Here is a 110,610-nt window from a genome sequence, read left to right as displayed (position 1 = left end):
AAAGGCGTTTCAACGAGCAGCTCCGCTCGCGGTCAGCAGGCACGGCCGACTGTCCACCACGTGGCTTTGCGTTCTAGCTCCTCCCTGCTCGTGGGTCAGAGAACCGCACGGGCCAGTCGGCACGGAGGAGGCGTCCAAGGACAAGCCAGGCCCGTGGGAGAGCCCCGGGCAGGGGGACGCGTGGCCCCCGGGCTTCAGGCCGTCCTCGGGCTGGGATTCCAAAACCCACCGCCCGCCGGGTCCCAGCCTCCTCGACCGTGGCTCACACACAGTCACTCAACAAACCCCCTGACCGTGGCTCACACACAGTCACTCAACAAACACCCGGGCGGGCCGAGTCTCGTGCTGCCGCTGGGCGGGGCCTGGCTTTGGGGTTTCCAGGGGGGGGGGCAGAGGCCACCTTCGCCTCGCCCGGCACAGCAAGCCCAGGTCGGGGAGACGCATCACCCGGAGGCTCAGCTGCGGGCGGAGAGTGCCGCGGCGTGGGGGGGGGGGCGCGTTGCCCAGCTGCCTGGAAAGTGCCTTGTTCAGGGTGGGCTGGGGTCCTGGGTGGGTGCTGAGGCTCGCAGCGCCCCCAGATTCCTCCGATGGAAATTCGTGTCCGTCGGAGCCTGGCGTCGGGGGGTCCGCAAATAAAACCGTGGTGAACAAAGCCCGGGGGCTTGTCCCATCCTTTCTCGTGCAGACACGGCGGGGGCTGGCGGCTTCCCCTGGGGCGACCCTCCCAGCAGCCCCCCCGGGGAAGAGGTGGCCATGGTGGGTGGAGCCTCAGGTTTGGGCTCAGGCGATCCTGGGTTCAAATTCAGGCTGTGCAGTGACCCTCCCCTTCTCCGAGTCCCGTGGCTCCTTGGAGAGGAGGGAGCCCCTTTCTCACTGCCCCTCAAGGGTAGTTGGGGGGGGGGGTCGAGTGGGATTTGCAACTCAGAACGAGGCTCATCTGGGAAAGACCCTCTTGAGAGAACGAGAGACACGCCACAGACGGGGAGAAAATCTCCGCAAATACCTAGCTGAGAAAAGGGCTGTCTCCAGCATATATAAAGAGGCCTCAAGACTCAACAATAAGGAAACAAACCCCTGATTTAAAAACGGGGGGAGGGAAGTGGACTTGGCCCAGTGGTGAGGGCGTCCGTCTACCACATGGGAGGTCCGCGGTTCAAACCCTGGGCCTCCTTGACCCGTGTGGAGCTGGCCCATGCGCAGTGCTGATGCGCGCAAGGAGTGCCCTGCCACGCAGGGGTGTCCCCACGTAGGGGAGCCCCACGCGCAAGGAGTGTGCCCCGTAAGGAGAGCCGCCCAGCGCGAAAGAAAGTGCAGCCTGCCCAGGAATGGCGCCGCACACACGGAGAGCTGACACAGCGAGATGACGCAACAAAAAGAAACATAGATTCCCGTGCCGCTGACAACAACAGAAGCGGACAAAGAAGACGCAGCAAATAGACACAGAGAACAGACAACCAGGGCGGGATGGTGGGGGGAGGAGAGATAAATTAATTAATCTTTTAAAAAAATAAAAATGGGGGGGGACAGAGGTGGCTCAAGCAGTTGGGCACCCACCTCCCACATGGGGGGGGGTCCCGGTGCCTCCTGGAGGAGATGAGCGGACAAAGAGTGGACACAATGAGCAGACGCGACACACAGACAATGAGCTGACACAACGAGCAGACAGACAAAGGAGCCATGTCGGGGGGAGGGCTGGGGAGTGGATGCGGCTCAAGCAGTTGAGCGCCAGCTTCCCACATACGTCGTCCCAGGTTCCATCCCCAGCCCCAGTGCCTCAAAAGAATAAAAAAAAGGCAAAAGATCAAACAGACGCTTTGCCATACGGAAGGCTGGCGGAGATGTCACGTAAGTAAAGACATGAGACGAGGCTCAGCCTCTTGAGCCAACGGGAAAATGCAAGCTGGAACGAGTGAAACACCGGCGAAGACACAGTGGCTGGAAACCCCACAAACCGCTGGCGGAATTGCAGAATGAATCGCTTTGGAAACCAGCTTGGCCGTTGCTTAGAAAATCACACCAACGCTTCAACCCTGTGCCCCAGCAACATTCCCACAAAACCCTGCGTGCAAATGTTTACAACAGCTATTGTTGTAATAGCCCAAACCTGGAAACAACCCAAATGTCCACCAGCAGGTGAAGGAATGAAAAACGGCCCAGCCACACAAAGGAATACTACGCAGCCATGAAAAGGAAGGTGCTGCCGGGACACACACGTGCGTTTCCTGGCCGCCACAGCAAATGCCACGCCATGGGTTGGGTTAGGCAATGACGATGTATTGGCTCATGGTTTTGAGGCTAGAAAAGGTCCAAATCCAGGCACCACCCAGTGCTGCTTCCTCCCTGAACCGTGGCGTTCTGCTGGCGAGCCTCAGCCCTTGTCACGTGGCTCTCCCGGTCGCTCCGTCGTCCAGGTTCCACTGACCTTCAGCCCCTTGTTTCCTGTGGCTCTTGTTCTCTCTCTCTCTCAATTTCATTCTGTTTATAAAAGACTCCAGAAATAGAAATTAAGATCCCCCTGGGAAAACGGAGGTGGCTCGAGCGATCGAGCTCCCGCCTACCACGTGGGAGGTCCCTGGTTCGATTCCCGGTGCCTCCTAAAACAGACAACGAGCTGGCACGACCGGCAGGCACAACGAGGTGACTCAACAAGAGACACAAGAAGGAAAACACAACAAGAGACGCAACGAAGCGGGGAACGGAGGTGGCTCAAGCGATTAGGCGCCTCCCTCCCATGTCGGAGGTCCTGGGTTCGGTTCCCGGTGCCTCCTAAAAGAAACCAGGAAGACAAAGAGACACGGTGAGGGCACACAACGAGGGGATGGGGAGAAATCAATAAAATAAACCTTAAAAAAAAAGAGACCGGCCTGATGGATCGGGGCCCCACCTTAACTTCATCGAAAGGTTTGCCTTACAAGGGATCCACACCCACAGGGGGGCGTCGAGTTCAAGGACACGCTTTTCCGGGGTGCACAGCCCCAAACCACCACATGGAGTGAAAGAAACCAGTCTCCAAGGGCTGCCGACTCCGTGCTCCCACTTCGAGGGCATTTTAGAAAAGGGCAATGCTGTGATAACAGAAAACACACCGGTGGTCGCCAGGCCCTGGGGGGCGGGCGGAGTGGCTGCTTGCAAAGGGGTGCAGGGATTTTGGGGATGACGATGGCACTGCTCCGTGTCTCCTTTGTGGTGGTGATTTCCTGACTGTGCATCTGTCAAAACCGTGCACAGGGCGGATTTGCCTGCACGTATTTTATCCCTTCATTTTTTTCTTTTTCGTTTTGAGGTCCTCGGGAATTGAACCTGGGATCTCGTAGGTGGGAAGCGGGTGCTCAACCATCGAGTCACGTCGGCTCCCAGATCCCTTAATTTTTTTTTAAGAGAAGGAGAAAGAGGGCAGACGCAGGGGTCTCTCGGCGCCGGGCATACCCTGGCTCCGCTCCTCCGAGGTAGGTGGCAGCTCTGGGCCTCAGTTTCCCCCCTCGCATGGCTGGGAGGAGTCTCCGTAAAGTCCCTGGCCCTGGGCACGAGGGCAGAGGCTGGGGTGACAGGTCTGTAAAATCTTCTGGCACCGGGCGGGGGTGGGAGATAAGCCAGCTCTTCTGGCGCAAATGTCCTGGGGTAGCGTAATTCCGAGAGAACAGATTGTACTAAAATGGCTTTCCGGCGTATTCTGGGAAGCAGGGCAGGCACAGTCCTGGCTGGCTGCAGGGACGATGGCGGCGGGGGGACCTCACCCCACCGTCCATCCCGTGCGGGCGCGAGAAACCCTGAAGGCTGACTCTCACGTCCAGGCTAATTTCAGCTTGCGGGAGTGGCACTCGGCGGTCTGCTTTCACTTGAACTGAGCCCGATGTTGTCGGTGTCTGCAAGGAGGGGTGGCCTCAGAGCCACCCGGGGCTGGGGTCTGACACTCACAAGAAAGAGCTTGGCAGAAGAGGCAAGTGTAGAGAGGTCACATCTGCGTCCAGCTCCATCACACTCAGGAGCACCAATTCCAAAGTAGGGCCAACTGGCATGGCCCTGAACTCCAGAGCCATCTGCCATGGCCATAGAACCTGTGGATCTCTGTGGCTCTCAGAAGAACCAGCACCTGGGGTTGTATCTACTTGGCTGTCTCTGGGACCCTGCTGAGGTGTGCATAAGCGCGACCCCTCTGATGTGGTTTTTCGCTGGGGTTGGTGTATACTCAGGAGACCTGAATCTCTGGACTGGCCATGTGCCAGCTGGATCCTGAGCCTCTGCAGACTTGCAGCTCCTACCATCTGGTTTATTGGACTTACCATGGTCAGCTAACATGGAGTTGAAGAAAGTCAACCACCACACCAGGGAGCCAAGAGTGCCTACAACTGCAAGCAGGAGGATTGCATCCAGCATCCCTGTGGAATCTAAGCCCCCACTTGACATAGATGTGGAGTGGACATCCCCATCCCAGGGTCCACAGGATGGAGGGATAGAGTATGGATTAGAGTGGACTTACTGATATTCTACTCATGAACTATTTGGACTAGTAATGGAAGAAACTGTAGCGTTGATGTGGAGACAGGGGCCACGGTAGCTGCTGAGGGCAGGGAGAGGGAAGCAGAGGTGTGATGTGGGGGCATTTTCGGGACTTGGAGTTGTCCTAAATGATATTGCAAAGACAGATGCTGGACATTATATATCCTGCCATCACCCACTATATGGACTGGGAGAGAGTCTCAACTACAATGTAAACTATAATCCATGCGGTGCAGCAGCGCTCCAAAATGTATTCACTAAATGCAATGCATGGGCCACGATGATGAAAGAGGCTGTTGATGAGGGAGTGGGAGGTGTGGGGTGTGTGGGAACCTCTAATATTTTTAATGTAACATTTTTTGTGATCTATGTATCTTCAAAAAAAAAAACTGATGGGGTGGGGAGTGGGGTATATGGGAATCTCTTATGTTTTTCAATGTAAAGTTTTGTGCGATCTATTAATTTTTAAAAAAAGATAATTAAAAAAATAAACTATTAAAAATGCATTGTTAAATTTAAAAAATAAGTAGAAAAGAAAAGACAGGGCCTGGTGACCAGCCGCCGCGGTCCTTGCTCCCATCGTGCCCCGTGCCTGCCTCATCGTCCTCGGTCTGGCTGCAAGGAGCTGCGTGTGTTCACGTCCTGTGGTTGCCGTAGCAAATTACCAAAAACGGGGCGGCTTGAAACAAGAGGAATTTACTCTCACGATCCTGCATGTCTGAAAGTAAGGTGTCAGCAGGCGGCGCTCCGTCCGAGGGAGGGGACGATCTCTGCCTGCCTCTCCTGGCTTCTGGTGGTCCCAGGTGCTCCCGGGCTCGTGGCCACCCCCCAACGACCTCTGCCCACCCCTGCCTCGCGTGCGTGTCCGTGTCTCCTCGTGGAGGGGCTCTTGTCACTGGATCTAGGACCTCCCCCTGATCTGGCATCACCTCGTCGCACAATCTACCCGTTCTCCACCTGCAGGGACCCCCGTTCCAAAGGAAGTCCCACTCTGTGGTTGCAGCAGGACATATCTTTTCGGGGGACCACGATCCACCCATCACAGTAGGTAACTGTTACCCCCACTGGACAGATGGGCAAACCGAGGCTCAGAGAGAGAAAGTGACCGGTCCGAGGATTTAGGCTCAGCTTGGACCTTCCCTGTCCCAGCCCCGGATTCGGTCAGTTCCCCCAGCATCCCCGGCTCCTTTAGTGGAAATGGTATTTAGACACCACGATCTGGGTCCTGGGGGTGCTCATTGCTTCTGAGGTTGACACCGGTTATAGGTTTCCCCACCCCAGCAGTAGACCAACCATCCTGCGTTTTCCTGGCATGTGGGATTCTCAGTGCTGAAATTGGGGCAGTCTCAGGGAAACCGTCAGAGTTTGAAATATATGTATGAAGAGGAAACACACAAATCTGTATTTAGCGGCAGGAATCTATTAGCAGCCGTGAGCTCATACACGCACTTCCAATTCCAGCTCAATGTGAAAGGATATGCTCTAGCTTTCCCCCACCTAGGCTTGTAGCTTCCTCCTCCAAGAGGGAGAAAGCTAAAAAGCTTTTGTTTTTAACCGTGAAGCAATACCTTGCCCCATTTCCACCCAAGAAAGGAAGGAGTGTAAACCACAGTGTAAACTATAGTCCATGCGTTGCAGGAGTGCTCCAAAATGCATTCACCAAATGCAGTGAGTGTGCCACGATGATGCAAGAGGTTGCTGATGTGGGAGGAGTGGGGTGAGGGTTGCGGGAACCTCTTATTTTTTAATGAAATATTTTTTTGTGATCTATTTATCTTTTTTAAAAAAGGCAATCAAATTAAAAAAAATTTTTTTAAAGGAGATTTAACAAGCAAACTACCACGTGTTGGGAGCTTGCACCAGTGGCCGATGTCAGCCCCAGAAGCCTGTGGAGCGGGCGGTTATGAGCAGGGGAATGCGTTAGCTGTGTGGCCTTGGGCACGTGGCGCTACCTCTCTGAGACTCAAGCACCCCATCTCTAAAACAGGCCATTCCTAGTATTAATTGATGGTGGATCACGAAAATGGCCTGTTGGATCTGAGGGGACCCCCAGCCCGCAGCCTCCTGCACCGTCTCCCCAAGGGACCCTGAGCATGCCCTGCAGAAGAGCCCACCCGAGGGCAGCGAAACAGATGGGGGGGTGTATTAGTCAGCCAAAAGGGCGCTGATGCAAAATATCAGAAATGGGTTGGTTTTTATAAAGGGTGTTTATTTGGGGTAGGAGCTCACAGATACCAGCCCATAAGGCGTAAGTGACTTTCCTCACCAAAGTCTATTTCCACGTGTTGGAGCAGGATGGCGGCCGACGTCTGCGCGGGCTCAGGCTTCCTGGGTTCCTCTGCGCTCAGCTCCTCTGTTTCCTCCTCAAGGTCAGCGGTAGACCAGGAGGCTCTCTGGGCTTTGCCTCTCTCCACAGGTCAGCTGTGGACCAGGAGGCTCGCTAGGCTTTGCCTCTCTCCTCAAGGGCAGCTGTAGACCAGGAGGCTCTCTGGGCTTTGCCTCTCTCCACAGGTCAGCGGTAGACCAGGAGGCTCTCTGGGCTTTGCCTCTCTCCACAGGTCAGCTGTAGACCAGGAGGCTCTCTGGGCTTTGCCTCTCTCCACAGGTCAGCTGTAGACCAGGAGGCTCTCTGGGCTTTGCCTCTCTCCACAAGGGCAGCTGTAGACCAGGAGGCTCTCTGGGCTTTGCCTCTCTCCACAAGGGCAGCTGTAGACCAGGAGGCTCTCTGGGCTTTGCCTCTCTCCACAAGGTCAGCTGTAGACCAGGAGGCTCTCTGGGCTTTGCCTCTCTCCACAAGGGCAGCTGTAGACCAGGAGGCTCTCTAGGCTTTGCCTCTCTCCACAGGTCAGCTGTAGACCAGGAGGCTCTCTGGGCTTTGCCTCTCTCCACAGGTCAGCGGTAGACCAGGAGGCTCTCTAGGCTTTGCCTCTCTCCACAAGGTCAGCTGTAGACCAGGAGGCTCGCTAGGCTTTGCCTCTCTCCACCAGGTCGGCTGTAGACCATCAGGAGAACGGCTCTGTCTTTCTCCCTGGGGTTTCTGCCGTGTCTAAGGAGCCGTCTCTAATCCTCTGTGTTCTTTTCTTAGCTCAGGTCCTCTCTTCCCGGGGCTGGCTTCTTGGGAAGTGCTGACTTCCCGGGGCTCCAGCTCAAGACTCCAGCATCAAACTCCAAATCAAAACTCCAACATCAAAATGCCCTCCACGCTGCCCCTTGCCAGGCCTTTTATCTGCAAGTTCCCCCCCACCAAAGGGTGGGGACTCAACACCCTACTGACACAAGAAGTTTACCTGATTAAGTAATCCAGTCAACCTCTGAATCCAATATCATCTCATATGGAAAAGACCAGCTCACAAACATAATTCTGTTTGGAATTCATCGATAATATCAAACTGTAACAAGGGGTATTTCCCAAACCCTATCCCGGCAGGAGGGAGTTGACTCCATACCTGGACATTATCCCCGGGAGACCCACATTCCCATCCTGACCCTGCCACTTCCAAGCTCTGGGACCCTGGGCAAGCTGTGGGGCTTCTCTGAACCTCAGTCTCCTCATCTGCCAAATGAAGGTCATCAAACCATCTTTGATGCTGTGAGGATTAAATGAGATGAGGCACGTGCCTGACCCAGAGAAGCCTTGGTTCATCTGCCTCTCTCCTCACCTGCCGGGTCAGACTCAGCTTCTCTTTACTCCGATAAACATGGGATAATTTTTTAAGTTGAGGTCCTGGGGCTGGGGAATGAACCTGGGACCTTGAGTGTGGGAAGCTGGGGCTCAGCCACGGAGCCACGTCGGCTTCCCTGGGTTGGTTTTTTCACTAGTTTGTTTGTTTTTTTCAGGAGGCACCAGGACCTGAATCCGGGACTTCCCATGTGGGAGGCAGACCCTCAACCACTTGAGCCGTGTCCGCTCCCAGGTCATTTTTAAAGTATCTGGCATTTCATATCCAGTGTATCATTGACTTATAAGAATTCTGCCACATTAAAAGTGTGGGGGAGAGAGTAGATACGGCTCAAGCAGTTGGGTGCCTGCCTCCCACACGGGAGGTCCCAGATTTGGTTCCCTGTGCCTCCTAAAGAAGGAGCAGATGCAAAAAGCAGACACAACAAGCAGGGTGTGGATGTGGCTCAAGGGGATGGGTATCCACCTCTCACATGGGAGGTCCCGGGTTTGGTTCCCGGCGCCTCTTTAAGAAGATGAGCAGACAATGAGGGGACACAATGAGCAGACAACAAGCAGACACCATGAGCAGAGACAATGGGCAGGCACAACGAGCAGACACAATGAGTAGAGACAACGAGCAGACAATGAGCAGGAACAGTGAGCAGACAATGAGCAGACAGACGGGGGAGCCATCTTGGGGTTGGAAATTGGGGGAGGCAACAAATGTCCATCAACAGGTGAGGTAAGCAAAGCAGGGTCCGTCCATACGATGGAGTACTCTTGAGCCTTAAGAAGGAATGACGTGGTTGTACACGCTACAGCACGGATGGACTTGAAAAACCTACTGAGTCCAAGAAGCCAGACACAAAAAACGACCAATACTGTATAATTCCACTTCTATGAACTATCCAGAATCAGCAAAGTCATAGACACAGAAAATAGATGGGGGCTAACAGGGCCCGGGGAAAGAGGGAAGGGGAGGTGACTATTAACGGGCACAGGGTTTCTTCCATTTGTAAAAGTTATTTGTTTATTCAGTGTTTTTTTCATTCTTCGTTCGAGTTGAATTTTTCCCCTCAAAATCTGCTTTTTCTTTTTCCAATAATGATATCCATCATGGCTACACCTTGTTCTGAAGGGACCGTAGAAGGTCTGTCTACAGTTTTTGACCTGGCTGTTTCAATCCATAGCTCCTTTTGCCCACAGAGTCTCTACTTTTCATGGTAGTTCTAGCCAAGAGAGGTAAAACTTCTGGGCTGGCTGGGTCGATGGTCTCGTCTGCCCATCACCTGCGCTGCAGAACTCGGGGAGTTTCTCCGAGGAATCGTCCTCCTGGGTGTCTGATGGACCTGACGTTGTTGAGAAGCACATCGTGGTTTCCATAATCAGCCAATTGAACAACTCCTGTCATACCCAAAGAACGGAGAGTGCCAACTTTCGCTCGGTAGAACTTCAACTTCAGACCAGCGTGAGACGAAAGAGTGGGAGAAACCATCCCCAAAGGCTGAATGTCCAAGCTGACACCTAAAGATTGAGTGGAGTGAGCAGACCAAGGAGGAGAGCAAGCAGGTAAGAGGGTCTCCCTTGATGACTTCTGGTTCCTCTTTGCTTCAAGCGAAGAAGAAATGTCTGCTGGGAGGGGCTGAATTTGAAAAGCACCGAGAACAGCAGAAGGGATTGTGGGCTACGGAAACTTCAATGGTGATGGCCTTAAAAGGCGGTTGAAGGGTGGAGAACACCAATTTGGAGCGCCGTTCCAAGAAACCGAGCGATTTTCTCAATAGCATGTTCAGTGGCTTTGGATAAAGTGTAAAGCATTCACCTCCGGGCGTGATGGTCAAGCCAGCATTGGCCTGTGAGGGTGCTTCGTGGATTTAAGTCACAGTCGATTGCATCTACGGCGGACTGCATCTACAATCAACAGAGGAGACTGCCTTCGGCAATTAGAGACGTCTCAGCCAATCAGCGGAAGGTCTTCAAGGGAGAACTGAGGATTTCAGCAGTGAGAAGAGAGAACTCCCATCTCTACTTCAGCCAGCCGGCTTCTCCCGGGGAAGTCAGCGAACGCTTCACCGGACTTTCCAGTTTGCAGCCTGCCCTGTGGAATTTGGACTTGCTGTCCCCACAGTTGCGTGAGCCAATTCCTGTGATAAATCTCGTAATACTTACGTTACATACATCTTATTTGTTCTCTTTCCTTGGCAATCCCTGCCTGTACACCTGGTTTCCACATTTTTGCTCCCTCCATGTGAATAGATGGATCCAGGGCTTTCTCTGGTTTAATTGCCCCCAATATTATTTCGGGACCATGATTATAAAATATTTTATCATCGAGTGTAGCCTCGGCAGGTCCTGCTGACTCACTGGGTTCAATGCGCTTCACCTTCAGTGCCATTCCTGTTTCTCCATTTGGAATGGCAACAAAACTCGTACTTCAAATGGGATTCTGATCATTAGGATTTATATTAAAATGTTTTTCAAGTTTTATACCTCCGAAATCATCCTTATTTGTTGTTTGTGGGTTCTGGTTGGATTTCTCTGTCCTCACATTTTTGATGATTACTCTCTACGGATTTTTGTGGAAGTGAGTTTTCTTTAGCCCCTGCATAGGTTGGACTTTTTCCTGGTCTGTTTTGCATGGGGTTCTCCATCTTTCTTTCCCATTAAGATTTATTTTTATTTATTTATTTCCCCCTCGTTGTTTGCACTCACTGCTCTCTGTGTCCATTCATTACATGCTCATCTTCTTTTTTCTTTAGGAGTCTCCAGGAACCAAATCCAGGACCTCCCATGTGGGAGGCAGGCACCCAAACGCCTGAGCCCTGCTTGTTGTGTCTCATTGTATTTCCTGTTGTGTCTCTTCGTCGCGTCAGCTCGCCGCGCCTGCCTGTCACATCAGCTTGCCGTCTTGTCCATCTTCTTTAGGAGGCACTAGGAACCGAACCCGGGACCCCCGATGTAGCAGATGGGAACCCAACTGCTCGAGCCACATCCGCTTCCCTCTCCCTCTCTCTCTTTTCTATCTGGCTGCATCGTTGTCTTTTTGGCGCATCGCTTTGCTGCGCGGGGGGCCTGCGCTTCTCCACGAGGGTCCGGGATGTCTTTTTTTTATTTTTCTACCAGGAGGTCCCGGGAATCGAACCCGGGTCCTTCATATGGTAAACAGCCCAACTGCTTGAGCCACGTCCGCTTCCCTCGCTCTTCCTTAAAAACAGCATCCCCGTGCCACTTCAGGTCCTAAAGATGTACTCAAGCTTTCAGAACCTCCACCTTCCAAAACTGACTTTGAGTTTTTTTCTTTTCTTTTTCTTTTTTGGGAGGTACAAGGGGTTGAACCTGGGATCTTGTACATGAGAAGCAGGCACTCAACCACTGAGCTACACCCGCTCCCTTATGAGAGTTGATTTTTTTCATTTGTTTGTTTTGTTTTTGGGAATACCAGAGATCGAACCCAGGACCTCGTACAAGGGAGGCAGGTGCTCAACCACTGAGCTAAAGCCGCTTCCCAGTCAGACTGTTTCTAGTGCATTTTTTAAAAAAAGATTTATTTATTTATTTCTTCCCCCACCCCACCCCCCAGTTGTCTGCTCTCTGTGTCCATTTGCTGTGTGTTCCTCTGTGACCGCTTCTGTCCTTATCAGTGGCACGGGAATCTGTGTCTCTTTGTTGCGTCATCTTGCTGTGTCAGCTCTCTGTGTGTGCGGCGCCACTCCTGGGCAGGCTGCACTTTCTTCCGTGTGGGGCGGCTCTCCTTATAGGGCGCACTCCTTGCACAGGGGCTCCCCAACACGGAGCACACCCCTGCGTGGCAGGGCACTCCTTGCGCGCATCAGCACTGCGCATGGGCCAGCTCCACACAGGTCGAGGAGGCCCGGGGCTTGAACCGGGGACCTCCCGTGTGGTAGGCGGAGCCTACTCCAGTATTGGGGAACTCTGCTCCTGCTGGTCGGGCTGGCACTAGGGCAGGAGCCAATGAACTACAGCCCGCAGATCAAAACCGGCCCACAGCTTGATTTTGTAAATAAAGTTTTATTGACACACACCTATTTGTGCACACAGCTGCTTTGGGGCTGCAACGGCAGAGTCGAGTCATGGTGACAGCAACCGTGTGACCAGAGAAGCTGTAAATATTGCCTCTCTGGACCTTTCCAGAAGCAGCTGGCCAACCCCTGAGCTGTGTTGGCTCTAGGTTTTCTGAGCTCCCTTCCTGGGCCCTGGGCCCATCCTGCCTTGTGAGTCCCTTCTGTCAAGCTCCGTCCCCACTCTCAGCCTCAGTTTCCCCCTCCATGAAATGGGGGTGCCCACCTGCCCGGCTGATCTCACTCAGTGGTCCCAGAGATTGACCTCTGCAACTTAAAACACCTCCGATCGGTACTCCCTGCTTGCGGCAGTTTGATATTGTTTATGAACTCTAAAAATAGATGTTTGTGAACTGCTCTGTTTCTCCAGGCATATTAGATTGTATTAAATTCAGAGCTTTCACTTTCACTTGATTAGATTATGATTTTTTTTTTAAAGATTCATTTATTTATTTATTCCCCCATTCCCCCCATTGTCTGCTCTCTGGTCCACTCGCTGTGTGTTCCTCTGTGTCTGTCTGTCTTCTCTTTAGGCGGCTCCAGGAACTGATCCTGGGACCTTCTGGAGTGGGAGAGAGGCGATTGCTCTCTTGCACCACCTCAGCTCCCTGGTCTGCCACGTCTCTTATTGTCTCTCCTCTGTGTTTCTCCTTGTTGCGTCATCTTGCTGCGCCAGCTCTCTGCATCGGCCAGCACTCCTGTGCGGGGCAGCGTTCCTGCATGGGCCAGAAGTCCTCATGGGCCAGCTCGCCCTCACCAGGAGGCCCTGGGCATCGAACCCTGGACTTCCCATATGGTAGGCGGGGGCCCAATTGGTTGAGCCACCTCTGTCCCCCTAGATTATGATTAGGGCTTTGATTGGGCCACATCAGTAGGGCATTGAGTCCCCAGCCCCTTGGTGGGTGGGGACCCCCAGAGAAAACGACATGGCAGAGGAGAGAGCTGGAGTTTCAATGCTGGAGCCCCGGGAAGTAAACGCACAGAGAAGCAGATATGTGAGGAAAGAGAGAAGGCTCAGTAGACACTGGCAGAAGCCCCGGGAAGAGAGACAAGCCATTCGCCTGGTAGTTTACAGCTGACCCTGTGGAGAGAGCAGAGCAGCTGAGGCCGGAGAGAAACGAGCCCCGGGAGAAAGACGAGACTTATCCCAGCTTACGGCTCAGATTGGAAGAAGCTGGGACCACCGAGCCTGAAGAGGAAGAGGAAGGCTGGAGCTTGCGGTCGCCATCTTGCTCTAACACACCCCACAGGCTTTGGCGAGGGAAGTAACTGACACTTTACAGCCTGGTAACTGTGAGCTTCTACCCCAATAAATACCATTTATGAAAACCAACAGACTTCTGGTATTTTCCATCAGCACCCCTTTGTCTGACTAATACACTGCTGATCACCTCGTGGGGCCGGACCTTTCGGGATGCCAGAGCCCTCTTGAGTTGTCTTAGAGCCATAGAGCATCGCTGAGAGATCGTCCAGGTCAGAGTGGGGAAACTGAGGCGGAGCCAGAAAACGCACCAGACCGTCAGGGCCCGAGCTCTCTCTTTCCAAAGTGGTAGCAAACGACTTCCTAAGCAAATCCAGACGAACGCTGAGGCTAGACGTTTGTACAAAGCTCTTGCGTATTAGCTATCAGTCTACTGCTGCGTAACAAATTACCCCCAAATGCAATAGCTGAGCGCATTGTGACTGCCTCACCGTTCCAGTGGGCCTGGAGCCTGGGTGTGGTTTCGCAGCATCCTCTGCTGCTCAGGCTCTGACATGCCGCAGTGAACGTGTCATCCGGGGCGGGGTCCTCGTCTCCAACTCCGTTGAACCGGAAAGAATCCACGCCAAGCTCCCACGGTTGTTGGTAGCTTTTGGGTTTTTGAGGCCAGCCTCTTGGCCGCCTTCAATTTCTTGCTGTTTTTGTTCCCTGGCTCCTAAACCAAGTACCATGCGACGGGCTGTCTTAAAAACAGGAACGAACCGGCTCGTGGTTTCAGAGGCTGGAAGATTGGCCTCCCCTCTGGCTTCTACTCTCCAACAAGAGATCGCTTTTTCGTTGTTTTTTTAGGAGGTACCAGGAATCGAACCCGGGACCTCGAACGCGGCAAGCAGGTGCTCAAACCACTGAGCTACACTCGTTCCCCAATGAGAGAGAGTTTTTTCATTTGTTTGTTTTTAGGAGGTACCGGATATCGAAGCTGGGACCTCATATAGGGGAAGCAGGCGCTCAACCACTGTGCTACTTCCGCTCCCCGGTCACAGGTTTTTGTAACCCAGTCCTGGAGGTGACAGCTCACTGTTCCTGCTGCATCCTATTTGTTAGGAGCGTGTCACCGGTCCCTCAAATTCAAGGTTGATATAAAAGCCAGGACACGGGAACCAATCAAGCCGTCCAAAGCGAATCAGACCAAGACTGAGCCTCGACTTCTCTTTTTTTAGGCGTGTGATGGTCAGGCTGTTGTGTCAACTCAGCCAGGTAATCGTGCCCAGTTGTTTGGTCAAGCGAGCACTGGGCTAACTGTAATACAAGGGCATTTGTGGACTTGAGTCACCTTTGACTTTCCTGCAGTGGTAAATCATAAATAGCTGGTTATAATTACATCAATCAGGGAGATGGCCGTCAGCAATGAGCGACGCTTAACCCAACTAGCTGAATGCCTCAAAAGAAGTGATTCCAGCATTGAGAGAGAATTTCCCAGCTCTTCTTTGGACAACCAACATCGCCCAGAACTCATCAAGAAACTTCTTTGGACTTTCATTGGGTTGCAGCCTGCACAGGAACCTGGACTTGTGCGTCCCCACAGTCACGTGAGAGACTCTGATAAATCTCTCACTATCAACAGATATCTCTCGTTGATTCTGTTTCCCTAGAGAGCCCTGACTGAACTACAAGGAGGTACCAGGGATTGAACCCAGTTCCTTGTACATGGGAGGAAGGCACTCAACCACTGAGTTACACCTGCTCCCCGAAGACATTTTTTAAAAGATTTATTTTGTTCGTTTCTCGCCCTGTCCCCAGTGTCTGCTCGTTGCATGCTCATTTCTTTTTTTAGGAGGCACCGGGAACCGAACCTGGGACCTCTCATGTGGGAGGGAGCCACCCAACAGCTTGAGTCACCACCCCTCCTGCTCGTTGTGTCTCTCGTTGTATTTCCTTGTAGTGTCTCTTCGTTGCATCTTGTTGCGTCAGCTCGCTGTCTTGCTCATCTCCTTTAGGAGGCACTGGGATCCGAACCGGGGACCTCCCATGTGGTAGGCTCAAGCAGTAGGTGGAAACACACAAAAAACATGCTGGGGGCCCGTCGGTTGATAAAGTGTGGCCAGTGGCTCGTGGAACATACGCTCTATTTCCCCACGAGCTGCGCTTTGGAGTCGCTGACTCGGCGTTGGTGCAACTTTATAGAACAGAATCTGGGGCTTTGGGGTGCTCAGGAAGGATTTGGGGCTGGGTTTCGGGGGACCTAGAGACCTCTTCAAGGGCATCAGAGCAAGGCGGGCACCCCCAACGGCCTGGAGGGGGTGGGTCCCCACTTCGGAATTTGATAACAAGGCGCTTCTCCGGTGCCGTGGGTCTCAGCCCCTTGACATTCCTAAAAAGTGCCGAGACCCCCGAGTCAGGACCCCTGCCCTCGTACGACGGGCCACACAGATTGTGGACGCTCGTAGGAAGTGTGGAATTTTTTTTTTATTTCTCTCCCCTTCCCACCCCCCCGCCGTTGTCTGCTCTCTGTGTCCATTCGCTGTGTGTTCTTCTGTGTCCGCTTGCATTCTCAGTGGCACTGGGAATCTGTGTTTCTCTTCGTTGCGTCATCTTGCTGTGTCAGCTCTCCGTGTGTGCGGCACCACTCCTGGGCAGGCTGCGCTTTTTTTCTGTGAGGTGGCTTTCCTTACGGGGCGCACTCCTTGCGCGTGGGGCTTCCCTACGCGGGGGACACCCCTACGTGGCACGGCACTCCTTGCACGCATCAGCACTGCACGTGGGCCAGCTGCACACGGGTCAAGGAGGCCCGGGGTTTGAACCCTGGACCTCCCATGTGGTAGGCGGACGCTCTATCCATTGAGCCAAATCTGCTTCCCGAAGTGCGGACTTTAGATATCAGTAACGCGTCGATATTGGTTCATCCACCGTAAAAAATGTAGCACAGAAATTCTAGATTTGTGTGTGTGTGTGTTATACAGGGGATCTCTGTACTTTCTGAGCATTTTTCTGCAAGCCTAACACTGCTCTGAAAATAAAGTTTATTATTATTTTTTTAAAGTACTAAGGACCCCCAATTAGCTCTCCCCACTCTCTCTCTATGCATTTAGAGAAGTTAGAGGTTTCCAGAAAAATCATGCAGAAAATGCAAAGCTCCCATCTCCCACCCTCTTCCTACTACTTTGCATTGGGGTGGCACATTTGTCACAATTCACGAAAGCACACGCTTTTATCGTGGGAGCATTAACTGTAATTCCTGGTTTATGTGGTACAGCCTCATGGACTTTTTTTTTTAAGTTTTTCCATTTAGATAACCTAAAATATAAACGTAAACACATTCATATACATAACTCAGGGCTGGTAATTTCCTCGGCAGTGTTGTGCTGCCGTCACCACCATCCCTCACGAGAGCTTTCTTATCCCCCAAATAGAAGCTCGGTACAATTTAAGTGAAATCCCACTCTAGCTTTTGCGTATGTGTGTAGCATCCATTGGTATGTACCATATTTGCAATTAAAAGGGATATTTTAAAAATATTTATTAACTTTTTTGGGGGGAGGTACCAGCGTTGGGGATTGAACCCGGGACCTCGTACGTGGGCAGCCAGTGCTCAACCACTGAGCCACGTCTGCTCCCCGATGAGAGTTGTTTTTTTGTTTGTTTTTAGGCGGTACCGGGGATTGAACCGAGGACCTCGTACATGGGAGGCAGGCGCTCAACCACTGAGTTAAACCCACTCCCCTTTCCAGTTTTCCAAAACTCTGATTTCCCTGGAGCTTTCGACTTTTTATCTTCATTTTAAAAACCATCTATTGAAGTACATCACTCATACACAAACGTACATGAACAATCAGCGTAGCGTAAAAATTGTGAACTTACAAAACAAACCCGCATACCCTCACACAGCAGTCCCCTGTGTCACCCCGCCGTCAGCACCTTGCGTTGTAGTACGACGCTTGTCACAAATTGCTTGTTTTCTTCTTTTTCGAGAAAGTGTCTGCCAAGCTTCCAAGTCTGAATTGTTGTAGATTGTCAGTTTTTTCCTTTCAAGTCAAAATGACGTGGCAGGCAATATGTTGCCAGTTCAGCTGTCAGCGCCAACTCTTGCACAAATGTTTTTCCTCAAGATAACCATCGAACTTGTGTGCCTTTTGTTTCATTTCCTTCCTTCCTTTCTCCCTCTCTCTCTCCCTCCCTCCCTCCCTTCCTTCCTTCCTTTCTCCCCCTCTCTCTCCCTCCCTCCCTCCTTTCCTTCCTTCCTTTCTTCCTCCCTCCCTCCTTTCCTTCCTTCCTTCCTTCCTTCCTTCCTTCCTTCCTTCCTTCCTTCCTTCCTTCCTTCCTTCCTTCCTTCCTCCCTCCCTCCCTCCCTCCCTCCCTTTCTTTCTCTCCATCTCTCTCTTCTCCCTCCTGTCTTTTTCTCTTTCTCTTTTGTTCCTTCTCGAGCACAACTGCGGCCAAACTCTACATCCCCTTCAGGACGCGGCTCTTTTTGCCGGGTGTCTTATCCTGAGATGGTCCCATGACACCACAGAGCTGTGCTGTCCCCTTTGGTAGCTGACTGCCACGTGGACCGTTCCATTTAAACATCCTTCTAGAACATTCTTTCCACCTGTGGCCGTGCAGAAGGCTGTATATCCCCAACGTTTTAAAAATTCCCACTTTTTATCGAGGTGAATTCACTGAAGGTAAAAGGGACCATTTTAAAGCGTACAACTCAGTGGGCCTTTAGTCCATTATCACCTCTAACGGTTCAAAAATATTTTCGTCACCCGCAAAGGAAAATCCACACCTATTAGGCATCTGTCCCCAGTTCCCCTCACTTCTACCCCTGGCAAAGCCCATCTGCTTTCTGGCTCCACAGATGTTTCCTCTACGACAGTAGCTGGCCCCTGGTGTCTGGCTTCTTCCACTAGCATCGTGCCTTTGTGGTTTATCGGCAAAGCGTCGTCCCTTTTCATGACAGCATACTATTCCGTTCCATGGCTGGGCCCTGTTTTCTTTATTCATTGCTTTGATGGACACGGGTTGTTTCCACATTTTGTCTCTCGTGAATTATGCTGCTATGAACATACGTATGCACGTATCTGAGCCTCTGCTTTCGATTCTCTGGGGTCCATCCTTAGGAGCAGAATGGCCGGGTCATTTGGTAACTCTAACTTAGTGTTTTCAACAACTTTATTTCAAATTTGCAAAAATGAAAGAAGAGAAAAAGGCCCCTCGGCTCAGTTATGGAAATGTTACTCCTGAAAACTCCTTTTTCAGCCACTTTTATCTCATCTAACTCCAGCTGCTGACTCAGTCGTTCCGCCAGTGTTCAGAAAGATACGTCGGTGAACACAGATCAGTCGAATGACATAGCCAAGCTCTCCTTGTTAACGGGAAAAAGTGCTCAATTGTATCCATATCTCACAAAACCAAACCCCATATTCTTTTTTTCTAACTTTTAGAATTAATATAATACCAAGTTTGCTTTTGTTACAAAAGACATAACCATCCCAAGGTCCACAGGATGGAGGAATAGAGTGTGGATTAGAGTGGACTTACTGATAATTCTACTACGGAACTATTATGATTAGTAATGGAAGAAATTGTAGCGTTGATGTGGAGAAAGTGGCCACGGTAGCTGCTGAGGGCAGGGAGAGGGAAGAAGAGGTGTGATGTGGGGGCATTTTCAGGACTTGGAGTTGTCCTGGGTGGTGCTGCAGGGACAGATGCTGGACATTGTATGACCTGCCATGGCCCACTGGGTGGACTGGGGGAGAGTGTCAACTAAACCATTATCCATGTGGTGCAGCAGTGCTCCAAAATGTATTCACCAAATGCAATGAATGTGCCTCAATGATGAAAGAGGCTGTTGATGTGGGAGGAGTGGGGTGAGGGGGGAGATATATGGGGACCTCTTATATTTTTTGAATGTAACATTTAAAAAAAAATAAAGGGAAAAAATCACAACCTTGTTGCTAACTGCAGTCTATAAACGACACTAGTTCTATTTTCCCCACGTAGCAGCACCTTCTTAACACCTGGAGTAGGAGGACAGCCCTGTCTTTATGTTTTTAAGCACAATCCTCCTCTACTTCTAGAAGGTGCTGGGTGTGTGTGGAATGTCTAATACGGTCAAACGTAGCTACGTGGCCAAGATTGGACTTGATGGCAACACTTTAAAGTGAATACAGCAAGCCCTGTTGATTTACGGAAGCGACTGTGGCTGATGCGAGTAGTCTGGGATGATGGATGTCAGTTGGGACAGCGCGAGGATAGCCTTGGGAATATATAACAATGATCTAGTTTGATTTTTGAGGAATATCCAAACCATTTCCCACAGCGGCTGTACCATTTGACATTTCCACAAGCAATGGACGAGATGCCAATTTCCCCCCACCTTTGCCAATGCTTCTTTTTATGTATCTATAAACTATATATTTTATATATGATATGGTACATGTTATATATTGCATGTTGTATGTTACCTATAAATAAGACAGGGGCTGAACTCCATCTCCATTTGCATAACTCACCCTTCTACCCTTCACTCACATCTTAAATGTTATTGTGTTCATCTTGGGATTTTTGTTTTTTATGCACTGTGTGCTTTTTTTTTGAAGATTTATTTATTTTTATTTATTTCTCCCCCCCTTCCTGTTTCCCCCCTGTTGTCTGCTCTCTGTATCCATTTGCTGTGTGTTCTTCTGTGTCTGTTTGTCTTCTCATTCAGTGGCTCTAGGAACCGATCCTGGGAACTTCTGGAGTGGGAGAGAGGCGATCACTCTCTTGTGCCACCTCAGCTCCCTGTTCTGCTCCGTTTTCTTATTGTCTCTCCTCTGTGTCTCTCGTTGCGTCATCCTGCTGCGCCAGCTTCTCCGCGTCGGCCGGCGCTCCTGCACGGGGCGGCGTTCCCGTGTGGACCGGCACTCCGCGTGGGCCAGCCTGCCCTCACCAGGAGGCCCTGGGCGTCGAACCCCGGACCTCCTCTATGGTAGGCGGGAGCCCAACTGCTCGAGCCACACCCGCTTCCCCATCGGGGAATTTTTTCTGTGTTCATTTTTATTTTTTTTATTTTTTGACGCATCACCCTAAACTAGCATCCACCCCGCGGGGCGCCACTGAATGCTGCACCCCAACGCCGGCCCTGGGAGCAAACTCAGGGGCCTTCACGCTGCCACGTGGCAACCCCGGCGCTGGCCTCCAGGGGGCGCCGCCCGCCCGCTGATGCTGAGCCCAGGCGCCGTCCCCGGGCTGAGAACTTGATGTTTCCGGGTGTCCCAGCCCAGATTCCCTCCAGGGGAGGTGGGAACAGCACGAGCCCCCCAGGGATGGCGGAGAAGGTTTGAGAAGCCCCTGGCCTGAGCGCGGCACCTGTTCAACAGAGAGCGATAACCACGACTGTCTGCTAAGAATAAGGATTTGTTAGACTTTTCCCACGGAGAGCCCCAAGCACCCCCAAAAGTAGGCAGAACTGCACACTGAGCCCCGACCTCTACCACCCCGTCGCCCACCTCCCCATCCCCACCCCGGGTGTTATTGTCACATTATTGATTTTGAATCAAACGCCCTGTCATTCCAAACCTATTTTATTAGGGTCTCTAAAAAATAGAGACTTTTTTTTTTAAGATTCATTTTATTTATTTTTCCACGTGCCCCCCCTCGTTGTCTGCTCTCTGTGTCCATCCGCTGTGTGTTCTCCCGTGTCTGTTTGTCTTCTCATTAGGCAGCTCCTGGAACTGATCCTGGGACCTTCCAGAGTGGGAGAGAGGCGATTGCTCTCTTGCACCACGTCAGCTCCTTGTTCTGCTGCATCTCTTATTGTCTCTCCTCTGTGTTTCTCGTTGCGTCATCTTGCCGTGCCAGCTCTCCACGTCGGCTGGCCCTCACCGGGAGGCCCTGGGCATGGAACCCTAGACCTTCTATGTGGTAGATGGGGGCCCACCTGCTTGAGGCACATCTGTTTCCCAAAACTCTTTTTAAAAGTATATAACTGTAGCACCATTATCGTGCTTAAAAACTTAGCCAATAGGGAAGCGGCTGTGGGTCAATCAATTGGCCTCCCGTCTACCATATGGGAGGCTCAGGGTTCACATCCCGGGGCCTCCTTATGAGGGCAGGCTGGCCCACACTGCGCAGAGAGCTGACGGCCCGCGCCGCGTGGAGAGCTGATGCAGCAAGATGACGCAACAAAAAGGAGACAAGCAGACACAGAAGAGCCCGCAGTGAATGGACACAGAGAACCGACAGCACGCAAGCCACAAGGGGAGAAAATAAATTAAAAATAGTAATAATAAATCTTAAAAAAAAAAAGACACCTTTGCCAGTAATTTCTTTAATATCATCGGGTTCCAATTTCATCGATTGCTGCGTTTGGGAGTCTCACTTCAGCTGGAGTTCCAGCTACTTGTGCCTTGACCTTGGGCAAATTGTCCAATGTCCCTGGACCTGACTTTTACCTTTGGTGAACCGGAATGGAAACTGAGGCCTCCAGGTTGCTGGGAGACTTGAAAGGAGAATGTATCTAAGCACCCGGGATTTAAAAGTCCCTCAAACTAGAGTAACGTGATTAAAAATGGCACGACCGGTACAGAAAACAGCCTGGCGTTTCCTGAGAAGGTCCAACATAGAAAGGCTGAGGGGCTGGTACACATCGCCTCGGGAATGGACCCGGGAAACACAACGAGCGGAGGAAGCAGACGCAATCGCCACGTAATGTATCATCGCACTGTTACGAAGTAGCTAGAACAAGCCAATCACAGAGGCAGGAAGCAGATGAGGGGTTCCGGGGTGCGGGGCAGAACCGGGCGTTATTGCTTGAGGAGCGTGGATTTTTCTGTTCAGGATGATCAAAACATTTTGGCGACCACTGGCGGCGATGGCGCGGCACTGGGAAGGCCGTCGATGTCGCCGGATTGCGCGTTCAGAACGGTTAAAATGGTCGCCTTTCTATTATGCGTGTGTTCCAACAATAAAACAAAAGGCAAACTTGTTTCCTTTCCCTCTCCTTCTCTCCCCACCCCCCTCCCTGCTGGTTTTGCTGTCTGTGTCTGTTCGCTGTGTGTTCTTCTGCATCTGTTTCTCTTTTTGTCTTCTCTTTTCGTCTTTCTCCTCTAGGATTCACGGGGATTTGATCTTGGGACCTCTGATGGGGAGAGAGGTTTGCTGTCGGTTGCGCCACCTCAGTTCCTGGTCTCTGCTGCGCTTCGCCTTGACTCTCCCCTTGCCTCTCTTCTGATGCGTCATCATCTTGCTGCGTGACTCACTTGCGCGGGCACCGGCTCACTACGCGGGCACTCGGCTCGCCGCACGGGCGCTTGGCTCACCGTGCGGGGATGCTTTCTCCTCTTCTTTTTCACCAGCAGGCCCCAAGGATCGAAGCCGGGTCCTCCCACATGGTAGGCGGGGGCTCTATCACTTGAGCCACATCTGCTTCCCAAACATTTTTTTTAAAGATTTATTTTTTATTTATTTCTCTCCCCTTCCCACCTGTTGTCTGCTCTCTGTGTCCACTCGCTGTGTGTTCTTCTGTGTCCACTTGCATTCTTGTCAGCGGCACCAGGAATCTGTGTCTCTTTGTTGCGTCATCTTGCTGTGTCAGCTCTCCTTGTGGGCGGCGCCACTCCTGGGCAGGCTGCACTTTCTTTCGCGCTGGGCGGCTCTCCTTATGGGGCGCACTCCTTGTGCGTGGGGCTCCCCTACGCGGGGGACACCCCTGCGTGGCAGGGCACTCCTTGCACGCATCAGCACTGCGCATGGGCCAGCTCCACACGGGTCAGGAGGCCCAGGGTTTGAACCCTGGACCTTCCATGTGGTAGGAGACGCTCTATCCATTGAGCCACACCCGCTTCCCTTCCCAAACACTTTTTAAAGTACCATTATTATTACTAGATCAAGGGCAGTGTTCTCAGGAGCTGGGCCCAGGAACACTGACCGGTGTCTGGACTTATTTTAGGTTTTCACAATTTGGGGGGGAGGACGGCTTCTGGCTCTGGGGGGGGCGGAGGCGAGGCGAGGGCTGGAGCTTTAACATCCTACGATCCCCACTGCAAAGAAAAATCCGAGCCAGGATGTTGGGAGCCACGGCCAAGACACCCTGCCCTGGATACCGGAGTCTAACCGGCACCAGCCAGCCCGCCAGCGTCGGAGGCAGAGCTGGGATCGACTCCCGGCCACGGCATCCGCGGTAACTAATAATGACCTGTATTATCGCAAACCTCCCCTGAGCCAGGCACAGCGCTGGGTGGACCGGGCGCCTGAGCGCGTTTTGTCCCCTCGCCAGTCCCTGGAGGCTGCCGGGAGCAGGTGGCTTCGCCCCTGGAGACTTGGCTTTCCTCCTCCGTGGGAAGGGGCCGCGATCGCCCGTCCCCTGGGGCTGGCGGGTGCCCTCTGGCCCCTCCACCCGTTGCCTCCGCTCCAATGAGCCGAGTGACCACGGCTCGCACCGGTCAAGCCCCAGAGGCTGGCTGTGAGCCCAGCTGAGCTGGGCCCCAAGGGCCGACCCGTCCTTTCACGATCCCAGTTGCTGGGGGAATTGGACAGAAAGTCCTGCAAAAAAAAAAAAAAAACAACAACAAAAAAGTCCTGCAAAAAAAAAAAAACAGGATACAAAACTTACCGGGAAACCCGGGGACCCGCTTTCCGGGCAGGGCCGGACTCACGAAGTTTTTTCTCTCTGACACACTTTCCCCCCGAGGATTATAAATTGGCTCTTGCACCACCAGGAAGGAGAGGGAGGAAGAGAGTGAGGCCGGAACGTTCTGTGCCTTTTTGATCAGTCCGGTCCTGCTCGTTTGTCCGCGGTAGCAAAGGGGAGTCGAGAAAGATGAGCAGCCGTGGAGGAGCCCGTTGGCTAAACGGGGATATACGGGACGTCGGCCTCGCGACAGGGGAGCACGGGCCACTGCGCTCGTGGAACACGCGCGCTCACGAGGAGGACGGACGAGGGAGAGACCCCTTGGCTGGCGGTGGGTGTTGCGCTGTTGAAAGAGGATGGCGGGCTCGAGAGTGAGCTGGTGGGGGGGGTCGTGGGGCGACGGGATGGGCGGGGGAGGCTGTCGGGAGGCGGCGTGTAGGCTGGGGTGTCGGTGGGGCGAAGGGACACGGGATGTGCGTTCAGGTGCAGCACGTGCAAGGGCCCTGTGGTTGGAAGCGGCTGTGTTAGCTCGGGGGGTCTCCGGGCACGGGGGTGAGAGCACGCATTTGGGGTGGTGGTCGGGGCTGGGGCGGGGGGTGCCGTCGGTGTCCGTGGGCAGGGGCCAGGGGCGCTGCTCTATATCCAACGAGGCGAGAGACGGGGACCCGTAGCTGAGAATGAGCCAGCGTTTCCAGAGAAACAACAGGGCGTCTACGGCTCTGTGTATAGCAATGCTATATCCACATCTATATTTATTCCTAAACCCAAATCTATGTCTGCAAATCAATGTCAAGTCTATGTCTATGTCTGCATGCATGTGTCTAGCTCTATCTCTATGTCAATTCTATGTATCTATATCTAGCTAGGTCAATTCCGTATGTATATGTATATTGATATCTGTATCTATATTTATCTATGTCAATTCTGTATCTATTTATCTATATCTGTCAGTTCTATGTCTGTATCTATACCTATGTCAATTCTAAAACTATATCTATATCTATGTCAATTCTATATCTATATCTATGTCAATTCTTTATCTATATCTATGTCAATTCTATATATCTATATGTCAATTCTATATCTATATCTATCTATGTCAATTCTATATACTTATGTCAATTCTTTATGTCAATTCTATATCTATATCTATGTCAATTCTATATATCTATATCTATGTCAATTCTATGTCTATATTGTTATCTGTCAATTCTATATATCTATGTCAATTCTATATCTACATCTATAGCAATTCTATATCTATGTCAATTCTATATCTATATCTATGTCAATTCTATATCTATGTCAATTCTATATATCTATAGCTAAATTCAAATGTATATAATGTCTAAGTTTACGTCTATGTCTATGTCTATATCTATATCTAACAAAGTAATCTCTCTTTTTTTCCTTAAATTTTTTCTTTTATTTTGAGGCACCAGGATGGGCGATTGAACCCAAGACCTCACATGTGGGAGGCCAGCGCTCAACAGCCGAGCCACATCAGCTCCCTGAATCTGTGTCTAAATCTCTGTCCCTGTCTATCGATATCGGAATCTAAATCTGTATCGGCTTCTGTCTCCACCTCTGGCTCTGTCTTTATCATCATATCTATGCCTAAATCTACGCCCGTGTCGGAATCTATATCGCTATCTAAATCTGAAGTTATGTCAGCGTCTGTCTATTTCTATGGCCATAGCCGTGTGCATCTCTATACCTCTGTCTGTATCTACTTACCTGTCTATGGCCATAGAAACAGGCTTGGTTGGTTGGTTGAAGAAGTTGGCTCACGAGGTTGTAGGAGCTGGCGAGTCTGAAGTCTGCAGGGCAGGCTGCAGATTGGAGATCCAGGGTGATGTCGAGACACAGTCTGCAGGCAGAGCTGCTTTTTCCCCAAGCCCTGAGCTCTGTGCTCATAAGGCCTCCCTCTGATAGATGGGGGGCCCCAGATCATCAAAGGGTGTCTCCCGAGCTTCATGCCGATGGATGTAGCTGCTACCTGCAGCCACAAAACCCCTCCCCAGCTACAGAGGGCAACCTAGGCCAGCGTTTGACCAAACAGCTGGACACAGCCATCCAGCCACATCGACGCATGAGATTAGCCAGCACAGGCTACAAACTCCAGTGACGCGGGGTTAGAGGCACAGAACGAAATCTGGTGTGAGTATTACATATGGAGGTGGCGTAGCTGCACGTTAGAGTGAGCCCAGGCCCCAGGGGCGCAGCTGGGACATAGACAGGGAGCAGGGAAGGGGGTGAGGTTCAAGGTCAGCGGAGCTAAGAGGAGACCTGGGGCCTGCAGAGAGCAGTGGACTGTGAGGAAGTGGCTGAATGGCCAGGCGGGCTTTGGGGGGGGTCCCTGGAAAGAGTGGCTGAGCCAGCACTCCAGGCAAGTGACAAAATTCTCACTCTGGGCCTCAGTTTCCTCTTCGGTAAAACGGTGGCAGTCACAATATTTATTGGGGCTGTGCAGTAAAAAAGGGTTAGCTCAGAGGCCGTGGGTTGTGCGTACCTATACATCAAGGTACACCTGGGAGATGACTTTGGAGCCCCTGGGCTGGCCTGCTTGATATGGGAGTCTTTATCTAGGGACTTTGGGAAAGGAGAGAGTCTACACTGACCATGTGATACATACTGAACGCCTATTTCTGAGTGCCTGAAGCCCTGGGACAATGTATCCATTTGAACACACTGTGCTACTATGTGGCTTATGCTGAATGCCTATTTCTGCCTCCCTGAAGCTGTGGCCACAATGTTTCAATTTGAACAGACAGTTGTGTTACTATGTGGCTTATGTCAAATGCCTATTTCTGCCTGCCTGAAGCCCTGGGACAATATATCAGTTGGCACAGATAATTGTGTTACTGTGTGGCTTATGCTGAATGCCTGTTTCTGCCTGCCTGAAACCTTGACACAATGTATCAACTTGAACACAGTGCGTTATTATGTGGCTTTTGCCCAATGCCTGTTTCTGCCTGCCTGACGCCCTGACACAATGTATCAACTTGAACACAGTGCATTTTTTGGTGACTTATGCCCAATGCCTATTTCTGCCTGCCTGAAGCTCAGGCCACAGTGTTTCAATTTGAACAGACAGTTGTGCCATGTGGCTTATGGTAAATGCCTATTTCTGCCTGCCTGGAGCCCTGGAGCCTACTCTTTATCAGTTTGACCTCTGCAGGGGCTGCAGACTGACTAGCTAAGTTCAGGCTCTCGGCCTGAGTGATGGACCCCCAATGAAATCCCGGACTCCAGGGCTCGGGCCAGCTTCCCTGGTTGGCAGAGCTCCATGTGCGCCATCCCGCGTCGCCGCTGGTAGAATTAAATGCCATCCACCCCCCTGGGAGGGTCTGGTCTCTCCCAGACCTTGCTCCAGGCACCTCTTCCCTCGGCTGCTTCTAATCTGTGTCCTTTCAGCGTAACAAACCGTTGACTGTGACTCTTACAGCTCTCACGGGTCCTGTGAGTCCTTCTCATGAATCGGAGACACCCCCCGGGTGGTCTTGGGGGGCCCTGAACTGCAGAGTCTCCCCTGGGTGGGCAAGGCAAGGAAGGAACGTCGAGATGCAGACACAAAGGTGCACGAGAGCCGGAACCGTTCAGTGGAAACGTCGCACCGTTTACCGAGTGGTTTGAGCTGGACGCTTTACCTGCTTAACTGCCAACCTCTTTGTTCATGTTTTGTTCATCACAGGGATTTTGGGCAATTCCTTTCTTTTCTTTTTTCTCTAATTTCTCTCCCCTTCCCTGCTTCCCCCGTTGTCTGCTCTCTGTGTCCATTTGCTGTGTGTTCTTCTGTGACTGCTTCTATCCTTACCAGCGGCACCGGGAATCTGTGTTTCTTTTGTTGCATCATCTTGCTGTGTCAGCTCTCCGTGTGTGTGGCGCCATTCCTGGGCAGGCTGAGCTTTTTTTGCACTGGGCGTCTCTCCTTTTGGGGTGCACTCCTTGCGCGTGGGGCTCCCCTATGTGGGGGACACCCCTGCGTGGCAGGGCACTCCTTGCGCGCATCAGCACTGCACATGGGCCAGCTCCACACGGGTCAAGGAGGCCCGGGGTTTGTGGGCCCATGTGGTAGGCGGATGCCCTATCTGTTGGGCCAAGTCCGCTTCCCTCATTTCTTTTTTTTTAAACACATAAATGTTATCCGTTGCTCCCAGCAAGAGCCTCGCTTGCTTCGCCCTAACCCTGGCCCCGAGCGTTTCCCACACACATCGCCCGGATGACGCAGCTGCTGCCCTGAGAGGAGGGTCAGCCGCCCAGGAAGGCGGTGGAGGCGCCGTGCTCTAAACCCGCTGTGTCCGAGGAACCCGTGCCTTCTGTCCCATTCTCGTCTCCGGGTGGTTTGAGACTGTTGGGAGAGGAGGGCTCGGGACCCCACGACGGCTTATCATTATTGTGGTGACACATGCACAATGGACAGCTTCCCGTTTTAGCCACTTTAACAATTCAGGGGCATTAGCTGCAGTCACCACGTTGTGTCACCGTCACCGCCACCCATTCCCAAAATGTTTCCATTGCCCCACGCAGAAACCCTGTGCCCACTGAGCTTTTTTTTAAAAAATATTTTATTTATTTCTCTCCCCTCCCCCCCCACCCCAGTTGTCTGCTCTTATTTGCTGCGTCTTCTTCTGTGTCCGCTTCTGTTGTTATCAGCGGCACGGGAATCTGTGTTTCTCTTCGTTGCGTCTCCTTGTTGCGTCAGCTCTCTGTGTGTGCGGCGCCATTCCTGGGCAGGCTGCACTTTCTTTCACGCTGGGCGGCTCTCCTTACGGGTGCACTCCTTGCGCGTGGGGCTCCCCCACGCGGGGGACACCCCTGCATGGCGCAGTACTCCTTGTGCGCATCAGCACTGCGTGTGGGCCAGCTCCACACGGGTCAAGGAGGCCCTGGATTTGAACCCTGGGCCCTCCGTATGGGAGGCAGGCGCTCTATCTGTTGAGCCACTGAAACTTAACCACCTCCCACACACCCTCCCCTCTCCCCACAGCCCCTGGGGCCCTCCAGTCTACTTTCTGTCTCTATGAACGTGCTTGTTCTGGATAAATGTATGAAGCAAGCCCTGCAGGACGTGTCCTTTAGTGTCTGACTTATTTCTCTCCACGTGACGGCATCGAGGTTCAGCCCCGTTGTAGCATGTAGCGGCACTTCACGTCTCCAACCAGCTGACTAATACTCCGTCGCCCGGGTGGGCCACAGCGTGTTTTTCCGTCCACCTGCTGACGAGCACTTTAGCCGCTTCCACCTTTGACTGTCGAGAGTAATATTGACAATGGTGTACAAATATCTGTCCAAGTCCCTGCTTTCAGTTCTTTGGGGTCTAGACCTCATGCCAGAGTTGCCAGGTCATATGGTAATTCTGTATTTAAAAAATATATATATTTTTAGGAGGCACCAGAGATTGAACCCAGGACTTCATGCATGGGAGGCAGGTGCTCAACCACTGAGCTACACCCGCTCCCCTGTGTTTAATTTTTTTGAGGAAGCTCCCAAGGACATTTTTTTTATCCTCATTATTCGAATAATAATAAAAACAAACAGACGAACCAAAAACCTCATCCGCCCTCCGTCTCTCTGCTTCCCCCGCCGCACGTCGCTGTAATTGTGTTTCCATCTCTCTAGTTGATTTGTGGCTCTGTTCTGTGAAAACAGCCTTACGTAGGCAGTGGCACCCATCTCCTTGTTTCTCACGAGGGTGCGCTGTGTTCTAGAGTCCCCGGTCCGTTTTTAAACTCTCCTTTTAGTCACGCACGTCCTTAGACTCGCCCTTTCAACCGCTGTCCGTCCCGCGGAAGAGCGAGTGGCCCACACTGTGACGCGCTCTCCCCTTTTCCCTTCTGAGGACGTGGTAAATGATGCTGCACCGTGGGATCGTGTTTCTCCTTGTCACCCATGCTTCGGCGGATTTCCAAGAGCGGGTGACGCGGGGTGACCCGAACCGCCCCTGCATCTCTCTTCTCATCCAAGCCACATTTCCCAGCCTCGGCGCGGGTGACATTTGGGGGAGGGTCGTTCTCTGCCGTGGAGCGAGGGGGGCGCCCTGGGCACCGGGGGCCACTGAATGGCATCCGTGGCTTCCAGCCACCAGATGCCACGAGCGCCCGGCCCTGGGGGGGCGGATAGAGCCGCCCTCGCCTGATGGCTACTCGATGGCGGAAGGACTTTGCCTTATTTTTTTTTTTTGGGGGGGGGGTGAGTGCAGGAGAGGCTGGGGGTGTCCCCAGCTCTCATCCTCCTTGCTGCCCCCCCTGCCCAGCGCCGGGCTCGGCTCCCAGACCCCGGAGCGCAGGCTCCTCTTCCCCGAGGCCCCCGGGGGACCCCAGCGCGGGGAGCCTGGAGGGTCCCCGGGGCCCTAGTGCCAGGAAACCGCGGTTGCTGGGGTGACCCGGGAGGCGCTCGGCTGCGGGCAGGGAGGCTGTGTCACCTGCAGGAGTCCACCAGCCCTGTCCCCCCGGCTGCAGCGGGGCCCGGGCCAGCTCCCCGGGGCCCCTGGAGATGACGGGGGCGGCGGGGGCCTCCGGGGCTGAGACGGTCACCCCCCCCAGGAATGTTTGAGGTCCCGGCGGCCTAGGCCCTCTCCCGGGAAGGGTCCTCGGGGGTGTCCGGGGGGGGTGGGGACAGGATGACCACGGGGGGACTCAGCCCGGGCACCCGCCGGCGACTGCTGCAGGGCCAGGCCGGCCCCCTGCCCGCCCCCCCACGCAGCGGCGTGGCCGTCTTCATCAGCTCCACCGGCTCGGGTAAGCGGGGCTGGGGGGCGCGCGGGGGGGCGCCGGGGCAAGGGGCACGGCCGGTGGAGCGACCCCCGACCCGGGTGGGCCATGACGAGGGAGAACCTTCTGGAATTCCTCCTTGAGGAGCCAGGCGACAGCCCCAACCGGACAGAGTCGCCGCGAGGGGCCTCGAACCCTCCCAGCCGCCAGGACCCGAGCGGACCCCCGCTCCCCTCCCCGGGCGTGGAAGCGGGACCCCCCCGTCCTCTTCTCCATATCCTTGGGTTCCAGTTTAACTCCCCCTCCTCTGGGAGCCCCTCTCTGGTCCCCAGTCTAAAGCAGGGCCAACTCCTCTCTTTACCACCGCGGCTCGCCTCTGTGGCTCTGACTGCACTCCAATTTTTTTATTGTTTTTTTTTTTGAAGATACACAGATCACACAAAATGTTACATGAAAAAAATATGAGGTTCCCACATACCCCACCCCCCACCCCACTCCTCCCCCATCAACCTCTTCCATCATCGTGGCACATTCGTTGCATTTGGTGAATGCATTTTGGAGCACTGCTGCACCGCATGGATTAGTTTACACTGTAGTTGATACTCTCCCCCGGTCCATTCAGTGGGTGATGGCAGGAGATATAATGTCCAGCATCTGTCCCTGTAATATCATTTAGGACAGCTCCAAGTCCCTAAAATACCCCATATCTCATCTCTTCTTCCCTCTCCCTGCTCTCAGCAATTACTGTGGCCACTGTCTCCACATCAGTGCTGTAGTTTCTCCCGTTACTAGTCCAAATAGTGCTATAGTAGAATACCAGTAAGTCCACTCTGATCCATACTTTATTCCTCTGTCCTGTGTTCTAGAAACATAATGATCTCGGGGATGTGTTTGTCTGTAGTGCCTGCCCTGGCCAGGCTGGAAGCTCTGGGAGGGCAAATTTTTACCTCTTCCTTCAAAATAAAAACCCCAGCTGCCCCCAGGTGGCACCCCCGACTGGCAGCACCTGCCCATTCCCAGGGCATGTTCCTGCCACCGTATCTTTCAAATCCACGTGGTGCCACCAAAGGCAGAGCTGGGCAGAGTTTCGCCCCTGTCTAAATATTCCCACCTCACACGTCGTCGTGGATCACCCCGAGGGACGACGAAGTTAAACAATTCGGGGGTGATTCGGGGATTTGCCGCCTTGACTTTTTTTATAAATTTTTAAATTATCCCCCCCTTGTGCTGTCTGCTCTCTCCGTCCATTTGCGGTGCCTTCTTCTGTGTCTGGATTTTATTTATTTCGTTTTCCCTCCCCCCTTGCAGCTTGCTTGCTCTCTGTGACCGTTCGCTGCAGGCTCTTCTCTGCTTTTTGTGTTTTTTCTGCTTGTCTCCCTTTTTTTGTCGTTGCCGTGTCACCTTGCTGAGTTGGCTCTCCACGGCGCGCGGGCGAGCCTGCCCTCACGAGGAGGCCCCGGGACTCGAACCCAGAGCCTCCCATATGGTAGACGGGAGCCCAGGCGATTGAGCCGCAGCCGCTTCCCCTGCCTTGACGTTTTAATATATTTCATTGTTAAGTGTACACCATTTGCTTTTTTCAAACCAGCCCACAAAATTCCTAAAAACTGAGCCATCGGCTCTCGTGAGCCAGCACGCCGTGTTGTCTTCACATGTCCTATTTGCTGTCCCTCTGACGCTCAGCAAGAGTCTCAGCTTGCAGGGACCATCGCATAAATATCTGCCCACACGTTTAAACAGCCCGCGACGTTTGTCGGCCAGGCCCTAGCGTATCCCGTTCAGGGCGAGGAAAGCAGGGCTTGGAGAAGGGAAGGGGGTAAGGGACAGAACTGGGAGAACCCCAAAACTGAAAGACAAGACACGGGGCACCCGGTTAGGTTTGCATTTCTCCTCAATGGCTGGTCATTTTTTAAAGCGTAAGTATATCCCAAACCAAGAATGGGATAGACTCACGCCCCGAGACCCACTGGTCGTTGGTCTGAAATGCAGGGTCGATTGGGTTTATCTGGAACGCAAAAACGTCCCCAAACCACACAAGCACAGACCAGGATTGTGCTGAAAATCACTCCCCGCTTCTTGGCAAATATCTGGGTCTGAGACCGCCCCCCCTGGCCAGTGGCGGGAGATGAGAGGGGTCTCCCGGGACACAAAATTTGGGGCACCCAACTGGCCAGGTCCCGGGCGTTCTCGGGCAGTCGACCTCCCCTGGCTGCCCCGCGTCCCCACGTGTCCTCGGATTCGCCGCGAAGGGCCTGGGCGGAGGCGAGCCCGGCTGGAGGTGGCGCTGCGGCGAGGGCAGGGCCTCGGGGGGCCTTCAAACGTCCCCCGCGACCGGACTGTCCCTTGCAGATATGGACGCGGAGAGAGAAGCCCTGGAGAGCCGCGCGTACCCCGAGGTGCGGGACTTCTGCCAGAAGCATGGCCTGGCGTTCGAGGTAACCGCCTGCTTCGGTTTCCCCTGCTCTGATTGGGGGGGGGGGAAGCTGCGATGAGCGGGGCTGGCGTCCCGGGCCGTGGAGCCCGCGCTCAGGAGAGCCCACCGCGGTTCACTGCACCCCCATAACCATTTCTAAAAAGCAAATATGAAAAAGAAAAACACACACAAAGAAAAGAGGGAAAAAAAAAACTTAGGGAGGGTGGAGGCAGCTCAAGTGGTTGAGCACCTGCCTCCCACGTACAAGGCCCCGGGTTCAATCCCTGCTAAAAATGAACTTATTCCAGCCAAATTCACACAGCACAAAACTAGCCATTTGAAGGGGTTGAGTTGCGGGGTTTTTAGCACATTCTCGGTGCTGCACGGCCACAGCTTCTATCTAGTTCCGGAACGTTCTTGTCAGCCCCAAAAGGCAACCCCGTCCCCCCCCGGCAGGCGCTCCCCGTTCCCCCTGGCCCCCCACACCACGCATCTACCCCCCGTCTCTATGAATTCCCTTTTCCTGGTTTTTTCACTCGTTTTTCTGCATCGGGCTCCCGTCCCCCCGTCGGTCGCGGCATTCCTTTTTCAGCGCCGAGTAGTATTCCGTCCCTCGGGTGACCACACCCATTGGAGTCCACAGCCGTCCCTTCCCGGGGGCCGCTGGGGGGCTGCCACCTACTGCCCGCGGGGCGGCAATGGACCCCGTCACCCTTTTCGAACAAGCCTCCCGCACCCCGGGCCTTGCAGACGCTGTCGCGGGTCCCGGCGCCAGGTCTTTGGGGCCGGAAAAAGGCAGGTGGAGGGTTTAGGGGTGCGGGGACCCCAGCCTGCCTGGCGGGTTCCAGAACCCAGCTCACCTCTGCCTCTCAGGTGCCCTGACCTCAGGTGTGTCCCTTATCCACCTTCCCTTTTTTAAAAAAATTTTCCGTCCTGTCCGAGGGAGGGGGGGGTCAGTGGAGCAGCCTCAGTGCAGAGTATGAGAGGGCAGCGGGATATCGGGGTACGGGCGGAGGTGGGACGTGCCCCTTCCTGCGGCGCCCGTCGTGCACCTGCCGTGGGCCCCTGACTGCGCCATCTCCCGCCCTGGCACCCGGGTGGGCTGCGCCGGCCCCCGCGTCTCCACGCGGAGCTGCCGGGGCATCTCTGGAGCCTCAGTTTCCCCAGAGCCCGCCCACCGGCCACTCAGACCCTCCCGGCGTCGCGTCGTCCCTGTGGAGGTGTCAGAGAGGCCGTTCTTTCACACGCGACTCAGAAGGAAAAGCCACCCCGGAAAATCCGACTCTGTCCCCCAACAGCCATCGGTCGCTGGCTCGATCTCGAGGGGCCCAAAGGGAAAGACGGGGGGCGCCCGGTTTTGGCGAGTCACCCCCCTGCGCCTCTGCAGCCGGGAGGTGAAATCTCCCACCGGGGCTAGCCTTGAACCCTCGTCCTTCCCAGCCCGGCCGCCCTGCCCCTGCCACGCGGCGCTCAGCTCCTCTGCCCTCTGGTCCCACGTTCTCCTTTCTCGGGAAGATTCTTTGCGTTCTCGGCAGGAGAAGGAATTTAGGGGGGCGTGGGGTCCCCGCTTCGTCCGCCCCTCACCCCGGCCGCCCGCGGGGTCAGCTCGGCCCCCTGGCCCCGGGCCAGGCTTCCCGGCTTCCCCTCGGGCTGGCAGGGGCCTGTGGGCGTGCGGTTGCCAGGGCGACGCTGCCGGGTCCATCTGGGGCCCAGCGCGACAGCCACCTCCGCAGAGCGCGCTGCCAGCGGGCGTTCGCGAAGGAGCCGTTGGCAAATGGTCACAGCTCGGGGTTGACATTTAAAAAAAAAAATCTTGTTTGTCGAGCAGCTCTTTTGGGGAATGATTTTGGAAGGTGCAGAAAAGGGGGCCAGGCGGGACAGGGGGTCCCCTCTGCCCCCCCTTGCTGCTAACGGCTGATGTCACAACGGCAAGTTCGTCCAAACCGGACAGTGGCCCAAGCGGTTTATCGAACACCGGACTTCCTCGGGGGTCGACCAGTTCTCCCGTCCACCTCCCCCTCTGCCCCAGGGAACCATCTGCGCGACCCCCTCCCCTTTTGCTGTCCTGTCACGTGACCTTGGGGGGGCAGGAGGAGGCCTGGCCCGTTTTCCCACAGGACACCCCCAGCCTGGGTCCATCAGACGCTTTCCCCACAAAGAAACGCGGGCTGTGGGTTTCGATCCTGCCCTTTCTATTTTTTATTTTCTGCAGAGTTCGAACTCAGGACCTCATCCGTGCAAAGCAGGCGCTCAACCACAGAGCTACATCTGCTCCCCATCTATTTATTTATTATTATCTTTAAATTATATTGCGCGAATACACCGAGAACACCTAACGTGCTATTTTAGCTATTTTTTAAGCGTACGATTCGCCCCGTTCGCAACGATCGCCATCATCCATGAGCAAAACGTTCTCATCGCCCCCAAATGGAAGCTGGAATAACCCCCCAGGTCCCCCCCAGCCAGCCTCCGGCAGCCTCTGCTCGGCTCTGTCTCTAAGGGTGAGCCTATTCTGGCTCTTTCCTGCGCCGTCCTGAAATACGTGGCCTCTGAGCCTGGCTTCTCTCCCTCGGCAGCCCGTTTTCGCGGTTCGTCCACGTTGGAGCGTGAGTCGAGCTCCGTCCCGCTCTGTGGTGGAATATTCTAGCATCCGGCTGGACCACGTTGTTTATCCATTTTCCCTGGGCATTGGACACTTGGGTTTTCCCAACTTCCGGCGCCTGGGGGGAGCGCTGCGGACCTTTTTCGTTCAGACACCGCCTTTTCGGAGAGGCTGTCGAAAGTTATCGGAAGAAACTTCCCGCCTCCACCAAAGGGAGTTGACAGATCATCGGCCGGTGGCTTCCCCTCCCTGACACCCCCACGGCTTGTATCCCCAGGTCGTTGACCTCAGGTGGGGTCTCCGGAGCGCCGAGGCCACGGAACACCTCACCGCGGACATCTGCCTGGAGGAGATCGACCGGTGCCAGAAAACGTCCATCGGGCCGTCTTTTGTCGTGAGTCTCTCTCGGGAGGGATGGCTCGGCCCTTACTCCTTGTCCCCGTCAAGTGGCCCCGGTTCCCCGGCCCCTCCCCCAGCAGTGGGGGGCACTTTGGCTATCATACCCTGCCCTCATAGCCTGCCCGAGGCAGACATCACTAATCGACCTCCGAGCTGCCTGGGATCCAGGCATTAGCAGTCCATTGTAGAACTCGCGAGGTGGAGAGTAGCCTACTGGAGACAGAATGGATTTTAGAATTTGAGCTGGACCTTCCCCCGGCTTTCCTGCCCCATTTTCACATCTGGAGAAGTCTGGGGTCCCGGGAAGCCTTAGAGAAGGTGGACACCCACAGGGTTGGGGGAATATTTCCCCCCTGTGTCCCCTCTCATCCTAGCAAGGCCAAATTTCTTATATCCCCGCATTCCCTCTCGTCACCTCCAAACGTTACTCTGTCTGTCTTCAAAACAATCCACATCCCACAGTTAACTGTTTCGGGCTATTTTTGTGGAGTGGTATTCCAGATTCTTGCTTTATTCTACCACCATGTTCTGGAAACATCCAAGCTCTAACACCTTTTGCCTCACAAATCCTAGAGCAGGGGTCAGTAAAGTACAGCCCAGGGGCCAAATCCAGCCACTGCCTATGTTTATTGTTTATTTTTTAAAGATTTATTTTTTTATTTTTATTTTTCTCTTCCCCCACCCCTGACTGCTCTCTGTGTCCATTCACTGTTTGTTCTTCTGTCCTCTTGCACCGGGAATCTGTGTCTCTTTGTTGTGTCACCTTGCTGCGTCAGCTCTCCGTGTGTGCGGCGCCATTCCTGGGCAGGCTGCGCTTTCTTTCGCGCTGGGCGGCTCTCCTTACGGGGGGCACTCCTTGCGCGTGGGGCTCCCCTACGCGGGGGACACCCCAGCATGGCAGGGCACTCCTTGTGCGCATCAGCACTGAGCATGGGCCAGCTCCACACAGGTCAAGGAGGCCCGGGGTTTGAACCCTGGACTTCCCATGTGGTAGGCGGACACCCTATCCATCAAGCCACGTCCACTTCCCTAGAAGTTTCTTGTAAGTGGAATCAGATGCCATCTGTCCTTTGGGCCTGGCTTCTTTCATTTAGCATCACGTCTTCAAGGTCCATCCAGGCTGTGGCGTGTACGGAATGCCATCCTTTTTTACCGCTGGATAATATTCCAGCTCTGCTCCCTTTTCATTCTGGTGGTTTTCAAATAGGTTCTCGTATTTGACGGCCACCACCTCCCGTACTGGGTATCTCTCCGTGGTTTTCTTTTTCAGTCTTCTACCCTGATTTTCCTAAGGAGCATGACCATTGCTTGGTTGCATTTCAAAGAAAGGGAGAAAACCAAAAAATTGAGGGGGCCCCTGGATAAGACAGAGACGAAGAACTCCAGGAGGCGTTGGGTTTTGCGCCCCGAAGGCGGGCCGTGGAAAGGACCGTGTGGTTTCCGGGTGGCTTGGGGGACTGGAGAGGGACCCCCGATTGGCCCGGAGACCTGGCTCCGTGGGTACCTTGGCGAGCCCCCAACTTCCCGCTTTGCCCGAAACCAGCCTCTTCCTCCACGGGGGCTGGCGGCGTCCTTCTCCCGCAAGCGCTCTGCTTTGGGGGACTCTCCGAGGGGGCCCCGGGGGAGCCGTCTCCCAGGTAAACAAGTCATTAGCTTCCCCTAAGCGCGTCCTTTTAGAGGCTCTCGTCCCTCGGGCCACCAGCCGCCCCGGCCCCTCCTCTCCGGAGCTCCCGGGGCCGCTCCTCCGTGGCTCCCCTCTCACAAGCTCCTTCTGTCTCCCTGGCCCCGATTTCGAACGTTTCCACCGCCTGGCTCCTTCTCCCAAAGGACGGGCGCGGGGTGCCCCGTTTCCAATCTGCCAGCCCCGGCTTCCCACCTGCCTCTTCAAATCCCCATCCTCCCAGACGCACCGGGGAAGATTCTGGAACGACCCAAAGAAGCGGGGGAGGGATGACCGCTGTCCGGAGAAATTTGTGACGCGGCCTCGGGAACCGAGACGGTGGCCTCTAGACTCTCGCCCGTGGGGGGCGATCGCTTCTCAGCACCCCCAGATGTCGGCGCCGCAGCCCCCCGCTCGCTCTGCCCCGGGACCCTTGCACACGCTTTCCTCTCGGCCCAGGAACCCTCTTCTCGTGTCTCCTCCTGCCGCCCGATGCCCACGTCCTCACGATGGCGTCCACTGCCCGCGTCTGTCCCACGCTCGCCCTGCAGCTTTCCACGGCGCAAATCGCACGCAGATGTCCGGCCCAGGTCCAAGAGGGAGGGGACGGAGACCAGGGCCCCGGGTCCTTGTTGGAGCTTGGAACACGGAAACTGCACCCCGGCTTCCGGTCCCCCCGATGGCCCCAAAACCGTCCCTTGACCGCGGACCCAGCTCTTTTCCATCCCGGTCCTCGGTGTCCTTGCCTCACGAGGAGAGAGGGAGCCTTGGAGTTCCACAAACTTCCCGCCGCTCGGCTGGCCCCTGGCGGGGCTGGGGTTAGGGTGAGGCGAGCGAGGCATCGCCTCCAGTGCAAATTTTAAGGAGCGGCCCGGCAGCTCCGTCGTCAAGATGCGTGCCGTAAGCGAGGCGTTAAAAGCTCGACATCGAGCCGAGACGTCTGGGCCGAGCAACATAGATCCAAATTCTAAACAAGACAGACACCACCCTGCCTTTGCATGTCCTTTCCTCGCTCGCCTCACCTTAATCTGAACTAGTTCCCAGGTTGCTGTGGAAGCAGGACTCCGGAGGCCAGCTCTGAGCTGCAGGGTCCACGTAGGTAAAACGAGGGCACGTGCCGGTTTCCTGCAGCTGCTGTAACACACGACCGCAAACTGGGTGGCATACCTTTCTTTTTTAAAAAAAAAACATGTTTTTTGTTTTTTTAATTTATTTCTCTCCCCTTCTCCCCTGTTGTCTGCTCTCTGTGTCCATTAGCTGTGTGTTCTTTTTGGCCACTTGCATTGTTGTCGCTGGGAATCTGTGTCTCTTTGTTGTGTCACCTTGCTGCGTCAGCTCTCCGTGTGTGCCATTCCTGGGCAGGCTGCGCTTTCTTTCGCGCTGGGCGGCTCTCCTTACGGGTGCACTCCTTGCGCGTGGGGCTCCCCTACGCGGGGGACACCCCTGCGTGGCACGACACTCTTTGCGCGCATCAGCACTGCGCATGGCCAGCTCCACACGGTCAAGGAGGCCCCTTCACGTAGTAGGCAGATGCCCTATGTGTTGAGCCACGTCCGCTTCTCCAGGTGGCTTAAAATGACGAGAACGTATTCGCTCACGGCTCCGGAGACCGGAAGTTCTAAGGTCGTGCCTCCTCCAGAAGGTCTGGGGGTGCCTCCGTCCTGTCCTCATTCAGGTTTTGGGACCACCTCACTCCCACCTTGACCCCCATCTCACAGCCTTCTCCTCTCCCACCCGTCAAACCTCCCTGCATAAGGAGACTCGAGGTTGCATTTGGGGACCCAGGGTGAGCTCCCCGCTCCAGAGCCTTCCCTCAGTCCCACCCGCTGGCCCTTGGCCCGCCTCAGCTGACCATCCAAGGGAGCCGAGCCTGCATATCTTTGGGGCCAAATGTTCAGCCTGTGCTAGGGACTGCCCCGGCCTAGAAGATTCCGTGATGCTTGCCGCTCCTTCGGAATCAAAACTTATCCCACGGCCCAGCTCTGCGCGCAGGTGACGGGCGACGGTACATCCCGCGCTTCTGAGCATAATTATTGCTGCGAGCTCACCGGGTCTACGTTTAGGGGCCCCTGCACCCACCCACCCCCACCCCACGGGCACACGGGCCGAGGTTTGAGCCCGCGCCCCTCTCTCTCCATCCCCTCTGTGCCAGGCCCTCCTGGGTGACCAGTACGGACCCTGCCCCGTCCCCCCGCTGATCGAGGAGACGGAGTGGGAGGCGCTGAGGGCCCAGCTGACCGCCCGGCCGCGAGACCTGGAGCTGGTGACCCGGCACTTCCGGAAGGACGAGAACGCCGTGCCCCCCGCGTACGTGCTGCAGGGCCCGGGTCCCGGGGAGTCCCCGGGGCCCGAGGAGGCCAGCCTCGCCTCCGTCCTGCGCTCGGGGGCCCAGGAGGCCTGGAGGCTGGGGCTCATCTCCCAGGAGCAGTGGAACCGCTACCACCGGTCAGGTGAGGCTGCGGGGCTCCCCGGGGGCCCAGGAAGGACGCCGGCGCGACGGGCGCCCCCGCGTTGCAAAAACGCAACACTCGGCACTTATGCAAATCCAAAACCATCCGAGCTCCTGATCCCATCCCCCTGCTCTTTTATTTTTTTAAAGATTTTGAAATTTAATCTCCCCTCCCCCATTCCCCCCGTTGTCTGCTCTCTGTGCCCACTCTCTGTGTGTTCTTCTGTGTCTGTTGTCTTCTCATTAGGCGGCTCCGGGAACCGATCCTGGGACCTTCCAGAGTGGGAGAGAGGCGCTCACTCTCTTGCGCCCTCCACTCCCTGTTCTGCTACATCATATATATATATATAATTTTTAAAGATTTGCATTATATATTTCTCTCCCCTTCCCACCTGTTGTCTGCTCTCTGTGTCCACTCGCTGTGTGTTCTTCTGTGTCCACTTGCATTCTTGTCAGCTGCACAGGGAATCTGTGTCTCTTTTTGCTGCGTCATCTTGCTGCGTCAGCTCTCTGTGTGTGCAGCGCCACTCCTGGGAGGGCTGCGCTTTTTTTGCGTGGGGCGGCTCTCCTTATGGGGTGCGCTCCTTGCGCGTGGCACTCCCCTACACGGGGGACACCCCTGTGTGGCAGGGCACTCCTTGCGCGCGTCAGCACTGCACGTGGGCCAGCTCATCACACGGGCCAGGAGGCCTGGGGTTTGAACCCTGGACCTCCCATGTGGTAGGCGGACGCTCTATCCATTGAGCCACATCCATTTCCCTGCTACGTCTTCTTATTGTCTCTTCTTTGTGTCTCTCGTTGCGTCATCTGGCTGCACAAGCTCTCCGCATCAGCCAGCACCCCTGCTTGGTACAGCTTTCCCGTGCTGGGTGGCATTCCCACGCAGGGGGGCACTCCTGTGCGGGGTGGCTTTCCCCCATGGGCCAGCACTCTGCGTGGGCCAGCTCGCCCTCACCAGAAGGCCCTGGGCCTTGAACCCTGGACCTACTGTATGGTAGGCAGGAGCCCAATTGCTTGAGCCACATCTGTTTCCCTATACCCCCCCTGTTCTGAACTATGTGGTTTAATCCTCCAAGCTGGACAAGTTGCCTTGAGCTCGGCTCCCAGGCACCCCCTCTTTTCCCACAGGGATGCCTGGCCTTGGGGTCCGTGTCATGGGGTTGACCAGCCGGCCCGGTTCCCTTGTGGCTCAGGGATTCCCAGCTGGGTCTCAGGCAAAAGCTGGCAAGAGTTAGCCCACCCTACCTGGCCCGGGCGTCCTGCATGCTCACTGCCTCTGGTGGGAGTTGTCGGGCCTCGCCGCACCTGCTGCTGATGGGGAAACTGAGGCTCGGAAAGGAGGGGTCTCGTTTGTCGAAGGGGCAGAGCAGAGATTCGAACTCGTGACCACCTGAGTTTGCCTGCCAGCTCTCCGTGCATGTAGTTCTATCTACTGAAAACTTCTTTCTGGGGGTCCAGAGCCCCTTCCCACCCCCAGCCTCACCCTCATCGAGCCTCACCCCCACCCCGTCCATTTCCATGCCAGCTGCCGGAATTTTCTAGAAGAGCAAGATCCGGTCTTTTCCCTCTGTGCTGCCAGGGGCGAAATCAGTTTTATTATCGCTTGGGTTATTAATAGGTCAATTTGTGGATTATTAATGTCCGTTTATATTACCAAAAGAGTCAACATACCAATCTATATTGCCAACAAATCAAATTTGTGAAATGATGTTGTAAACACTGATTTATATTATCGACATATTAAAGAGGTGAATTTCTAATTCCAAAACATTAAATATTTGCATTTACAGTTTCAACAGTTAAATACTCGAATTTATATGATCAACATATTAAATAAATGGATTTACACTTTCAGCGTATCTAATACATGAATTTCCATTTTCAGCACATTAAATATATGGATTTATATTATAAACACATTAATTATACTAGTTTCTATTATCAACACATTAAATATGTGAATTTATACTTCCAAAACATTAAATTTTTTTTTTTTAAGGCAAAAAATACATTAGACTCATAGGATACAGTACATTCAGGACATCATTTTATCTACACCATCTGTTTTTGTTTTTGTTTTTTTTATTGACTTTGTAATAATATAACATTAAAAAATATATATATGAGGTCCCATCAAAACATTAAATTTTTGAATGTATATTTTCAAACTTTAAATATGTGAATTTATATTATCAATATTTTAAATATATGGATTTATACTTTCAGGATATCAATGTTAATTTATATTTTCAACATATTAAATATATGAATTTATATTATAAACATATTATGCTAATAATATTATCAACATATTAAATATGTGAATTCATACTTCCAACACTTTAAATATTTGAATTTATATTCACAGCTTAATATGTGAACTTATATTATCACCATTAATTAGATGCATTTATACTTCCACCCTCTCAAATATGTGAATTTATATTCTCAACCGACTAAATGTATTAATTCCTATAATGAGGATATTTAACGCATTAATTTAAATATATCAAATATATTGATTTCTATTAATAGCATACTGATTTTATTACTAATATATAGATCCGTAAGCCTCACACACATACATATTAATTCTAGTAATGACGTAGCAACTTTTGAAAAATGACCTTTGTATTTTGGAAAAATTTGAGATTGGCAGAAAAGGAGCAGAGAGAGCGCAGCTTCTCAGGGTCAGCCTCTCCCAGGAGCACAGGGTCCTTGCCAAAACTGGGGAGGTGGTCCATGACCATGAACTACGTCCAGGCTTCCTCAGGCGTCCCCAGGTTTCCTACGAATGTTCTTCTCTGGTCCAGGGTCCTTCCAGGACCCCTTGGGTTTTTCCGGGTTTTTCCCGCCCTCGGCATTTTTTTAGAGGGCTGGGCAGGTGTTTTGTAGAACTGCCCCCACCCTGGCTTCCTCTGCCATTTGCTGCAGGTTAGGCCAGGTGTAGCACTTTGGGGGACACCTGCGAAGCGAGATGCCTTTCCCCCATCACAGCCCCCCACGTCCCAGGGAGCTAGTCCCTGCCTGCAAGAGAGACTAAGATTCAGAATTGACACTCTCCACAAAGACCCCTCACGCTAACCCGCTGTGGCCACCCTCAACCCTTACCCCCAGTCCCTGACTCCTGGCCGCCACTAATCCCTTCTCCATCTCTGTAATTTTGTTTCAAGAATGTCATGTAAGATGAAGTCACACTGTCTGCACTCTCTTTTGTTGCACAGCTTTATTTGAGATCTAACTCATAAACCACACCATTCACCCAACATAGCCTGCAGAGCTAACTCAAGACCATGCATTCACCCAATGTAGCCTGCAGAGCTAACTCAAGACCATGCATTCACCCAGCATAGCCTACAGAGCTAACTCAAGACGATGCATTCACCCAACGTAGCCTACAGAGCTAACTCAAGACGATGCATTCACCCAACATAGCCTACAGAGCTAACTCAAGACAATGCATTCACCCAACGTAGCCTACAGAGCTAACTCAAGACCATGCATTCACCCAGTGTAGCCTACAGAGCTAACTCAAGACCATGCATTCACCCAACGTAGCCTACAGAGCTAACTCAAGACCATGCATCCACCCAACGTAGCCTACAGAGCTAACTCAAGACCATGCATTCACCCAACGTAGCCTACAGAGCTAACTCAAGACGATGCATTCACCCAACGTAGCCTACAGAGCTAACTCAAGACGATGCATTCACCCAACGTAGCCTACAGAGCTAACTCAAGACCATGCATTCACCCAACGTAGCCTACAGAGCTAACTCAAGACCATGCGTTCACCCAACGTAGCCTACAGAGCTAACTCAAGACGATGCGTCCACCCAACGTAGCCTACAGAGCTAACTCAAGACCATGCATTCACCCAACGTAGCCTACAGCTCTACTCACAGACCATGCCATTCACCCAGTGTAGCCTACAGAGCTAACTCAAGACCATGCATTCACCCAGTGTAGCCTGCAGAGCTAACTCAAGACCATGCATTCACCCAACGTAGCCTACAGAGCTAACTCAAGACCATGCATTCACCCAGTGTAGCCTACAGAGCTAACTCAAGACCATGCATTCACCCAGTGTAGCCTACAGAGCTAACTCAAGACCATGCATTCACCCAGTGTAGCCTACAGAGCTAACTCAAGACCATGCATTCACCCAACGTAGCCTACAGAGCTAACTCAAGACCATGCATTCACCCAACGTAGCCTACAGAGCTAACTCAAGACCATGCATTCACCCAACATAGCCTACAGAGCTAACTCAAGACCATGCATTCACCCAACGTAGCCTACAGAGCTAACTCAAGACCATGCATTCACCCAGTGTAGCCTACAGAGCTAACTCAAGACCATGCATTCACCCAACGTAGCCTACAGCTCTACTCACAGACCATGCCATTCACCCAATGAAGGCTGTAGATCTAACTCACAGACCACACCATTCATCCAACAAAGGCTATAGATCTAACTCACACACCACGCCATTCTCCCAACGTAGCCTACAGAGCTAGCTCACACACCATTCACCAGTGAAGCCTACAGAGCTAACTCATAGACCACACCTCTCACCCAGTGAAATCTACAGCCCAGTGGCTTTTAGTAGATGTATTGTGTGTATGTATGGTATAGATATTTACATATAGAGTATATGTTTTTATACATAGCTTGCATACATAGCATAGATATTTGTATATATTCGTAGTCATATATAATATATAGCATAGGTGTGTATCTATGTATAAATAGTGCATATATACTTATATAGTGTATATAGCATATATAGTATATATTTATACACACTGTATAATATATAATACACAGTGTGTGTATATAGAATGTAATTGTATATAGTACAAGTGTATGCATATTTATGTATACTATGTAACATATAGCATAGAATGTATATCTATTTATAAATAATGCAGATATACTCACATAGTGTATGCAGAATACATAGTATATGTTCATATATACTCTTTAGCATATAATATATAGCATATATATTTGTATGTGGTATATAGGGTACATGCATTATATATACTATATAAAACATAGCACAGTGTGTGTATATGTATGGTGTATATATATTTATATAGTATATATAGCATATATTTATATACACTATATAGTATGTACTATATAGTGTACACAGAGTGTGTGTATATACATATATATCTGGAATCCATTTACATATATATTTGGAATCCATTCACAGATGGGGACAACCTCAGACAATTCCAGAGCATTTCCTTACGTCCAAGAGAAGCCCCATTCTCTCACCTTCTATAGTGCCCCTGCCCCAGCCCGAGCACCCCTGTATCAGTCAGCCCATGGGGCGCTAACGCAAAGTACCAGAACTCTGTTGGCTTTTATAAAGAGTATTCATTTGGGGTAGAAGCTCACAGTTACAAGGCCCTACAGAGTCCAACTCAAGGTACCGTAAGAGGTACTTCCTCACCCAAAGCCATTGGCCACGGGTCAAAGCAAGATGGCGGGCGACGTCTGCGAGGGTCCAGCCTTCCTCTTCCTTCTAAGGCTCCGTGGTCCCAGCTTCTTCCCACCTCTGCTGTAGGCTGGCAGGAGGCTCGTCTCTCTCCTGGGGCTCGTTTCTTTCCCGTCTCAGCTTCTCTGGTCTCTTCACAAGGTCAGCTGTAGACTATCAGGCTCATCTCTCTTCCCGGGGCCTCTGCCATGCCTCATGGCACCTTTTCTGTCTTTTCTCACTTATCTGCTTCTGTGTGTGTCCGCTTCCGTGTGAAAGTCGGTTTTACCAGACCAAAGGGGGCTGGGACTCGACGCTGAGTCTCACTCTAATGACGTGGAATCAGAGCCCTAATCTTGACATAATTTAATCAGATGGCTCGGCTGACTCTAACACAATTAAAGGGTTACCACGCCCAGAGGAACAGACCAGTGTACAAACATAATCGATATTTCTTTTTGAAATTCATAAATAATATCAAAATGCTGCCACCCCCGACTCTGCTTTCTGTCCCTATACCTCCCTGTTCTGGACATTTCATGTAAACAGAGTCCTACGGTAGCTGGCCTTTCGTGTCCGACTTTGCGTTCTCAGAGGTAATTTTCTCGCGGTTCGTGCACGTCGACACAGGCCTCGGGACGCCGCTCCTTTTCAGAGTTGTATAATATTCCATTGCAAAGATGGGGCACACTTGGCTCATCCCTCCACCCTCTGATGGACCTCTGGGTCACTCCCAAGCCTGCAGCCCTTTGAGATGAGCTTCTCTTATCCCGCGAGTGCTCAGCTACCCACGGGCACTGTTCCACAGACGTTCCTCATCCCGGGTGGCCCCGTCACAGGCAGTGAGCCCAGAGAGGTGGAGTGCCTTGTCCCGGGTCACACAGCTGGCAGGTGGCACAGAGGATGCTCTGAGCGGGTCCACACCCAAACACACCCATAACCGTCCCATATTGGGACCGTCCCTTGCTTTCACCCCTGACCATCATTCTCGGGGAGGTGGAAGTCAGCCGGTGGCCTTGGGTTGATTCTGCCACTGAGCCCTCCCCGCCAGGGCCTGACATGCTCTCTCAGTGCACAGAGCCACCGAGCCTCCGCTGAGCCCGGAGACGTCACCAAAAAACAGCCCCTCGGCTTGTCCCAAAACAACGGGTCCCAATGAGGAGAAGCTGGGGTGGTCACTTGGCTCTGGAAAGCACGGCCTCCTCAGGTCGGCCGCCGCGCGTCCCACGCCGGCTTCTCCTTGGGAGCCGACAGAGCTCGGCCAAACTGAGCCCGCATGTGCAATCAGGCCCCCGGCCCGTTGTTGTAAATAAAGTTTTATCGGCACACGGCCCCTCCCCTTCGTTCAGTCCCGCGTTGGCGCTACAGTGGCAGGGTTGAGTTGCGGCGGAGGCCAGCCGGCAAAGCCGAAAGGATGAACTCTCCGGCCCTTGGCAGAAAGAGCGTGCCCACCTCTTGCTTAAGGAGATGCGCAGCTTTCCAACGCTTGGGACGCCTCTGGCCTCCCCAAATCCCCGGACTCTGCCTTTGAGGTTTTCCCCCAGGCTCGATCTCGCCCTGGCTCTGCCTGGACGACCGGCCCGTCGATCCGTCCTTCTGTCCCTTTATTCGATGAGACCGCCCGTCCTGCCCCAGGGTTTTGTTCCCCGTTGGATCCCAGGGCCAGAGCAGAGCCGCGGGGGTGCAGGCGTGGCTCCGTGGCTGAACACTGGCTTCCCGAGGGCGAGGTCCCGGGTTCGATTCCCGGCCCCGGCACCTCAGAAAAAAAAAAATTACCGAAGGAGCGGAGCTTGCCCAACGAGGAGCTTGATAAACAGGTGCTGAACGAGTGCCTGTCGGAGGCACCCCAAACCGTGCTCCCGGTGCCTTTTTAAAAATCAAAGGGACACTCGCGCCACGTAAACGTGACCGTTTTAAAGTGAGCATCCAGCGGCATTTAGGGCATTCGCAGTCTCGAATCACCTCCAACCTGTTCTGGAATATTCTCATTATCCTGGAAACAGATCCTGAGTCCATTAGCAGCCACCCCCACCCCGCTTCCCTCCGGCCTCTGGCCCCCCAGCCACCTGCTTTCTGTCTATGGCTTTACCTGTTCTAGATCTTTCCTATCAGTGGAATCAGCCACAGGTGGCCTCGGGGTCTGGCCTCTCTCAGGCCCGTCGCTGTCGAGGCGCGAATGGACCCTTCGCCCTTGTTCGAGGCTGCGTACTATTCCGTCGCGTGGGTTTCCTGCGTCGTGTTTCTCCGTCCCCCGGGGGTGGGCGATGGGGCTGCGTCCGGCGTTGGCTGACGTGAACACGCGCAGGCACGCATTGGCGTGCACGCGTGTTTTTGGTTTGGGGGGTTAGAGCTAGGAGCGGGGTTGCCTGGCCCCTGGTGACTCTATGTTTAACTTACCAAGAGGGTGAAGTGGCTCTCGGGTGGGGAATCTTCTCACTGCCTGTGTCACCCACGCCAGGGGGTGCTGCGGCCCCAGCGGCCCCTGGACGCCCGTTGAAAAGTCAGATGCAGGGGTCCACCCAGGCCTGCAGGATCAAAATCCCCCTGGCGTTCCACGAGCCTCCAGGTGACACGATGCCACAGTTTAGTCTGAGAACGACTTTCCCCCTTAAACACGTGTCCTGGGTCACCCTGCTCGGGCCAGTGGCCCCACTCTCTTCTCATCTGTGTTAGTCAGCCAGAGGGGCACTGATGCAAAATACCAGAAACTGGTTGGTTTTTATAAAGAGTATTTATTTGGGGTAGGAGCTTACAGACACCAGGCCCTAAAGCATAAGTTACTTCCCTCACCAAAGTCTATTGTCACGTGTTGCAACAAGATGGTGGCCGACGTCTGCGCGGGCTCAGGCTTCCTGGGCTCCTCCTTCCAGGGTCCGGCTTCTCTCTGGGCTCAGGGTCCCTCCTTCCAGGGTCTGGCTTCTCTTTGGGTTCAGGGCTCCTCTCTTCCAGGGTCTGGCTTCTCTCTGGGCTCAGGGTCCCTCCTTCCAGGGTCCGGCTTCTCTCTGGGCTCAGGGTCCCTCCTTCCAGGGTCCGGCTTCTCTCTGGGCTCAGGGTCCCTCCTCCCAGGGTCCGGCTTCTCTCTGGGCTCAGGGTCCCTCCCTTCCAGGGTCCGGCTTCTCTCTGGGCTCAGGGTCCCTCCTTCCAGGGTCTGGCTTCTCTCTGGGCTCAGGGTCCCTCCCTTCCAGGGTCTGGCTTCTCTCTGGGCTCAGGGTCCCTCCCTTCCAGGCTCTGGCTTCTCTCTGGGCTCAGGGTCCCTCCTTCCAGGGTCCGGCTTCTCTCTGGCCTCAGGGTCCCTCCCTTTCAGGGTCCGGCTTCTCTCTGGGCTCAGGGTCCCTCCTTCCAGGGTCCGGCTTCTCTCTGGGCTCAGGGTCCCTCCTTCCAGGGTCTGGCTTCTCTCTGGGCTCAGGGTCCCCCCTTCCAGGGTCTGGCTTCTCTCTGGGCTCAGGGTCCCTCCTTCCAGGGTCCGGCTTCTCTCTGGGCTCAGGGTCCCTCCTTCCAGGGTCTGGCTTCTCTCTGGCCTCAGGGTCCCTCCCTTTCAGGGTCTGGCTTCTCTCTGGGCTCAGGGTCCCCCCTTCCAGGGTCCGGCTTCTCTCTGGGCTCAGGGTCCCTCCTTCCAGGGTCTGGCTTCTCTTTCCTCTGGGAGCTGACTTCCCAGGCTCCAGCTTAAGGCTTCAGCATCAAACTCCAACATTAAAAGTCCTCAACTCTGCCTTTTATCTGTGAGTCCCCACCCACCAAGGGGCGGTGACGCAACATCCATTAGCCGTGGCCCAATCAAAGCCCCGATCATGACTCAGTCACACCCAGGTACAGCCCAGGTCACAAACACAATCCAGTATCTACTTTTGGAATTCATAACTATATCAAACTGCCACAGCATCCCTCTGCGTTCTTCTTTCTTTTTCAAACAATTTTATCCTGGCTGCCTCTATATATAAAACGCAAAATTTACCGTTTAATCGAGTTTTTTTCAAATGTCATGGTGGCACCCCCCATACAAGGTAAAATTTCCCATTTTCGCCACTTCCAAGGGTCGGACTGGGTGGCGTTCATTCCACTGACAACGTTGAGCTCACACGCCCCGGCCCCGCCCCGCCCCCGTTTACCTGCATTCTTTTTTAAAATTTTGTTGAAGCATTTTATCAAGGTATATTCACATACCATACAACCCAGCCAAAGTGTCCACCCGTTCCCTGCCTCCTAATTTCTTTTTAAAAAATACATCAGTTTTATCGACGCGCAAGCCTAAAGCATCCATTTCCCCCAAAGTGTACAATCAGAGGTATAATCACAGAGCGGTGCGTTCATCACTTCCAACGTTATTAGAGCATTTTCATTCAGGAATAAAAATAAACAAAAACCAGACAAACAAGAAAACCCCTCACCTCAATCTCTCTATGCTTCCCTGCTGTACACGGCTGCTACTTCTGGCTATTTTTGCATATTTGTTTATTTATTTTTCGCTTTTTTTTTTTTGCATCATCTCGCTGTGTCAGCTCTCCGTGTGTGCGGCGCCATTCCTGGGCAGGCTGCACTTTCTTTCGCGCTGGGCGGCTCTCCTTACGGGGTGCACTCCTTGCACGTGGGGCTCCCCTACGCGGGGGACACCCCTGCGTGGCAGGGCACTCCTTGCGCGCATCAGCACTGCGCATGGGCCAGCTCCACACGGGTCAAGGAGGCCCGGGGTTTGAACCCTGGACCTCCTTATAAGGTACGTGGACGCTTCCTATTTATTTTTTAAGCAGTTTTATTGAGATGTATTCGCCCAACATACAGTCCATCCACAGCATAGAATCGACAGCTTTTGGTAAAATCACAACTTCGTGCATTCTAATTTCAAATTCTGCGAATCCACCTATTCTGGTTATTTCATGCGCACGAGGTCGTACGAGATTTGTCATTTGGCATCTGGCGGCCCCCGAGAATCCTCCCCACCGTCGCCCCTTTTTACGGCTGTGTACTACTCCTTGGTCCCCATTCCCCTACTTGATTGGCTGGTTGTCTTCTTTTTTTTCCTTTTTTTAAAAGATTTATTTTATTTATTTCCCCTGCTGGCCCTGTTCTCTGTTCTATCTGTTCTCTGTGTCTATTTGCTTCGTCTTCTTCTGTGTCCGCTTCTGTTGTTGTCAGCAGTACTGGGAATCTGTGTTTCTTTTTGTTGCATCATCTTGCTGTGTCAGCTCTCCGTGTGGGCAGCACCATTCCTGGGCAGGCTGCACTTTCTTTCGCGCTTGGTGGCTCTCCTTACGGGGCGCACTCCTTGTGCGTGGGGCTCCCCGACGCTGGGACACCCCTGCGAGGCAGGGCACCCCTTGCGCGCATCAGCACTGCGCATGGGCCAGCTCCACACGGGTCAAGGAGGCCCAGGGTTTGAACCCTGGACCTCCCATGTGGTAGGCGGGTGCTCGACCCGTCGAGCCACGTGCGCTCCCCTCTGCTGCTCGTCGTCAGGGCGGTTTATCGAGGTCGTGCGCCCACCGCCCCTCCGTCCTCTGCCCCCCCCCCACAGTCTTCGCCTGGGAGCTGGAGCGCGGCCTGCTGAGCGCGCCCGACGCCGCCGGGGGCGCCACCGTCTTCCTGCGCGAGATCCCGGACCTGGAGAAGCACGTGCTGGAGGACTGCGCCCTCCCGCTGGTGGACCGGCTGCCCGACGGCTGCCTGGACACGGATGCCCGGCAGCTCCTCGCCGGCCTCAAGGCCCGCCTGGCCCAGGCGCACCCGGGGCTCCTGCATGCCCATCGCCTGCCCTGGAGCCGCGACCTGGTGAACCCCAAAAACAAGGCGCACGCAAGGTACCTGCGGGAGCTGGGCGAGCAGCTGGTGGCCAGGGCCAACCGCCAGGTCCTGGCGAGCCTGCGCGAGTCGCCGCCCGGCGGGGACGTCCCGGCCTGGCTCCTGCAGGACGTCGGCCACCACCTGGCGCAGGGCGCCGAGGCCGCCCGGGGCTTCTGCGGCCGCGGGGAGCTCCTGGCCCGGCTCGGGCAGCGGCTGCGGCGCGACGAGGGCGCCCCCCACGCGCCCCTGGTGCTCTTCGGGCCCCCGGGCATCGGGAAGACGGCGCTGATGGCCGCGCTGGCCGAGCGGGCGGCCGGGCTGCTGGGCCGCAAGACGGTGACCGTCCTGCGGCTGCTGGGGACGTCCCGGGCCAGCCGCGACGCCCGCGGCCTGGTGCGCGGCCTCTGCCTGCAGCTGAGCCTGGCCCTCGGGCTGCCCCCGCCGCCCGCGCAGGCGCTGGCCGCGCACCACCGGGCCACGCAGCTCTTCCACGCGCTCCTCCACGCCGTGCCGCGCCGGGACTTCGAGTCCCTGGTCATCCTGCTGGACGCGCTGGACGAGCTGGAGCCCCGGGGCCTGGCGTGGCTGCCCGCCCGCTGCCCCTCCAGGGTCCACCTGGTGCTCTCGGCCCGGCCGGGCCCGCGCGGGGCCCTGGACACGCTGCGGCGGACGCTGGGGGACCCCGACGCCGGCTGGGAGGTGACGCCGCTCGCGGGGGACGAGGGCCAGGAGATGGTGCGGCGGCTGCTGGACGGCGCCGGGAGGACGCTGAGCCCCGGGCAGCGCGACCTGCTGTGGGCCAGCCTCCCGGACGACGGGCACCCGGGGCGGCTGAGGCTGGCCTTCGAGGAGGCCCGGAGGTGGGCGTCCTTCGCCGCGCCCGCGCCGCTGGCCTCCACCGCGCAGGAGGCGACGCGCCAGCTGTGCGCCCGCCTGGAACAGACGCACGGGCGGCTCCTGGTGTCCCACGCGCTGGGCTACATCGTGTCCTCCAGGCAAGTCTCTGTTTCGTTTCTTTTTCTTAAAAAAATGGGAAAGACCGCTAGGTCACTCACGTACCATAAAATCCGCGTCTTCCGGCATGCCCAGAGCCACCGACACGCCGATCGCCCCAAAAGGAAACCCCCGCGCTCCCCAGACTTCTCTCCTTCCGACACCCCCGGCCACTGCTCATCTGTTTTGTTTTGTTTTTTAAAGATTTATTTTTATTTATTTCTCTCCCCGCTGCCCCCCGTTGTCTGCTCTCTGTGTCCATTCGCTGTGTGTGCTTCTGTGTCCGCTTGCATTATGCAGCGGCCCCGGGAATCTGTGTCTCTTTTTTTGTTACATCATCTCTCTGTGTGTGCGGCGCCATTCCTGGGCAGGCTGCACTTTCTTTCGCGCTGGGCGGCTCTCCTCATGGGGCGCACTCCTTGCGCGTGGGGCTCCCCTACGCAGGGGACACCCCTGCATGGTACGGCACTCCTTGCGCGCATCAGCACTGCGCATGGGCCAGCTCCACACGAGTCAGGAGGCCCCAAGTTTGAACCCTGGACCTCCCGTGTGGTAGGCGGACACCCTATCAGTTGAGCCAAATCCGCTTCCCTCATCTGCTTTTTTATCTCTGTGGATTTGCCCAGAGTATCTTTCTTTTGAATTAAAAAAAAAAAATTTAAGAGACTTACTTATTTTCTTTTTTTTTTTTTAATTCATTCCCCCCGCCCCGGGATGGCTCTCTCGTCTCTCTGCTCGTTGTCTGCTCGCCTTCTCCAGGAGGCATCAGGACTCGAACCCAGGACCTCCCACATGGGAGGCGAGTGCCCAGCGTCCTGAGCCACATCTGCTCCCCGCGGGCTGCGGCGTCTGCTGGCTTGTGGCATCGGCTCGTTGTGGCAGGAGGCAAAACCTAACTCGTCTTCTCTAGGGGGCACTGGACCCCGAACCCAGGACCTCCCGGGTGGTAGGCGGGCGCCCAACTGGTTGAGCCACATCCACTTCCCAACTGAATTTTTTAAAATTTTGAAATCATTTCAAACTTACGGAAGATGACAAGAACAGAGCCAAGAATTTCTGTACACCGGAGTTTCTCGACCGCGGCGCCGCTGACGTTTCGGGCTTGGTGATTCTCTGTCGTGGGGTCCATCCTGTATAGTGTCAGGCACTGAGCAGTTTCCTTGCTTCCACCCAACGAGGCCAGGGACACCGCCACTTGTGACAGCCCAAACTGTCCCTGGGTGAGGAATTCTGCCGTATACCCTTCCCCTGAATCACCGAGTTTGCCTCATTCCCTTTCTCTCTTCCTCTCGCCCTCTTTCTACCTCTCTTTTTCTCTCCCTCCATTCTTTTTTAAAAAAACATTTATTTTTTTTAATTTATTTCTCTCCCTACCCCCCATTGTCTGCTCTCTGTGTCCACTCGCTGTGTGTTCTTCTGTATCTGCTTGCATTCTTGTCAGTGGCACTGGGAATCTGTGTTTCTTTTCGTTGCGTCATCTTGCTGTGTCAGCTCTCCGTGTGTGCGGCGCCATTCCTGGACAGGCTGCACTTTCTTTCGCGCTGGGCGGCTCTCCTTACGGGGCGCACTCCTTGCGCGTGGGGCTTCCCTACGCGGGGGACACCCCTGCGTGGCAGGGCACTCCTTGCGCGCATCAGCACTGCGCATGGGCCAGCTCCACACGGGTCAAGGAGGCCCGGGGTTTGAACCCTGGGCCTCCCATGTGGTAGATGGACGCTCTATCCTTTGGGCCAAATCTGCTTCCCTCTCCCTCCCTTTCCATCTCTCTTTTCTCCCCTCTTTTTCCTCTTCTTCTCCCTTTCTCCCTCTTTCCATCTTCCTCTCTTGTCTCCATCTGTCTCTCTGCCCCCCTCCCTCTTTCTCTTTCCCCCTTTTCCTCCTTTCTCTCTCCGTCTACACACACACGCGCTCACACTCCCAGGTCAGAAGCCCTGAGCCATCTGAGGAGTCCCCGTCGCTGTCGTGTCCCTTTACCCACATATCCTTCCCTTACTTCCAGGAACAGGGACAGTCTGGCTCCCCCGAAGCCACAGAGCAAGCACAAAATTCAGGAACCGTAGCTTCCATGCGCCGATATTTAATACATGGCAGCTCACGTGCAGAATTTGCCAGCGGGCTCGCGGAGGGTCCCCACAGCCGTTTCCCCACCCACGCCCCACGACGCGTCGTTTTCAGGTGCCGGTTCTCCTCGGCTGGGAACCCAGAGCACCCCCCTTCTGTCTTTCTGCTCGCGCCAAGCCCAGGTCAGTTACTTCACAGGCCAGCGCGTCTCACACCTTGATGGACGCACGCGGCGCGCATCTTGTCCAAGTGCAGATTCTTTTCTTTCTCTTTCTCTCTCTTTTTTCCTTCCTTCCTTCCTTTCTCTTTCTTTTTTCTTCCTTCCTTCCTTTCTTCCTCTTTCTCTCTCTTTTTTCCTTCCTTCCTTTCTTTCTCTTTTTTCCTTCCTTTTCTTTCTCTTCCTTCCTTCCTTCCTCTTTCTCTTTTTTCCTTTCTTCCTTTCTTTTTCTCTTTTTTCCTTCCTTTCTCTCTTTCTGTCTCTGTTTTCCTTCCTTCCTTTCTCTCTTTCTCTTTTCTCCCTCCTACCTTCCTTCTGCCCTCTCTCTTTTTCACTTCCTTCCTTCCTCTCTTTCTCTTTCTTTTTTCCTTCCTTCCTTCCTTTCTCTTTCTTTTTTCCTTCCTTCCTTTCTTTCTCTCTTCCTTCCTTCCTTCCTTCTTTCTTTCCTTCCTTCCTTCCTTCCTTCCTTCCTTCCTCTTTCTCTTTTTTCCTTCCTTCCTTCCTTTCTTTCTCTTTTTCCTTCCTTCCTTTTTCTTTCTTTTTCCTTCCTTCCTTTCTCTTTCTCTCTCTTTTTTCCTTCCTTCCTTCCTTTCTCTTTTTTCCTTCCTTCCTTTCTTTCTCTCTTTCTTTCTCTTTTTTCCTTCCTTCATTCCTTTCTCTCTCTCTCTCTCTCTCTCTCTCTTTCTCTCTTTCTTTCTTTTCCCCCTGCCCCTCCTCCCGCCCTGCTGTTTTTGCTGTCTGTGTGTCTTCTCTCCTCATTTTCTCTCCTCTAGGATTCACTAGGATTCAATCCTGGGGACTCTGATATGGAGAGAGGTTCCCCGTCAATTGCGCCACCTCAGTTCCTGGTCTTTTCTGCACTTCACCTTGACTCTCCCCTGTCTCTCTTTGAATGAGTCATCATCTTGCCGCGTGACTCACTTGCGCGGGCACCGTCTCACCGCGCAGGCACTCACGCGGGCACCGGCTCACCGCGCGGGCACGCTTTTCCTCTTCTTTTTCACCAGGAGGCCCCAGGGACTGAACCTATCACGAGAGCCGCATCCGCTTCCCGAAGTGCAGATTCTGATTGGACGTTCTGGGGTGGGGCCGGAACCCCGCGTTTCTCTCCCGAGCTCCCCGGTACCGCGGCTGCCGCTGACCCGGGGACCACCCTTGGGTGGGAGAGACCGTGGCGTGCCCGGCGGCCCGTCTCTCGATTTGGGTGGCCCTGGCTTTTCCTCGTTATCAGGTTCGGGGTAAGCCAAGCCAGGGCTTTCCAGGGCCAGGTACCCCTTTCCTTTGGGGCTGGATAAACCACACGTGGGGGCACCGTGGAACGTCTCGGGAAGGCGGCTTCTCCGAAGCGTCGGGGGCACGCGTCCAGGTTTAAATTCAGGCTGGTGGCGGGGGGGGCCGCCAAACCCCAAAAAGAAGTCGCCGGTCCCACGTCGTTTCTGGAGCCAGAGGCGTGCGTCAGTGGGGGTCTCGGCGGGGCTCTCGGGCCGTCAGACCCCGGAACGGGGCCGGGGGAGTGAGGACGACTGCTGGGGCGGGCGGCTCCTGGAAATAACGGGCAGCGGCGTCGAGGCGCATGGCGACGAGATGCCACCGCGTAGCCGCGCTCCGTCCATGCCCGAGAGACCCCGACAGGGGCCAGGTCACCAGAGGCGCCAAGCGTGGCGTTCTCTTCTTAACCGAGGCCAAGCTCACGTGGCGCAAAGGTTACCGTTTTGGCGTGGCCGATCCGGTGGCACTTAGGACGTGCTTTACGCTGTGCCACCGCCGCCTCCGGCTGGTTCCAGAACTTTCTCAGCGCCCCCATGCCGCTCTGTCCCCACTAGCAGTCCCTGGCCCCCTGGCGCCCAGCCCTGGCGAGCCCCGTCGGCGCTCTGCCTCCGTGATTTCGTGGAAGGAATCCTGCCGCATTTCGTGGACGGGATCCCGCCACGGTGCCTTTACACACTGGCCTTCGCACGGCGTCGTGGTTTTGGAGATTGTCCATGCTGCGGTGCGGCCGGAGCTCCGTTCCTTTCCACCCAGCCGTAGGCTGGACCCCGTTGCGTCTCTCCGTCCGTCCGTGGCTGGACCCTCAGGTGGACTCCACCCCTGGGCTCTTGCAGACAGTGCCGTAACGGTCATCGGCGTGCACTCGTCTGTCTGAGTCCCCGCTTTCGAGTCTTTGGGGCGTGTACCCAGGACTGGGGGGCCCAGGTGACATGGTACCTCCAGGCGTAACTTTCTGAGGAGCCCGAACGACAAAGTTGAGCCGGCCATCCCAGACCACTCGAGCGCAGAGTCAGAAGTGCCGGACTGGAGAGCAGGTGTGGCTCACCAGCAGTTGAGCGCCCGCCTCCCCCACGGGAGGTCCTGGTTTCAGTTCCTGGTGTCTCCTAAACAAGACAAACAAAAACAACGAGCAGACATCGACCAAAAAACAAGCAATGAGCCCAAACAATGAGCAGACAAAAAAAAAAAAGAGCAGGGAGCCAATGTGGCTCGAGCAGTTGAGTGCCTGTCTCCCACACGGGAGGTCCTGGGTTCAGTTCCTGGTGTCTCCTAAATAAGACAGACAAAAACAACGAGCAGACATCGAGCAAAAAAACAAGCAATGAGCCAAAACAATGAACAGACAGCAAATAAAAACCAAAAAAAATGAGCAGGGAGCCAAAGTGGCTTGAGCAGTTGAGTGCCTGCCTCCCACACGGGAGGTCCTGGGTTCGGTTCCTGGTGCCTCCTAAAGAAAAAACAGACAGTGAGCAGACAACTGGAAAAAAAACGAGTGTAAGCAGACAATGAACAAAATCCAAAAAACAAGCAGGAAACCAATGTGGCTCAAGCAAGTGATCGCCTGCCTCCCACATGGGAGGTCCTGGGTTCAGTTCCTGGTGCCTCCTAAAGCAAAAACAAACAGACAAGGGGCAGACAACTAGGGGGAAAAATGAGCAATGAGCAAAACCAATGAGCAGACAATGAACAAAGCCAAGAAAACGAGCAGGAAGCCAATGTGGCTGAGCACCTGCCTCCCACATGGGAGGTCCTGGGTTCGGTTCCTGGTGCCTCCTAAAGAAAAAACAGACAACTAGGAAAAAAAACGAGCAGACAATGAACAAAAGCAATGAGCAGACGAGTGCAAACAACAAACCAAAACTTTGACCTATCAGACGAGGGAGCCATCTCTGGGGAAAAAAGAAGAAAAGCGAAATGTGCAGCTTTGCGTCTTCCCAGCCAGGGGCAGGTTTTTCTTTCTTGGTCCCGCCATTTCCGCCCTTTTCCTGTCCCCACAGATTATTCCAGACGATGGCGATTGGCCGAGCTCGGCGGTCTTTGTGTTTGTCCAGCGCAGCGACCCAGGCGTGGTAGCTTAGAAATAAGGGCGTTATCCCAGGGCCACCGGGCGTGCGCAGAGAATCCAGGCCACTCTGTGGCCGTTTGCGTGAACCCCATCCTCACCGTACCCCAGATTTTATGGCTGGCACCCCCAATGTTGGGGACTGGCTTGAACTCTTCAAGAATTCAAAGGTAGCCTGGGGAATGTTCCAGAAACAGCACTGACATGGAGGGAGCCAAGTTGTCATGGAAATCACACAGTCAGCTGGAATCAGGGCAGTTTCTTGTCCCCTCCCACTCGGGGTCCACCTGGACTGTCGTCTCTTCTTCATACACCGCCTTCTCTTCCAGAATCTTCCTTTCTCCTCCTAGGATGGCCCACCCTGAGCTGTGGTGGACACCACACGCTCCTATTATGGCCCCCAGTGCCATCGCACTGGCTCGTTCTTTTTTTTTCTTTTAAAGATTTATTTTATTTATTTATCCCCCTGCTCGTTGTTTTGCATTCACCGTCTGCTCTGTGTCTGCTCGTTGCGTGCTCATCTTTTTTTAGGAGGCAAAGGGAATCGAATCCAGGGCCTCCCAAGTGGAGGGGAGGCGCACAATGACTCGAGCTCCCTGCTCCTGCTTTTTGTGTCTCTTGTTGTGTTTCCTCGTGGTTATTCTTGCATCAGCTCATTGCATCATCTTACTGCATCTTGTCAGCTTGCCACACCAGCCCATCACATCAGCTTGCTGTCCTGCTCGTCTGCTTTAGGAGGCACCGGGAACCGCACCTGGGACCTCCTGTGTGGTAGGCGGGTGCTGGACTGCTTGAGCTGCCTCTGCTTCCCACTGGCTCATTCTTGGATCCCATCTCCGGGAGACAGGCGCGCACGCGCCCACGTGCCCTCACGTCCGGTCGGACCAGGAAAGCCGGGGGCTCCGGGGAGGGAGGAGGCTGTGCCGGAGGTAGGGGACAGGCCCTCAGCACCCCCAGTTGCATGACACCACGTCATGGGGCCCCACGGGGCGGACGGCGTGGCGGCAAGAGCCCGGCCCGCAGGACGCGCTAAGCCCTTGAGGGCAGTTCACCCGGGGGGCTGCAGCGCCCCCACTCGCCGGGGCCGCCCTGGGCCTGCCTGGAGACTCTGCCACGGCACGGGGTGGGCGGGTGCTCCGGAGCCCAGGGGCCCCCGTGTCGGCAGCACCGCGGCGAAAGTTAACTGCCTGCGTTCGTTATTCGGGAGAAAACGGAGCTCGATCCCTTCCTCACGCCGTACACCAGGATAAATTCCTGACTCGTGGGACGGATCAAACCAGGGCAGCCCCCAGCTGCTGGGACCCTCCTCCCCTCCCCCTAACTGGGTTTGTGGCGCTAAATCCACGCGGCCGCCTCAGACGCCGGCGGGTCGGACGATCCCGGGGTGTGGGGCCTCGCGGGGGTCGACGGAAGCGCCTTACCCAGGGGTCCTCGATGCTCGGAGGTGTCCTTGGTGGTCACGGCTGGGAGGGGTGGCACCGAGCCCGACACTTCCTGCCACGTGGGCCACGTGGGACCCGTGGGTGGCAGGTGGGGAAGCTGCCCTGGTTCTTGTCACCGAGGAGGGGTCTCCCCACGAATATGTCTGTGGCAGCCGCGAGCCCCCCTTGGTGCTCCAATATGTGGAAGGCAGCCCACGACACCCAGCCACGGGCCATGTGGGATCCGTGGGTGGCGGGCAGGGAAGCCGATCTGGTTCTTGGCACCGAGGAGGGGTCTTCCCACGACTGCCCACGAGTATGTCCGTGGCAGCCACGAGCCCCCCTTGGCGCTCCAATATGTGGAAGGCAGCCCACGACACCCAGCCACGGGCCATGTGGGATCCATGGGTGGTGGGCAGGGAAGCCGATCTGGTTCTTGGCACCGAGGAGGGGTCTCCCCACGAATATGTCTGTGGCAGCCACGAGCCCCCCTTGGTGCTCCAATATGTGGAAGGCAGCCCACGACACCCAGCCACGGGCCATGTGGGACCCGTGGGTGGCGGGCGGGGGAGCCGATCTGGTTCTTGGCACCGAGGAGGGGTCTGCCCACAAATATGTCCGTGGCAGCCACGAGTCCCCCATGGCACTCCAGTATGTGGAAGGCAGCCCACACCACCCAGCCACGGAATTCTTAAAACCCACCACGTCTCCCCGCATTCAGCTTCCGAATGCCGCCCGTGGCTGCGCCGGGTCCGCTCAGACGACCCCGAACCGAGACGTGGCGCCTCCGAGGGCGGGCACTGAGCCCGACTCGCCTCCCCCCGGCCCCCGCCAGGCACCCGGAGCCGCGGGCCTCGGTTTCCCCAACTCCCGAGGCAGGAGGCCGCTCCCTGCCCTGCCTGCCCCCCCCCCAGCCCTGGGGATTTGGGAGGCTCAGGCAGCCCCCCAAGCACACACCGCGCCAGCCCCCACGTGTCCCCGTGTCCCGTGCCCCCCCCCCCCGCAGGCACGGCCTCTCGGAAGCCGAGCTGAAGGACGTGCTGTCCCTGGACGACGAGGTCCTAGAGGAGGTGTACCGGGAGTGGACGCCCCCCAGCCGGGAGCTGCTGCGCTTCCCGCCGCTGTCATGGGTACGGCTGCGCCGGGACCTGGGCGACTGCTTGGCCAGGCGGCCCGCGGATGGCACCACGCTCCTGGCCCTGGCCCACAGGTAGGTCCAGCCCGAGGCATGGGTGCGGCGAGCGGCCCCTCCTGGTTCCAGACCCTCCCCGGCTCCCCTTTCCTGGGGGATCAAGTCCCCCGGGCTCGTTGCGGCACCCGGGGTCCCCGCGCCGCCGGCTTCGACATGGCTCGCTCTTAACGTTTTCAGTCGAGGCGAAATTCGTGTAACGGAAAATGGATCCTTAGTATTTTTCAGGAGGTACCAGGAATTGAACCCGGGACCTCGAACCTGGGAGGCAGGCGCTCAACCACTGAGCTACACCTGCTCCCCAGTGAGAGTTGTTTTTTCTCGTTTGTCTGTTTTTCAGAAGTACTGGGGATTGAACCCGGGACCTCATACCTGGGAGGCAGGCGCTCAACCATGGGGCTATACCTGCTCCCCAGGGACAGTTGGTTTTTCCCATTTGTTTGTTTTTCGGAGGCACCAAGGATCAAACCCGGGACCTCGCCGGTGGGAGGCAGGCGCTCAACTACTTGAGTCACCCTCTCTATCCAGCCAGAGTTGTTTTTTCTCATTTGTTTGTTTTTAGGAGGTACCAGGAATTGCACCTGGGACTGCATATGTGGGAAGCAGGCGCTCAACCACTGAGCTACAGCCGCTCCCCAGTGAGAGTTGTTTTGGCTCATTTGTTTTTAGGAGGTCCTGGGGATCGAACCGGGACCTCGTACCTGGGAGGCAGGTGCTCAACCACAGAGCTTCACCTGCTCCCCAGGGACAGTCGGTTTTTCCCATTTCTTTGTTTTTAGGCGGTATCAGGAATCGAACCTGGGACCTCTACGTGGGCAGCAGGTGCTCAACCACTGAGCTACAGCCGCTCCCCAGTGAGAGTTGTTTTTTTGTTTGTTTGTTTTTAGGAGGTACTGGGAATTGAACCCGGGACCTCACATGTGGGAGGCAGGCGCTCAACCCCCGAGCTACACCCACTCCCCAAAAATGTATCATTTTAAAGTGACACCTCAGCAGCCTTTAGAACATGCACGGTGTGGTGCAACCGCCCTCTGTCTAAGTTCCAGAACATTCTCCTCATCTCCCAAGGAGTCCCCACCTTCTTTCAGAAATGATTCCCCATTCCCCTGCCCCTGGAAGCAGTCAACTTCCTTCCTGCGTCTATGCGTTTGCGTCTTCCGGACTCTTCCGCTAAATGCAGTCAGGCAATCCCTGTCCCCGCCTGCCTGGCTCTTTTCACCGAGCGTAATATTTTCAAGGTTCACCCGCGTTGTGGCGTGGGTCAGAGCTTCGTCCTTTTTTATGGCTGCGTAGTATTCCACAGCACGGCTCGACCACAGTTTGTTTCTCTAATCATCTGGACCCTCGGGTTGCTTCCCCCTTTGGGCTCTTGCAAACGACGCAACGAGGAACCTTGTGGTACACGTGTCCATCTGTATCCCTGCTCTCCATCTTTTTTTTTTTTTTCCTTATGGTACCGGGGCCGGGGAATGGGCCCGGGACCTCGTCTGTGAGAAGCTGGCGCTCAACCACGGAGCCACATCGGCTCCCCTGAGTCGTTTTTTCCATTTGTTTTTAGGAGGCGCCGACCCCGGGACGTCCCATGTGGGAGGCAGGCGCCCAACCCCTCGCGCTCCATCCGCTCCCCGCTTCCCATTTCTTTCGTGGCATTCCCAGGGGTGGCACTGCCAGGCCCTAGGCGCACCCTCTGTTTACCTTGGCGAGGAACCCAGTTGCCTTTTTATCAGTCAATTCACGTCAGGAAAATCCGGTTCGGAGGGAAACGCTCAGCAACAGCTAGTCCAGACGCGACAAGCATCCCCAAAGTGGCTGAGGACGGGGCCGGCGTTCGGCAGCCGCCTCCCGCGGCGGCGGCCAGGAAGGCCGGTGGCCGCCCCCGATCCCCCCCCCGCCCCCCGGGCCCCTCACCCGCGTCCCCTCTCCGCAGACAGCTGGCCGAGGCGGTCCACGAGCGCTACCTGCGCGGCCCCGAGGGCACGCGGCGGCACGGCCTGCTGGCCGACTTCTTCCTGGGCACGTGGAGCGAGGGCGCCAGGAAGCTCAGCACCCTGCCGTGCCTGGGGACCCCCCTCAGCCTGGACCGCAAGGTGGGGTACCCCGGCCCCTGGGCGCCCCCCCGCCCCCGGTCCGTTCCGTGGCCCAGCCTGGCCTCCGGCCGCCGGGGTCCCGCCCGCGGCGCGCCCTTCGGAGAGGACGCCGATCTTACTTCCCAGCCGCGATAATCGCGCGAGGTTCGCCCAGCGCGCCCCGGGGGAGGCCCAGGAACCCCGCCACTGCCCCACGCGGGAAGACCGGCTCCCTGTCCCGCCGTCAGCCCCTTTCCTGCCCGTCTTTTGTCACCCCGAAGCTCTGGGCCCGGGGTCCTCCCAGCCTGGAGACCCGCTCCCTCGCTTTGCCTCGAAAAACACTTCCAGACCTGGCTCGAATACCGCCTCCTGCAGGCAGGCCTCCGGGATTGCCTCTCCCCCCCCCAAAAAAAAAGGAGTCGTTCTTTTCTCTGGGCCGTCGTCACGCCGGGGCGGAACCGGCACGTGTTTTGAGCATGAAAACTTGGTATTTGGGGTCTATGGGAGGGTTGTGAAGAGGATTCAGAGCCCCCCGGGACTCTGCCCCCTTAGTACATCCACGACGGCTGGGAACTCGGCACTTGGATGTCTCTTTTGTAGGTGGCTCTTCTTTTCTTTGTCTCCCACGCTGTCTCCCACGGCTGGCCGAGGCAAAGCCAGGCCGGGGCTCTCTCCATCCCTTTCCTGCCGTCCCAGCCTCAGGCCCTCCCTCTCCGGGGCCCAAGGAACGCTTCTGACGTGACAACCTGCTCCTGCCTCTCTCCTTCTCACGCCCCCCATAGCTCCCCAGTGCCCTCCACGTCGAACCCAGCCTCCCCCAGCCTGATATTCGGGGACCTTCCCGCAACCCCCCCGCCCAATCACATTCCCCCACCACAGACCCCCGACTTCTCCCTCGGCCCTACGAAAATGCCCCCCCCAACCCTCTCACCCTTCCCGGGCGTGGCACTGTTTTCCGTCACCTTCCACCAGGCGGGCTCCTACGCATCCTCCGAAGCCCAGCTCCCCGTGCCCATAAACCTTCCCTGGGTCGCAGAAGATGCCACCCAACTCCCCATAGGCCCGCTCAGCCCAGCCCGTGTCCGCAGAGACCGATGGGCGTGCGCCGTGGCCCCCCCCTTTTCCTCCCTGCAGGTGGCCCCGCAGCCCCTGTGGTTCTCGGAGTCGGTCGCCAACCTGCGCAAGCTGGAGGAGATGCCGTTCCACCTGCTGCGCGCCGGCCGCCTCGAGGAGCTGAAGCAGGAGGTGCTGGGTGAGACCCCCACTTTCACCCCCCACGGCCTCCTGAGCCCCGCTTTCCGGGGAGACGCAGAGCGACGCGGGGCACATCCGCGGGTGCCTCGCTCCTGGCGGGGGGGGCAGCTTGAGGCCGAGAAGCCCTGGGTGGCTGGAGAGAAAGAAGCCCCTCGCCCGGGTGCTGAGCGCCCGGCGCCCCCTCTCGCCCCCCCCAGGGAACGTGGCCTGGATCTCCTGCCGGGCCATCTCGGGGGGCCTCGAGAGCGTGCTGGACGACTTCGAGCTGTGCGCCCCCCACGTCGACGCCCCCGAGCTCGGCCTGCTCCGCGAAGCCGTCGAGCTGTGCCGCCCGGCCGTCGAGCTCCGAGGCCCGGGTGAGCGCCCGCCGTGCGGAGCCTTCTAGAAGCCCGCCCTCCTCCCCCCGCCGCGGGCCGGGCGTTCGCCGACCCACCCCGCTTCGTGTCGGAACCTGTGGGTCTCCCCCGGCACCTGCTTCTGGAGTTTTGTTTTGTTTTTTTTTAAGGAGGTACAGGGGATTGAACCCGGGACCTCGGGCGTAGGAGGCAGGCACTCAACCACTGGGCTACACCTGCGCCCCAACTGTTCAGTCGTACCCGGGCAAGGGTTTAATGTAGAGCTGGGTGTGCACCTTGGGCCCAGCACCTTTTTCTGCAGAGGGCGGAGGGGCGACATTATGGGCAAAATTGAGGGCAAAATCGCAGGAAAGAAATCGAGTGCCCACCAAAGTGTCACAGATGGAATTCAAAACGGAATAATCGCCGGCACGTACAACGTGTTTTGTAACTCAGATCCGCTCGTGAGGAAAGGGGGCTGCTCTCTGGAGGGCAGCGCAGCCCGTGTGGCACTCAGAGCCGGGGCGCTCACCAGTCGATGACGCCAAACACGCGTCCGCAAAACCCGGTTCCGCGCTTCCGGCTTGCGGGGAAGATGGTGGGCACCAGAACAGCTGTTCTGTGGGCAGCCGCTGTCAGAACAACGATCTGGAAATCCCGGAGGCCAGAAGAGCCCTGACGGCGCCCAGGAGAGAGCGGGAGGGAGAGGCTCATAAGTGACGGCGCTAAAATGTCAGTGCAGGGAAAGTTATGATGAATCTGTCTTTGGACAGTGAGCAGAGATGTAAGTAACAGCAAATACAAGGAAGAGAGGGAGGGAGAGAGAGAGACAGAGAGAGAGAGAGAGAAAGGGAGAGAAAGAAAGGAAAGAAAAAGAGAGAAAGAAAAAGAGAGAAAGAGAAGGAAAGAAAAAGGAAAAAGAAGGAAAGAGAGAAAGAGAGAAAAAGAGAAAGAGAAGGAAAAAAAAAGAAGGAAAGAAAGAGAGAAAGAGGGAAAGAAGGAAAGAAGGAAAGAAAGGAAAAGGAAAGAGGAGAGAAGGAGAGAAGGAGAGAAGGAGAGAAGGAGAGGAGAGAAGGAGAGAAAGGGGGAAGGGAAGGGAAGGGAAATTGGTTCTGCGCTCACAGGCCAAGCGGTGGGCTGGATTTGGGCCATGGGCTGTGGGTTCCTGTCCCTAACTGGGACTTTAAGAAACATTCTGAGTCATCAATGGATGTTCCATTGAAGAGGGTTTTGTTTTTTTTAAAGATTTTTAAAAACTCCCCCCCCACCCCCATTGTCCGCTCTCTGTGTCCACTCATTGTGTGTTCTTCTGTGTCTGCTTGTCTTCTCATTCGGTGGCTCTGGGAACCGATCCTGGGACCTTCCGGAGAGAGAGAGAGGCGATCGCTCTCTTGCGCCACCTCAGCTCCCTGTTCTGCTGCGTCTCTTATTGTCTCCCCTCTGTGTCTCTCGTTGCGTCATCTTGCTGTGCCAGCTCTCCGTGTCGGCTGGCACTCCCGCGTCGGCCGGCTCTCCACATGGGCCAGCTCGCCACGTGGGCCAGCTCGCCCCCACCGGGGGGCCCTGGGCATGGAACCCTGGACCTCCTATATGGTAGCCGGGAGCCCAGTCGCTTGAGCCACATCCGTTTCCCCATTGAGGAAGATTTTTATTCTAAAAGTTCCAGCTGGTCCGTTTGAGTTTTTTTGTTTTTTTGTAATGTGTAGAGAAAGGTATTTACGTCCCTTTATCCAGAGTTTCTCCCCACGGGGGTGAAGCTGCACTCCCCAAAACGATGGTTCTGTAAACCGCCTCTAGTCCCAGCTCTGCAAACCCAAACTTGAACCTGCTCCCTTCCTCCCGCCTTCTCTCCCCTGGACGTTGCCAAAGCCTCGAGCCAGCAGCTTCCCAAGGCCCGAATCTCACCAAGAAGCTCCCTGTCCAATGTTCTAGGTGGCTCCCCTTTGCTCTTGAGGTGAAGACTCAGGGGGCCCCCATACCCTGGAGGGTCCCGGGTACCCCGTTTCCCTTGCTGGCCCACACTTCTGGAGGAGGAAACATCCAAGCTCGCGCGAACGGGCGCAGGCATAGCACTTGCCATTCCCCGGCCCCCCTGGCCCTTCCTGGGGTCCCTCCAGGATGTATTCGGCTTGCCCCCTGCCAAATTCCCACCCTTCCCCAAAGATGATATTGAGTCTTGGCCAGAAGCATAGATATTTTCTTAAGATTTATTTTTTTTAATTTATTTCTCTCCCGTCCCCCTGCCTCTGCCATTGTCTGCTCTCCATGTCCATTTGCTGTGTGTTCTTCTGTGTCTGCTTGCATTCTTGTCAGCAGCACTGGGAATCTGTGTCTCTTTCTTTGTTGTAGCCTCATCTTGCTGCATCAGCTCTCCGTGTGTGCGGCCCCACTCCTGTGCTTTTTTTTTTTTGCACGGGGCGGCTCTCCTTGAGGGGCGCACTCCTCGCGCGTGGGGCTCCCCTACGCGGGGGACACCCCTTGCTGGCAGGGCACTCCTTGTGCACATCAGCACTGCATGTGGGCCAGCTCCACACAGGTCAAGGAGGCCCGGGGTTTGAACCCTGGGCCTCCCGTGTGGTAGACGGACACTCTATCCGTTGAGCCACGTCCACTTCCCAGCGTGTCTGTGTTTAAAATAACGGGTCACAGCCAGCGCCGGCGAGGATGAGAAGTGGAAACCCTTGCGCGGATCTGGCGGGGATGGGAAATGGGGCCGCCGTGGGGAACTCTGGTGGTTCTTCAGAGACTTCAACAGAATTGCCCTGTGACCTGGGCACCCCACTCCTAGGCATGCACCCCGAAGAGTTGAAAGCAGCGACTCGGACCGATTCTCCCACACGGACGTTCATCGCAGCATTATTCACAAGAGCCAGAAGGCGGAAGCCTGTCTATCCACAGACACGTGGATCCACGAATGTCGCCTAGCCGCACGTGGAATATTAGTCAGCCGTGAAAAGGGATGGAGTCGTGCTGCAATGTGGCTGAGCCTCGAAAACATCGCCCTGAGTGACAGACACCAAAGGACCAGCAGTCTACACTTCCACTCACGTAAAATGCCTGGAATAAGCAAATTCATAGAAACAGAAAGTAGATTTGAGGTTACCAGGGCTTGGAGACCAAGGCGCATGGGGAATTCTGTTTGGGGTGATGAGTTTTGGTAACGAACGGTGGCGATGGGGGCGCAATATTGTACGTATAATTAACGCCACTGAATTTATACCTGAACGTGGTTAAGATTGGAAATTCTGTGTTGCGCATGTGTTCCCACAAAAGACATTATGAATTGTTGAAAGAAGATCTTTAAGGGAAGCAGGCGTGGCTCAACTGCTAGAGCGTCCGCCTACCACATGGGAGGTCCAGGGTTCAAACCCCGGGCCTCCTTGACCCGTGTGGAGCTGGCCCACGCACAGTGCTGATGCGCGCAAGGAGTGCCCTGCCACGCAGGGGTGTCCCCCGCGTAGGGGAGCCCCACGCGCAAGGAGTGCGCCCCGTAAGGAGAGCCGCCCAGCGCGAAAGAAAGTGCAGCCTGCCCAGGAATGGCGCCGCACACACGGAGAGCTGACACAGCAAAATGACGCAACAAAGAGAGACACAGATTCCCGGTGCCACCGAGAATGCAAGCGGTCACAGAAGAACGCACGGCGAATAGACACAGAGAGCAGACAACGGCAGGGGAGGCGGGGAAGGGGAGGAAAATAAAAATAAAATAAATCTTTTAAGAAGACGTCAGCTCTTCATTCACAAGGCGTAGGTCTGCGTGTCACCACCAGAGGGCGCTGCTGCCACGCCTTTGCTCTCAGGACGTTCCAGAGCCTTCTGCAAGTGGCCCCCTAAAAGACAAACCTTTTAAATGAGGCAAGAGCAGCGTTCCTGAGCTCTCCTCTTCCCTCGGGTCCAGTCTGCACTATCGCTAAACCCCTGTCTGTCTTAAAATGTGATGGTTGTCCTTGAGCGCTTTTTTCCCCCATTTATTTTGATTTTTGAAAAGAGGGCGTTAAAATTGCATTTCTAAAAAAAAAAATTTAATTTCTTAAAAATTGCATTTCTTGGGAAGTGGCTAGGGCCCAAGCGATTGAGCTCCCGCCTGCCACATGGGAGGTCCCGGGTTTGGTTCCCGGTGCTTCCCGAAGAAAACGAGCAGATGCTGCAAAGAACAGATGCCGGGGAAGCAAACGCGGCTCAAGTGATAGAACTTCCGCCTACCGCACGGGAGGACCCGGGTTCGAACCCTGGGGCCTCCTGGCGAGAAAGAAGAAGAGAAAGCGTGCCCGCGCGGTGAGCCAGTGCCCGCACGGCAAGCTGAGTGCCCGCGCCGTGAGCCGGTGCCTGCACGAGTGAGTCACGCAGCAAGATGATGACACAACGAAAGAGAGACGAAGGGGAGAGTCAAGGTGAAGCGCAGCAGAGACCAGCAACCGAGGCGGCTCAATTGACAGGGAACCTCTCTCCCCATCAGAGGTCCCCAGGATCGAATCCTGGTGAATCCTAGAGGAGAAAGACGAGAAGAGAAGACATAAAGAGAAATAGATACAGTAGATCACACGGTGAACGGACATAGACGGCAAAACCAGCAGGTGGGGGGGAGGGAGAGGGAGGGAGAGGAAAATAAAAAAACGAGAACAGACACCGCAACCAGACGACGCAACCAGCTGTGACTCAAGCGGTTGGGCACCCGCCTCCCACACGGGAGGTCCCGGGTTCAGATCCCGGTGCCTCCTAAGGAAGACGAGCAGACGCACGAAAGTAGCCGTCTCGGGGGGGGGGGGGGCCAGGGGAAGACAAAACTTTTAAAAAAGAGAATATGGAAGGAAGGAAGGAGGGAGGGAGGAGGTCAATTGCTCCTGGCCCAAGGAACAGCATTCGCGAAGGCTGGAGGTGGGCGGGAGGGACCCGGTGGAGGGCGTGGGTGGCCGGGCCGACCCTTCTCCCCTGCGGCCCCCGCACGCCCTCACCCGTGCCCGCTTTGTTGCAGAGAAGAGCACGCTGTACGCCGAGCTCCTGGCCCGGCTCCTGGCCCTGGCCGCCCCTCTCCCGCCGCTGGTGGCGCAGCTGTGCCAGCAGGCCCAGGGCTGGTTCCGGACGTGCCCGCACCCCGTGCTTGTGCCCCTGGCCGGCTTCCTCCCACCCCCCGGGGGGCCCCTGCGGGCGACCCTCACCGGCTGCCACAAAGGTGAGCTCCCCCCCGCCACCCCCAGCCTTGCGGAATTCCCGCCTGGCCCCGCTTCCCTGGGCACAGCAGGGGGCTCCTTGGGGGCTCCCCCTCTGCGGGTGGGGGCGCCCCGGGCGTGCTCTGGGGGCTGCCCGCGCTGCCTCGGGGCCCCCCCCCCCCGCCTGCCCTGCGGGGACCGCGGACTCTGAGAGTCGGTACCTGCCAAGGAGCCCAGGGCCAAGCTCGTAGCGGCGCCGGCGCAGGTTCCAGCAGCCCCCAGCGCGGCCTAGCGGGCTCCGGGAGCCAGCACCCCAGAGGGGCTGGGGGACGTGCGACCCCCTCCCGGCCCCTCCCCAAAGCACCAGAATGTCAGGGGGAGGAGAGGATTTGGTCCTCTCCATCCATTTGTCCTCTGTCCATCCATCCTTCTTTCCATTCATCCATCTACCCATCCATGCGTCGATCCATCTTCTATCCTACCAGCCGTCTCTCCAGCCATTCACCCTTCCTCCCTTCCATCCACTCACCTACCCACCCACTGTCCTTCTTTCCATCCATCCATCCATACATCTATCCTACCACCCTTCTTTCCATCCAGTCACCCTTCCTTCTTTCCTTCCTTCCTTCCTTTCTTCCTTCCATCCATCCACTCACCTAGCCACCCACCCATCTACCCACCCATTTTCCTTCTTTCCATCCACCCATCTATCCATCCATCCATCTATCCATTATCACTCCTTCCACCCATCTTTCCATCCATTCTTCCTTCCTTCCTTCCCTCCTTCCTTCCTTCCATCCACTCACCTATCCACCCACCCATCTACCCATCCCCTTTCCTTCGTTCCATCCATCCATCCATTCATCCATCCACCCATTCATCTATCCTACCACCCATCTTTCCATCCATTCACCCTTCCTTTCTTCCATCCATCCACTCACCTAGCCACCCACCCATCTACTCACCCATTTTCCTTCTTTCCATCCATCCATCCATCCATCTATCCTACCACCCATCTTTCCATTCATTCACCCTTCCTTCCTTCCTTCTTTTCCTCCTTCCTTCCTTCCTTCCTTCCTTCCTTCCTTCCTTCCTTCCTTCCTTCCTTCCTTCCTTCCTCCCTCTCTTCCTTCCATCCACTCACCTATCCACCCACCCCTCTACCTATCCACTTTCCTTCTTTCCATCCATCATCCATCTATCCTACCACCCATCTTTCCATCCATTCACTCTTCCTTCCTTCTTTCCTTCCTTCCTTCCATCCATTCACCTATCCACCCACCCATCTACCCATCCCCTTTCCTTCTTTCCATCCATCCACCCATCCATCTATCCTACCACCCATCTTTCCATCCATTCACCCTTCCTTCCTTCTTTCCTTCCTTCCTTCCATCCATTCACCTATCCACCCACCCATCTACCCATCCCCTTTCCTTCTTTCCATCCATCCACCCATCCATCTATCCTACCACCCATCTTTCCATCCATTCACCCTTCCTTCTTTCCTTCCTTCCTTCCATCCATTCACCTATCCACCCACCCATCTACCCATCCCCTTTCCTTCTTTCCATCCATCCGCCCATCCATCTATCCTACCACCCATCTTTCCATCCATTCACCCTTCCTTCCTTCTTTCCTTCCTTCCTTCCATCCATCCACTCACCTAGCCACCCACCCATCTACCCACCCATTTTCCTTCTTTCCATCCATCCATCTATCCGACCACCCATCTTTCCATCCATTCACACTTCCTTCCTTCTTTCCTTCCTTTCTTCCTTCCTTCCTTCCTTCCTTCCTTCCTTCCTTCCTTCCTTCCTTTATTTCTTCCTTCCATCCATCCACTCACCTAGCCACCCACCCATCTACCCACCCATTTTCCTTCTTTCCATCCATCCATCCATCTCTCCTTCCACCCATCTTTCCATCCATTCATCCTTCCTTCCTACCTTCCTTCCTTTCTTCCTTCCTTCCTTCTATCCACCCACTATCACCCACCCATCTGTCCACTCACACTTCCATCCATCCATCCGTCCATCCATCCATCCATCCATCCATCCTACATTTCCCTTCCTTCCTTCCACTCATCCTTCCATCCATCTACCCACCCACCCATCCACCCACCTATATATCCATCTATCTATCCATCCAACCGCCCAACCATCTACCCTTCCTTCTTTCCCTCTTTCCTTCCTTCCTTCCACCCATCACCCATCTATTCACCCATCCACTCATTTATCCTTTTGACCCACTCATCGCCCATCTTCCATCCATCCACCCCTCTATCCACATGCTTCATCCTTCCATCTCCCCCTCTGGCCATCTTTCATTCACTCCCCTACCCCTCAGCTCATCCATGCACTCACCCACCCACCCATCTAAGCTCCTATCCAATCCCTCACCCACTCATTCATCCAGCCCTCCAGCCATCCCCTTACCCACCCATCCACCTCCAGCCACCCTTTATCTGCCCACCCCAGCCTCTCACATTAATTGTGACACCAACAAATGCAGTTAGCTGGGGGTCCAAATGTCAGAGTTATTGCAGTTCAGGCTCTCTGTGCCATAGGACCTGGCAGGGAAAGCTGGATTCCCAGACACGTTGCTTTCAAATGGAAATTCTCCCTTCCTTGTTGGGATTCATCTGATCAGAAACTCTAAGCACAATGCATTAAAGAATTTATTTAGAGATAGAATGTTGTGGTGAGAAGGATTCTGGGACTAAATCTGGTGAATGGGAAAGACTATATGGCATCTCCGGGGTATCCAGGACTCAAGATTGTTCAATCTCGTTGCTCTGCCATTTTCAATGTGAGGCTTCCATTTAATGGCCCAAAATGGCAGCTGAGGCTCTTACCATCATGACGACATTCCAGCCGGTGGGAAGCAGGGAAGGGGAAGTGGATAGGAATCCCTTTCCCTTAAGGGCATGACCTAGAAGCAAAACTTATGTTTATGCCCCTATCTCATTGGCCAGAACCCAGTCATTGGGCCATTCCGCACTGCAAGGGCACCTGGGAAATATGGTTTTGCCTGGGAAGCCATGAACTCAGCTAAAGGATGTGGGTTCTGTTATTACTAAAGAAGAACGACAGAGAGGCTATGGGTGGGACACTTCCTCCCTTTTGTTGCCCATGGCAGACATCACCAATCAATGCCAGCACAGATAGTGCTGAGAAAGCGGATCACCTGGTGCTGGCATTGATTGGTGATGTCTGCCATGGGCAACAAAAAGGGGAAGTGACGCAGAGGAGTTCTCTTTCATCCATGGGGTAGGGAGGCTTAGTTTTGTGTTTCTGACCCTCCATGGTTTTCCACAAAGGTCAGACTCAAAGAGAAGTCACAACAGACCCTTCATTCTCAGCCAATGCCATTCCAGATCTGAGTCTTATCCAACCGGGGCAAAGCTTCCCAATGCTGGCTCTGCCAGCTTTTGGGGCTTGGCTCCCTCTTGGATGTGGGGGGCCGCCCCGGGCACGACAGGGGATTGAGATCTGGATCCCAGGGGCACCCTCATCCCTGGTTGAAACCGCTGGAGACATGTATCACCAAACTGCACGCTGTCCCTCTTCCTTTTTTTTTTTTTAAGATTTATTTATTTATTTTTAATTCCTCCCCTCTCCCCCGGTTGTCTGTTCTCTGTGTCCATTTGCTGCATCTTGTTTCTTTGTCCGCTTCTGTTGTCGTCAGCGGCACGGGAAGTGTGGGCGGCACCATTCCTGGGCAGGCTGCACTTTCTTTGGCACTGGGCGGCTCTCCTTACGGGTGCACTCCTTGCGTGTGGGGCTGCCCTATGCGGGGACACCCCCGTGTGGCAGGGCACTCCTTGTGCACATCAGCACTGCGCATGGGCCAGCTCCACACGGGTCAAGGAGGCCCGGGGCTTGAACCACGGACCTCCCATGTGGTAGACAGACGCCCTAACCACTGGGCCAAGTCCGTTTCCCCCTCTTCCTTCTTAAGTCCACATCAGCCTCACAGCTCAGAGTTTGAATCTGGCAGCTGATCACTCCAGCTTCAAAATCCGGGCTCTGCTCTGTTAGGAAGTGGGACCAAACCTGTCTGTGCCTCGGTGTCCTTCTCTGGGAAGTGGGGGCTCCCTAGAGGAGCGTGACGGAAATCTCTGACGCAGGAGCTGACGCCACACTCTTGTCTCTGCGTGGGTGCAGGCATCACCGCCATGGCATGGAGCCTGGAAGAGGAGCTGCTGGTGATTGGCAGCCACGATGGCATCATAGTGGTGTGGGACATGAAAGAGCACCAGGCGATCCACTTTCTCAGCGGACATACAGGTGAGGTCCGGGGAGTGGGGCGCGTGACCAACGTCCTGGTGCTCCCCAGGCCCCCTCTGCCACAGAGTCACTCCTCTGGATTGAAACTCTGGTCTCGGCTCCTGTAACGGTCAGCTCTAGCTGCATAACAAACATCCCCCCAACACAATAGCTCCAAACAACTGCCGTTCCTTTGGGTTGGTCAAGAGCTGCAGCCCCTGTTGCAATCCGTCTACCTCTGCAGAGTCCCATCCCAGGCATGGCTCATCCATTCAAGCAATTATTGAGTACCTACTGTGTACCAGGCCCTGTTGTGCGGGGACCGAAGACAGACCAGGGAAAGAATGAGGGTGAGGAGGATGAAGCTCTCTTGCCTTGAGCACATTTAAGGGGTCACCCCCCCAAAATTTTTTACTTAAAAAAAAATCAAAACACGTACGATGAACGGAAATCTCTAAAATAAAAGCAGCATCTGTAGCAGGGCCGTGCTACGCCACACTGGGGCCAGAGGCTAAAGGAGAACATCAGTCATTTGCCGCACCCGTAAATTTTGCGCCCGAGGTGAGTGCCTCACTTGTCTCACCCTGGTCACAGCCCCGTATCAGACTGACATATCTGGGCACATGAAATAAACATGTAGTTACGAATTGGGATACATGTGATCTGGAAAACTGGGTCTGGTAAATGTCAAAACCTGGGGGCTAGCGGATGTGGCTCAACAGATAGAGCATCCGCCTACCACATGGGAGGTCCGCGGTTCAAACCCCGGGCCTCCTGACCCGTGTGGAGCTGGCCCAGGCGCAGTGCTGATGTACGCAAGGAGTGCCCTGCACACAGGGGTGTCCCCCGCATAGGGGGGCCCCATGCACAAGGAGTGCGCCCCGTAAGGAGAGCCGCCCAGCGCAAAAGAAAGCACAGCCTGCCCAGGAATGGTGCCGCACACACGGAGAGCTGACACAGCAAGATGACGCAACAAAGAGAGACACAGATTCCAGGTGCCACTGATAAGGATAGAAGCTGTCACAGAAGAACACACAAAGAATGGACACAGAGAGCAGACAACTGAGGGGGGAGGGGGGAAGAAATAAATAAATAAATCTTTAAACATTATAAATATGAAGATTTGCTGGTTCCTAGTGATGTGATTTATAAGAGCCAAATATTGGCGCCACGCAAATGTCCATTGACTGGTCAACATGTTAACAAGTCAATGGATGGTCCATCGAGACAATGGAATATTACTGAACCGTGAAAAAGAACGAACTATTGCTATCAATGTGGATAGACTTCAAACACTAATGCCAAGTGAATGAAGCCATAAGCAAAAGCCCACATTTTCCTTGATTCCATTTCTAGGAAATATCCAAAAAAAAGGAAAACTTTAGAGACTAGAAAGCAGATCAGTGGTTGCCAGGCATTAGGGGTGAGAGTGGAGTTTGGCTAGAGAACTTTTTGGGGTAGCGGGAATTTTGTAAAATTGGACCTTGATGATGGTTGTGCAACTTGATGCGTTTACTAAAAACCATTGATGTGTACTTTCAAAAAGGGGGAGCTTTACAGCATGTAAATCCAATCTCAATAAAGTTGTTAAAAATCAGATTTAGTGGAAACAAAAGAATGTGGCAAGGAGGTTAAGTAAAAAATATAAAATGCTGTGCATAACTTGATGGCAATAACATAACTTTTTTTTTTAGCGATTTATTATATTTCTTTTCCCCCCAGTTGTCTGCTCTCTGTGTCCATTCGCTGTGTGTTCTTCTGTGACCACTCTATCCTTATCAGCAGCACCAGGAATTTGTATTTCTTTCTGTTGCGTCATCTCGTTGCGTCAGCTCTCCGTGTGTGCGGCGCCATTCCTGGGCAGGCTGCACTTTCTTTCGCGCTGGGTGGCTCTCCTTAAGGGGTGCACCCCTTGCACGTGGGGCTCCCCTACGCGGGGGACACCCCTGCGTGGCAGGGCACTCCTTGCGCGCATCAGCACTGCGCATGGGCCAGCTCCACACGGGTCAAGGAGGCCCGGGGTTTGAACCGCGGACCTCCCGTGTGGTAGACGGACGCCCTATCCATTGGGCCAAGTTCACTTCCCAGATGCATCTACTTTTAGTTTCTGTCAAAACCAGATTATGCCATTTTATGTCCCAGAGCTGCAGCTGCCTCTTGCCATGGGGTGATATACTGTGAGGGCTGAAGGCTCAGGCTCTGGGTTCGAATCCCGGCTCCACTATTTATTAACCAGTGGTCTCGCTCAAGTCACTGTCCCTGGCTGTGCCTCAGTTTCCACACTTGTACAAGGTGATAATAATAGCTCGTGGATTTGGTATGCATTTGGGTTAATGGAGTTTAGTGCATGTTAGACGCTGCCAGCCCTGCTGGCACTTTGAAACCTTCAGGCAGTATTAGCTCTTAGGTACGAATAATTATTATAACGGTCAGTTCCATTTGTTTGTGCATCCATCTTACTATTTGTAATGCCTGCATAGGCGTCTTTGCATGTGTTGTATCAGTTCTCCTTTCGTAGACATTTGTTGGGTGCATTTTTTTTTTTTAGTCGATACAAACAACAGTGCAATTAAAATCCTTCTGCATCTTCGCAAACTTAGGCTGTTATTTCTGTAAAACACATTCCTAGAAGTAGGATTTCTGGGTCAAGTTATAATGCCTGCTTTTCCTTTTTCCCCTTTTCCCTGACTTTTTATTTTGTAACAGACTCGCAAGAAGTTGCGTAGCGAGCGGATGGAGCTCAAGCGGTTGAGCGCCTGCTTCCCATGTACGAGGTCCTGGGTTCGATCCCCAAGACCTCCTAAAAAAAAAGAAGTTGCAAAACTAGTACAGGAAGGTCCGATGCACCTTTTATCCTGCTCTCCCCAAATGGTATCATGTTATACAACTATAGTACATGTCAAAACCAGAAAATTGAACATTTTAATTTTTAATCAATATTTCCAAATTACCTTTAAAAAGTTATATCTAGACTGCCATAAGCAAGGTATAAGTCATTACCTTCTACCTTTGGCAGCACTTAGCAATTTTTTAAAACTTTGCCAATATGATGGGTGATAATGGCATATTGGTACTTTATTTTGCATCTTTGTGCTTAAAAATTGAGTCGAGCATCATTTTAAAATGCTTATTGTTCCTCCTGTACAGTTTCTGAAAATTTCCTGTTTATATTCTTTGTGTAATTTTGAGTAGGTTATTTGCATTTTTCTTGCTTAATTGTAACAACTTTTTGTTTATGAAGGAGAGCCTCCATTTGTCGGTTACATGTTGCAAATCTTTTCTTCCAATCTCTGTGTGCCTTTCAACTACATTTTATCTTCCTGAAGTTTACATTTTCGTATAATCAGAGTAGTCAGTTTTTCCTCTTTGTATCTGCCAGGTTTCATGTTTTGCTTAGAAACGCTCTTTCCAAGAGTATAAAACCTTTCCTAGTTTTTCTAGAATTTTTCATATGTCTATCATTTCATTTCATTTCATTTCATTTCATTTCATTTCATTTCATTTCATTTCATTTCATTTCATGTGAGGTACTAGTAATTGAACCCAAACCTTGTACATTGGAAGCAGGTGCTCAACCACTGAGCTACCCAATAAAAGTTGTTGTTTGTTTGCTTTTTAGGAGGTACTGGGGATTGAACCCAGGACCTCATACATGGGAAGCAGGTGCTCAACCACTGAGCTACATTCGCTCACCTATTTATTCATTTTATCCCCCTCCGCCCCGAGATGGTTCCCTCGTCTGTCTGCTCATTGTCTACTCGCTGTGTCTGTTCATTGTCTCTGCTCATTTTCTGCTCATTGTCTCCTCATCTTCTTTAGGAGGCACCAGGAACCAAACCTGGGGCCTCCCGTGCGGGAGGCAGGTGCCCAACTGCTTGAGTCACAGCCGCTTCCCTGTTCATTAATTTTAAACACTCAGCAGGTGCTGAACTTTCATAAACGTTAATGATCTCTGTTGACTACCGACTCAACGTCTAAGGCAATTGATTCAATCCCAACCACTTGTGGCATTTTTAATTTGGCTTTGCCACATACTGTTATTGGTTTTATTTTTTAATTGAATACGTGGAATTTGACCGCCCTTTCTTAGGGAAACTACGATGTTTCCAAGATGCCAGGAATTCTGGTAGCTGGAAGGTCAAAAATGTTCCCACCTAATAATTTGACCCGTTGTAGGAGAGGTGAGGTGCGTGAAAGTGTTTGCAGAAGGGACGCTCGCCGTCTCCTCCTCAAGGGACCGCACGCTGCGCTTGTGGAGCTTACGCACTGGCCAGGAGAAGTTCACCATTTGGGATGGAGGCTCAAGAGACCCCCCTGAGCCACGGTTCTGCAGCCTTCACGTGGACGAAACGAGCAAGGTCGTGTATTCGGCATCTGACTCAAAGGTAACTCTGCCCCGTTGGTAAATAAAAGACAAAGTAGGCTGATAAGAAGGGCCTCCTTTTTAGGAAGAGTGGAAATAGGGGTACACAGCCACTGGAGAGGGGGCTGTAAGAGGTTTCAGACTTCACAGTTGGATTAGATGATTTTAACAATTCTTTCTGACGTTAAGATTTGAAACTTTGTATCTTTTCTAATACAGTCCTTTAGAGCTACTAATTTCCCTCTAGGTACTGCTCTACCTGCACCCCACAAATTTTTATTGATTATTTTTGTTTCCATGCAGTTAAAAACACTCTCGAATTTCCCTTTTGGTTTCTTCTTTGAGCCGTGGATTTATGTAGAAGTGTGGAGGGCTACCTGATAGCTTTCTGTGATCCCCTTTCCCAATTTAATTCCATCTGTGTGGTTTGATTCGAATCCTTTAAAAAGTATTAGGAATTGTTTCAAGGCCAAAAATATAGTTTCTGCCCCTGGTGCACCTGAAAACAATGTCTATTTCATTTGTTAGTGTTTGCCGTCAGTCATTACCCCTATGATTTGATAGTTTTGTGAGTAGAGAGACACGTGAGAGCATGGTGAGTGAGAACCTGTAACTAAAGTCAAGAAAAAAATTGTATTTAAGTCTCAGTTGAGCTCCTTATGAGTTGAGTGGCCTCATACATTTTCACAGGCCATTTTAATTCTCTGAGTGTCAATTTCTTCTCTGCCTCATCAGATAATGCCTGCAAATAATTGGTAGCTACTAATTCGTATTTCTATTATATTGTGATTAGCAATGCTGTTAGTTTAAAACCTGTGCTGAAAAATAGACTGGAAAAAAAGATAAAATGAAATAAAATAAAACAAAAACCTGTGCTGTTCAATATGAGCATCACCAGCAGTGGGGCTACTGAACATTTCAAATGTGGCTGCTTCAAATTGCTGTGAGCTGTCAGTGTACAATACACACTGGATGTTTCAGATTTAGCATGATAAAAATAATATAGAATATCTCAATAATTTTTATACCAATTCCATATTGAAATGATAACATTTGGGATACACTGGGTTAAAAAAAAAAACTATTGATTTCAACTGTTTCTTTTAATTTTCTATTTTCTCAATGGTTTCTTTTTATCTTCCTTAAGGCAGCTTATAGAAAATTTAAACTAGCACATGCTTGCGTTTCTGCACCGTACCGTTATGGTACAGTGAAGGCTTGAATATGAGAGAGGAGTGGATTGATTTCAAAGTTAAGGATTAAAATTTATCTTTGTAAGCAGCAAAAAATTGGGACCTGCGGTAAAATGTAAAGAAATAGTTCCAGATTTGATCACTGTTAGCTTTGATATGATTTTACTTCGTGGGATGTGTATGTAAATAAAGCAAAACTGGTATAAAACTATATATGCAGTTTTTTTAAACAAACCATCTTTATTGATACATATTAATAAAGCATATAATTCATCCAATGATATTTGGTATAATCACATAGTTGTGCATTCATCACTTCAATCGTTATTTAGAGCATTTTCATGATTTTATAATAATAATAAACAAAGAACTGATAAACAAGAAAATTCTTCACCTCTCAGTCTCTCTCTGATTCCCCTGCTGTACATAGCTGCTGTTTCTGGCTATTCTTACACAATTACTGATATATCTATTAAGCGGTTTTATTGAGATACGTTCACATACCACGTGATTACATGCAGCTTTATAAAGCAATTTTTCTCACTAATATATCATGAGCATTTTCCCATAACCTTAAAGAGTCTTCAAAAATAGCATGCTTAGGATTTCATAAGATTCCATTGCATGGCTCTACCATAGTTTATTTCTTTAAAGTAACTTTATGTCAGAGTCAAAAAAAAAAAAAAAACTGAAAAAGGCAGCTCAGCTGTGATGGAAGGATTATTGCTAAAACGTTCTGTCCAGGCACTTTTATCTCACCTAATTCCAACTGCTAACTCAATTATTCCTCTAGTGTTCAGAAAGACACACAGATGAGTTCAATGACAATCATCCTTATTAATGGAAAAAAGATGAAGAAAAGAAAATTAATCATATTTATATTTCACAAAACCAAACCCCATATTCCTTTTTACATTTAACTTTAATAGAGCATCAACTTTCCTTTTGCTGCAAAAACATTACAATGTTGTTGTTAACTACAGACTACAAATTACACTAGTTGTATTTTCCCCATGTTTCCCATGTATATTTCCATCATAGTCTATTTAACCAATCCCTTTTTGTTGGACATATAGGTTGCTTCCAGTTCTTTGCTTTTTCAAATAACGAGGGAAGCTTCCTTATATATACATATTCGTGTGTATCTCTCCTTATTTCTTTCGTGTAAACCTCAGAATTAAAACGAATGGGCAAATATTTTATTTCAATGTCACTGTGAATAAAACTATATTTTTATGGGCTTAAACATGAAGCTGCTATACTCAATAGTCACTTGTAATAAACATATATTTTGATGCATGTGGCACTGCCAACATTTCCCCCCTAATTTTAAAACTATTTTGAAATAATTTTAGATTTACGGAAAAGTTATAAGATAGGACATAATTTCCATATATCCTTCATCAAGGGTCTATCTGTCAAAAATAAGTCATTACATTGATAATTACAATCAACTAAACCACAGATGTTATTCAATTTTATCGATTTTTCCACAAATCTCCTTTTTATGTTACAAGATTCAATGCTGGATACCACTATTTTTTTTAAAGATTTATTTCTCGCCACCCCCTCGTTGTTTGCACCCACTGTGTCTGCTTGTTGTGTGCCGGTCTTCTTTTTAGGAGGCACTGGGACCTGAACGCAGGACTCCCGACGTGAGAGGGAGGCGCCTAATTGCCTGAGCCACCTTTGCTCCCTGCTTTGTTGTGTCTCTTGTTGCGTCAGCTTGTTGCACCCACCCATCATGTCAGCTCGCCATCTTGCTCATCTTCTTTAGGAGGCACCAGGAACCGAACATGGGACCTCTCACATGGTAGGCGGGAGCTCAATCGCTGGAGCCACATCCGCTTCCCAACTTTTACAATCTTTTTTTTTTTGAGGTATTGGAGCCAGATTTGAACTCAGGACCTCGTGTGTGGGAAGCCGGCACTCAGCCACCGAGCCACATCTGCTTCCCTCACTATTTTTTTTTTTTAATCTAACTAGCAGTGCATTGAAAAGAAAGCACAGAAACTCTCTCACAGGGGGGTGTGGCTTGCACGCAGCGCTGGGTCTGCCCCTGAGATGTTGCCCCTTTCATCATGTCATCAGGTTAATGCTTGGAGCCTGGAAACGGCAGAGCCGGTTTTCCGGATCCTGGCGGACGCCTCGCACACCTGGATGGGCATGGCAGTGCTGGCCCCCCAGGCCAGCCTCCTGCTGCTGTCCACGCCCGGTGCGGTCAGCCTGTGGAGCGCAGCCACGGGGACGCTGCAGGGCAAGCGGCCTTTGTCCAGCGTCAAAGAAGCAACACCCACCTGCGGGGCCCCAGCTCAGAAGCAGGGAAAGCTGGTTACCGGGTTCAGCAATGGCGCCATCTCTTTGGTAAGTAACTTTACTGAATATTAACTCCAGCCCTCAAGTGCCCCGATGATCTAAAAGGTGGAGAAGTCATCTCACCCTAAGGCGTTTTACAAAAGACGAGGGATTTGTCATCCGGCGCAGCTCAGGAAACATCTATCTGTGTCTCCTGGGGAGCAGGCGCCATGCTGACCACCGAAGGGGCTGTAGAGATACAAGAGCCCAACTCGGCCCTCAGGGAGCTCATAGCCTAAGTAGATGGATGGAAGGATAGAGGATAGGTGATGGATGGATGGATAGGTAGATGCATACATGGAGGATAGGGAGGTAGAGAGAGAGACAGATGATGAATCAATAAATGATAGGTGCTGGATGGGTGGATGGATGGATAAATGGATGGATGGGTGGCTAGATTATACAGATGATAGAGAGAGAGAGAGATGGATGAATGGATGGATGGATGGGTGGATGGATGGATGGGTGGCTAGATTATACAGATGATAGATAGAGAGGTAGATAGATGGATGAATGGATGGATGGATGGGTGGATGGATGGACGGGTGGCTAGATTATACAGATGATAGATAGAGAGGTAGATGGATGAATGGGTGGATGGATGGGTAGATGGATAAAATGGATGGATATATGGGTGGGTGGATGGATGGATGATTGATGATAGATAGGTAGATATAGAGAGACAGATGATGGACTGATAGATGATAGGTGCTGGATGGGTGGATGGATGGATAAATGGATGGATGGATATATGGGTGGGTGGATGGATGGATGATTGATGATAGATAGGTAGATATAGAGAGACAGATGATGGACTGATAGATGATAGGTGCTGGATGGGTGGCTGGATGGATAAATGGATGGATGGATAAATGGATGGATGGGTGGCTAGATTATACAGATGATAGAGAGAGAGATGGATGAATGGATAGATGGATAAAATGGATGGATATATGGGTGGGTGGATGGATTAATGATTGATGATAGATAGGTAGATATAGACAGACAAATGATGGATTGATAGATTATAGGTGCTGGATGGGTGGATGGTTGGGTGGTGGATAGATAGATAGATTATATAGATGGTATATAGATGGTATATATAGATGGCAGGTAGATAGATATCGATTATATAGATGGTAGGTAGATAGATAGATGGTAGGTAGATAGATAGATTATATAGATGGTAGGTAGATAGATAGATAGATGGGTGGATAGATAGATAGATAGATGGGTGGATAGATGGATAAAATGGATGGCTATATGGATGGGTGGATGGATGGATAGAGGATTGATGATAGACAGGTAGGTATGTAGATAGATAGATAAATAGATAGAGATGGATGATGATAGATAAATAAATGGATGGGTGGATGGGTAGATGAAAATCTGGATAGGTTATATAGATATAGATAGACAGATAGATAGATTGATTGATAGATAGATTGATAGATAGATTGATTGATTGATAGGTAGATAGGTAGATAGGTAGATAGATAGACGGGCTGATAGGTGGATAGTATGGATGGATGGTGGGTGGGCGAGTGGACGATGGATAGTTAGATAAATGGTAGATGATAGATAGGTGGATGGATGGGTTTATAGGTGGATAGATGGATGGATAGACTAGGTAGATAGGGAGATGAGGATAGGTAGATAAATGGATTGATAGATGATAAATGGATGAATGGATAGAGATGATAGATGATAGATGAAAGAAAGAGAGGAAAGAAAGAGAGAGAAGAAAGAGAGAAGGAAGGAAGGAAGGAAGGAAGGAAGGAAGGAAGGAAGGAAGGAAGGAAGGAAGGAAGGAAGGAAGGAAGGAAGGAAGGAAGGAAGGGAGGAGGGAAGGAAGGAAGGAAGGGAGGAGGGAAGGAAGGAAGGAAGGGAGGAGGGAAGGAAGGGTGAATGTGATAGTCTTGAAGTTGGTGACTCTGGGTGTCTGGCGAGGGTGTGTGGGTGCTCTCCCTCTCTCTGGGGTTTGTGTTATTGTTGCAAATATCCTGTAAGACTGAAATGATTTCAAAATGGAAAGTGTTTTTAAAAAGCGAGGGCCGGGAGCCGGCCGCGCCTTCCTCTGGCTCCGAGCTCCTGCCTCCTCTGGAGGACAGAGGACCGATGCCGGCACCTTCTCCAGGTCCCCGGGCAGCCTCAACGACGACGACGTCGGCAGTAGTAGCAACGCCGCCAGCCTGGGGGGGGCCCCAACCTGCAGGGCCCCGTCCGGCTCGCTTGTCAGCCCACCAGAGCCCCCCGAGGTGGCCCTGGGACCGCCCCCCACTTAGGTGAAGGAATGAGGCACCCGGGGGTCCCCGCGCTGGCGAGAGGCGCCGCGTGGGATCCAAACGCTTCTCACGCGTGTCCTCGGCCCCGCAGGTTTCCTCCGAAGGGGACGCCCTGCTGGAGAAGCTTCCAGAAGCCGTGCGGTTCCTGGTGGTCTCGGAAGATGAGTCACTCCTCGCCGCAGGTAGCCGCGGGCCCCACGTCAGGATTGGGTGGGCGTGGGGAGGGGACCGGAGGAAGGCGGGGTCCCCGGCCACGGGTCCCCAGATCTCACCGTCTTCTCACTCTGCCCCTGTAAGAAGCTGCCCCAGACGAGGCGTTGGCAGGCGGCCGTGTGCCAAGGAAACTTGATGTACGGGGACGCGGACGTGGCTCAGGTGGTGGGGCGCCCGCCTACCGTATGGGAGGCCCCGGGTTCGATCCCCGGGGCCTCCTGGTGAAGGCGTGCCCGCGCAGCGAGCCAGTGCCCACGTGGTGGTCCAGTGCCCGCGCGGCGAGCCAGTGCCCACGTGGGGAGCCGAGTGCCCGCACAGAGAGCCAGTGCCCACGTGGGGAGCCGAGTGCCCGCACGCTGAGCCAGTGCCCACGTGGGGAGCCGAGTGCCCGCACAGAGAGCCAGTGCCCATGCAGTGAACCAAGTGCCCGCGTGGCAAGCCAAATGCCCGCGCATGAGCCAGTGCCCATGCGGTGGGCCGAGTGCCTGCGTGGCGAGTCAGTGCCCACGTGGTGAGCTGAGTGCCTGCGTGGCGAGCCAGGGCCCGTGCAGCGAGCCAAGTGCCCATGCAGTGAGCCAGTGCCCACGCGGTGGTCCAGTGCCTGCACGCTGAGCCAGTGCCCACGCGGTGGTCCAGTGCCTGCACGCTGAGCCAGTGCCCATGCAGTGAGCCAAGTGCCCACGAGGCAAGCCAAATGCCCGTGCAGTGAGCCAGTGCCCACGCGGTGAGCTGAGTGCCTGCATGGCGAGTCAGTGCCCATGCAGCAAGCCAAGTGCCTGCGCAGTGAGCCAGTGCCCACATGGTGAGCCAAGTCCCTGCATGGTGAGCCAGTGCCCATGCGGTGAGCCAGTGCCCATGCAGTAAGCCAAATGCCTGCGCAGTGAGCCAGTGCCCACATGGTGAGCCAGGTGCCCGCGTGGTGAGCCAGCGCCCATGTGGTGAGCCAGTGCCCATGCAGTAAGCCAAATGCCCATGCAGTGAGCCAGTGCCCACATGGTGAGCCAGGCGCCTGCGTGGTGAGCCAGCGCCCACGTGGTGTGCCAGTGCCCATGCAGTAAGCCAAGTGCCCACGCAGTGAGCCAGTGCCCACATGGTGAGCCAGTGCCCACACAGCAAGCCAGTGCCCATGCAGTGAACCAACTGCCCGTGCAGCGAGCCAAGTGCCCGCGCGGCAAGCCGTGTGCCCGCACGAGTGAGTCACGCAGCAAGATGATGACACAGCACAGGAGAGACAAGGGGAGAGTCAAGGCGAAGCACAGCAGAGACCAGGAACTGAGGTGGCACAAGTGACAGGGAGCCTGTCTCCATATCGGAGCTCCCCAGGATCAAATCCCGGTGAATCCTAGAGGAGAAAGACGAGAAGAGAAGACAAAAAGAGAAAGAGACACAGAAGATGACACAACGAGTGGACACAGACGGCAAAACCAGCAGGGCCGGGGAGTCATCCACTCGCCGTGTGATCAGATGCCGTCCTCAGGGCGTCACGTGGGTGGACTGATTTGCTCCCAAACGACTGCCCTGGGAAGCAGGCACTTTCGTTATTCTCATTTTACGGGGGGGGGGAGGAATCTGAGGCACAGAGAAGGTAAGTAACTTACTTGAGGACACACAGCTGCAAGCAATGGAGTGGGGATTTGAACCCGCAGTCGGCGACCTTCAAGCAAAATGCTGCCCCGCCTCAGAATAGCTGCTTTTTTTGCCAATATTCTTTTGTTCCTCAACATTCTGGAGAACGGATGTTGCGTCCATCCCAAGCAGCCGTTCGAACTGAGCTTTCCCACTCGGACCTGAGCCGCTGGTGCCGATGGGAACGCGTGGCTCCTGGTGGCCCGGGGACAGGGCCCTTTGCCTAAGCTAAGACGACAGATTGGCACCCACACATGGCCGAGTTGCCGTGCCAGCTGCTGAGGTGGGCCCCAGCAAAAGGGGCTTTTGCAAAATCTAGACTTGCCCCCTTCCCTGCGCTCGTAGGGGGTCATCCGAATGAAATAGTCACCCAGAAACCGTGCAGATCGCACGCGATCGAGTCCCCAGATGAAACACAGGCGCCCCGGGGAAATCTGAATTTCAGAAAAACGACAAGTCGGTTTTTAGCGTAAGTATATCCCATGCAATATTGGGGACGTACTTATACTGAAAAAAAAAAACGACTCGCCGTCTAGCTGAAACTCAACTTTAACTGGATGTTCTAGATTTTTCACCTCCTAAACCTGGCTCGCCCTCCTCTCCCTCCGTCACCCCTTCCTCACCCCGCAACGGCCGTGCTCGCCGTCTCACGTCTCCCTTGGATTTGCCCAGGGTTTCCCACTTCTTGGTCACCCGTGTCCTTGCGGTGGCTCCTGGGACAAATTCCTTTCTCTCCCTTCCCTTCCCTTCCCTTCCCTTCCCTTCCCTTCCCTTCCCTTCCCTTCCCTTCCCTTCCCTTCCCTTCCCTTCCCTTCCCTTCCCTTCCCTTCCCTTCCCTTCCCTTCCCTTCCCTTCCCTTCCCTTCCCTTCCCTTCCCTTCCCTTCCCTTCCCTTCCCTTCCCTTCCCTTCCCTTCCCTTCCCTTCCCTTCCCTTCCCTTCCCTTCCCTTCCCTTCCCTTCCCTTCCCTTCCCTTCCCTTCCCTTCCCTTCCCTTCCCTTCCCTTCCCTTCCCTTCCCTTCCCTTCCCTTCCCTTCCCTTCCCTTCCCTTCCCTTCCCTTCCCTTCCCTTCCCTTCCCTTCCCTTCCCTTCCCTTCCCTTCCCTTCCCTTTTTCTCTTCTCTTCCCTTCTCTTCTCTTCCCTTCTCTTCCCTTCCCTTCTCTTCCCTTCTCTTCTCTTCTCTTCCCTTCCCTTCTCTTCCCTTCCCTTCTCTTCCCTTCTCTTCTCTTCTCTTCTCTTCTCTTCTCTTCTCTTCTCTTTTCCTCCCTTGCATCCTTTCCCCCTCCCTTCCATCTTCTGAACGTATTTGCTCAGTGCCCAGCTTTGTGCGCTGGGCTGGGATACAGCCCCTCTCCAGTGACCTTCCACCTTGGGATAATAAACAAATAACCTTCCAGATTTCTGTGGGAGGATCAGTGGGTGCCTGCCTCCCCCCAACCGTTATCACTGTGTACCTCCTAGCGGCACATAGTCCGTGCCAAGAAAAACAGTCTCTGTGGCTGGAGCGAGGGCACGACGCGACCCGGCCCGTGCCGTTTCAGGCTTCGGAAGATCCGTGAGGATATACTTGGCCGACACGCAGGGCTTCCACCGCTTTATGGCCACGGATCTGGCGCACGAGGACGCGGTGGAGACGGCCGTTTTTGGCCCTGACAACAACCTGATTGTCACCGGGTCTCGGGACGCGCTTATTCAGGTGAGCCCGGGTCCCATCTCCAGAGCAGGACGTTGGTGGGGTTTTTTAGCATTTATTTTATGTATCCCCCTTCATCGCTGTCTGCTCTCTGCGCCCCCTCGCTGCGTGTTCTTCTGTGTCTGCTCATCTTTCGGAGGCACCGGGAACCGAACCCGGGACCCTCCGTGTGGTAGGCGGGAGCCCAATCGCTTGAGCCACATCCGCTGCCCAACGTTTGATTCTTTAGGCATTTGGGGGCTTCACACCCCAAAGACAGCACAGGTCAAACGGGGAAATGGGGGTGTCCCCCGGGGCCCCCCAGCGGGCCTGGGGGCGATGATTAACAAGTTAGCGGAAGGAGGTAGCGTTTCTGACTGCGGCTGCCGGAGCTGCTACGACAAACAGCCCCGATGCCTGCGCCTCAGCGACGGGAGCGTATTGGCTCGCCGAGTCCGAGGCTGGGGCGTCCCCTCCGAGGCCTCGCCAGGTCACGCTTGCTCCCCGAAAGCGGGGGGCACCCTGCCCCGGCTTGCTGCGGCCCCCGCGTCCTGCTGGCTCCTCCGGCACGCGGCCGTCTCTCGCGCTCTCCCGCTGCTCCCAGCTGGCTTCCCAGGTTCCTCCTCAGCCCCAGCCCTGATGGGAACCCAGCCCGACTTCGGGGGGCCACCCCTAAAAGCAGCTCAAGCGGGCCCGTCTCCGGCCGGCCGGCACCCGCAGCTGCTGGAGTGAGAGCAGGAGCACCCAGCTGGACGGGGGCCGTGGGGAGAGCGGGGCCGGGCGGGAGAGGGGGGACCCCTGTTAGGCTCCAAGTCGCCGGGGCGTGCGGCGGAGGGGAGCTCCCCGGTGCTTTGGTTTGGGGACCTCGTTGCATGCTTGAAGATTGCTGAGGGGGGAGCGGAGGTAGCTCGAGTGGTTGAGCGCCTGCTCCCCAGGTACGAGGTCCCAGGTTCAATCCCTGGGACCTCCTAAAAATAATAATAAATAAAATAAAAAGTGAAATGATAATATTAAATTAAATTAAATTAATAAAATAGTAAAATAATAAAATAAAGGTAATTAATAAAATAGTAAAAATAAATTAAATTAAATAGAAAATAATGAAATAAAATAAATAATAAAATAAAATGGTAAAATAATAAAATTATATTAAACTAAATTAAATAAATATAAAATAGTAAAAAATTAAATTAGATTAAATAATAAAATAAAATAAAATAAATAGTAAAATAATAAAATTAACAAACTAGACTAAATTAAATAAATAAAATAAAAACACGTAAAATAAAATAGTAAAATAATAAAATAAAATTAAAATAAAATAAAAAATAAAATGGTAAAATAATAAATAGTAAAATAATAAATAGTAAAATAATAAAATTAACTTAAATTAAACTAAAGTAAATTAAATAAATAAAATAGTACAATAATAAAATTAAATTAAATTAGATTAAATAATAAAATAAAATAAAATATATAGTAAAATAATAAAATTAACTTAAACTAGACTAAATTTAAATAAATAAAATAAAAAATAAACTCATAAATAAAATAGTAAAATATAAAATCAAATTAAAATAATAAAATAAAAAATAAAATAGTAAAATAATAAAATTAACTTAAACTAAAGTAAATTAAATAAATAAAATAAAATAATAAAATTAAATTAAATTAGCTTAAATAATAAAATAAAATACATAGTAAAATAATAAAATTAACTTAAACTAAAGTAAATAAATAAAATAAAAAATAATACATAAAATAAAATAGCAAAATAATAAAACAAAATTAGATTAAATTATTAAAGTAAAATAAGATAGTAAAATTAAATTAAATTAATAAAATAAAATAAAAATAGATAATAAAATGAAATACTTAGGACCCCAAAGAACTTTGGGCTGTGTGGGTTATGTGTCCATGGATACTTATTTTCTCAGTGAAGTTTTGATTTTAGAATACTCTTAGATCTACAGAAGAGCTGCAAAGACCACCTGCGGCCCTTTGCCCAGTTTCCCCCTCGTTCACGCCCCCCATTGCCTCAGTCCCTTCCTCAAAATTAAGAACTTTGCCTCAGGGCAATGCCAGTCACTGAGCTGCATGCTTCGTCCAGATTTCACCTGTTTTCCCACAAATGTCCCTTTGCGAGTCCAGGGTCCAAACCCCACATTGCAGTGATTGCTATTTATCATATTTAGAAGTGAGAACTGAGGGGATCCAAACGTGCCTTCTTGCCAGTCACACGAATCGCATGAGTGGGGGAAAGAACTGCTTTCAAAAACAAACTAGGGAAGCGGACGTGGCTCAAGCAGGTGGGCTCCCGTCTACCACATGGGAGGGTCCAGGGTTCGAGGCCCAGGGCCTCCTGGTGAGGGCGAGCTGGCCTGCGCAGGAAACTGTCCCGTGCGGTGAGCTGGCCCACGCAGAGTGCTGCCCCTCGCAGGAGTGCTGGCCTGCAGGGATGACGCAACAAGGAGAAAATAGAAGAGAGACGATAAGAAATGCAGCAGACCAGGGAGCTGAGGTGGCACAAGAGATCGATCGCCTCTCTCCCTCTCTGGGGGGGGGGGGTCCCAGGATCAGTTCCCAGAGCCGCCTAATGAGAATACAAGCAGACACAGAAGAACACACAGTGAATAGACAGAGAGCAGACAAAGGGGGTGGGGGGGAGAAATAAATCAATTAATCTTAAAAAAAAGAAAAGCAAACCCAGTTCACACGATGAGGGGCACCGTTTCCCACGTTTGCCAAGCTAATGCCTGGCCAAGGAGAAAGCCACTGGGCTCTCCTACCTGCTCCTTTATTCCTGTGCGTGTGGCAGGGTCACGTGCAATGTGGCTTCAGAAAGACCCCACTGTTTACTTGTGAGCAAAAGAGAGCGAAAAAGGAAAATATTTTAGGATTATCGGGTAAAATAGATAAATCAAATGTCGGGGGTCCCCAGGGGTCCCCGGTACACCGGGAGAACGTCAGTGGTGGGTGATGGCTGAGCCGGGGGGCCAGCTGGGAAACACGCGACCCATGGAACCGCGGCCTGAGAACGGGCCGGTGGACGAGGGCGCTGGGAGCAGTTCCTGAGCTCGTCCTGGGAGCCGGGCATCCGCTAACGCGCCCCCTCTCCCCCCCCTCAGGTGTGGAGCCTGTCGGAGCAGGGGGCTCTCCTGGACGTCCTCGAAGGGGTGGGAGCCCCTGTGAGCCTGCTGGCCCGGGGCGGGGCCCTGGTGGCATCCGCTTCCCGGTTGTCATCGTCCTTCAAAGTCTGGGACCTCCGCCGCGTCCAGAAGCCGCAGGCCTGCGTCCCCTTCCCGGACCGCTCCGGCCTGGCCGCCGTGTCGCACGGGGGCAGCTACGTCTACTTTCCCAAAACCGGGGACAAAAGCAAAGTCGCCGTCTGGGACGTGGCCGAAGGTTTGTGCGGTCGGGGCTGCCGTTCGTGGGGGGCCCCGAACCGGCCACCGGGTTGAAAGTGGCCTGCCTAGAAATCAGGACACAGTGTCGTAAAGCGCCCGTGGACGGTGACCGGTCACCAGTTTCCATTCCACTGTCCCAGGCGCAAGCCTGATGCAGAGGTGTTTGCAGAAGGGACGGAGGTACAAGTGACGTAGAACGGGCGCCGGCGGGAGAAAAGTGGGTCCATGAGGAGGGGGGAGAAGCCAGGGGGGTGGCTGAGCCCCTGTCCAGCCTCCATCTGCACCCATGGGGGGCTCCAGGGAGAGCACAGTCCAGCAGAGCTGCCCCACCCCGAATCCCGGGGTCCACGGGGCTCCCTTCGCTGAGGGCCAACTTCAGACGTTGGTCTGGCTGCAAGAGCTGGCACAGCGGATCCAGGCATGTCGTGGCCACGGTCCCCGCTGGGGGCTGGAGTGGATTCTAGAAACTTCTCACCGTTAATTTGACGGGAGAGAAATGCATTCTGGCGGTCATCCGGCCAAGGTTTCCAAGTGCCAGCCTCTGGGGCTGGCGGTGAACGAGTCAGCCGCAGCGGATCTTCTCAAGAAGCTTGTGCACTAGCTGGGTAGCGAGGGACCCGGAGAAACGGGTGCTCGGGTGCCGACACACCCGTCTGCTTCCGCGTGGCCCGTGGCCGCTCTTGGGTGTCGGCCACCTAAAGTCGAAGAATGCTGCCTCTGGCCGGTTTGCAGAGACAGAGTTTGGGAGGACGAGGAGAGGTCAGTGGGGGCTTCAAAGGCAGCGGAGGGCAGTTTGCATTCTGCCCTGAGAGGCGTGAGGAGCTGCTGGATGGCGGTCAGTGGGAGTGAGATGATATGTTTTTTTTTAATTAACTTTTTATTCTGAAATAATTTACGAAAAGAACACAAACCCCTGACAGAGATCGCCAACCCAGATACCAGATCCACCAGTTTTTAATATTTTGCCACATTTGGCGAATCATTCTATTATCTGTTGATCTATCTTGCCTATCTAGTCATTCATCTTTGATGTGTATCATCTGTCTATATTTTTATGTCTCAATCTATCCATCATCTATTTATCTATTATCTATTATCTATCTATCTATCTATCTATCTATCTATCTATCTATCTATCTATCTATCTATCTACCTACCTGTCTAATCATCCATCCATCCATCCATCCATCCACCGCCCCATCCATCCATCCATCCATCCATCCACCACCCCGTCCATCCATCCATCCATCCATCCATCCATCCATCCACTGCCCCATCCATCCATCCATCCATCCATCCATCCATCCACCACCCCATCCATCCATCCATCCATCCATCCATCCATCCACTGCCCCATCCATCCATCCATCCATCCATCCATCCATCCACCACCCCATCCATCCATCCATCCATCCATCCATCCATCCATCCATCCATCCACTGCCCCATCCATCCATCCATCCATCCATCCATCCATCCATCCATCCATCACCCCATCCATCCATCCATCCATCCATCCATCCATCCATCCATCCATCCATCCATCCATTCATCCATATATTCATCTTTATTTCTTTCATTACTTTATGCCAAAGTGGTGCCAATGCAAGTACCAGAAATCGGTTGGCTTTTAGAAAGGGTCTTTCTTGAGGGTGGAAAGCTTACAGTCCCAAGGCCATGGCAAGTCCAACTCAAGGCACCCTAAGAGGTGCCCTCTCACCAAAGCAAGATGGCGGGCGATCCTCGCCTGGACTCCTGAGCTCTGAGGGTCAGGCTCTTGAGGCTTCGTGCTCAAGGCATCCTGCACAAAGGATCTCTCTCTCCTGGCAAAGGACCTATTTCTCTCCCGACCTTCCAGATGAAGCGCAGCTGTACTGCTGTCTTCCCAAGGTCAGCGGCAAATGGGCAAGGGAATGGCTCGTCTCTCCTGGGCCGGAGTCCTCTCCTTTCGGTCACACGACAGAATCAAAAATGTGTCATTCGATGGGGGCGTCCGTTTATATCAGACCCAGCAAGGGGGCGGGGCTCGACCTGAGCCCCGCCCACCGGCGTAGGTGAATCAAAAGCCCTAACTTAATCTGAACAGGTAAGCCAATCAAACGCTCCTCAGCTGCATTTACTGCAATCAAAGGGTATCACACCCGGAGGAACAGGTTTGTTTACAAGCATAGTCTTTCTCTTTTGGGGATTCAGAAATTCTCTCAATTGGCCACACTATCTATCATCTAGCCATCCAAAAAATGTATCATCTGTCTATATTTTTTACCTCTATCTGTCCATCCATCCATCCATTCATCATCTAGCTACCATCTATCAAGCCATCATCTATCATTATCTATCCATTACCTATGTATCATCTATCATCTATCATATAGCTCTATCTTTATATAATCATCCTTCTATATAATCATCCATCATATGTGTCATCTGTCTATATTTTTTCTCAATCCATCCATTATCTATTAATAGGTAGGTAGCTAGCTAGCTTATCTATCTACCTACTTATCTATCTGTATATCCATCTAACATCTATCTATCCAACATATGTATCACCTGTCTATATTTTTCTACCTCTATATATCTACCTGTCCATCCATCCATCATCTCTCTACCCATCATCTACATCATCTATCTTCCATCTAGCATATAGCTATATCTATCTGTTATCTTTCTATCAGTATCCATCATATATATCATCTGTCTATATTTTTCTACCTCTGTATATCTATCCATCCATCCATCGTCTATCTACCATCTCTCTAGCCATCATCTATCCATCATCTATGCATCATCTCTCTATCCATCTGTCATATAGCTATATTTATCTGTTACCTATCTTTCTATCAGTCATCCATCATATATATCATCTGTCTATATTTTTTACCTCTATCGATCCATCCATCATCCATCATTGACCTACCATCTATCTAGCCATCATCTATCATTATCTAGCCATCATCTATGTATCATCTATCATACAGCTTTATCTTTCTACCCTTTTGTTGTTGTTGTTGTTGTTGTCAGCAGCACGGGAATCTGTTTCTTTTTGTTGCGTCAGCTCTCTGTGTATGTGGCACCATTCCTGGGCAGGCTGCACTTTCTTTTGTGCTGGGCGGCTCTCCTTGTGGTGCACACTCCTTGCGCGTGGGGCTCTCCTACACGGGGGACACCCCTGCGTGGCACGGCACTCCTTGCGTGCATCAGCACTGTGCACGGGCCAGCTCCACACGGGTCAAAGAGGCCCGGGGTTTGAACCGCGGACCTCCCATGTGGTAGACAGACGCCCTAACCACTGGGCCACGTCCACTTCCCTCTATCCTTGTATATAATCATCCATCATATGTGTCATGTCTATATTTTTGTCTCAATCCATCCGTTATCTATCCACCTACCTATCTACGTACTTATCTATCCATATATCCATTTTTCATATATCCATCCAACATATATATCACCTGTCTATATTTTTCTGTTTCTATCCATCCATTATTTATCTATCTACATACTTATCTATCCATATATCCATCTGACATCTATCTATCCAATATATGTATCACCTGTCCATATTTTTCTACCTCTATATATCTATCTGCCCATGCTCTACCTACCATTCATCTATCATCACCTATCATCTATCTATAGCCATCTACGCATCTACCTACCAACCTATGTAGCTATCACGTATCTATTTTTTTAACCCTTCAAGAATTGCCTGTCTCTCCAGGCTCCACGTGAGTCCTCAGAGCAAGGACATCCACTTCCATAATGACCTTAAGCGCAATTGTCGAGTTCGAGAAATTTAACACGGAGATAAAGCCCACAGTCTACATTCCAATTTTTCCGTACATCCCAATCACGCCCACTTGAGCCTCCCCTGTTCGTTTCCGCCGGGGTCATGGCTTGCATTTCAGTGCCATCGCCTTAGTCGGATACAGAGTGTGTAGCTCAGTGGTAAGGCACCTGCTTCCCATGTACCAGGCCCTGGGTTCGATTCACGGTATCTCCTAAAAAAAAAAAAATCATCCCAGGGGAGGTTAATCCTTCCCTTCCATGCTCCCTGCATCCCCATCGATACCAGAACTTTCCCACCGCCCCCCCCCAAACAAAACCCCGCACCCCTGATCCATTCACACCCGGTGCGATTTCCACTTTACAGATTGCCAGGGAGGGGACAGGGAAATGGTCACAGGTGGCCAGGTTAAGGATCCTTAAAAAAACGACATCCACACACACATCGGGTGCTCGCGCGACCCGCCTCTGATGCGGCCCTCTCCCCCCACCCCGTGCAGGCGAGGAGCAGGACGTTCTGGACGTTTCCAACGAGGTCCGGTGCCTGGAGGTGGCCGAGCAAGCCAGGCTGCTCTTCACGGGCCTCGTGTCGGGGACCGTCCTGGTGATCCCCCTGGACTCCAGGCAGGACGTGCTGTGCATCCCGCCGCCCGAGGCCCGCCAGGCCGTCGCCTGCCTGGCCCTGAGCAAGGACGAGGCATGCCTGGCTGTGGCCTACGACTGCGTCGTCCTGGTGCTGGACATCAGCCCGGGCGACCCCTGCCCGGTCATCGACGGCCCGACGTACACCTTCTACACGCAGCTGCCCGAGGCCATAGCCAGCGTGGCCGTCCTGGGCGGCCACCGCGTGGTCTACGGCATGACCGACGGTGGCCTCTTCCTCTACGAGTGCGCCCGCTCGCAGGTGTTTCCCCTGGAGGCCCACGGGTGCCACATCACCTGCGTGGCCGTCAGCCATGGGGAGCAGCTGGCCGTGAGCGGGTCTGACGATGCCCTGCTGTGCCTCTGGGACCTGCAGGCGTGCAAGTGCAAGTTCGAGATGAGCTACACGGTGCGTGGGCTTGGCTTTGGGCAGGGGGACGTGGCAGCCGTCCTGGATCCCAGGGGGCCAGGCAAGGGAGGCACTCCGCGACCAAGACGAGCGCTGTTCCAGTGGCGCGGTTTCAGAAACCTGAACGAATGCAAAACCCGCCACGATGAACAGAATATCCACGTTTTAGGTAGAGGCGAGCTTCGATCTGGCCCTGGCATGGTCCTCGTCTTGCCCGTCCCCCCCGATTCTGGCCCGATGCCCTTATCCGTTTAACCGATATCAAGCGCCCAGCCTCTGCCAGGCTCTCTTCTAGCACCAGCATTGCTGCGTGACCGGGCGCCGGCCCGTCTCTCGCGGCCACGTTCTGACGCGGGGGGGGGGGGGGCATCGTGAGCTCCGTGACGGGGGGCTCTTTTGTATTTTGCTCACCCCAGGGCAGCTCTGACCCATCCTTGGTGCTCAATAAATATTTATGAAAAAAAATATTGATGACATAAAAATAAAGCAAATACAGGTCAAGGAGGGATAAGGCTTTTGAAGAGAAATCAGGAGAGGTAAGAGGATAGAGTGAGGCAGGAGCTGTTGTTTAAAGTCAACTCAGGCTGGCGGAACAGCATTTCCAGAAGGAACAGCGGCCCCGAAGCCTCAGCGGATGGAATCTGGCAAGCCCTTTACATACAAAGCGTCTTAGACTCCTCACCACCAGCGGAAATAGTGTTATCATTTTTAATCAAATTATTCTCCAGAGCTCCTATATTTTTTGCACCTGTGCTCTTAAGCTACTCTGCCCTAGAGCACAATACCATTAATTGATTTAATCCTCACAACAGTCTCTGAAGTTGATATTATTCCAATTTCTCAGATGGGGAGCTAAGGCTTCACCGTAGGTTGCAAGACATAAAATTATGAATAAATGTAGGGAGAGGAGCGTGTAACTAAGAGAACAGGGTTACGTGCTGTTTCATCTTAAGAGAGCTTGGTTCCAACTGAGTCTAGAATTCTCCTGAAGCCACTATAAGATTGGGACATAAGTCTTTGACCTTGTTGAGATGAGAAATTTCATCACAACAGTTAAATACATATGGTTTTTAAATAAACGCTTAGTTTCAGGATAACTTTAGATGTCCAGAAATGTGGCAGAGAGAGTACAAAAAGTTCCATCTACTCTGCACCCAACTTCCCTTTAGGATAACATCTTACGTAGCCCACGTACATCTGTCAAAACTAGAAATTAACCCTGCAACAAGACGATTAGTGAAACTACTAATTTTTTTAAAGATTTATTTTGTTTATTTATCTCCCTACCCTTCATTGTTTGCATTTGCTGTGTGCTCATCTTCTTTTTTTAGGAGGCACCGGGAATCAAACCAGGGGCCTCTGCTGTGTGGGAGGGAGGTGCCTCGTCACTCGAGCCACCTCCGCAACCTGCTTTGTTGAGTCTCTCATTATGTTTTTCTTCTTTTGTGTCTCTCGTTGCGTCAGCTCGCCACATGTGCCAGTCACAACAGCTTGCTGTCTTGCTCATCTTCTTTAGGAGGCACAGAGAACCAAACCCAGGACCTCCCATGTGGTAGGTGGGAGCTCAATCTTTTGAGCCACATCTGCTTCCTACTACTGACTTTATTTGGATTCCATCCTCCTTTAACTCACTGCCTTTGTCAGTTCTAGCATCCAGTTCAGGATCCCACGTTGCACGTAGCTAACAACTGTTTACTAAATACAATTACAGCTGGCACTTGTATGATAAAAATCATTTACAAAATTAAATCCTATAACTCTTGCTCTCCAAAGCAAAATGACTCTAAGCCTCTCAGCCAAATCTCCATGAGGGGGAAGCGGATGTGGCTCAAGCGACTGGGCTCCCGTCTACCATATGGGAGGTCCAGGGTTTGATTCCTTTGGCCTCCTGATACTGGCCCATGCAGGAGTTCTGGCCCGCACAGAAGTGCTGGCCCGCACAGAGTGCTGGCCTGTGTGGAAAGCCAGCACAGCAAGATGACGCAACAAAAAGAGACACATAGGAGAAACAATAAGAGACACAGCAGACCTGGGAGCAGAGGTGGCGCAAGAGTGAGCACCTCTGTCCCACTCCAGAAGGCCCCAGGATCGATTCCCGGTGCCGCCTAAAGAGAAGACAAGCAGACACAGAAGAGCACACAGTAAATAGACACAGGAAGCAGACAATGAACCCAAAACAGTGGAGGGGGGAATAAATAAATAAATAATAAAATCTTAAGAAAAAACAAAACTCCACGAGGATGTTTTTGATCCTGGGAATATCTGCACTGCCCACGTCTCTAGGTTTACATTTGACCCATCATCTGTGGAGCACTTCCTAGACAGATGCCTCAGGGCTTGAGCTCTTGGGTGTCTTCCAAGCTGGCATTAAGCTCCCGTTGTCTGTGCCCAACAGAGTTCTTACTGCAGAGGCGTTCAGTGCACCTGCTTCTCCAAAGACGACAAATATGTGTATGCGGGCTTGAAGGACCGCTCCATCATCGTGTGGAGCGTGACGGATGGTGAGCACGTTTGCTTTGGGGGCAGAGCTGACCTCGGCTCTGGGGAATAAGTGTCTCGGCCAGGGGCCTGGGTGCTGGCGGGGCCCGCTCTGGCCTCTTCCAGCTGGGCTGCTCTGCTGACGGGAGGTATCTAAGGATGAGCACCCACTCAGAGCCATGACCTCTCTTCTGGAACATTCTCTGGGCAACTCCAGAGTACCCTCCCCATGTGGTTTGGAGCCCTCTGTAGGACCTGCCAGGTGTCTTCCTAAAGCCCATTCTTCTGAGGCTTGGGGGGTTGCCATGGAGTGGTGTGGATGGAGTTTGGATGAGGGGGGGTTTCACACAGGATGGAGCTGGGAGTGGGAAGCACCTGAGCTGGCTCTTCCTGGGGCGCCACCTTCCATCTCCGAGCTCTCAATCCAAACCTGGCCTTACAGGTGGTCCTGAAGGTGTATTCATCAACCTGAGAGGATAGAACACATTCTATTTAATCATTTATTTGCTTGCTTGACGGGGTTTAAATATTGTGTCTTGCAGGATCTTGCCCCAGGCCCTGCAAATGTTAGGGGCAGCCTGTTTAAAAGCAACCACTTGGAAAACCCGAATTCTGTTTGATATTACACTAAGGTCATATTAAAAACAGTTCATATTTATTGGGTACTGTCACTGGGTTATTTAATTCTCTTGACGGCCACCTCCATTATACTGAGCAAAAGTGGAGGTTCTGAGAGGTTAGGGGGCATGACCAAGGGCACAAATCAAGTAACCAACTGAATGAATAGCAGGTAGAGTCAAGTGCCTTGTAGATGAGTACACTGTAACGAGAATACCTGGCAAAAGGTCACAGATAGTTCAGAAGCTGCGAGCTGAAGATTGTGGCCTTAAAAGCCCATCCTGGGCAAGTTCACACCTCTCATCCTGCTCTCCTCCAACAATAATCTTTTTTTTTTTAAAGATTTATTTTATTTATTTCTCCCCACCCCATCCCCCCCGTTGTCTGCTCTCTGTGTCCATTCACTGTATGTTCTTCTGTGTCTGCTTGAATTCTTATTAGGCAGCTCCAGGAACCAATCCTGGGACCTTCCAGAGTGGGAGAGAGATGATTACTCTCTTGTGCCACTCCACTCTCTGTTCCGCTATGTCTTCTTATTTTCTCTCCTCTGTGTCTCTTGTTGTGTCATCTTGCTGCACCAGCTCTCCACGTCGGCTGGCACCCCTGCATGGGGTGGCTTTCCTGCACTGGGTGGCATTCCCACACAGGGGGGCACCCCTGCTCAGGGCAGCATTCCAGCATGGGCCAGCTCTCCACATGGGCCAGCTCACCATGTGGGCCAGCTCACCCTCAACAGGAGGCCCTGGGCATAGAACCCTGGACCTCCATATGGCAGATAGGAGACCCATTGCTTGAGCCATATCCATTTCCCTCAACAATAATCTTTAATGAGCTAACTCTAAGCCGAAACTCATGCTAAGTACTTGACATGCATAACATCTTTAAATCCTCAAAATTTCCCTCAGCAGGTAGTTCTCTTACAGCCCCCCTTTTTTACAGACTTGAAGCTCTGAGAGGTTAAATGTCAACCCCAAGCTAGTAAGGGGCATAGCAGGGATTGGACCTCATGCAGCCAAAGTCCAGAATATATGGAACCAGCCCTCTGATTCCCAGTTTCCTCATTGTGCCCTACCCTTTCCCCCCAAAGGTACACTTCTGGCCATCCAGGTTGTCCATGCCATGGTGAACAGAATCATCCCGACCTCAAATGGCTTCATCGCACCCACCAGCCACGGCTATCTCATCCGCGAGCGTTTCCACTGCCCTTCATCAAGAACCTCGCAGCAGGACCCACTCAAGACCTTCAAGAAGGCGGTGTGGATGGTCAAATCCAGGCAGAGAGAAGAGCTGGCCGCAGCGGCGCCCCAAGACTCAGGGTCAGAGAGCCCCCACGGAAATGAATCAAAATCCATCAAACGCTCACAAGTCTGTCTGATAGTGTAGAAGCCCCTCGTGGGGGTAGGGGGCTCCAATGAGTTAGTCCCATCCGTTCTGGTTGAATCAAAAAGAAGGCATTTGCTGATGTAGTTCTGGAGCCAGGGCCTCAGGCTATGTCACCCAGACCCCATCTCTCTCCATCTTTCCAGTCTTCCTTCCTCCTCGTTCACTCCTTTCTCAGACCTGCCACTGCTGGTGTGCAACATGGCGGCCAACACGGTGTTGTCTCCAAGTTCAAGGGAAAAGAGACCCTGTTGGTCCCAATTGGCAGAATGCCCACCCCTGATCCAACCATGGCGTCAGGGAGAACGGAGAGCTCAGGCCATTGTGGCCCAATGCCCACCACTGGGGCTGAGGGTGGGGTCAACACCCCCCAACTGCGTGAGTTGAGAACAAGAGAGATTGTATCTGGAGGAAAACTGGGGTGGTGGTACCAGTCAAAGTGGGGATGGATGTGAGGCAAACTAAGCCACAGGTATGGTCCACTGGGCTTTGCAGCTGGTAAAGGACCAGGTGCTGACATGTGTTCTTCATCACGACCCACGTTAGGGAGGGCTGGCATCTCTGAGAGATGAGGGAAACGAGCCCCAAAGAATAGCCATGATGTGCTCAAGGCGACAAGCTGAGGTGCAGGAACTCCGAGCAACGAAAGCCAGGAGCGTTCCGTCCCGATCCTTGTCAGACCGTCTTGCTCCCATCTCGGCTTCAGAAGCATGACTGTCAGTCCCACAGGTGGCAGCCCCGAAGGCTCGCAGGGGCCAGCGAGGAAGCTGGCGATGGCTGTGGATGCGGCGTGAGCAGCGGGGGCTCCCGGAGCCCGTGGGACCGTGAAGGGGCACGCTTCCTCTCAGGGACAGGGGCGGGGGCAGCCCACCTTAGCCCAGGATGGCAGTAAGGAGGACAGCCAGATGGCCCCATCATTCAAGCAAAACCAAAGCTCTAGATTTTTACGTGAAATGTTCCCATTTTTCAAAGTTGGCGATTGGCTCCAAGTTCTATCATCAGACACATTTGCTGTACGATGCATCGATCCTCCTGACCCAAGCTGGAGTTAAAACAATCAACAACAACTACTCCCGGGCTTCCAGAACTTTCGGATAATGATGCTTTTCTTGTTTTGAAGCAGATGGAAAAAGCTGCCCCCAGCTCTCCGCCTTACTCTGGGACCATCTGCCTTGTGAGAATCCAACAGTGGAACGGTTTCCATTCCACCGAACTCTTTCTTCTTTGCTCACAGCCTTCTGGTTTTTTCACATGCTTCTGGGGGCTTTTGCTCTAACAACAGGAGAGACCACCTCTCTTTCCCCCACCCTCCTTTGGATTCCAGAGAGAGTTTCAGAAAAAGTCACCTTAGAGCAGAGTTTTTCGAGTCAGGTGGCACCCTGGTTGTCTCATTCAGTTGTTTCCCAAACATTACTTCTGCAAGCTGTTAGTCTCCAATTCCATGTTTAAAAGATCTCTCTTTTTGAACTCTAACTTAGGGCAGGCTCTGGTGCAGTGGGCGGCAGGTTTTGCTGGACATGACAATCTTGTCCTTCTCCCGTTTAGAACCCACGTGAATCGTAAAGGGAAACCCTTGAAAGAATTGCTACAGCGTGTGTAGCACTCCATTTACTTCTGGTTTAAAATTTGGGAGCCCATCACAACAGCGTCTGTGAGAATCAGTTGTGCTTTGTACGTAAGCACTCGTTGGAACGTAGGAAAGAAATGTCTACTAATAAAACGCTCCTCCAAATTTCTGGCTTCTCCTGGGGTTCTTAATGTGAGTTTTCATTTGGAAAAGGGTTCGGCTGCTAGGAATGTTTGAAAATCGTGGAGGGGCTTGCTGGAAGTTTCTCGGTTGTGGCAGAGAATCTCGTTCCCCAGCTCAGTCTCTTACAGCTAAAAGTGGTGGTATAATGCGCAAGCCACTTTTTTTTTTTTTTGAGGTACCAGGAGCAGGAATTGAACCCGGGACCTTGTATGTGGGAAGCCGGCGCTCAACCACTGAGCCACATCAGCTCCCCTGAGTTGGTGCATTCATTTGTTTACTTGCTTTTGTTTTTTTACAAGATTTGTTTTACTTTCTTAAAAAATTTACCCCTCCCCAGATGGTTCTCTTGTCTCTCTGCTCGTTGTTTGCTCACCTTCTCCGGGAAGCACTAGGAACCGAACCCAGGACTTCCCACATGAAAGGCGAGTGCCCAACAGCCTGAGTCACATGCACTCCCCACGGGCTGCAGCGTCTGCTGGCTTGTGGCATCAGCTCATTTAGGCGCCTGCTGATTGTGGTGGGTGCAGCATCTAGCTTGTTGCAGTGGGAGGTGGCATCTGTTCGTCTTCTTTAGGAGGCACCAGGAACTGAACCTGGGACCTCCCATGTGGTAGGCAGGCACCCAACTAGTTGAGCCATATCCACTTCCTTGTTGTTTGTGTCTTCTGTGGTTTTTTTTCAGGAGGCACCAGGAACTGAACCTGGGGCCTCCTGTGTGATAGGCAGGCGCCCAACTGCTTGAGCTACATCTGCTTCCCTGTTGGTTGTTTCTTTTGTGTGCGTGTTTTTAGGAAGCACCGGGAACCGAGCCTGGGACCTCTCATATGGGAAGCGGGTGCTCAACTGCTTGAGCCACACCCACTCCCCTAAGCCCCTTTTTTGAAAAGGAAAGAGGGCACTTTCCAAAATAACTCCAGGACCCCGAAAGCAATAAACCAGACTTTCCCAAACCCTTCAGAAAATACAGCTCCCCCACCCACCTGGTTGCAAGAGAAAATTTATATTAAAATCTAGAGACTTTTGACTTATTTCATCTCAACTCTTTTCCTGTATGAAAAGGCTCAAACCTACCGAAAAGCTGACGTAGTGGGACAACGAAGTCTCACTGGCCCATCACCTAGATCCACCTCTGCCTCATCCCTGTCAACCTTCTGCAGAATCATGACAGAGTGAGGGCTGGGGCCAGGGGAGGCAAGGTGGCCCTCGTCTCAGGCCACAGAATTCTGGGGGTGAGCCAAAATCAGGGATGATAATAAATAATATTTGGTTGCAGTGTTTCTAAAAATCAAAATTAATGCAAAAAATCCACAGGGCACAAAATGCCAATATTTTAAATCCAGCCACGTCCGGACCCCCTCCCCCTTCCCAAACACTTCAATAAAAAGAAGATGATGCCTCTACTCAACTGTGCACATTTACAAAAACAGATGCCCGAAAACATCTTTTAGCTGTTTTTTTTTTTTACCTAACCAGAATTCGATCAAGATTCGTCCACACGTCGCATTACATTGTTTTGTCTGTTTAGTCTCTGATATTTCTGTGCAGGGATCAGGGGTCAGCAAACTACAGCCCGCCGGCCAGCTGCTTGTTCTTGTAAATAAAGTTTTATTGGCACACAGCCCCGCCCATTCACTTCTATATTGCCTGTGGCTACTTCCGTACAACATCAGAGCTGAGTCGTGGTGACGGAAAATGGACGTCCCCAAAGCTGAAAAAATATTGACTATCTGGCTCCTTACAGAAATAGTTTGCTGACCTCGAATTTAAGGGTCAACCCTTTTTTTTTTTAACTTTGTCTTTGGAAATAATTTCAACCTTACAGGGCAGTTGCAAAAATAATACAAAGTCCACACAAAATTTCTACAGAGAACCCCAACCTACCCTCCACCCAGCTCCACCAATTTTTAAAATTTTGCCACATTTGCAGAATCTATCTGTCTATCCATGGATCTATCCATTGATCTATCATCTATCTACCCATTCCTCTATCCTTTTATCTACATCTTCTATCCAGTCATCTATCCATTTATCTATCATCTATCTATCTTTCTGTCCTTCTATTTTCTAAACCTTCACGAGTAGGTTGGACACATCCTGCTTCTTGACCACTTAATACTTCCGTGTACATTTCCTAAGAACAAGGAGATTCCCTCACATAACCACCGTAAGTGCAGTTATCTAATTCAAGAATTTAACCGTGATATAAAACTGACTATCTGTGGGATATGTACCTAGGAGGGGATTGCTACCTCATATGATAGCTCCATGCTTGACTTTTTAAGAAAAAGGGCAAAAATGTTGACAAGAATTGTATTAGTCAGCCAAAGGGGTGCTGATGCAAAATACCAGAAACTGGTTGGTTTTTATAAAGGGCATTTATTTGGGGTAGGAGCTTACAGGTACCAGGCCATAAAGCGTAAGTTACTGCCCTCACCAAAGTCTATTTGGAGCAAGACGGCTGCCGACGTCCGCCAGGGTTCAGGCTTCCTGGGTTCCTACGTTCCTGGGGCTTGCTCTTCTCTGGGTTCAAGGTAAGAACTGGCTTACTGTTCCTTATTGCAAATTTTACACCTGTTCTATCGTAGATGTTGCAGCTGTTAGATGTTGCAGTTGTTTCCTATTCTTGTCCAGTTCCTGTTATTGTAGATGATGTTGCAGTTCTTACAGCAAGGGGCTGGCTTTTCCTTCCTCTGTGTGCTGACTTCCTGGGGCTCCAGCTTACGGCTTCAGCATCAAACTCCACCATCAAACTCCAACATCAGAAACCCCCCACTCTGTTCTTTGCCGCCTTTTATCTGTGAGTCCCTACCCACCAAGGGGTGGAGACTCCACGGCCTAAGCATAACTCAGTCATGCCCAGGTACAGATGAGATTACAAGCATAATCCTATATTTCTTTTTGGAATTCATCAATTATATCAAACTGCTACAAGAATACTATCTAGGTGTATTAGTTATCTACAGCTGCGTAACAAATTATCGACTTAAAATAACACCCGCTTCTTAGCTCAGTTTCCACGGGTTAGGGATCCAGGCACAGCGTGCCTGGGTTCTGTTTGGGGTCTCACAAGTCTGTCCCTCAAGTGTTGGCCAAACTTAGATCTCACCTGGAGGCTCAGAGCCGCTTCCAAGCTCTTTCCATTAGTTGGCAGAGTTTGGCTCCTCACAGCCAAAGAAATGCGACCACAAAGGCAGTTCTTGACAGAGCTGATTCCTTCTTCAAGGTCAGCGGGAGAAGCCACTCTGCTGCGTTGGGTCTCTGATCTCCAGGCTTTTAAAGGACCCCCTGATTAGTCCAGGCCCACCCACAAAAATTTCCATTTTTATTAACTCAAAGCCAACTCATTTGGGACCCGCGATTGCCCTCACCAAAGTCCATTACCTGTATCATCTACAGTGCCACCTAACTGCAGGAGTGACACCTGTCATGTCGACAAGCCCCACCCACACTCAAAGGACAGGGGGTGGCAATCTCCGAGACCCTCTTAGAATTCCAGGCTTTAGAGATTTTAACTACGAAGTTTGCCAAGCAGGAAGACTAGATGAGTTCAAAATAGGATCGTCTGATCTTTTTTTTTTTTTTTTTTGATGAAATGAACTATTTATTTATTTACTGTTTTTTAAATTTTTTTTGAAGATACATAGATCACAAAAAATGTTACATTTAAAAATATAAGAGGTTCCCATATACCCCTCCCTCACTCCTCCCACATCAACAACCTCTTTCATCATCGTGGCACATTCATTGCATTTGGTGAACACACTTTGGAGGAGTGCAGCACCACGTGGATTATAGTTTACATTGTAGTTTCCACTCTCCTGCAGTGGGTTCTCTATCTTTTTTTTTTTAATTAGAGAAGTTACAGGTTTACTGAAAAATCATGCAGAAAATAGAGCTCCTATATCCCCCTATTATTAACACTTTTGTTACAACTGAAGGAAGAATGGGATTATAATTGCACTGTTAAGTATAGTCCATAGTCTACAATAGGGTTCACTGGGTGGTATATGGTCCTGGGGCATTTGTTATTTTTTATTTTAATTTAGAAATATATACGTCACCTGAAATTTGTTCTTTTAACTGCCATCACATATATAATCCAGAGCTGTTAATTACATCCACAGTGTTGGGTCAACTCCCCTAACTTGCCAAGGTCCTGTGCAATGACAGCCCACCTGAGAATCTCAGCTTCATGCAATTAAATTTGACCAAGAGGCAGGAAACTTGTGTTCAAGGCTGGTCTGTGTAAACTGTCAGCTCTGCTAGAAAGAACGCTGCCCTTATAAGAAAACAAAAGCCCACCCGATTGTGGAGGAGAAAAGATATTTATTAAGAATCTTGGTGGGGGTGGTGGGGTCGAATGGGACCTCATATTTTTTTAATGTAATATTTTTACAAAATCAATTAAAAAAAAAAAAAGAATCTTGCAAGAAAGGGCGCTCGACCTGGATGAAATGGCCGGAGCGCCAAACAACAAGAAACAGCGACATCTATACCCTAACCCTAACACGCGGGTCCCTCCCCTGCTCCCCACTGATTGGGCACTTCAGGGGTGACAGCCTATCCGAGAGAGCTAACCCATCTAACCAACTTTCCTGGTTGCCGCTCTGATTCCCAGCTCTTCTGTTCCCCACACTCCCCCACCCCACCCCCCTCTGGGCGCGCTTGCCAGCCTTTCACCCCTGGCCCAGTTTTCAAATTTGGCACTGCTTTCACTCCTGGCCCCGCCCCCAGCGCCCACCGTTGGCTTTTGCCACTCCGGCCCCGCCCCTAGAACGCACCATTGGCTCGCCCCACTGTGGCCCCGCCCCCAGCACTCACCATTGGCTCTCCCCACTCTGGCCCCACCCCCAGCACTCACCACTGGCTCTCCCCACACTGGCCCCACCCCCAGTGGCTCTCTTCACACTGGCCCCACCCCCCAGCACTAACCATTGACTCTCCCCACTCTAGCTCCGCCCCCAGCATGCACTATTGGCTCTCTGCACTCCGGCCCCGCCCCCAGCACTCACCATTGGCTCTCCCCCACTCTGGCCCCGCCCCCAGCACTCTCCATTGGCTCTCCCCGCCCTGGCCCCACCCCCAGCACTCTCCATTGGCTCTCCCCGCTCTGGCCCCGCCCCCAGCACTCTCCATTGGCTCTCCCCACTCTGGCCCCACCCTCAGCACTCACCATTGGCTCTCCCCACTCTGGCCCCGCCCTCAGCATTCACTATTGGCTCTCCCCACTCTGGCCCCACCCTCAGCACTCACCATTGGCTCTCCCCACTCTGGCCCCGCCCTCAGCACTCACCGTTGGCTCTCCCCACTCTGGCCCCACCCTCAGCACTCACCATTGGCTCTCCCCACTCTGGCCTCGCCCTCAGCATTCACTATTGGCTCTCCCCACTCTGGCCCCACCCTCAGCACTCACCATTGGCTCTCCCCACTCTGGCCCCGCCCTCAGCACTCACCGTTGGCTCTCCCCACTCTGGCCCCACCCTCAGCACTCACCATTGGCTCTCCCCACTCTGGCCCCGCCCTCAGCACTCTCCATTGGCTCTCCCCACTCTGGCCCCGCCCTCAGCACTCTCCATTGGCTCTCCCCACTCTGGCCCCGCCCTCAGCACTCTCCATTGGCTCTTCCCACTCTGGCCCCGCCCCCAGCACTCACCATTGGCGCCCCTCATTTCAGTCCCACTTTTCAAATTCCTGGTGTGCTACAGCCGCTGGATCCCCTACCTTCCCTCCTGGAACAGCAGAGCCAGCTTTGGCTGCCCTTTGTGAAAATTAAACTTGACCCTTTCCCACAACTCTAAGCTTTAAAGTGTAACCTGAGAAGAGGAGACTAGGAAAGGAAAAATATTCACTTAGCAACTCACCCCCCCACCCCGAAATCTACCCCTCGTCTGTTTGCCCATTGTTTGCACTTGTCTGTTTTTACTTTAGGAGGCACCGGGAACCGAACCCAGGACCTCTCATGTGGGAGGCGGGTGCTCAACTGCTTGAGCCACATATCCCTGCTCATTTGTTTTTGCTCAGTGCCTGCTCATTGTTTTGCTCTTTCTTGCTCAATGTCTGCTCATCGTGTTTGTTTGTCTTCTTTAGGAGACACTGGGAACTGAATCCAGGACCTCCCATGTGGGAGGCGGGCACTCAACTGCTCGAACCACGTCTGCTCCCCAACAATTTTTAATGTTTTCTAAATATAAGACTTAAGACACGCATGCCCGCTATCATCCCGTGATGAAGCATGAGGGAACAGGCTTGGGGTTTCCTGCTCCCCACAAAAAGAGGGGTTCAGTCCCAGATGGAAATACTGGAAAACCAGAAGCAGTCCCTGGAAGGGGAGTGGAGGCAGGGGGAAAACACGTGGCACGTCGGGCCGCTGCCTAACGGAGATGTGGGTGGGAAATGGACGGGAAGGACATCTGGAAGCTTCTATGAAACCCTGGCCACAAAGAGATCCGGCCGCCTCACGTCGAAACGGGGCAGAAGCTCTTTCCGGGCTGGGCCTCAAGCACTCTTTCCCGAAGCTTCCTTCCCCACCCAGCACCGCGTCCTGCCAGCTTCGCCTTCTAAACCCCGCTCCAAAGCCATCACTTCCAAAGCAGAGCTGATCCGCAGCGCCTCAGCTCAAAACGCACCCACCATTCCCACCAGCGCTAAAGGCTCACCCCAAAGCCTTGACTCAGACGTAAGGTTCTGCCCCCACCCTCTGCTCACCTCCTGGGGCTTGTCTGCACCCGTCTCTTTCCCTCTCCCTTGGCAGTCCAGGAAGATTGAGCCTTTTTATGTGCATGCTTCTCCACTCTCCCCAGGGCCTTTGCACAGCCGTTTTCTCTGACTCAGGAACTCCCCTGCCCGGGGGAGCCCGTCCCCTCTCCTGCTAAACTGGGTAAGTCCCCGGGGAGGCAGGCAGTGTTTCCCAAAGACGGTCGTTTCCGGTCCTGAAAGCTGTTCTTTTTGAACCCGGCCATTGTCGAGGCCACGTGGTCATTTGTCCCCCGCCTTGAAGCCAGGAGGGACTTGGAAACTGCCTCTCTGGAGAGAGCACAAAGAAGATGGCTCTGCGTGACTTCCACGGGCGCAAAAGGCTGTGGAGCCTCTACGTGGCTCGCCCGCGTGCAGGACGCTGCTTCTTGGAAATCAGGTGTCCCCTGCCTGACCTGACCCCTGCCCCTAACTCCCTGGAAGCACGCTGAGCTTTGGCTGCTCTAACCTTGAACTCTCCCCACCCAGAGCGCATCTGGCTTTGAGGAGAGAGCACACACCCAGATGTTTTCCCCAAACTGGCATACAAGCAAGGGGCATTCAGCCAGCGTTGGTCCCTGGCCCTATATAATCAAAAGCGCGGGTGCCATGGGTGCCCGCTCCCCGTTTCTTTTTTGGGGGGGGCGAATCCTGCTGCCGGCATTGGGGGGGGGGTGTAGGTGTTCCCAGCTACAGCCCCAGCTGAGACGGCAGCCAGCAGCAGATGAGAGGCTTGCGAGTGAGCAAACGTTTGGACGGACACCGTCCCTGGCTGTCCAGCCACTCAGACTGCCACTGAGCAAAGGAGGACCTCCTCCCCGCGACTTCTGCCCAAGTCACAGTTTTGTGAGCGAAACAATCGTCAACACTTTAAGCCTTTAAGTCTTGCGTGTGCTTTGTTACGCAGTGGTGATGACTGAAACACTCTGTTACACTTGTACCTCTTCTTGGAAGCACTTGTTACAGTCGAGACTTTACATGCCCTTTGTCTGTAAGGAAACAAGTGTTTTGTTTGATTTCTCTGTATCTATCCTGAAAGACAGAGAGCTCTGTGAGGGCAGAGCCAGCTCTGTTTTTATTCATTGCTCTATTCCTGACACCTCACACAGAGCCTGGCAAATGATGCTGTCACTTCATATTTATTCTCTGTACCTCTTCACATATAAAAAACAAGACACCATGCAGCCATGAGTTGCCTGGCCATTCATTCAATCAGGGCTCAGCCATGCCTCTCCTTGTCAGGCATCTGTGTTAGAGACAAAAAACCAAACCAAGATGACATGCATGGAGGAGGACAAAGGACATTTGAGATGTGTTTTGAGGGATGTGTAGGAGTTTTCCAGGCAACTAAGACACAAGACGGGGACTCCTGGGGGAGGATATGGCAGGTGATGATGTGTGAGGGCTGGAAGCAGTCACGCTGTTAGGACAGAGCTGGGAGTTCTTCAGAGAGAGGGCACTTTGCCTTGCGTGGGAAATCCTGCCCACAAACGCTGGCAAGAACTGGGGCTAATGCTGGGTGCATCTGCTCAGATTTCATAAACTGGATGTGATCTGATCCGAGTTCTTGATTGAGACCGGGATGGGAAAATGGGCGGGAGGCCCCTGACACCGCCCAGGGGGTCAGGACCAGGAAATGGAGAGGAGCAGGTGCAGGACAAAGTCCAGGGTATTTAGCACAAATTCACCCGTGTCCCCTCCCCACAGTCATCCGCTAAAGCAAGGGTGGGTCCACTTTTTCCACCCGTGGCCTGACCACCCACCTCTCGGGTGGAGTAGCCCTCCCTGTTGAACTGAGCAGCCACGGAGGACGGGTAAACACGTGACGCCTGGTCGCTGAAATATGAATTTAAGAGAATTTTCATGTGTCACAGAAGACTC

At 52.9% G+C, this 110,610-nt stretch overlaps 1 protein-coding gene across 1 annotated transcript; it reads left to right on the top strand.

Annotated features, from left to right (window-relative positions):
* Window positions 1–24,126: 24,126 nt before the first annotated feature.
* On the top strand, window positions 24,127–101,979 carry NWD1 (NACHT and WD repeat domain containing 1). Its single transcript, XM_058292628.2, has 19 exons — window positions 24,127–24,366; window positions 33,098–33,183; window positions 36,041–36,157; window positions 39,975–40,272; window positions 51,272–52,532; window positions 60,567–60,770; window positions 62,677–62,836; window positions 63,950–64,067; window positions 64,267–64,425; window positions 69,377–69,574; window positions 73,718–73,840; window positions 77,996–78,204; window positions 81,467–81,739; window positions 84,107–84,197; window positions 87,394–87,548; window positions 90,653–90,929; window positions 95,221–95,771; window positions 98,167–98,272; window positions 99,955–101,979. Exons 1-19 carry the CDS (start codon window positions 24,225–24,227, stop codon window positions 100,248–100,250), a joined length of 4,824 nt encoding a protein of 1,607 aa, XP_058148611.1. The 5' UTR covers window positions 24,127–24,224; the 3' UTR covers window positions 100,251–101,979.
* The last annotated feature ends 8,631 nt before the right edge of the window (window positions 101,980–110,610 follow it).

Source organism: Dasypus novemcinctus, unplaced genomic scaffold, assembly GCF_030445035.2.
Source record: "Dasypus novemcinctus isolate mDasNov1 unplaced genomic scaffold, mDasNov1.1.hap2 scaffold_174, whole genome shotgun sequence".
Lineage (NCBI taxonomy): Eukaryota > Metazoa > Chordata > Mammalia > Cingulata > Dasypodidae > Dasypus > Dasypus novemcinctus.
This window is presented reverse-complemented; position numbering and strand designations above follow the sequence as displayed.

What these genes read in the sequence shown, in the direction of transcription:
- NWD1 (XM_058292628.2), top strand. Translation starts at nt 24,225, where the DNA reads ATGAGCAGCCGTGGAGGAGCCCGTTGGCTAAACGGGGATATACGGGAC. An exon ending in CCATCGGGCCGTCTTTTGTC is followed by an intron (nt 36,158 to 39,974) that starts GTGAGTCTCTCT and finishes CCTCTGTGCCAG; the next exon opens with GCCCTCCTGGGTGACCAGTA. An exon ending in AGTTCGAGATGAGCTACACG is followed by an intron (nt 95,772 to 98,166) that starts GTGCGTGGGCTT and finishes TGTGCCCAACAG; the next exon opens with AGTTCTTACTGCAGAGGCGT.